General features: G+C 42.2%; 8 protein-coding genes across 17 annotated transcripts; 5 read left to right on the top strand and 3 right to left on the bottom strand.

The window, feature by feature from the left end:
* Positions 1–21,267: 21,267 nt before the first annotated feature.
* LOC129120399 (glycerol-3-phosphate acyltransferase 3) lies at positions 21,268–43,700 on the bottom strand. The gene is made up of 12 exons (XM_054632989.2): positions 43,222–43,700; positions 34,031–34,103; positions 28,007–28,277; positions 27,458–27,532; positions 26,870–26,959; positions 26,584–26,677; positions 26,056–26,171; positions 24,898–24,953; positions 24,341–24,426; positions 23,795–23,923; positions 23,238–23,317; positions 21,268–22,421 (listed from the first exon to the last, which is right to left on the bottom strand). Exons 1-12 carry the CDS (start codon positions 43,360–43,362, stop codon positions 22,295–22,297), a joined length of 1,338 nt encoding a protein of 445 aa, XP_054488964.1. The 5' UTR covers positions 43,363–43,700; the 3' UTR covers positions 21,268–22,294.
* Positions 43,701–53,680: 9,980 nt separating this feature from the next.
* On the bottom strand, positions 53,681–76,200 carry LOC129120427 (glycerol-3-phosphate acyltransferase 3-like). 5 transcript variants are annotated; one of them, XM_077176940.1, is made up of 14 exons: positions 74,702–75,012; positions 74,364–74,542; positions 72,942–73,062; positions 60,950–61,022; positions 59,170–59,440; positions 58,707–58,781; positions 58,309–58,398; positions 57,893–57,986; positions 57,484–57,599; positions 56,676–56,731; positions 56,246–56,331; positions 55,472–55,600; positions 54,983–55,062; positions 53,681–54,542 (listed from the first exon to the last, which is right to left on the bottom strand). In XM_077176940.1, exons 4-14 carry the CDS (start codon positions 60,975–60,977, stop codon positions 54,428–54,430), a joined length of 1,140 nt encoding a protein of 379 aa, XP_077033055.1. In that variant the 5' UTR covers positions 60,978–61,022; positions 72,942–73,062; positions 74,364–74,542; positions 74,702–75,012; the 3' UTR covers positions 53,681–54,427. The 5 variants fall into 5 exon arrangements, with proteins under 5 accessions (XP_077033055.1, XP_077033054.1, XP_077033053.1 ...); XM_077176939.1 differs by lacking the exons at positions 72,942–73,062; positions 74,702–75,012 and adding an exon at positions 75,099–76,200; XM_077176938.1 differs by lacking the exon at positions 72,942–73,062.
* On the top strand, positions 74,985–81,697 carry ABRAXAS1 (abraxas 1, BRCA1 A complex subunit). 2 transcript variants are annotated; one of them, XM_054632964.2, is made up of 9 exons: positions 74,985–75,129; positions 76,195–76,285; positions 77,172–77,208; positions 77,638–77,704; positions 78,349–78,542; positions 79,132–79,251; positions 79,567–79,651; positions 80,123–80,231; positions 80,372–81,697. In XM_054632964.2, exons 1-9 carry the CDS (start codon positions 75,043–75,045, stop codon positions 80,797–80,799), a joined length of 1,218 nt encoding a protein of 405 aa, XP_054488939.2. In that variant the 5' UTR covers positions 74,985–75,042; the 3' UTR covers positions 80,800–81,697. The 2 variants fall into 2 exon arrangements, with proteins under 2 accessions (XP_054488939.2, XP_077033052.1); XM_077176937.1 differs by lacking the exons at positions 74,985–75,129; positions 76,195–76,285 and having other exon boundaries at positions 77,192–77,208; positions 77,638–77,696.
* MRPS18C (mitochondrial ribosomal protein S18C) lies at positions 81,470–83,914 on the bottom strand. The gene is made up of 6 exons (XM_054632965.2): positions 83,813–83,914; positions 83,647–83,708; positions 82,533–82,616; positions 82,044–82,101; positions 81,673–81,732; positions 81,470–81,589 (listed from the first exon to the last, which is right to left on the bottom strand). Exons 1-6 carry the CDS (start codon positions 83,862–83,864, stop codon positions 81,513–81,515), a joined length of 393 nt encoding a protein of 130 aa, XP_054488940.2. The 5' UTR covers positions 83,865–83,914; the 3' UTR covers positions 81,470–81,512.
* Positions 83,915–83,987: 73 nt separating this feature from the next.
* On the top strand, positions 83,988–98,552 carry HELQ (helicase, POLQ like). Of its 4 annotated transcripts, none has more exons than XM_054632963.2 (18): positions 83,988–84,263; positions 84,632–85,370; positions 85,725–85,903; positions 86,457–86,657; positions 87,692–87,764; positions 88,257–88,354; positions 88,921–89,019; positions 89,683–89,828; positions 90,515–90,754; positions 91,447–91,588; positions 91,890–91,994; positions 92,505–92,724; positions 93,451–93,608; positions 93,982–94,080; positions 94,364–94,537; positions 95,062–95,175; positions 96,819–96,953; positions 98,352–98,552. In XM_054632963.2, the coding sequence occupies exons 1-18, from the start codon at positions 84,111–84,113 to the stop codon at positions 98,436–98,438; spliced, it is 3,162 nt and encodes a 1,053-aa protein (XP_054488938.2). In that variant the 5' UTR covers positions 83,988–84,110; the 3' UTR covers positions 98,439–98,552. The 4 variants fall into 4 exon arrangements, with proteins under 4 accessions (XP_054488938.2, XP_077033048.1, XP_077033050.1 ...); XM_077176933.1 differs by having other exon boundaries at positions 84,129–84,263; positions 84,637–85,370; XM_077176935.1 differs by lacking the exon at positions 84,632–85,370 and having other exon boundaries at positions 84,139–84,263.
* A 7,029-nt stretch (positions 98,553–105,581) lies between these two features.
* Positions 105,582–117,992, top strand: HPSE (heparanase). The gene is given in 14 exon segments (XM_054633105.2): positions 105,582–105,653; positions 105,655–105,735; positions 105,738–105,910; positions 107,394–107,539; positions 108,537–108,662; positions 109,019–109,192; positions 109,646–109,817; positions 110,332–110,379; positions 111,759–111,852; positions 112,477–112,583; positions 113,096–113,210; positions 114,852–114,970; positions 115,104–115,250; positions 116,015–117,992. Coding segments are annotated over 14 exon segments (1,734 nt in total). The 3' UTR covers positions 116,175–117,992.
* A 2,161-nt stretch (positions 117,993–120,153) lies between these two features.
* Positions 120,154–127,942, top strand: COQ2 (coenzyme Q2, polyprenyltransferase). Its single transcript, XM_054633178.2, has 7 exons — positions 120,154–120,429; positions 120,519–120,685; positions 122,867–122,988; positions 123,219–123,304; positions 124,179–124,312; positions 124,763–124,951; positions 127,415–127,942. The coding sequence occupies exons 1-7, from the start codon at positions 120,192–120,194 to the stop codon at positions 127,526–127,528; spliced, it is 1,050 nt and encodes a 349-aa protein (XP_054489153.2). The 5' UTR covers positions 120,154–120,191; the 3' UTR covers positions 127,529–127,942.
* A 9,198-nt stretch (positions 127,943–137,140) lies between these two features.
* PLAC8 (placenta associated 8) lies at positions 137,141–140,869 on the top strand. Of its 2 annotated transcripts, XM_054633260.2 has the most exons (5): positions 137,141–137,253; positions 139,329–139,457; positions 139,606–139,730; positions 140,347–140,450; positions 140,718–140,869. In XM_054633260.2, coding segments are annotated over exons 2-5 (345 nt in total). In that variant the 5' UTR covers positions 137,141–137,253; positions 139,329–139,342; the 3' UTR covers positions 140,719–140,869. The 2 variants fall into 2 exon arrangements, with proteins under 2 accessions (XP_054489235.1, XP_054489233.1); XM_054633258.2 differs by lacking the exon at positions 140,718–140,869 and having other exon boundaries at positions 140,347–140,454.
* Positions 140,870–141,560: the final 691 nt, after the last annotated feature.

Raw genomic sequence — 141,560 nt, 5'->3', positions numbered from 1 at the left:
AGAGAGAAATAAATATTTCTCTTTCAAAGACCTCTGTCTCCAGATTAACCTGTGAGTGATTAGCAGTGTATTTTCAAACCCTAAAGAAAACATTTTTTTTGCTTACTACCTTTAATCAAGTTCTGGAGCACAAATCCTGTGAGAAGCACCTGAGGGAGGTGGGGATGTTTAACCTGGAGAAAAGGAGGCTAAGGGGGGTATCTTATCACACTCTACAACTCCTCATAATGAGGTGGTAGCAAGGTGGGGGTCAGCCCCTTCTCCCTGCCAGGCAACAGGTAGGACATAGCCTCAATCTGAACCAGGGGGGGAAGGTTCAGGTTGGACATCAGGAAGAATTTCTTCACAGAAAGGGCTTATTAAACATCAGAGTGGACTGCCCAGGGAGGTGTTAGAGTCACCATCCCCAGAGGTGCTCAAGAAAAGTCTGGATGTGGCACTCAGTGCCAGTTGACAGGGTAATGATCAAAGATTGGACTTGATGACTTAAGAGATCTTTTCTAACCAAAATGATTCTGTGATACCCATGAGAAATTTCAACTGACTTTTTTTTTTTCCTTAGGGATATGGATGAAGAGAAGGCCATATTTTGGAGATAATTTCAAGTTAGTTGTACCCTGAAGTGAGAATGTTCAATTGCAGCACCAGATGTAAGGTACTGGTATTTCAGCCTAGTTTAACTAAGGTAGTTAGAACTTGATGTTTATTAAAGGATTATCTAAGCCTAGCCTGGGCTGGAATTCAGTACTGGTATTCCAGAGCAATTTCTTCTCTTTCTGGAGAAGAAAGCAGAAAAGTTCTCATCTGAAGGAAAGCTCAAGAATCACCCCTCCAAGATAAATACAGAAAACATTGAGCTGCCATGGGCTGGACAGCTCCCTCTACCCAGGCCCTCCCAGACAGACTGAGCAGCATCCAGACTCCTGTCCCAGCTCTTCTCCTCCAGAATCTGCTACAGCATCCAAAGAGAAGCATTCTCCAAACCAATTTGAGTTACATCTCAAATAACCAAATGTTCATTATAGATTGTTTACAAGGAAGCAGATACCTGCAATGACTCAAATAAAAGCTGACTTTGAGGGCTTTGCATATCAGACTGCGTGTCACCAACAAGAGCACAACCTTAAGAGTAAATTATGACAAGTTATTCCAAATGTACATGTTTGCAGCTCTGCACAAGCTAAACTGTGAAGGCCATTAAATGCTGGAACTCAGCTGACCAAGGCATCAGAGTGTGTATTCCAGATACAAATTGTACTAATCTGAATTTAACTTTGAACCTCTTGGTTTACACAGTATGGGATTCCTTCAAGCTTTTATAGTGTACAGAGCTGAAATTTTGACTAGTTTCATCTTGAAATATATGGCAATACAAGATGTAGTTTAATAACTGTAATCCTTTGATCAGGACAGAAATCATGGTAAAAAATTCAGTTGTTACTTCTAAACAGGACTCACAACTAAAACACTGAGGCATTCTGTACAGTCTTTATACCGAACCATGCCAAAGCTTGTCTTGGACATTCCTATTCTGACTGCAAGGCAAAAGTAATGAATAAAACAATCAGAAAACCCATGTTATTCACTCAAAGGTGTCAACTTGTTCAGGTGAATTTGCAGATGTGCAGAAGCTGACATCAATGGAACACAACTTCTCAAGTCCTCAACTTGCTAGCAGTTCCAGATCCTCTGAATGACCAAAGCTGCAAGTAAAAAAGACCAATTCATCTCTTGTATCCATTTTCCCCTCTGCTGGGGCTTTATATGCTATTCTTTCTCCAAGGCTATCTTTAAACAGCTTTAACCAGAGTTTTTTCTCCCTACCAAGAGAGTATTGCAAAGCCATGGCTGCCACCATCAGAGTTTTCCTTCAATACTTAAACTAAACCCTCTGCCTCATTTTAATCTTGTTATTCAGATTTTTTATGTCCTATATACAATAGTTATTTCCCCTTTTTATTTTTTCCTGATAAAAAAATATTTGTAGACCATGATTTCTTGCTCAAAAATGGAGATTTTGAAAGGCAAACAGTAAATCATTTATCTCCCTGCCATGTCTCAGAATAACAAAAATAAAAACAAAGTTTTCTTCAAATAATTTCAGACCAAAATAAAGTTCTTTATGACAATCTTGACTAGGAACAAGACATAGTGAAGACATAGACAACCTCCAGTGGGAGGGAGGCCTAGTATTTAGCAGAGATGTAATGAATTATGAATAAATAAATAAAACCACCAAACTGAGATAAAGGTTAGTGTTTGAATCTTCCCAGAACAGAGGGAGAGTTGCTATTTCAGCTTCCTTCTGATCAGTCTATTCAAATTATGAGCTAAAAAGGGTTCCTTTTTTTTATTCCCTTAAATAACTTATTAGTTAAAAGGGTGTGAATTAACTTAGAATGAATGTTCAATTCATATAGTAGAATCACCATCATCATTATTACAGGAAGCTCTAATCATTACACAGCCACTAATATAAGACATTCTGCTAGCTTGCCTTTAATGAACATGACTCGCATTTCACTTTAATGATTCCTACACCCCTGTCTCCTCTGAGCCTTCTACTCAGCCATGGGGGAAGGGTGGCTTATACACCTTTTTTAAGATAAAGGAGTCACTTCCAGTACCCCTCTTTTATAGGGGTTCACACTGAGGAGCATTGCAGAAATCTGAATACCAGAAAGTACCCAGAGCCATCTTCATTAAGGAAGTCTCCAACTGGGCTACCCAAAATTGGGGCACATGTAAAGAGTGAACTCCTCAAAGAAACTGCAGCTTTTCCTCCAGAAGATTCCTTCCCACCTTACCCAGTTAACTCCCTGTTTGCCACAAAAGAATGCATCAGCTTAAGCAGAGCTCAGAGGGAAGGGGCTTGCATTGGTGGCAATGCAGAGATGCTTAAAGTGCATTGTTCTCTTCCCAAAGAGCCTGTGGCAACATTCCAAAGAGAAGCCCAGCACCTCATACCCTCTCTCACCCAAAACTAACCTCACCATAACATCAGGTATTGAGAGACTGAAGCTTCAGATTGCCTAAACAGTTGAAATGATCCATTTATCTCCAGGTTAACCATCTTCACAGCATAGACCATTTCTCAAAAAATCCACCTCAATCAATCAGGTCAGAGTCAGAAATATCTCTGTAGCAACTGTAAACTATTGCTTGAGAAGCATTACGACATCCAGAGATAAGCACATAGTTAGCTCTTTGTCTGTCTGCTACATAAAAAAAACACCCCACCAAACCACTTTCATGGCATGAGGGATAAATAAAACTGCTAGTTTCACAGGACTTCCATTCGATTCCTTAGACTTTTCTTACCACTAAGTGTAAATTTCACTACAAATTCCATCTCTTTGACAGAATCCTGGTCCTAATAACGTCACTGCTAGAGCCAATGCTATGTGCAATCAGAGCCTTCCCAAAGGATAAGGCTTCAATAGTTCAGTGAAATCAGGTTGTGGTTTTATAGATGGTGGTTACAGGTGTAAATAATTTTCTTCTTTACACACCAAGAAATGCTCAATTGTATTCCTCAGGCAAATAGACCAACATTTTACAGCATTCCTGAAAAACAGATAAAGGAAAAGCAGAGACAACTTCACAGAAGTTCCCTCACATCCATCCCATCCAGGTGTGATGTCTGGCACAGAAACACAAAGCATTCAGACACATGAAGCCAGGACTGAACAATACTACAGTCACTTAAAACAGTGGCATCAGTCTAGGGGGGGAATGATGTCATTACTAAAACTGGTTGAAAAGTTTTCTTCCCTTTATTTCATAGTCTATTTTGTTTCCTTAACTTTTACACACAAACTCCTTTCCTTCAGTCATTAAATTTAGAGAGGCTGGCAAAACTAAATACTGCTAACCTTCTTAAATTACCTTAATTGTCCAGAACCTATTTAATATCCAGTCTTACAGGCAGCACTGTACAAGAACAAAGTTTGGTCCACTCCTGACCTAGAAGCTCAAAAATATCTTTGAAATTCCACAGAGTGCTCCTACTAAGGGACAGGAAATGCAGCTGCCATGTCAAGAGACTTGATAGCAAGAGAGGGAAAAGGAGAATTTGAGGAACAGCACAGAGAACAAGAAGGGTCTCTGATACTTCTCTAAAGCAACTAAAGTGACCTGAAAAGAGCAAGAGACTGTCCCTTCCCTACTCCCTATCCCTGTACATGACACTTATGCCCATGCTTAGCTACCCAGTTTTATTCTTCATCTGTTTACAGGACATCCCTTTATGTCCAGTGATCTTAGGAGATGCAGGACTTTCCTCCATTTCAGGTTTGGAGGACCATAGCTATTATTTAATGCATTCAGCTCTTCTGCAGTTGCTTCCTGTTACTCCTTAAAACTACACGACAACTTTTTCTTCCTCTCTGATCTACGGCACACAAGGATCTGCAGCATCACATCTGAACTATCCCTGGAAATGCTAAACGTCTCATGCTCAAAATTCATCCCTGGTGTGGTTCAACAGCCCAATCCATCATTACTCAGTTAGGCCTAACACATGTGAATAATTTTGAACCAGGAACGGAACAACAAAGCCAGCCAAAACTACATTTTTGGTATGAAATGTTGACCAAACATCCCAGAACAAAATGTTTTCCTCTTTTGTCTTGATGATGACAAAATGAAGATCCTCCCCTCAGTACACACCTGATCCTAACATCCTGCTTCACATCTCTTACATCCAAGGACAGAACCAGAGCTGCGGATTGCCATCCAGCAAGGCTGACCATCAAAACATGAGGTACAAGTTAAGAAGCCTGCAAACCATCCCAAGGCAGCCAGTCATTGCCCATACAAACTCCCCAAGCCTTTCAGGCCAAATTCAGACATCTCAGCTGGTGCTGAATGGCATCTTTCTCACGTGGCTGCACAACAAGTGCCTGAGCCTGTGAGTTAGACTCTGACCTCACAGGCTTCGAGTTTGCAATTATCCCAAAATGTATTCTTGTCAACAACACACAATTTTCAATACATCACTTGCCTTTCAAGTCAAATTAACACTTCACAGTCAGATTCTGCCTTCTAGACAACTCTATCCCAATTGAGACTTCCGTTATTTGATTTCAAGGGAGGGCAGAAGCCTTCATTTGTGATTTTAGCTGCAGGGACAGATAGATAATGAACTGCGTAGATTTCTCCAAACCAAATATCACGTCCTCTGAATGCAACTATCTGACAAAAGACATTAGACTACAGGGGCTGGGACTGTGATTAAGCTCAGACATGTATTGTTAAATGTGACATGCTCAATTTATCATTAGTTATGAAGTGAAAACGGATGAATACACATTCAATTTAGTTCAGCTGCTTTCTTCATTTATCACACTCTTTCATCATCCATCATTCTTCCCTGCCACCCTTTTGATTTGAACAAATAACACACTTTCATAAGTTTAATCGAATTAATCATAATTGTAAGGTAATGTTCCCTTAATGAAGCGTGTACTGGGCTATATAAAGTTTGTTGCAATTTTAATAAAATCTGTTCAAGATAAAATCTACAAATGTTTTCAATGCAGCCAAACCCAGCCCTATCTCTCTGCTACTCATTACTCAAGTTGATGATGATGTATCAGCACAAAGAGTTGCTCAAGCATATTGTTCTTTTGTAGAACCACTGTTTCAATAAATTGGAAAGCGTTCATCATTTTATGAGACAAGACATGCAGTTTAAAAAGTTAATTGAAGTAGAAACAAATTAGAAAACAAACCTAAAAGATTTTTCACACATTATTGCTATGAAATATACAATATTTGCTGTCTTCTGAGTGAATCTCACACATCAACATCAGTATAAAGAGGAAGTTACACCTTAGCAGCACAAACAGTATACAGAGCTACTAAGTTTTGCTACAGTTCCCCAGCTGCAGGTAACCCACAGCAGAGCCACCTTACAGCAGTGTCACTGAACATGTAGCTTCATGCATGAGATCAAGTCAAAGAACTTTGTTTCTTCTCAGGGCAACTCATCTTTGTTTGCTGAAATTTTTCAAATCATAACCCCCGATTTCATTTCCACCCCTCCACCATCACTGTCTATGCTACACAAAATTTCTCACCCTGTCTTGCTCTTTGTCAGAGTTTCAAAGATTCATAAAACATTTCTGAGCATCTGGGTAGGAAGTGCTGTAGAGATCAATATTACTTATGGTGATTATTAATGAGCAATTTAGTTTATCTTTGTTCACATACATGGGTTCTTCATACCAAGATTAGCACAACCCCTCCATTTGTTCACACCATAACATATTCATTTGCATGTCTTTCCACTCTTACATTGTCAATTATTTCTAAGTTGCAGTAGCAGAAACAGCACATTAGAAAACTGACTTATTTTCCTGCTGACAGACTTTCAAATCTCTGGATTACTAATGAGATATCTGTCCTTTTCAAAATCCAGCTGAAAGATGAACTTCCTTGCTCCAGGGATTTTTGCCCAAGTCAGTGTCTCGGCCACAAATACTGCTGCAGAAGTATTGGTAATTTCATGCTCCACCCATCAAACCATTTATCCACAATGTAATGTCCATGTTTTCATTTTCAAGTGCAATTTTACCAGCTTTAGTTCAGCTTTTTTCAAAACTAGTGAGAAATCTCCATGAGATAAACAATTCTACTCTTACCATGTCCACCAAGATAAAGTTTCAGCTGGACAGAGGATGGGGGAACAACCCATAAAACATCTACTCCAGCATCTTATTCTGATGCAAGTCACTATAGGATCCCTTCCTGTTCCATCAGGAAGGAAGGAAGACAATGCAGCTCTACAGCTTGTTCTCTGGTTTGTGTAAGGAATTGCAGACTTTTTTCCTTCCACTTTGTGAAATGAATGTGTGATGGTTTCTGGCAGACTGTTAGACAAAATGTGATTGTGACTCTCCCTCGTTGCACACAAGATTAGAGCTGCACAGCTGCCAGTGCTCCCTTTAGACCTGGCAAGTTATTTTACATACTCACACAAACAGGGGCGGAAAATAGGGATTTACTGGTTACAAAGGCAAGAATAACAGGAATTAACTTCATGTCTAACATAGATTTCCTGTGGCCAACTGCTGCTTTTAATAGCCACTTACTTCTGTAGCTCACCCCCTGAAACAAAAGAGTGCAGGGTTTAATAATCCACCAAGGACACAGAACACCTGAGCAGGAATGCTAAGAAGAGGAAATAACTCAACAGTAGGAACAAGTCCCTGTAGCTGCAACTCACTACAATAAATTCATTTGTAAAGGAGCAGCTACCCAGGAAGGATCCAGGGTGCAGAGTTATCATGTGAGAAAGAAACTTCAGGCATTTAACACAGTTCTGCATTTTTTGTGAAAGGAAAAAAAAATAGCTCTTAGCCAGAAAGGGAGAAGGATGCAAAGCAAGCTCTGCTCTCAAGACAGGAGGAGTTTCCACTTCTTCTCCGCCGGGGGGATTCCTGCTCTAGTCCTCTTTCTCAGCTCTTCTCTTTACTCTTATTTTGTCCACAACAATTACATGGGCCAGTGAGATGGCAATTTCTGCTCCTTGTCCTATACCTCTTCACTTTTTTTTAAATTTTTTACTCAGAACAGGTGTATCCTCTAAGTTGCTACGGCAACCACTGCATCCAAAGTGCTGCTACCAATTAAGAACAAAGTATGAGACCAATTAATCATTCATTATCTTCACAATGCAATAGCTGGAGCTCCAGCATAGGCAGTCCAATAATCCTTACAACCCCCAAGGTACTCATCTTCTTCTAAGACAACTATTCATTACCCAGAGCATATCAGCATAGAAATTTCTTCAATTTCCAAGGCAATCAGTCTAGTAGAAATGACAAGTCATTGAAACTCTGGTGCACCTTAACTACATGAAGTTTAAAAGGCCTGTAAACACATGTTTAATCAGTGCTTTCAACAAAAGCAAAGGAAAAAGTCGTACTGAGCGCTTGGAATTCAGGCTCATTTCACAGCCTCAACAAAACCAGGCAACCTTTACAAATGCCCTGGTATACACAAAGTGTTACCTCTGTCCCAGGCAGAAATACATAAGAATCCAATCCAAGAGATATACATGCAGTGGAGAAAGCTACTCTCAGTAAAATGAATGAGGCAGGAGCCTTCAGGCCCCCGGCAAATGAAAGCCTCAAAAGCGCATGTGCAAAATAGCCCAGCTCCTGCCTTCCTTGCTCTGAAATGATGGGTGAACTCTGACACAGGACAAATAGCAAGATGGCAGCACAAATCACAGAAATCCCAGGAGGCACACTTGAAAGCACTCAGACACAAAGTGGTGCTAATTGTTTTGGGCTATGGTGCACCCATTCACTATTTTAGCAAAAAGGTATTTTATGACAAAGCATCTCAACTTTACAGGGGGAGATTATTCACGGAAGAAAAAAAATTCAATGCCTCCCTGTCCTTAAAACATATCAGTAGGAAAGAGAAAAAACAACTCTATGGAAATGGTGGAGCACATGACCTTAAGCTCTCAAAATAGGACTATCCAGAGTAATAAAAAGCATTATTTAGAGAAAAGTGACTGCCAAAAAGAGAACAGCTTAGATGATGTAATGGGAGTGTCCAATTCAGAGGAACATGCTGGTCTGCACAGACTTTGATTTACCACTGTAAGATCACACAGCTGTTTTTCCTGCTTCACATTACCCCCAAACCTCTTTTCTTTCAGTCTCCAAACTCCACAGCTTCCCACATAACCTTGTTTCCCAGTCAAAGCACTGTTTCCAATATAGAAATTGCAGCACAGGCCACAAAACAGCTGGAGGGTCTGGGACCCGTCATGCCAGGGCAAAATAGGCACTGGGACTGGCCGAGGGGTGTGTATGTATAATCCAAGAGTGGCAAAAGCTGATTTAACCAAAAAGCGAGACAGCAAGCAAGGAAATAAGAGGTTTTCAGCTCAGACATCTGCAGAGAGAGTAGGGCTTGGAAAAGGGGTTTCCTTGGTGTCCAGAGATTGCTACCCAGCCCAGCAGGATCCAGGTGAGCTTACACAGCTACTGAGTGCCCCAGATCCTATGCAGTTATTACCTGGCTGTGACTTTTCCACAGTTTGGGAAACTTTTCAGAGGCAAAATGGCATTCAAAAGCCATTCAGACACCAGTTTTAAAGAAGCTTGCCTCCAGTTCAGCAGTAGGACTAAAGAAGTTTGCTCACATCTGGGAAAAGTAAATTAATAGGAACAATGTTTCCAAAAGAAATCTGCTACAGCTTTTCTAAATAAGAAATCTTCCATTCAAACAAAAAGCCCAAAACAAACCCCACCATTTGTCCAAAACGGGAAAAAAAAAACCAAAACCCAAAACCTCAGAACTTTCTCTTTTTTTTTTTTTTTGGTAGGAAACTGATGACTGGAAAAATAATTTTTCTGCACGTAACAGTGTTTCATGCAGAAAAATGCTGCTTTTCCTTGGAAATTAAAGGGGGAAAAAGGAAAAAAAATCCTAACACAGCTGATTTCTCACATAGCATTTTAGCTGAATTCCTTCAAAATTCAATTCTTTCCTGCAAAGCATATTAGAAAATGAACTTTGCAGGTCTTCCATGGCAGTTTCCCTAGTTTTTCCAACTCTCCTGCAAGGAGGCAGCATCCCCAGAGTAAACTGCACTCCTCTGAACATCTCCAAACTGAGAGGTACTTTCTCTATCTGAACAATACTGCCCATGTATGTTTCAGACAAAATAGTTGTGGTGCTGCTGGAGTCATCCCTTTACTTAAAGCCATCAACCTCTCCCCCGATTATTTCTTCAGTAATTTTCTCTTCTGGTTTTCCCACCCCTGCAAACTCACATACCGCAAAGGACTTGAGGCCATGCAGGGGTTGTGTCCTACTTATTATTGGTGATTGTGTCCACTTCAGTGCCCTCATTGAGCCAGGAGTTTTCATCCGGTGAAGCTGGTGGAAGACCCTTCTATTTAAGAACTAATTTGTTACAAAGAATGATCCCTTGCGTTTGGTTGTTGTTTGCCCAGGCAGTTCCTTTCTCATTTACTTGCTTGGTGTAAGGTATTTACTGAGCACTGCATTCCTGGCAGCAGCACAGAAACAGCCTGGAGTCAATTCATTAGTGTCTAACATTATATTTGTAATAAGATCCACCACTTAAAAACCACTAGCAAACGTTGCCACCATGTTATGCTGCAAGCACAAGATGAGGAGAAAATGTACTAAACATCATCTTTGTTACGTGTGTGCCAATGCTAACCTTGCTGTATGTGGCCACTATAACCTTGCTTTCAACTCTGCTGAAACAGCTCATAAAATCTGCCTCTGCCACAGAGCACTGTCTGCTCACACGGCTCTAATGTTTAATTAAATGGATACTTGCTAAGAAGAGCACAAGGAAGGACAAGTTTCCACTCTCAGCAAGACCATCACTCACGCACATACCCAGTGTTTCACATTTATGAGTGTTAAACAGCACACAGTCAACACCCCCAGCTCCTGAGCTTCGCAGGTGTATTTGTTCAACCCAAGAAAACATTTCTTTGGGGCAAAAGCTTTAATTAGAACCAAAAAAGGATCATAAAAATCTTAACAGCTGGTTACCATTCAAATTTTCTCAAGTAAATGATTCTTTTTTCCTTTTTTTCCAGCTTTTGGTTAAAAAGGTGTTTTCTTGGAATTGTTTAGAACAAAATTGATCAGCTCCATTCTCTGGAAATTAAGACCCAGAAAAAAGGATGTCATGAAAATGGATAAACAGGGAGATAGTTTCCTTTTCTATCCTTTCATTACCACTTCTTTCTCTCCCTGCACCATCTTCTGCATGTTGGTCCCTTCTCCTAGTTTTTAAAAGGAGAGACAGAGTCTAGAGAGCAAATTTAGCAGTGTCTACTTGAAAGGTAAGAGTAAACTTCGACCCTGACAATTACTAAATAAGAACATAATTAATTATTCCTTCAACTGAATAGTCCTGAATCCTACCACAAATCAATCAGCTCTTCTTGCCTAAGAAGCTCTGACTCTATTTTAGCTCAATGAAAACAAAATCAATGAAGGCCAATTATGGCCCAACTCGTTAGAGTATGCAAATAGTGCCCCGCGGAGCTGAGCTGCTCTTGCTCTGGGCACTGCCGGGGAGGACACGCGTTAGGCAAACCAAATGTGAGCTGCTGCTGGCACCTAGCTGCCTGTGCTGTGATACATCAACTCCCCACAGCTCGTTTGCAGGAGGATGCAAACGTAGCAGAGACCAGCTGTGCCAAACAGCAGTTCTTCAGCAGCCTCCTGTCCTGTAATTTCAGGTGCAGAAAGCCCACCAGTGTGTCTCAGACAGCAGATTCAGCATTATTTACAAAAACAGGGTGTGCAAATATGCAGAAAACAGAGGGCCTACCTGCCTTTCATCATCTTACATCAAGAGGAAAAGGCACTAAAAAAGCATGTAAAAATGATACTATTATAATATTAATAATGAAATTGCAAGGCAAGGATTTCATCCAAGTGCTATCAATTATCTCTCACCCTCTCAAATGGCAGAGCTCTGGGTCTCCAGAACAGAGTTCTGGCTGCCAACAAAAGGCTGTAGTACACCTCTACCCTGCCACCACTCTAATCTGAGCTTGCTTTTCCCAACACCAAAACCATAGCATTTCAGGAAGCTTTCTCCTCTTCCCTGTGAAAATTCAAAATGCAAAGGAAACGTTTGCCAAAATTTTCCCGCATGCAACGAATGGCCCATAGCTGTCTGGAGATGCAAGGCTACTGTAGCATGAACTGCTTTGAGTTCAAACTCTTGCTCCTACCCGTGCCAGCCCAGCCCCACGAGAGCACTGAGACTGCTGTCAGTGACTGAACTCACATCCTTGCAGGATTCAGGCACCAGGCAAGTGCCTGCTAGACTGTGAGATCCAATTTCATGCACCTACAAAAATTTGGCCTTCCTGCTCATCCTGACCAATTTCCCCATCACTTGTTCACAACAGACAGGATTATTCCTTTCAAGGAGCCATCCATAGGAACTGAGCTTCCCAGTTTTCTGGCTACAGTCCAAGGACATTTTTGGCCAAAAGCCCCCATAGTGGCTTTCTGCCCATGTAGTGGGATTCTTCCCTTGGCCTCAGAGACAGCTTTGACAGACAGCTTCATCTTTCCACTGGCTACCTAAAAATTATGATGTAATATTTACTGCCACACTTAGCACCGCTGCCAGGGCTTGGGGTAAACTACAGAGCAGCAACCACAGAACAATTTAAAATTAAATGCACAGCTTCTGCAAAAACAGAATGACTCTAGCTTTTTTCTGGTGTGGAAACCTTGATGTTGCAGCATATTCCAGGCTTTTGGACTGTGTGTGGTTGGGAGCTTTGAGTTTGTTTGTTTTCTTCTCATATTTTTGTTTTTATGTTGATCATATTATAGCCAAGGGGTTTTTTTGAAGCACCTTGAAAAGGAACATGATTATGCTACATATAAAGCATGGAAGACAAACCATTTCTATTTTTAACTCTTGACATGCCTTCCCAAGAGATGTGAGAAGCCAAACCTGGGAGTTCAAGTGCTCTAAACACTGTCGATCCTCACTCTCTCTGCATATTAGTTAACATTGATTTCTAAGCTAAATCCAAACATTAGCATTTTTGCCATTTAAAAAAATAATCGTCCTACTTAAATACTGTACAACTTCAGGAAGAGACAGCGTTAGAACTGAAACCTTTAAAGCAAAACATGTGGGGGGAAAAAATTGTTCATTTTGCTACATGCAACAAAAAGCACCCTCTTCAAACAGTTTTGAAAACCATGAGCAAACACTTCTGCAAAGTAACATGATTTTCAATATCATAACAGCCTCCTTGAAACAGTATCCTTAAGAGTTTATTTTACATTTCTGCTAAGAGAATAGTGTGAAATATTCACTTTTCCTTCAGGAGCATGCACAAATGCACACCATTGGAGGGCTGTGAGAAACACTGCAATAAGGGAATTCTGTAAGCTGTAAAGAGGTCTGCTAGAATTGCCATCCCATGAAAAAAAAAAACTTCAGGGTTATCAAGGGCATGCTCAAGACAGCACTTCTCCTGTTGCATCCTGGGATGTATTTCTTCTGCTTTCTCTCTGGGCCACAACCAATTCAAACAGCCATCTTCTTAATGGCTCAGTTTTACTCCCTACAGAGTCCATCTTCCTAAAGGACCACAGTGACATATACAAGTAACCTGATTCTTTATCTGTTAATGATCTCTCTCTTCTTTAAACCTACAGGAAAAGATGCTCCATAGCCAGAACAAAATAGCAGACAAGAAGAGGAAGTCTGCCTTACTGATGGAAAATCCCAAGGACAGCAACAAGTTGGAAAAATTGGCAGGAGCAATATACTTAGTTGTGAGGAAGGAAACCCTATGAAGAGGGGGCTAAAATGGAACACCATGCAAGCCTCAGTAGTGGCCCCATTTACAGATTCCATCTTTTAACAATTCCATTTCAGTTGGTGTTGTGGCAGGGCAAATAAAGCTACTTCAAGCAAAGATTAATCCAGAAGGTCCTGAGTTGTTAAGTCACTTCAACCTTGTAAAGCTGGACAGTACAGGCTCAAGTAAATAATTTTTATCTTTTGACAATAAGCCTGGACTTGGCTGGTTTCTGCAACTAGATTTCTGTAATACAAGTTTACTGTGACTTAGCCAGATCAAATGCAAACTCTGTGTAAGAAGCTGGTGTGTGTTTCCACCAGGAGGGGACCAATGGTCTTATTTGCTCCTAAAGCCTGGAATGAGAGTAGCAACATCCCTGTAGTTCCTGGTGCAGCCATCAGTGAGGACTGTAACACCCACATCTCATGGAGAGCCCATTAGAGGAACAAGGTCTCAACGATAACAGCAATTTAAAGGAAGACACAAAGTGGCTCAATTTTGGATATTTAAAATAGCATCTACAGCAGTGATCAACTAAGGCTGGTTGGTACTTGCAAGAGAGCACACACACACATCTACTCTTAATCTTCTACACCATTAGCAACATGACAGCAATGCCACCCTGGATAGAAGTTAATTGTCTTAGGGGCCAAGACTTTGCCCTTTTGGCAAACCACTGCCGCCTCTCAACGTGCTTCAGAAACATCTGCAAGTACAGCAGCAAACATCCTGCTCAAATAACTTCAGGATCAAGAAATCAGCATGTCTACAGGAAATGGAAGTCCTGAGATAACCCTGCTGATCAACTGCCCAGGAGTTTTCTTGAGGACTTGAATGAGTGCATATGATTTCAAGGGAGGAACAGGAATGCCACACTAACATTCCTGCCATTCTCAAGATTTATTTTGAGCTCCTTAGAAACACAGTAAAAAACCCTGTACTGACAGAAGCGGGAGCACAGCTGAATCCTGACCAGTACACATTTAAAGGTCCAAAGGCAACATATCAAGCTTGAATATGACCAAAACTTTTTCCCCTTTGGTGCATGAAGAGATGGTCATAAGACCACCCTGCACAGCTCCAAAAGATACTGAGGTGAGTACAAACTAAAGATGCAGTTTTGGCTTCAGCACTACATTTCCTGAACAGCAAGTTATTTGTAATGCCATTACTTCACCCCTTCTCAGTTGTGTATTCTTAATTCCTGTGTTATCTCTGGTTATGCAAAGCTAGACCAAGCCTATGTTACTTCTGAACTGCTTAGGACTGAAGATTTATATTTGGGCATCACCTTTCTCAAGATATCAGGGACAATTTCCAAAGATCTTTTAGCACCTGAAGATTAAAGATATAAGCTTTTTAGGCATTCCAAACAGCATTTAATTAATACCTACCAAGCACTTCACAACTCTAAAAGCCTAAATACTCTCCCTACCTCCCGACTCCTCCCAAAATCTCAAACATGTTTAACTTTCACCATAGACCAGCTCAGCTAAACAGATGTGTTTGGGACTTCAGCTGGTCACTGGTTTCTTCATGTGGCTAACTTGGGAATTGACAACCTCCTAAACAACATTATTCCTCTCCCTCCTCAAAAAGTAGTGCCACCATTATTATTGAATGAGACAAGGAAGAAATTGCTGCTGCTCTCAAGAGCTTGTGCTTCTGAATTCCCATCCCTTTCCCTGAGCACGAACCCAGCATTAGAAGTGGAGCACACAAGTGGAAGTTTGATTGCGATTGTTGGAAAGGATTAATCCCTGCCTGGGCAGCTGACTTCCCCAGAGCAATAATTAAGTGGAACCGTTGCACAAGATGAAGCATGAGGAAGGAAATTGGAGTATGCCTTGCCAGGGTTGTTTTGTGCTAGAGCTGTCCCACCTGGGCTTACACTCCATCACGCTCACTTTATGCAATTCTACCAAGCATCTGGACTAATCCATTTTCCCAGTATGAAGTGAGGAGAACACTGGGCCAATCTCATAGTTCTTCTTTGTAACTAATTGCAGGAGACAGTGACTTGCTACTTTGTGGGAATAAAGGTAGAAATACAGGGCCCACAAGAAAGCAATATAAGAAAATCAAAACTGAAAGCAAATACAGACATCATCCTTCAGCAACAAAACCTGTACCTTTCCTAAACACCAGGCATAGAATTGCACACCCAGATAACATGAAAAAACAAAAATAAAAATTATGTTACAGAAAACGCATGACACAAAATATAGGAAGGTGAAAAGTTCTGATGAGCAAAGCACACACCAAAACCTGCTGGTGCCCAATAAAGCTCTGACTTATGCCAACAAGTCACTTCAGAGGCAGAAAGTTTTGGCCTACCTAGCCTGACACTGGCACAGGGCCCCACAATGAGGATGGCAGTACTCTGCTGGGAATGCCCTTTACTTGAAAACCACAAGAGCATCAAGGAAGACTTAACTGTAAAAGGCACAAGGTCCCTGCTCCCATCCTAGCTCAGTGCCAGGTCTCCCAAAAGCCCTCTTCATTCCCCAAACCAACAAAAAAAAAAAAAAAAAAAAAAAAAAAAAAAAAAAAAAACCACCAAAAAAAAAAAACCCAAACAAACAAACAAAAAAAAAAACCCACCAAACCAAAAAAACCCAGCCAAACCATAAAACCCATTGTTATTGTGCTGCTTGGCAAGGAAATTTCTTTCCTGCAATGTGTCTGGATTAGGTGATGGCCTCAAGGTTCCAAAGCAAACTTCCTTTGGACTTCTGTGTGAAGTTGCTTATACATGAGACAACTCTGGAATCAAAAGCTCAAAATACTGAGACAGGACATTTATTTAAGATATGGCTAAAAACATCACTCTTGAGATCCATTCCTCATCCTGTATGGCTGTCCCATTCCTGGAAGAATTCCAGGAACAGTCTTCCAGGGTATAGTGGAAGGTACCTAGTGGAAGGTGTCCCTGCCCATGGCAAGGGGGGTTGGAACAATGTCATCCATCCTAAAGTCCCTTCCAATGCAGACCATTCTGTGGTTCCTTAAGAATTGACATGACCCCAGTCACATGAATCAAGTTACACTGGTTGAATGCTGTCAAAACATCACGTGACAGAGCAATTCACAGAAATTGAAGGCTCTGTCTGAGAAAACTCAGCTCTCAGACTCTCTTTGAAATTAAAATCCCTACAAATTAGGTCTCCAAGACATGCTGTGCACATAGAACATCACCTGGTGTGCAAGAGAAAACTGGCTACAGTCCAGCCTGTGAACTGCCACTACCATAGCACAAGGACACAACAGAGTCACTGTTCCTGGGGGCACTGGAAATTCTGGATTTCAGTGAGCCAGGTCCAGGACAAGCCCTTCCCACCACAGAGATGCACAAACTGCAACCTGGCCACATCCGAGTTTCCAGCCTTGTACTGTGCCTGGCCCAAGAGAGGTAGGAAGTGAGTAGGGAGATTTCCCTCACCATGTCTCCTCACCAAGCTGCAGGGCAGCTGTGCTGAAGCTCAGATACACATTCATACCTCTCTGCCCCAAAGGTGGCCACAATTTGGAAAACTGAGCCAAGCACTTCCCCATTCCATGATATTTAGCAGAAATATCAGTCTTATCCATACAATTATCATATCTTGTGTCTGCCTTGTATTTAAAAACAATGTAATTTTTCTTATTAGCCAAAGGGTAAGGTCACACAAACCATTAAAGAGCCTAAAAGCCAGATACTAATTTTAAAATACTGTAAGAGCTTTGTGATCTGTGCAAAAAAAGAAAAACCATCATTATTCCAGATGATGTCTGATATGCACTGGCTTCTTTGCAAAATGCATTTACCTTTTCATTACTACTTACTGACTGTGCTTGTATTTCATTTGTATGGATTTTATGCAGCACAAAAAGAGCCTCAGAAAAATTTAATAAAAATGTGGAGACAGTGAACAATCATTGGAGTCTGTATCTTGACTCTTGAGGTCACAGCTCTGCTGGTTTTACCATGTTCATTTCAGAGAAGCAAAAAACCTTTTTTAATGAGAACAAATCAGGATTGGTAAGCGCATGGCCACATTCTGCATGGCACAGCAGCACCCAAAAACACATCTGTGACAAAATCAAAGCATTCGCCCTCACTGCTAGGCTCGAGCAGCCAGCTTATCACACAAATAAATATTAAAAATCCCCATGACTTTGAGTAGCTCTCAGTCCAACTACATATCCTCACACAGGGCTGAGTCAAGCTCTGTTCTGCAGCACGTACTGGTCTACATCACACTCTAGTGGTGTCCCTCAGGGGGACGCACTGGGACCAGTATTAACTTCATCCATGACATACTGGGATCCAGTATCCCCTCAGCACATTTGCAGATGACACCAAGCTGAGTGGTGCTATTGACACTCCTGGAGGACAGGATACCTGAACAAGCTCGAGAAGTGGGCCCAGGGAGACTTTGTGGTGGCCTTTCAGTATTTGTAGGAGGCTTACATCAAAGATGGGGACAGACTTTTTAGTAGGGTATAGGACAAGGGTTAATGTTTTAAACTAAAAGGTAGAATTAGACTAGCGATAAGGATGAATTTTTCTACAATGAGGGTAGCAAAACGCTAACAGAGGTTTCCCAGAGAGGTGGTAGAGGCCCCATCCCTGGAAACATTTGAGGTCAGGTTGGACAGGGCTCTGAGCAGAGTGGTCTAGTTGAAAACGTCCCTGCTCACTGCAAGGGGGTTAAGATGGCCTTTACAAGTTCCTTCCAACCCAAATCACTCTGTAATAACACTGTATTGTACCACAGCTTCAATCAGAGCTTGCAGTTTAAGCTGAGGCACAATTACATATAAAATCAGGCTTTCTTAGTGCTAGTACTGATAAATATTTGTTTATCCAACAGCTACTTTATGTCCACCATCCAAAAAAAAAAAAATCATTACTAGGAACCTCCTTCCAGAGCATTAGTACTGATACCTTGGAGAAGGCTTCGCAGTCAAAGTCAGCTTTCACCTTAGTTGTGTATCTTTGGGGTTTTCTTTGGTCCTTTCCTTAAATATCACAGTACTGTCTCAAATAATTTCCATTCCTCAAGAAGCAAGAATTTGATAATATCAGGACTGCCCAATTATTGAGAAGCACTAGTTAAAATAAGGAAGAGCAGGAATACATCACATTTGCCAATCTGACACTTGAAGTCTTCTTTGAATTAGACCAGATAAATATTGGGGGAAGACCTAAATCTTGACTAGAAACCTTTTTATCAATCTGTTCAGTAAAGGGGGGAACAAGAACATTTTTAAGTACCTTTAATTTCAGGATTGGGCCAGGAACATCCAGAATCACACTGAGATTTTTAAAACAAGTTTCCAAAGACTCTCAATTGAGTTTTTCTTCATTAGCCTCCTTCATGTCAATTAGGAAATGTCCATAATCACAGTCTGCATACATTTAACATATTAGAGGCAGAGCAGCTTAACAGGAAACAAAGGGAACCCTTGGCTGTACCCACTGTTCTCAAGGTTGAAATAACAGATTTCAGCAGCAGAAAAATTATTATTAACATTTAAATTGGATTCTATCACCACCTTTAAAACCACCTACTTGTCCAAACCCTGCAGAGTTTTATCAGAGGTTGAAAGGAGCCAACCCTCCTCTAAACTCAAAGGTCTTTCTCAAATCCAAACAAAAATATGCACTTAGGTCCTAAAATAAGAATCAATGTTCTGTGCCGTGCCCAGCACCAGAAACTAAAACTTCCAGTTTAACCATTGATTTCTTGAGCTATCGCTACTCATTCAATCCAATACAGATGTAAAACTTCCCATCTGTCAGTGGAAAAAGAAAAAAATGTACAAAAAGCTTTCCAAAGGCAGTAGAGAGGCCTGACTAGCAGCAAGTCAAGTCACACCTTCCATGCACTGGCCCTCTGCTATTAGTCATCACTGCTGCCCTACAAAAATACTTCTCTGAAGTAAAAACTAAACCACCCCCAAAAATGTGGATCTCATGTCTGTAACAAATCTAGGACACAGTCCAAAACCTATTAGTTATCACCACTGACCACATAGCCTCTCTGAATACATTTCCAGAGCTAAGTGAAAAGTCTGGGGATATACCACCAAGAATCAAAGAACACACAGGACTTTCTGCTTAGTAAAGATGTACAAGCTGCTGCATGTTGTCTTATATATCAAGAGTTCTACTATCATTATATTGCAAGGATTCCATATCACCAGAGTTTCGTACCACCTCAATATTTCTCCCAGGTAGCTCCTCTAAGCACTGACTCTTCCTGGTCCTTGCAGCAGCCATCTGACTCCAGGTCCCACCAATCCACTCTTTTATAACACTGTTCTTATTGGCTACAGGTGTGGCCTGTTAACATCAGGCCTGCTCCTAATCTTTAGTAGTTGGTCCAGCTGCAACTCGTTGGGGGATAAGATTACATTCTATACCACCTTCATTTACCCATACTGGATCCCCCTACAGCTGCAGGTTCAAGAAACTTCAGCTTATTCACCTACATATTCTCAATTAAGACATTACTGCATGATGTCTCTGGTCATAGCCCATGACACTCACTCAGCTAAATCTACACATTTCCTTGACAAATTCTCTCCAAAATAAGGCAGATTTTGTTAAAAATTAGTTCAGTGGAAACTATTTGTAATTAAGTCACAGAACTCCCTTTGGCTTCTCAGACATTTCATTACAGCATCATTGGATTACCATGTCATTATTTTGTCATTATCCTTTAACTTAGCAGGGCTTTTTGCCTTAAAATTCAGTTTTGCCCTAAGCAAGAAGCAAACTGCAGCCTTGAGCACTTTTGCCAAAGCTCTCAATCCTGTTGCTGTAAACACATGCACCTAACAGAGCATCTAAAAACCACTGCAGTTCAGTTACTGATGATTAACTCAAAAAGCAGGAGGAAAGCAAGAGGGCCCATAAACTGGCTGTGAAGGTTCTCTTAGGAATAATGTATTTAAACCTTCAACCAGAACAATTCTTGTTCCATCTACAGAGAAATACATCATAATTGATACCTTATAAGAAACATTCAGATATATATCCCAATATTTATACAGAGTAGATTTTTAAATGTGTTACCTTAACTGTATTTTACCTATGTAGGTATATAAAACAGGCAGGCATGTTGTTGTAGGAGCTGTCCTTACAAAGCTTCCTATTGTGAGTGCAATCCAGGAAAGCTCAAGCTCACAGCTAATGTCCATAAATTATGACAAATGCTTTCATTAGCCCAAAGCTTGCATGACCAGTTCATCTTAACAGTAATAACAACTCAGACCACAGCTGAACTCTGTTCACCTTAAGCAAAAAGCCTTTGGTATGTCTCACCAAATGTTCAGATGAACTGGTCCTACCACTCTAACCATTTTAACAGAAACAATTTCCTTCTTAAAGGCTTGCCATGCTAAACCTGAAAACACTTCCCTATACATTGATTTGTGTAAGTGCATAATGGGAAACAGGAATTCTTTTTCTAGGAGACTATGCTCTATCAGATTTTTAAGTTTTGATTTATGGGACAGTAATTTTCTTTCAGCATTAAATTTAATTTATCTTTGCTAAAAGGAAAAGACTACTTAGAAATGAACTCAGCTAAAAATTTAGAAGCTCAGTTCTTTCCCAGTTAGTTACAGATTCATTGAGTCTCCCTGATATGACTTCATGCTGCAATTTCAAGATGAGCCTGCATGATGAGTTACTGCTAGTCTAACAAGGATAAACACCAAGCCATCTATGTGCCTTAGAGCCCAAGGAGAAGGTAAAAAAGGAAAGAAAGTCAGGGTAGAAATCTGTAGAACTGAACTACAATTGGTCCTTTATGTCATTGATTGAAGTTTCCATGATTCCATGTTAGGTTCTCAGGAAGTATAATTTTGTTCATTATATAGAGAACAGGAGTAATGCCACACAAGACCCATTATAAATATAGAATTTATTTCTCATTACATTCAGACAGCAATATATTGAAGATTTGGACATGTCACGTCTCATATCAAAGCTGACTTACTAATCCTATGTTTATAGTTGTGATAGCTATTGCTAGCCCAGGAAACACAAGATGTGTTTCTGGAGTGGCTCTCTTGAGAATTTCAAGCCATTAACAATAATTTTTGCAGATGGGCACTCTTGACAATCTACAAAAATTCATCTGTCATAGCCTACATTATGCAACCTTTACTGTGCCTTACCTTTACAGCTCCAGAGCTCAAGAAAGCAATTTCAACAACAGCAATGGACAGGGAGATTGAGGACTTGCCCCTTATCTTCCCTCAGGAAGCAGTTCTCAATAAAGTCAATACCGTGTTATAAGGCCACCAAATTCCTCACGTTCCATGGTCTGTGCTTTTGGCAGGGCAGCTCCTTTCCCATCCTGTAGGGTCTCTGCAGCCCTTGCTTCCATTCCCTCCTTGCACATCCAGGTGCAAGCTAACAAAAAGAGTCAATCTCACAGTTCTGACAACATCCTAAAGCATGATTTAAGTCATCTACAACAAAAAATCTGTGAGCAACAGGAAAATAAAAAGACAAAATTTTGTTATGTTTAAACCTTTAAAGTACCATGAAAAAGAGGTATCTTCACAAGCAGTGTGCTGACAGCATCTGTTCACTGCACTTCCCTTCATTCTTACCAACTCAGAAAAACTGGGGTGTTTTTTTCATCTTCTAACTCTGTGAGCATTCAGCCTGGGAATACCAAGAGCTGCAGTGCATCATCACATGAAGATGGAGAGGGGCAGGATAGTGAAAGAATGAACAGAGAAGAACACAGACACTGCCCTTGGCAGGCTCTGCACCAGCCATACAGAGAATATAAATACACACAATGAAGGATTTTGTTGTTTTCTTGCTCTATTTTTTGACAGTTTTTTTTTTTAAATTAAAAAAAAAACACATTCCTGCTAAGGCTGGTTGTGCAAAGTTACTTTTCAAGAACCACCATTCAGTCTGACTCAGTTTCTGCAGACAAGCTTCCTACTGATCCATTTCTCACTAGCATTTTGCTGTAGTTCTTCTGCTGCTCTTCTTTGAAAGTATCTTTGACTTTTGCTCGTTTCAGTCCTCCATCCCTGGAGCAGAGAAAGAGGGAACAGTAAACCATCAGGGCTGTAATGGCTATTGTTATCAAACTATACATTACATTAAAACTCTACAGTTGACTAAGGTAGGTAATAAAGGCTTTTCTTCAGAACTTCTATAATATTTAATTTTAAGCAGGTTTATTAAAACCTTTACTTTGAGCACATAGCTTATGCAGTTCAAATTTTGAATTCAGCTCATTAAGGCAGCCTATTCATGTTGGTAACATGCTGTACCTACAATAGAAATCTTTGGCAGCCTGGGATGGTACTTCCCCAGACTGTAGAGGTAGTCAATTTTCTGCAACACTAGAGCTGTGTCTTGCCTTATATTATTCAGAGCTGGGTCTCACAGGTCTCATAGTTGAATCTCTTTTCTTATTCTCATCATCTGAATTTCACTCTCAAGTTTGTGTCACATGAAATCTAGGCATTATCCTGCTACTTACTGAGACAGGACATGAGAAGTCAGAGCAGAAAGTCTCTAGACCTGTTTAATTTTTTGTTCATCAGATTTGCCAAGAAACTTCACTTTTGCTACTTAATCTCAACATCAGAAACAACTGTGAATGGACCTACTTCAAAAGCATCAAGCATTTAGATAAGACACAGTGCATGCTATGTGCTTCACAGACTTCATACATCTTTTACCTTCACATATGTGCATGTGAAGTTACTCCATTGTTTTCCCTGAGTGGAATAAAGTGATGTTCAATGTTATTTGTCAGAAAGCTAAGGATGGAAGCACCTATCAGTCAAACTAATCACAAATAGTCCATGAATTCTAACAAGGAGGGCATCACTCACCATGGGAGTTCAGTCAGTCCTCCCTGGCGAGCAATGGCTGACCTCACTCTGTTGGCAAACTGAACAGCATCTTCATCTTCCTTCAAGAGCCACAAATTCAACATAATCAAAGAGAGAAGTCAATGGAAGCAGACTTTGATAACATTTTTTCATCTGTTGTCTCATCAAAATAGCTCACTTCCAAACTACCCATTCCTTATCATGCCAACATCATAATCTGATGCTCCCATGTGACAATAACTCATTTTCCCCCTAGAGTGTTGAAATCAGGAGAAAATTTTGCTTCAACAAGATGGAACATTACCATTATTGCTACTGTGAACAGCAGTGTATTTACTGCTATTGTTTGTATATTTGATGCACTGCTGATGGTACTAAGCTGCATCAGGAAAAGGAGACTCCAATCATACATCAGTCAGCACTGACAAAAATCCAGTATAAAACTGATTTGGAGACATGGGGTGGGCAGAGGTTTTGGGGGAAAAAAAGAGTAAAAGTGCACTTGCAGACACAGTCAAGTTTTTAAATAGCAGTCAGGCAACCAGATGCCGGATTACCTTTCTAACCATTGGGGGCAAGTACCACACATTGCAAACTATGGCCCAGCTGGTCATTATTCGCAGCAGATAGCTCACGATATTGTATTTGCTGCTGTTCCAGAAGGCATCTCCAAATTGAGGATCATACTGCAAAGGATCACAAAAAACAATTGATTAAGCCTTTCCCCAGACCATCACAGCCTCTCAGACCTGGGATTACATAACAGAACCAGCAGCAGACGTCACCCATTTGCCTGAACAGCCAAAAGAATTAAGTCTGCTGTGAGCAAGATGCTTCCCTTCAGCACTGGGAAGGACTAGCTGCATTTCTCTTCCTTCCAACTTTCTGGAGGAAGGAGCTGACCCCATCAGGCCTACCAGCCAGGCTCTATAGGCCAAAGGACTTAACTTTAATTTCAGCCACTTATTCTCCAGGAGTCATCCACAGCATCCACCCAATTGCTACTGTGCTTTTAATAGCAGCTGCATTGAGACAGCTTCCTGCCCCTCTGACAAAAACCCATCCCAAACTCTGAAATCAAGCAGCCAGCTATTTCCACTTACTTTGATTGCAACAGGATAGATTGTCCCTCCTATTTCAAAGCTCCCCTTCTTGAACATCATCACAGATGTATTGTTTATGCAGGTGCCTGTCCAGAAGACAAAGTCATTGCTTCACACAGCCATTTCAGTACAACACAACATCCACAGACAGGTCTTACCCATAAAGAGCTTGCATTTGCTGCTCACTGATTTAAGCATCTCCCCCCTGCTTACTTTTAGCCTTTGTCTTGTGACTGACACCCTGAATGAAGCCAGAAGGTGTGCAAGACAAAAATCACAATGCTGCAGTTAAATCTGTAGGACAGCAAATTAATAATCTCAGGGCAAAATAAACTATCTTCCCCTTCTTCTGCCTGCAGCTTCTGCCAGGAGAAGCAACGTCCAGAGACAGTATTGTGTTGTCTCCATGTATATTCATCTGATATTCAAGAAGAAAACCAGGAATGCCCTAACATAGTTGAAGCCAGAGGTGAAGATAGATTTGAGCAGCAGAAGCCATGAAAAGAGAACAGGGATGACATCTACACTGAATGGAGATAAGTAGTTCAGCTTCTTACCTTCTGGAAAAATTAAGATTGGGAGCTTGCTTTTATCTGCCACATGTTCCCTGAGTCTGTGGAAGCAGAAGGAAAGCTTAAAAAACAGCTCCTTTCCACTCTTCTTTCCCCAGGCAGGTGCATTAAAAATACCTTTCTATATTACATATGTATGAAACCGAAGCCTTTTACTAGACACTAACTTGCACTTGCCCTTTTTTTCCTACAGAAACTGAAGCTTTGGGCCTGCCATCCCTTAGGCCCCTGGAGCATTACATCGATGCAATATCCTGTTTTCTTTGCCCTGCATTATTTTACTAATGACTGTCAGAGAAGCCAACAATTATATTCCATTAACTAACTCTGATCCACTCAACCTTCAAGAAATTGCCTAAGAAAAAAGCATATTGATGCAGTGGTCCATCCAGCCTCTGCTACTTAACAGCATATTCCTTAAAAGGGGACTTCTAAATGCCTACAGCTCAGTACTTGAATAACACTTGGACAATTTGGCAAAACTGTCCTTCTGTGCAGAGGCCAATAAACCAGTGAAGAAGTTAACCTGTCAAAATTAACCTAAAAAGTTCTCTATAAATTAGGAACAATTTTTATCCCTGTACTACAATGTTCAGAGATATGCTTTTGGTGACATCCTGCAGACAACCACTTTTGTACACAGCTTATATCCTTATAACAAGACATTTTGCCTTTCACCCAAACAAATAAGGCTTTTTATTTCTAGTGGTTCACAATTTGCAGTGATACTGAGTTTTTGTAACAAAAATCCAGTTTTATCATCAGTATTTCTCTTCAACAGAAAGTACCAGAATTTAAGTATCTTCACATTGTTTCAAAGTACACACCTGAATTCATCAGACATGAATTATTATGCTGATGGCTTCCCAACTGAGATATTTTGTGACAGTCTGCAATCCAAAGCTTCCCAGAACCTTTGGTCTAAACCATGGCACGCTGCATAAATGCTTCAGGCCTTCCCTGGTGACCTGGGAACCTGACATTTTCACCTCAGTGTACTGCACCAAAGCCCACACAAGCAAGCACACTCAGGTCATTCTGAGTGATGCAGTGTGCTGCACACCACCCCTGTAACTCATTCCCAAATCCAGGTCTTTGACGGCCCGATGCCTCTCCAGGGAGGCAGCCCAGCACACATCTCACCTTTTTGTCACTAGATGGCGGTCCTTCATCTCGGAGCGCTCGAACCAGACGTGAGGACAGGCCTTGACCGTGGCTCGCTGGATAATGCCCATCAGCCCACCGTGAACCTGGCCCACCTGCAAGCCCAGCAAAGCACATCAGTATGTGAGACACCTGAAAGGCAGAACTTCCTCCTCTCCGCCCCTCTAAAAACATCCAACAAACACAAATGCACTGGGAGGCTGCAAGCCAGGATTGAGCAATGACCACAGAACTGTTAAAATGCATTCACTTGAAAGAATCGAGACACTCACATGGTGCTATCTCAGGCACTTCAACAGAAGAAGAGCTAGGTATTGACAGTCCAAGGACAACTTCTCCAGCACATAATATAGACCAATTTCAACACAATTTACACTTTTCCCCACTGACCAGTGCTCAAGCAAACATCACTGCTGTGAAAATTAAGTACTGAAGTCCACAAGCAATACCCCACAATCTTTCCCTCTCCTGGTCCCTTGGCTGTGGTTATCTTAGATCTCCTCATACCATTGCATAGCATCCATCATTTGTCAAAATGATCGCATCTATTGGTGATGTATGGTTGGCAACACAAATTCCTCCTTTCTGAGGTCTGTTTTCCCTGAAATTACATATTTTTTGTTAGACTGCTAGTGCATTAAAGCACCACATTACACACCAAATAGTTCCATTAAGCTGTCAGGTGAGTCAGCCTCTAGAGTGTGACATCAACTTGCAGCTCAGGAGAGAGCAGTCCCCATTTTCAATGGGATGTCACACACATATAAGCATATACACACTTTTGCTCACTCACTTGTTATGGTAATGGATAGTACCAGACAAAGCTCGGACAAGGATGCGGGAGCACGTGAGGTGAACCACTTCACTCAGGTAGTTTTTCACACTGAAAGAAATTAGACATCTGAAGCATCCTGCAAAGCAGCTAGATGCACATGCAATATTCTCCAGCCTACTCAACACAACTCAGGGCTGAAATTTCTTGGTATTCTGGAGCACAGAGGGATGTTCCCAGCTCTACCACTCACTTGCTACAGCAGCTCAGCCAAGATACATCATGCCCTTGGCACCACTTTGCTAGGCAAGGCTGTCCTCTCTCTGCTGGGTGTTTTTTATCCCAACACTACTACCTGCCCTACAATGTCCCATTTGAGTATCTCATGCCAGCAGGAAGAACCCATCAGAAATCATCCACCTCAATGCCAAGACTGACAAGAACCCAACCCCAGCCCAAATTCAAAATGCCACTAAAACAGGGTCCACAAATTTGTGGGTGGAATGGACTATTGGTAGTGTGTTATAGGTAAAAATCTGCCCACTCCTAGTCTTCAGCTGTTTGAACTGATGCAATTTGGAGAGTTCATCCCTCACACACAGTACCTACCTGCCATTTGGCAGCTGTCCCACCACAGTTGTTCCTACAATCATTGACGTAATCCCAATGGCAGCGAGGCTAAAGCTACAGACAAAACAGACATTAAACCTAAGTAAGTAGCTTTGCTCATTGTAATAACACCTTGCCCTCTTTAAAATGGAAAAGGATTGCAGAAATTCAATTATTCCTCAGATACTTGACATATGCAGTTCTCTAACTCAACAATTCCCTAACCTGTTGCCTAAAGTCATGGTGTAGCAAAGGCAGCAGATCCAGATATTCCCATGCACACAGTGTCAGGGAGCTTTAGAGCTTACACTTATTTTGCTAATACACATCAACTTAAGGGAAACATTCATGCAAAAGATGACCAGCAGCTCTACTCTACTCTCCACAGCATATAAGTGCTTCTTAACATAAAAGGAGCCTTTAAGCAAGTTAATATTTTATATCTGCCAATGCTGCTTTTGGGTTAAAGAAAGCTGAGATGACATTTACCAAGAAAGCACAAATTTACCCGTTCTCAGGCTGACAAAACCCCTCAGCACCAGAGCTTACCGTAGGGGCAGCAGGAAGCAGTACCGCACCACCACCCCAATGACCCACACAACAGTCAGCCTCAGGCTGATGTAATGGAAGTTGACATTAGTTCTTGTGAGCAGATTCCAGGAGAGCAGCTCTTCTGAGGAAAATCGCTGAGTAACTTCATCTTCCACAATAGCCTCAAACCCCTTTCTGCAGAAGTAAAAAATGTGGGAGAATTCGAAGTCTGCTCGATGCAGAAGAGCAATTTCTTTCTCCATAGGCGTTTCATCCCTTTCAATGATACCTTGGGAAGAAAAAGGGTAACCACCTGAGAAAATAATTCTGTGATGTAACTAACAGTCACCCTCCAGATCACTAGTCACTTTGTATTACTCAAGAAGACAAATTTACTGTCAGAGCCCCTCCTAGGACAGGAAGAGAAGCCGTGCAGCCGACCACAGCATACCCTGCAGGAGGCCACTTCCAGCTCCCCTTCCTCACAACAACACCTTGAGCAGAAACTATATCAAGCTCTGTTACCTACTGAACATGAAGCAAGAAGGCAAACCCTTTCCCACCATCTGGCATGTTCTCAAACTTTATTCAGGACTTTCTTATGCTTCCAGAAGAAACAAAGTGAGACCTTGGCCTTTTCATTCCCTCCTGTGCTCTGTGTATTTAAAGGCATTCAATCTCCTTGATGGAGGCTTCCCTATTCCCATCTTGTCTGACATTCTGGTGTCCCACAGCCACAACACTGCCAAAGCCCCAGACCACAAAACTGCATGGACCAGCTCTGAACCAAACACACCTCCCTGCCATCACAGCACAAATATTTTCTGTAAGTACAAGCAGACCACACTATTTTTATTTTACTTAAAATCAAACAAAGAAAAACTCTCCAAAACACTACATCAAAGAAAATTGTGCTTAGAGGAGCCTTGATTTAGTTCAGCACCAGCAACTGTTCCAGCTGAACTCTGACTACATAATGCCTGGAGAGAAACCTGGAGAGTTCACAACTGCAGTGCAAACAAGAAGTATTCCCCTTCCTCCAACCTGTTAATTTTTTAAGCTTATGGTCTGATAAGCACAAATTTCTCATCAGAGCTTTCAAAGGCAAGGACAAATTGTGTAAGCTAAACACAGATCAAGTAGTTGCTTGCTTGTAAGCAAGTCTGGCTCCAGAAACTGATGACCAAAGAATCTAGAGTAACAGTTAACCAGAACAACCATCCCCTGAGACTCAACTTGGATTACAGAGGTCCAAGTTCAAGTTGCCACTCTGTCAGACACCCTCTGATAAATTGCATAATCTCTGTCCTTCCATGCTGAGTTTAAAAAAAAGGGAAAGGACATAGCACCCAATTTCGTCAAGCTACTAGGAACTTTCCACATCCTAGAATGTGTTCCTCCCAGTTAAGTCTTGTCAGCAGAAAATCTCTCAATATATTTCCTGTGCCAATAATTGTAACATTTAAATTACAAGTGACATGGAAAATCATCTTATCGCACATACGGATATGGCACATATGGGATAACACAGGAAGTTTCAAGATACAAGTCCCACAAACCACTGAGGTAAACACTAAAGAAGAACAACACTGCTACAAAACCTACTGGCACCTTCAGCTTGGAACCTGGCAGGCAGAACTCCCAATTGTACCAGCAGGCCACCTCATTGCATTGTCCTATGACAAGCCTACAAGTATAAACCATTAGTATGGCACACCCAAAAAGCCACATGCTCTTCAGGATCTAAATTATACAAACATGCATCACATCAAACACTTACCAAAATGGACTACGCTTATGTCATATGTTAAACCCAAATCAGAGCTCTAGCATTTCATTCAATTTTTCTCACACTCAGAACATCTCCAAATGGTGAAATATCCAGGACTGTAGGTGACTCAGTGCAACCTGTCTGCTCTGTGCTGCTGGAAACAGGTTGTAGGCAAGAAACCAGGGGAACGCTCCAGCACCCATCACACAAGTACCACCCCTCTCTCTAGTTCCCAGAGCTGGGAATGTTTCCTCCTTATCCAGCTGTTATCCTTCCCCCTTGTTCAGCACCACTCACACAGCTGGCCCATCTAGCTCCAGCTTCTCAGCTGAACCCAGCTGAGAAGTTTATCACACTGCTAGAAAGCTGAGATAGCAGGGCTGGAATGTCCAGCCTCACCAGCCTGTGCTGTCCTTGTCACATAACACCCCCATGCACCAACTGCCCTGCAGCTTTGGGACAGCTGCTCCAAGCCAAGATCTCAGCGGCACGTGAAGGTATTACAAACAGAATTACACACACGCTGCTCTCTCTGGTGACGTACCTAGCCTTCTTCTAATCACAGGTCACATTTAATGGCCTTTAATCCCTTGGCCATAGGCAGAGCTGAGCTGGCCAAAGACATCCCTATGCAGGAGTACAGCAAACATTACTCTCAAAAAAAAAAAAAACCACAGCACTAGCCCCAAGCCTTCAAGCTCACATACTCCAGTCAGGCTCAAATTTAACACCATCTACTTACAAAGCAAGTAGATCTACTTAGTAGTATCTAGTAATTATCTCCTTAGTAGTATCTACTTATGTAGTAACTAGATACTACTAAGATTATTTGCATAAGCTTTTCTTTTATTGAATGTAATTTTCAAATCTCTTATTGGCATTTTTGTCATTTTTAAACCCACCACATTGAAGACAACACAGCCAGCACCCACACGGAGAGCTAAGGGCTGGTTATTCAGTTGCAATGAGATAGACACCCACCCTCCAAGCACCTACTCAGCCAAGAGCTACCACTGAGTCCAGCACACACTGCCCTCTAACAGAGAAAGATCTTGAGGTGACAGCATCACATAATTCCCCATGTAACTACACTAGTCAACTTTTCTCTTGAAACTATTGCTATCACACAACCAACACAGGGGCACTGGCAGCCCTTTCTGCCAAGAGATGTAAAGCACAGTGGATTTGATGCTGCAGAGAAAGGTGGTGTCTCTTCAGTCATGTCCACTTGGTTTTGGGGTTGGTCTTTTTTTGTTTGATTTTGGTTTTGGAAACATTTTGTTTGTTTGTTTTTTAACTGAGGGACAAAATTTCAGTGTTTGAGGAGGACCATTTTTGCTCTGCCAGGGAACAGGAAAACTTGACTTTGAACATAAAGTCAAGTGCTCCATTCTATCCTGACACAACTCCTAGTACTGGCTGAGTGGTCAGGGAAATCATAAGAGATGATACACACATCCATACAGCACTTACACATAGGTGCAAACACACAGAGAAACATTTACCTTTACCCTGTTTTAATCAACTACTCTGTAATTCATTATCAGCAGGAGTTTCTCCTCCCTCAGTAAATATTGTGTAATGCAATTGGGCCTCTGTCTGATCATGTTCTGTCACCTCAGCAGACTTATATAATGCACTGTTAGACCTACACCTGCCCTGTGATGCAGGGCAGATGCCCTCAAGTACTTTCTTCCGCAGCCAGGAACTCCTAATCACAAGTCAGTTACTCCTATGCTTTAAAAATTCCCAAGAGCAAGATACGGAGCTCAGCTTGGCATCACATGTCTCCCCATACTTTCTCAAGTAAGGAACAGTTAAGATTCCAGCCTCCAGCACAAAGAGCCACCTCCAGTGGGGAAAGATTTTAACTTTTTATTTCAGATATATGAAGGACATTAAAAAGGGCTTCAGGCTACCATTGTGATTGTGTATCCCCATCCCTAAGACTGCTTGAACATAACCTGCATTCAAGCATCTATATTAATTACCTCAGGCCATTTTTACTATCTCTAATGGTCCTCCAGACAGCAAAGTACACTCCACTTTGTGCAGGTTCTGAACCACAGCACATATTAACACTACACACCCCTCAGCTGCAGGAGAAATAGCTACTTGTAGCTTTTTTTTAAAGATAGTTCAAAGAACAATCTACTAGCTAGGACCTCCCTCCCCTGATGTCTGTTTACTAGAGAAGAAATAACTACGTGTAAGAACGATCAGATGTCTAGGAGGATGACAGCTCCTGCTGTGCAGCTAAAGCAGCACAGTAGGGTCTCTTGCCATCTCACTGGCCCATGATGTGATGGGGCACCATCAGCCTTACAGGAAGAAAAAGGATATCTTCCTGCATCATTGGCAACCTGGGAAGCAGACAACATGTCACTGACAATTAGCTGAAAGGACCGCTAACCTTGCCTTTTCCCCCTTTCTGCCCAAAAAACCCCACAACTTTCAGGACACTGGTGAGTGATATAGGATGTACTTTTTCTCAGCCACTTGTAAGTCAGCAACTAAGCAAGACAAGTTTTAACCTGTTTTCAGAGGTGCTGTGCAGTACCTCCAGTTTACTATCAGAGATGCTGACATCTGCTGCCACGGAAGCCAGTTCCACACCTGGCCTGCGGGCAGTGCGATCCCAGTGTCTGCAGTATTGATAAGCATATCCCTTTGGAGCTGAAACACACATACCCGGCTCAGCAATTCAGTCCCCACTACTGGATCATGTTCACATGAGCTAATCCACAGGCTCAGGTAACAGCTGACTTGTCTGCTAACTGGCAGGCTGGGCCTGCTTCCAGTTGTGCAGCCTAAGGAAGGAACACACAGAAAATGCTCACGCTGCTGCCAAATGCTGTCAAAATAGAGCAATTGAATAACAAAACTGAAGCATTCAGGAACCAGGAGGAAACCAAGTGCTGACTGCTTTGTTCAGCCTTCTCCTGTTTCCAGGGCAAACTCAGACTTCTCTTATGGCTCCAAAGTTATAAAGACAACTCTGACCTACTACAGTCTACCACAACTCACACATAGTATGGGTTAAGATATAGTTAAAGAACTAATTTCAAAACCAGGCTAAAGGAAGAAAGATGAAGCAACTTTTCAGCTGTCTTTCTACAGACAATGAGTGTAAGAAGTTTGGCAAACACTGATACTAACTCCAGAGAGTAAAAGGTCAACAGCAGCAGACTGAAAAAAAGACAAGCCCACTACACACTTTCAACTTGCAGTCCTACCACAGAAAAAGCACTGAGCTTGGGAAAGAAAGGTGCTGTCCAACAAACACTTAGACCTCTTCAGAGAATTTTTAAGTGCACTCTAATGCTGTTAGGACTGAGATAGCTTGCCAGCAACCCTAGAAGCATCAGGGTAAAGACAAATTTCAAGAGGAAAACAAACCTCATATTTAAACACAAAAATTTCCATCAACTAGGAACAGTCTCCATCTTAAGCTCTACTTTGTTTTGTTAAATTTCATGTTGTTTCATGCCTTTCATTTCCTCATCCCCTAATTTTTTAAAGACTCAGTAAAGGCAGCATTTTATACTGCAGGAACTGTTTGCTACCCAGTAGCACTGCAAAACAATTAGATATGTAAGTGTGCTGGTTTTCAGTAGGGTAGAGTCAATTTTATTCAGAGTAGCTGGTATGGGACTGTGTTATGGATTTGTGCTGAACACACAGTTGATAATATAGGGATGTTTTTGTTATTACTGAGCAGGATTTACAGAGCCAGGGGCTTTCCTGTTTTTCCTACAACCAGGCCGATGAGGAAGCTGGAGGTGGCTTGGGAGAGTGGGAGGAGACACAGCTCAGACAGGTGACCCAAAGTGACCTTCCAGACCATACGGCATCATGCTCAGAATATAAAGTGGGAGGAAGGAGGCATGCAGGACACTGATGGTGTTTGTCTTCCTAAGTCACTGCTACCCATGATGGAGCCCTGCTCTCTGGCCTGCCCATGGGAAAGCAGGGAATTCATTCCTTGTTTTGCTTTGCTTGTGTGTGTGACTTTTGCTTTCCCTGTTAAATTGTCTTTATCTCAACCCATGGATTTTCAGGCTTTTACCCTTGCGATCCTCTCCCCAATCCCACTGGGGCACTGAGTGAGCAGCTGCCTGAGGATATACCATGACTTTCAGTGAGCAGGTAACACCCACCTCTTCTCAGATTATCTCATGCACACATCTAACTGCTTCATTTGAGAAGGCCTCAGTACTCCAACATCACAACATTAGTCTCATCAATGTGACTTTACCCCAAGCTCTCACCATTGGCAGTAGGAGTCCGTGGCACCTGCGGCTGCGGCTTTTTGGCCCCTTTTTGTAACCGGATAGTGGCCCACTGTTGAACAGAATGAAAACATTATTTCACAAATGCAGTATTCACTTAAGGAAAAAAGTCACCAAAAAAAACCCAACAGTTAGTCAAAGAAACATTGTGATTTTCAAATATCTTCATCAGGTAATCATCATTCATCCTCCTCAGATGTGTCCACAAACCCAAACCCATACACAGTTCTTATGAAGAAACTCAGAGTAATTAATAATAATTAAAAAAACCAAACCAAAACACTCAGTGCTAGTCAGTACTTCTCAGCTCCGCTCTCAGTCTTCAGAGAGCCACACCTGTTTCAGTTCCAGTTCACAGCCACCAAGAGCCTGAAAGGCCTCAGTCAGCCTTACTACTGCCACAGCAGCCACTGAGTCCAGGCCACATGGAAAGCCCCAGAAGCTGAGCTAGACACAGGACACACACAGTACGTGTTTACAAAGCTGACAGACATATCACAACCCAGACTGTCTACTTTCAGAATTTCATCATACTGAAGGGAAAAAAAAAAAAAAAAAAGTCCTAACTAGCTTAAGTGAAACTGAAGCCTGCACACAGCTGATTTCACTCAAAACCAAAATCAGCATTTTCAGTCATAAGAAATTTCAATTAAATTCAGACTCAACCCAAAAAGGATAGCACCCAAGAACTTCCCAAGCTGAACAAACCTGACATTTCCCTTGACTCTGCAATTGCTTGTTTCTTGGCATCTTCACAGAATCATAGAATGGTTTGAGTTTGAAGAAATCTTAGAGATCACCTAGTTCCAACCCCCTTCCATGGACAGGAACACCTTCTACCAGATCAGGTTGCTCAGAGCCCCATCCAGCCAGGTCTTGAACACCTCTAGGGATGGAGAGTCCACAGCTTCTCTGGTCAATGAGTTCCAGGTGCCTTCTCCAGGCTGAACAACCCAACTCTCTCAGCTCTCATTCTGAAGCTCTGAGCAGCAGGAAAACAGGCCAATTCACCAGCTTTGGGGTGAGCTATACATAGCCCCTTCCTTCTCAGTTCTACTGCGGCTAAGGCAATGGCTCTTCCAGGAATTAATTTTAACTGGATACATATTGAAGCTGTTCCCCTGACATTTGTTGCCTCCTCACTCCTGGAGATACAGCTGCCACAGTCCCCGAGTTTGTTGGACTTGCCCATGCCTCCTGTGCAGCAAACAGTAGGAATAACTCAGTTTTTCTGTGGTACTCAAGTACCTTCAGTAACCTTGTGGCTACATTCTTATCAGTATTGTGACCATAAAAGTTCTGGGAAATACCAAACCAAAACAATGTTCAAGGACGAACCTATTAAGAGCACTGTCATTTTACATTTTGTCTATGGAATGGATTTGGGGGTACAGAAGGACCAGCAAATACATTCACACAATCATTTCTGACCAGACTTGAATCACTGCATTCAACAAATTAATATCGCCACAAACAGCTAAGTCACTTATAAGTCACATAGAAGAACAAGAGCATATTTGGCTAATGGTCTCAGCCATACACAGCAGCAGAAAAAAAAAAGTTTTCATCTTCCAAATCCTCTCAAAGGGATAATTAAAACCTGGAAGAACACTTTGGTGCTCAGAAAGAGAATGCAACACTACCTTCAGAAAGCTCTTGCTACAGAAATCCTGCAGTTATGGATTCATTCTAGACTGTGTCAAAGCTTGAGCCTCAGCACAAATCACGAGGACACATGTTATTGAGACAGGCCTTTGTAATGCACAAAAGCTTGCAACACCCCCTATACTGCAGTATCTTGACATTTTGCTATGCAAAGGAGGCAGTGCAATCTTCCCAAAGCAGAGAAATTGCAGGGTCATGTAACTCAAGTCAGTTTCTACTGCTCAGATACATTTATCAACCCTATTCAGAAAAGCCCATTTCTCCTTCCGAAGTGGTCTGACCTTTGCTCCTCATGTCCATCTAACTCCAGAAAGGTGCAGCAACCCACCTAGGGGATGGAGGAACAGTGGCAAAGAGAAAGCCTGGAGAGGACAGTTCCCTTTGCACTCTACCTGTGCCTTCCCAGGAGATGGGAGCACTGGCACAAGCCTGACAAGAGCATAGCATCATGTACAAGGGTTGCAGAGTGTATTCCAGAGGACAACTGACTTGTGCCCCACAAGTCAGTGGCTGAGGCATTTTTACATTCCATGCCAGGTCTCTTAGGGGATTTAAGCACACTTAATAAAATAAGCAATGATGGAGACCAGCTCTCCCTCTTGGTCAGGAGCATTTCAGCATTTCTAAGGACCCACATCTATCAGATGACACAGCAAACAAGTTTTAAGTTCTCTGTCAGCTTTCTTCTTACCTCAATCCACCATATTTCCAAAAACTATGTATGTTCCAGCAACCAAGGAGTAAGAAATTAGAAATTTTTAGTTAACATCTCATTCTTTCACATATTCTCAGGCACCTGAATTAAAGGCACTACCATCAAAACCAGAATCTCAACTTTGATCAAGTGAAAAGCTTGTTTATATCCAGGCTGGGAAACAAAAGAGACACCACCCTCACTAATGTGAGTAATTCTCCTTCCTTCCTGCTAATCGGGGACATGTGCCATCCATCGCTGGTTCCTCTGCTGAAGGACAACAAGGTTATGCTACAAAGAGCTATCACAATGTGAGCTGATCCATCCCACAGAGGGGAAAACAATGTGTTTGTGTATTAGAGATCAAAGCATGAAACAATTACAAGCCATAGTCTCCCTTCTACTCAGGAAATGAGCAAAAAGCAGACTGGCAAGGCTTTTGGATCTCTCAGTAACACTGGCACAAATCTAAGTGGCTTCTTCCAGCTGGTGCTGAGCTGGCAGTCCCAAGGACCTTGCTGCAGACCTGTGTTTTTAGTAGGGTTTCTTGAGGCAGCTTTGGGGAATAAGTATAAAACACCAGGCTCCTGAACAGATTAAAAATAGTTCTACAGTGGGGCTACCCAATGGACTGAAAATGTAAAGTTAGAAAACAGCATGATCCCAGAACTACAAGTATCACCACAAGTCTAATTTTGAAACTTTAGTATCATAACTGCTAACAAGAAAGTAGCTTGAATGCTTTAATTACGCAATGCACAATATGAAGATACCACACTTCACTAGGCAAGGAAAACATCAACTTTTCAGGGGAAAGTTCTCCCTCCTTATCCTCCTAGAAAAGTCCTCTAATTTACCAGCACCTTTAAAATAAAATCTAAAGTGGCCAAAAGATCAAATTCACTTACACATCACTAAGCAACTGCCACATATAGAGGACCTGTGCAGTACTTGAGAAAGATATTTAGCAACTGTCTTATCTGGAGTTAGGAAGGGTTTTGGATATCTCTTGTGAATGTGTGATTTTTGCCTCTGAGGTCTGACTATGTCCAAAGCCAAGCCTGACATGTCATTTCATGAAAGCCCATCTAGACGTTTTTTGCTGGGATCAAAATACAAATCATTAGGAACACCTCAAAGTGTTGCCTGTTCCCCTAAGAATTGGGGCTCAGCCTTTCACCTCATTTACCACCTTTACACTACTTCTGACTTAACAATGTTCAACAATTTCTTGGAAGGGAGAGATGACTGAAATCTGCAATCACATAGAGACAGACCACTGGGGTTCCTCTTTTAAAAGCACCGCTGGATCATAGCCAAAAGTTTATGTGTAAGCTTAGGTGAGCACTCCTCCTTGGAACCTCTCCAAACCTCAGTAACAACAGAAAGATTGCAGAGCACATCCCACGCAATGCCACCTTGTTTAACACAGCAAGATCTGCATGCCAGTTACTGAGTTGTTCTGTGTGAGGAAAGAACACCAACACCACCAAGAGGAGCAATCATTTCCGAGTCAGGGCAAAACGTCCTCTCTCATCTCCCATGCACTTCTTATTCTGATGGGACACCCCGGCACCGCCTCCAAGGAGCTTCCCAAATTCTTCCACACACAGGAGTTGCATAGCAAGTCCTTCCTGGTGGACAGGTATCCAATGAGCAATTAAGAGTCCACCAATGGCATCAGCAAAAGGAATGCCAAGCAACTTCTTTTACAGCAGCTTCACAAACTCCTACTTCAAGGCAAGCTCTGAATACAGCTGCTGTTATTTTTTTTAACAGCATTTGATTATTAACAGTGCTCACATGCTGTAAAATTGAGAGCAGTTTCAGACAAGAGCTGTTGATCTGGAATATGGTGCATTAATTACTGATGCAACTACAGCGAAGGGCAACCCTCAGCTCTGGCAATCTTACTGGTATACAAGGACTCTTGATTTTTAGATCTGTGGTAAACATTTATAAAGGCCTTCAAAGGACTGAGGTCTACATTAATACAGGCCAAGGATTTACTTCAAGATTCTGCACAAAATTTGCTAAAATATTATTCCAAAAGTCAGCGTGAGCCCTGTAAACAAGGGTGCATCATTCACACCAGGCATGTCTCCAAGACATGCTTCTTATTACCATCTGAGCTGGCAGCTTTCAGAGCTCTCTCAGATTCTCCTCTGCCCAGCAATCCTTGAAGGATATCAATTACACAGGCAGAGGCCTTCACTGACTCTGTGCAACGACATTAGTCAGCAAAGTTTGCTGCTGAGGCCAGTGAGTTACACAAGCAGCAGTCAAAGCCCACAATGATTCATCTATTTATCAGCTTCCATCCTCTTCTTCTCCATTCCCTACCCTCACGCCCAGCACCACACAGAATCCTGATGGTGACTTATGGGAAGAAGCTGCAGCCTGGCATACCTAGGACAAGAGAATCAGTCCATCCCACCGGCCCTGCACAGCTGCAATCTCCACTTTGACCAGAGGCACTGAGAGTCCTTTTTTCATCATATCTAGGTCCATTCATATTGCCAAGGTCATCTGCAACACAAGGAACTTGGGCTTAGCCTCCAGCTGCAGAATAATATTACACTCTTGTCCAGCAAAAATATATTCTCTACAGGCAGCATAATATAGTATCAGAAATTGCTTCTGTTACAAGGGGCTGCTGTTAAACCCTGATGGGTCAGTTCTAGGACTCGAACAACACCTACAAGTGCAGCATCTGCTGTGCATTACAGCCAGCAAAACCAGCCACACAAGAATCACTCTCTCTGCTCCCCACAAGCCCCCACAAAAAGCCTCGAGAGACTGGGAAGGGGAGTGCACAAAAAGTACTTGCAGTCATCAACAAACCATTAGTCCAGAAATAGACAATAATGTGATGTTAGTTAATAGCCAAGTTGTTTGTTTCCTGACTCAAATGTGACCTGAACACCTCACTTCCCTCAGGCTTTCTTGTTTCTTCATGTTTCACAAGTATTATGCACCACATAGTTTTAAAAACACATGAATTTTTCCCATTAGAAAGGGCAAGAAGGGCAGCCTTTACAAAGTGCTGCTGACAACTTTACTCAGGCAGCAAGGCACACCCCAAAAAAAAAACCACTATCAGACTGGAAAGAAAAAACAACACTATTTAACAAGGTGAGCTGCAATCCATCCAAGCAGAGATCATCACTGGGGGGGTGCATTGCTACTGCCAAATATATAGACACACTGTCCAAACTAGTCCTCCAGATTTTCTACAATCTGATGGAATTAGAGAAACTGATCCTATGCAACAGTGACTGCTCTGTGGGCCTCAATGAAAGACAAAGGACTTGCTGAAAGGCTGCATTCTCCAGTGCTCAGCAAGACACCTCCAATGGCATGTTTGCAGGGGCCTCGACAGCCCCAAATCATACTAAGAGTTCACAAGAGAAATGGATTAAGACAGAGCATTAATGAGACCAAGAGGTAAAAATGCAGTAAATTTAAAATTGGAAGCAATCTTTTGATGTTGAAAAACAGGGAGCAATGCAGCATGCTGTGATGACTGCAAGAGACAGTCCCCAGCATTTCAGCAGTAGAGAATATTTCTGTAGCAAGAGACTTGACAAGCATCAGGACAGCAGGTGCCTAGTCCAGACTAGCTCCTCATAAGGTCAAACAGCTGCTAGAGATCTTTCTGCAGCAGTACTCCCACATTTAAAAAAACTACATTAACATGGTGCCAGAAATCCTTCTATTAACACTGGAAGGAAAGCCACAGACAAAAATGACCAAATTCCTAAAATTTTGCAGTGTTTGGTAAGGCAATTCAGAAGCAAGTTTGTGCACTTTCAGGAAAACCCACATGATGGGGGAAGCAGGCTTTCAAATAGCAAGTGCTGCCTGCTGTACTTCTTCAGCACAACTTTCTACAAATTTTACCTTATCATGTGGAAAAAAATACAATCACATAGGAAAAAATATATCCATATAAGGCTGGTAATCCCTAATGCAGTACTTAAGGGTCAAATGCAACCCAACAGCAGCACATCCTCATCTGTACATGCTGTGTTTTCTTAGCAGCAGGTGCTTGCTGAGGCAGCTCAGCAGAGAGAAAAATCTATTGTGCACCAACTGATGTCCCTTGTCAGAAATGTCAGATGGTCAAAGGACAAAAACACTTTGTTCCTAAAAGGAGCTTCCCCCTCCCTTTTCTCAGATCATGCTTGCAGCACCAAGAACAAGCTTCTGCCCTCCTGAAACAAGCAGAAAAAGATATTTCTTTTTAATTGGCAGGAAAAAATGCAAGCACAAGCCCCCATCATCTTAACTTGCTCCATCCCACAGCCTACACAACTGAACACCACAGACTCAGACTTCTTGGATGTTCTGTTTTGTCTGATATGACCTGAAGAGGCATCACAGAAAACCCTAGAATTGTCCCCGAACTGTGGACAGACTTGGACCCTCAAAACAGACTGACTTGAATAAAGCAGATGCTGTAACCTGACAACACAGGCCATGCAGGAAACAAACCACAGTCACTGTGTCCTTCCACTACACCAAGGCACGGGATATAAACAGGCAAAGCCAGGGTATCACCTGGGATGCACAAACAGCCACCACTTTTCAGACAGTTCCTGTAATCCAGCCTATTAAAGAGGCACCAAAAGCAGCAGCATCTTGACTGAACACTGTGCAGGTGCAAGCACCCACCCTCCTCCTGGAAAAGAGGGGAAAAGGCCTGAGGAGATCCAGGGCTGGGAGTGGAAGAGGAAGCTATTAAGTTAACACTGCTGAAAAAGGCCTCAGCCATCAGAGACTTCAGCATCCTGTGACTTCACAGAGCCAAAAAGCTCTTCTCAGGAGAAAATGTGCACACTCAATTCAACATCCCAGGGAGTCTCAGACACTCAGCTAGCAGCACATTTCACTGTTAACACAATAGCTATTAATAACTAACCCCTATAAAAGAAATACACCTTCCCAAATTATTTAAACAACCTACTTCTTAAAAGTTTGACATGCAAGGATACAGTACTTTTCCCAATATTACTCTGATTTATTTCCACAGTTTAGGTATTATATATCAGGCCCTCTTGCAGGTGCTGCTCCGACCTGGCTGCAGACAGTCATCCTCTGTCAGGCTTCTAACCAAGACAGACCTGTGAGCAAATGAAGAGGAAACATCCCACAACAAACCACTTCCTTTCAGGGATTATCCCCATGCAAGTATTCTGAGGACAAAGAATTCATAGGCAAAGCAAGGCCAAGTTGAGATAAGCTGAATACCTGGGTGGATTGAGCTTCTTCACTCTCCCATAGCAAGTCAAATTTAGCTGACTCTTCTCAGAATACTTTCCAATTTTTCATTGCCTTTTCTTTATAGATACATTATTTAAATCATATCTATGTCCAATATAAGTATGTATTAATAAAATTTTTAATATATTGAGCAGCATGCAACTCCAGAAAGTATTTAATGCAAAAGTAATGGTAACTCACAAGGTAAGTCATTATTTCCTCCCTTAGGCAATAGGAGAGCTCTCACAATTAACCACCATCAATATGCTGCCAGATACTTCTACACAATTTTGCCCAAAACATTTTGAGTCACCTCTTGTTGCAACATTTGATGACACTAAAAAATAATGATTAATGATCTACTAATAAAGAATGTAAATTGTGGTTATTCAAAGGTGAAGGCAAGTCATCCAAACAAGACTATCTCACTAGGCCATCTGAATTGCTCCCTGAGGCCAGGGTGATCTTTACCTCCTCAGCTCCTGCTATTCAGATCTTTACTCCACTAACAATTGCATCTTCTCTCCCCAACGTTTATCCTGATACCATTCACAGTCCCAGAAATTACTTAGAGCAGATTCATTCTCACCCAAAAGCCTAAAAACATTTTGCCTTAAGATGTATTTAACAAAGGCTGATTTAATAGATGGATTTTTTAGCCAGGCACTGAAGTACACAAACAAGGCTTGCCTAAAAACCTCGAAGAACAAGATGAAATTAGACAAAATCTACTTTCCATAGTCACATAGTGATGCATATTGCATAGCCACTGACTGTGCTGTGAGTCATTTAATTTTTCCTCCTTACAGCTGTTTCCGTGGTTTGGGTACCCCTCCTCCTTGGAAAAAGCGTAGTAAAGATTCAAATCTGATCACGTCCAGCAACAATTTAAAAACACCCTTGCTCACCACTACCATTAGCTTCAGAAGGAGGGTTTTTACACACATACTAAATATGCCCCATGCAGAAAGCAGTTCCTCTGCGAGAAACTGGCTATCCCTGAGAGAGAGAGAGAGAGAGGCAGATGGCAACTAAGGCGTTGGACATGCTCAACTTGGATGGGAGTCCGCGTTTCTGAGCATCAGCCCTTCTGGCATCAGACCTTTACACCCTCCGAGAGCATGACCCGGCATCATTTTCCCCAGGTGGAGCACAGCTGCCACAGCGACAGCCTCGCCCAGGCCATGGTACAGCCTTAGGTAACAAGGTTTATTCCGCTCTCCTGCGGGTCCAGGGACAGCACTCCAGAGCCTACACAACCAGAAATTTAACACAGATCTCCAGTTTTACTTGAGGGCTTTAAGCCCGAAGCTACAGCCGGGCAGAGCTGATGCCAGGCAGGACGTGACCCACCCGCTCTCTACAGGAGGACACGATGGGACCGGAGCGCTCAGACGCCCCTCCGGGATATCCACCCCCGCACACGCCCCGGCCGGAGGGAGCCGTGCCCAGCCCGCCTCGGCCCGGGGGCAGCGAGCGAGGCGCAGCCCCGCGGGGAACGCAGCGCCAGGGACGCCCCCCCTTCCCCTCCAGAGCTCCCGCCTACCTCCAGCGTCTTCACCAGCACCCACATATAGGCTTCAGAGATGCCCAGCGAGATGCCCAGCGCCGAGGGCAGCACGATGAGCCCGAGCACCACCGCCAGCCACACGGCGCCCACCTGCCCCACGGCCCACACGACCTCCATGGCGCGCAGGGCCGAGCGACTCCAGCGCCGGCAGCGGGGCCCGGACAGCGCCGCCTCCCGCCGGCCCTAAAGGCCCGCGGCCGCCCCGGCCCGCCTCGCCCCGCCTCGCCCCGCCCCGCAGGGCACCGTGCGCCCGGCGGCCGCTCGGGAGCGGCTGGGCCGGCTGGTGCAGGTTTGGGAGCTGTGCGCCTCGGGAGAGGGTGCCGCGGGGCGGGAAGCTGCCAAACCCGGGGTTAGCGGACGGCACGGAAGGCTCCTGGTGTAGGAAAAATGGCTCCAACGGGTGCGGGCGGGAGCGCGGCGGCGCTGCCGTGGCCAGCCGGGGGCCTCGAGGCAGCAGCGTGGGCTGGAAAGCCGTAGGAAGCCCGAAACGAGCAGCTCGGAGGGCAAAAATGAAAAGGAAAACTGGGGAAAGCTCGTGGGTGTGTGAATATCAAAGAGGACAAGGGAAAGTAAAGAAAGGAAAAGGGGCAAGATCTGCACGCGTCCACCTGTGCTTTTCTCCTGACTTGAGCAGGGAAGATGGATTCACTGGGAGTCCGGCTCCCACCCCGGCGTTAGGCCCTCTCCAAGAGAAAGGAAACTTAGTGGCAACTGCCTGGAGGAGGGTTTGCCTGCCCCGGCCTGTGCACAGCCCGTCCCACAGCACTTGGCGTGACACAATCCAAGAAAGCGGTGTTAGCAGAAAAAGGCTGAAGAGGGATGTCAGCCCAAAGCATCCCGGGGAAAGGGAATAACATAGTCCTCCCAGAAAAAGGCAGTCAGCATATTTTCTGTGTGCGTCTTTCATAACTGCTTCAACAGAAATGGGATGTTTGGTGTGCCTCTCCACATTTGAGCGATCAGAAAGATATCTGAGAGCCAAGTGCTTAGGATTCAATGAAAAACCTGAACTGGAGTCCAAGGAGAGTTCCAGGAGAGTCATGTGGACAAGGGCATTGCTTTCTGGCCCCTATTTTTGTCTCTACTCCTACTCTTTGCCTCATCTGGTTAAATAGTTTCTCTGAGGCAGAAGCAGGATGATCCCTGGTGAAGCCTCTAGACACAACAACCACAATTGTCCAGCTAGATCTGACATTGCCAAACAGCACTTCAATGTCTTCATTCTTCTAAGTGTTTAGGTATGATCATGCCCAAAAGGCCCAATAAGGATCAAGGCCATACCTGTCAGTGCCATACACAGGATAATAAAGAATTCTTACTATCTGCACTACAAGTGCTTTTTAAATATTACAAAGATGTGTGGATTCAAGTCAATTAAAAGTGCCCAAAGCCCAGAACAGAAACAAATCAAAAGAATATTACTTTCCAGACTGGCTGATATTTATAACACATACATGGGTAAGATATTTTAATTTTGTATTTTGTCTGTTGCTTCCCAAGCAGAAAGTGATATAGGTTTTTTAGTACTTGCTTGTGAATTTTCATCTGGGGTGCAAATGACAGAGGCCAAAGGCTTGGTTAGTTTGTTTTCATCTGGTGTTAAGGAACAAAATGCTTCATCCACAGGACAGATGTAGCCCAAGCAGCAACAGTAGATGTTGTCTAGATCCTGAAGAAAACAGTACAGTTCACAGTAATGGGTCATACAGTTTTTTATCTCCCTGACATTTCAGTACCTTTATTTAGACAGCAACCAATGGCATCTAATATTGCCATCTGAAGCAGGAATTGCAATACAGATAATCCTGTGCAAGGCAAAGTGTTGCCTTGTGGGTTTGTTGAGAAAACAAACCTTGAAAACTGAAAATAGTTTGACTTAGTCTATGTGCTTGTTAACCTCTGCTTTAGTGAAATGGCATACCGTATGTCAAATTTGATGGCATGTGGCAAATTCCTGAGTCTCAGAAGGCTGGAATCCATCAGTGTATCTGGAGAAACAAAAGAAGATTCTGGAGACCTCTCCTTGTAATATTCATCACATGGAATTAAGGCATTGCTTTTTTTGCTGCAATAGCCTGGCTATTGGACCTGCTGGCACTGTCCTCAGGCTCTGTAAACAAAGAGTAGGAAGGGAGCAGTCTGTACCAACATTTGTGTTTTAAGAGCAGGGGAAGGTGGCTGGGTTGACTCCTGCTCTCACTATGCAACAGTGGGGAAAAACACTGTGAAAATGTATCATGACAGGAGGCAGTTTTAGGCACAGGCAGCCATCCTGTGTGAGCTAAACAGACCAAGACGGGCGAGACTCGCTCATAAGCACATACTCTTATTTATTGCATTCAGGCTTCCCCTCCATGCTTGCATGAATAATTCACAAAATCATTAATGTTAAATGGGAAGAAAAAAAAATCAATTCTGTTATTGAGTTGCTTGAAAAACGACCTTCTCCGCCTGGGACAGCAGGAAGGAAACATGCCTGCTCATCCAGTCGCCTCCTGGTGACAGTGCTGCTACCAAAGTCCTGTCATAACCATGCTGAAGTTTGGCCTTTGCACAAATCTTACACTCCCATTGAAGAATAGTTGGCTGTTAACTGCAAAAACTGTTGACTTATTTTAAAAAAGCAACAAACCTACTTGCTCTCTTTACTAAGTGGCCTTTGCCTTTTAAAGATAAAGCTGTTAAAAACTGCTGATCACTTATCTACTGACAATTTCATTTCAAATTGATTACATCATTACATTTTATTTGTTTGCACTGTAATCTGTGAGGGCATAAAATTTCTCTGCCTCACTTTTACCAGTAAGCCTGTTTTCCTAAGAGAGAAGGGATTATTTTTTGTTCAAGCACTAAGACCATACTTTCAGTATGGGTAAAACAGTATGAAATACATTGAAGACACAGAAAAAGTGCCAGTTTTAAAAATTTTCCATGCTTTAATTTTTTCAAGGCCTATTTCATGTAGAAAGGCTACAGTTAGTCATGTTTCTAATGGAGTATTTTTCAAAAAGAAACATCCCATGAGAATATACCAGTGTTGCTATACTTGAAAGAAAACATTTTCATATATCCTTATTTTTCAATTTATTTGACCTAGTACAGTGCATACCAAAAAAGTTGTGGTTGAAGTGATATGCTTCAAGTTTACCTAAATCAGATGCTCCAAATAGATGCAAAAATTTTTGTTGGTTTTTTTCCTTTAACTTTGTGAGAAGTTTCTGAAATTCTTAATTTTTGTCCTATTAATACTAGCAATAGTGTATTTTTATGTCTGTAGCAAAAGTATGTTTACTGTCCAAATAAACATGACTCTCTGATGTAACACATGCTTTTAATGGGGATTGGATTGAATCAAAGACAGAGGAAAGGGATCAGTTTATCACAATGCTTTTCTGAATTTTTTGTTGTTGTTTTGTTTTGGTTTGATTTTTTGGTTGTTGTTGTTTGTTTGTTTGGCCACACTTATTTTATCCCCCCTAATTATGAGCACCTCTCAAGGTTTGGTGGTATGGAACATGGCTACAAACTTGTTTTCCAAGATGGGGGAAATATTGTTAACCAACCTGGGAAGAGAGCCTGTACTTTATGAGACAGTCTCAGACTCCCTTTGCTAAGTTATTACATGTGTTACTGGCTTCTGGTAGGTCAGATCTAATAAAAAGTAGCATTTCATTTGTCTCTTGTCACTGGAGCTGGGCAGCTTCAGAATATCAAACAGTTTCATCTCATGTAAATATCAGTTTTTTACTGCAAGTAAATAGGGTCAGGGTGGTTATCCCAGTGCTTGTTTTTATCTTGTGCTGTTGAGGAATGGCAGGTAGCCAGCAAACCACTCGGGGGAATTCTGCACTCTCTCGTCTGTCTTCTGGCTGCAGGCAGGGCATGCTTTCTCCCTACCACTGTATTTGCTATAACTCACTGTAAAAATTGATACTTTTTATAAAAGGAGTCAGATGTTTTCAGCTTCACTTTGTATCCTAAGTGGAATTTTACTGTCTGCTGTCATGAACTTCCAATTCTTATTACACTGAAAATAAATAGAAGTAGTTTGGCTTCCACACAGCCTTTGAGCCTGGCAATGTGCACTGATGGAGCTGCAGCCTTCTGTGTTGTCTCCAGCAACAGCAAGGGCTTATAAGCACTGTGTGCTTCATGAACACAGTACCCAGGCATGCCCCACCTCAAATAATTTAATTTCCATAGTTTAGAAATTTAGATTTCTAGGAATTAATCAATCCAACTCAATTAAAACCAACTGACCCAGCAGACATGATAGAATTTGTGACACCAATACAAACAAGGAGCAGGCCACAAGGATGGCACCTCCTTTGGCTGTTGAGCATGACCTGGCAGCCTGGATTTCCACTGCACTGGGAGAGAGGAAACAGTGAATGAAAAAAACGTGGAAGTATTAGTCCAGAACTCCATGATCTCCTTAATGACCAAAACTTCCACAGCAATAAAATTAACCACTTAAAAAGAAATTTTTTCCATTCACAGCAGGATTTTAAGGAAGGACAAAACATGCTGATAGCCAGTAAATTATCTTTACATCTTGGTTTGTTTGCTTTCTTGTTTTTTTTTTTTCCTTGAGTGATATTATAGCTTGCAGTTCCCAAAGAAGCATTAATGAGGCTGTAGTCCTCATGGCAGCTCAGACACACACACAGGGGTGCCACTTCCTAGGGCTGCTGCACAGTATAATCCTTGGGCTCAATGCAACCACCAGATCCTTGTGTCACACGGATACTGCAACATGCAAAGAATAACTTAAAAGCCCAAATGTTTTAAGACAGCATCTGGATAAAAATCAGCCTCAGCTCAAATCTAACAAGAATGTTAATCCTTCTAATCCCTTTTAGGTGGATTTACGAAAATTATATTAATAAAACACTGGACAGAGTGGTTATTTGAAGTGTAACAAACTTCAATTATTACTTCATTGAATGCAAGTATATACATCTTATTAAAAGTCATAAATTATATGAGAAAAGGAGGCTGTCCATAGCCACCATATGATGAGCATTTTAGGAAAAAAAAAATCAATTATATAATTGATAAATGCAGTATTTAATGTATGAACTAATGAATACTTACAAAAAAGGCTGTTTAACAGATGTCTGTATAAACTTAAAAGATAGTTATTAGTAGCTATCCCTTATAAAAAGAAATATGCCTTTTCAAATTACTTAATAACCTACTTTTTAAAAGTTTGATATGCAAGGATATAGTACTTTTCCCAATTATACTCTAATTAATAGCCACAGTTTAGATATTACACGTCTTTCATCACACGCACCTTTCATATTGTCAAATAGAAATACTAGGGGACATCAACTGATATCAATAATCCACAACTGCACACAAATCATGGCTACTGATCAGTAAAGCAATTATCATATTAAAAGAGTTCAACAGGGCTCAACATACTGTAAAATTAGAAATCCGTCAATACCACAGCCATTATATAGAATAGCATTGATTGGATGTACTAAACATGAGCCTTGATGACAATTGATCACAATGAACTCTGCTCACAGAGGAGTCTGGTACACTAATTGAGGAGCCATCCTTAAATAGAATAATAAATAGAAGAGGAGGGGAGAGGAGAAATGGCTACAGAGCTAAGATGCTGCCTGTCTGTGCAATGAAACAATAAAAAAACAAAGAACCAGGAAGGCCTCTGTGTGCTGGATGTCCTCTAACTTCCAAGCGTCCTTTTCAAACACCAAATGAACCTGTGAACTCCTCACAGGTCATCTCCACAATGTGTGCCACAGCTGGGAAACCTGCTCAAAAGAGTCTGAACAACACCTCAGAAGAAACATTTCCAAAAGCAAATCCCACAAAGAGGCCATAAACCCCAGAAGTCTCATCTGTGACCAACCTCCATTGGTCAGCTTGAAATCAAGCCTCAGACTGCATGTGTAACCAAAATTTGTTCTTTAGAGTGAGGAGCTGCCCAGGCTGCTTTTCCTGTTTTTGTTCACAGCAAGCTGCGCATGGAAGAGTTTGAAACACTGTTATTAAATTTGGCACTAACTAGTTTGTAGTTCTCTCAACAGCACAAGGAAATGCATGCTGGTAGAAAACAAGTTCTGAACATCCTCATTATCCTGAAAACTTATTCTGAAAGTATCCCCAGTCTCAGATCAAGATCAAACAGCATCAAGGTACCGAAGACACTTATCCCAGCAAATGCAAATGTTGTACTGCATCCAGGAACATCCCAGGTTTGTCACCTCTACAGAGTGTTAAAATACAAAAAAAAAAAAAGACCCCTACCTGATTTTGAATGAGCTAAAGGAAAGAAGCAGTTCTGATTTTGGTTTGTGACATGGAAGAGATGGTCTGGAGAAACCCCACACACCAAAGGCTGCTGAAACTTCGAGCAAGCACAAGTTTTGCGGGTAGTAAACCACCATCAATGTTTGAAAATGCAGTGTTCAGAGTATGCAACGTTATTTCTACGTTTTCGTGGTTTCCTGGAAATGGGAGAGCCGGCTGTGCGAGGCAGTTTGCTGCCAATGACTGGACGCCACCAGATGGCCCCCGTTGCATGTCTCCTCTAACGCTCAGCCATACACCTTGGACAGCCAGCCGACGGGAAAAGTCAGACATGAGCTTTTAAACGTTCCCAAATGTAAGACAGCAGTAGAAAAAGACATTTGGAGCCAAGGGAATAAAGGATTTGAGCTACACCAATCAATTTTGCAGGTATGTTACAGGGACAATCGTTATAAAAATGAGCACACTGCCCAAGTTTCACTAAAGGAGAACTTTTTAAAATAGATCTGGTTTTCTATCCACACAGCTGTTAAAACAGTGATATCTTCAAGAATTAGAAGCAGCAGCTATTTTTGTTCTCTACCCCACCCACATAGCAGGAGAGAGTTATTTTATTCACTCATTCCAACCTACATTTATTTTCAACTCATGGCTCATTTCCTTAGGCAGCTCAAGTTTGGGATGAATGCACCCTGGACTACTGTGGTTTGTTTCAGTTTCCTGATGTATTAGTGCCACAGCAACAATTAACATCCCTCACATGCTTCATACAGAGGTACCAGCTAGCAGCACCAAATTAAAAAGAAAGGCTACCTAGAATGTAGGTCTTCCCTGCACTTATTAGCTGTATCATATTTAATTTGGGGATTAGGTCATCCAGTCAATTAAAAGAACAAGGCTCCTTGGTTAAGGTTAAATATATTAAATGGTAAACAGTAGAGGAAATCTGTGCTCTGGAGGAAGACAGTGTTCACAGGCTTGTCCAAGATGATGATACATCTCATCTATGTTGTTTGCACAGCTATCAGATAATAAATACATTAAAAATATAACAAGAGAAAACATTACTTACACTGACAGGGTTTGTCCTAGGTTGACTGTATGATGCTTTTATCTCCAATTGTCACGTTCTGCTTATGCTGAATAATAAGTTTTGCACCTTTAAGACTTGTTCCAGAGAGTGAAGGGGGGAGAGAAGCAGCAGCAGTTTGTTTTCAGACACTGCACTCACTCCTCCACATTCCTGCTTCTGGACTGTGTCGTCTGCAGATAGACAGACAGCAGGAGGTTGCTCTCCTTTGCTTTTAGTTAGCTTAGCTAGCTGAGGCAAAGAAGTTCCCTGGACTGTGGGATTTTTTTTCCTTTTTCTTTGGACCTGTTCAAACCTGCTCTGGACTGAACACCCAGAAGAGCACTGGCAGCTCACACCTGTGGCCCACAGGGCCAGGCCTGGGCCACGACATTTCCAGCACCGGAGGGACTGATAAGAGACTGAGTGAGCTGAACTGCAACCCGGGGAGGGGACTTTCTCAGTTTGTCATCTCTTTTGGAGCAGCAAGGGGTTTTATTGATTAATGTTGTTTAGGTTTTATTGTTTAATAAACAGTTTTTTCCACTTTTCTCCAAGGAGGTATTTTCTCCCAGACTGGTTGGGGGGAGGGGCCAATTGAATCTGCTTTCCTAGAGGAGCCCCTTTGGGGGTTCTCTCCAAAATTTGCCCTGAACCAGGACAGGGTTTTTTGGTTTTTTTCTTTGATTTGGTTTTGTTTTGGGCATTAATTGCATGGTGCACCCAAATACTCCACTTGCTTCCATTTTAGCCTATCATTTCCCACAAATGAGCACAAGACCATGCTGCATTTCATCCTGCAAAGGTACATGGTAAAAAAGAGGAGCTCTAATGATATAATATTTCCTCTAGCCAGGTCTTATGTGCTCTCACAGAAACATCACACCTGAGATAGCCCAGCTACCTCAGATGGCATAAAAGCAGAAGAATGGCTCTGAGGTAGTGTTGGAAACAGAAAAGTTTTAATAAAAGGCAAAATCACAAAGCTCTTTACAGAGAAAAACCGACCCATGTCCAAGAGGCTCTTGCTCCTGGTATAAACACCCCACAAAAGCGATGACTTCCTTTGCTCTCTTCTTTTTCTAGTGAATTGCTTAGGTGGGACCTTTTGGCTTCTGTCCAATTGGGTATCCTTAGGTTTGAGGTGAAGTCCTCAAGGTCCTATGAGGTGTCTTTTACCAATTGGAGGAGAGAAACTTCTGGGCTTTTTTTCCTTTTTAAGGAGACAAAGGAGCATTTGTTCATTCTGTCAACAGGGGGCACATTCCTACACTCTAATAGTTTAGAAACCTGGTCCTGCAAGACCAGTGAAAGATAAGAGGAGGAGTAACACAAGTGCAAGATCCTTGATTGTGAAAAATAAGCTGTCAGCTTCCCACTCATGTTGTTGTCATAAGAACATGTTCTTTTTTACTGTCACCATGCCCTCCTAGTAGAGGAGGAAAACATACTTGTCTGTGGAGACCTTTTGGATAATAACCAATTCCTCCATAACCCTAGCAGTCTAAGGGCAATATACAATTTCAGATAAAAGCAATTGCCAAGGCCTCTGCTGATATATTCTGTATTTCATTTGCATTTCAAGAGAAAAGAAAGGAGGAGGTGGAATGTAAGTAGAGAAAATAGCACCAAAAATCAGAAACACTTACTTAAAGCAGGGCAAGACAAAGTAGTCTCAATTTCAAGTCAGACTGGCATTTTTACCAGCAGGTAACAAAGTACACTCCACTTGTAATGGGCAAGTTCTTGGGTTCATCACTTGGTTTTATTTCCCCATTCCATATGTAAGTACCCACTTCACAGAGTTTTCAGCTTGCTTTGCTAAGACAGCCAAAAAATGACTGAGACAATACTGACAATCCCACCATCCTCTCACAAATGTTACATAATACTCATACATTCAGAGGTCTGAGCTTTACTTTTACACAACTTGGAGTCATAACCATAATGAGGATCATACATTCCAAGCTCCTCTTGACGAGCTGGAGAAGTGTTGCAGGACAGGAAAAAAAGGCATATCAATCTCCTAATTTCTAACAGAAGCAGAAAATTTGTCTTCCAGCAGTTATTTTTTATCTCCCCATATTTTCCTGTGTCTGGCCCCTCTTTTTGCCTATTCAGTCTCCCATTTTACCTCTGAGAACAAAGAAAGTACAGAGTAGTGCAGGAAGAATGCTCTCAACTCTTCTCTTACTGCAGTTTCTGTTAGCAACTCTCAGAAATCAGTCACACAGAAAGACAATCTCCCAGTTTTAAACTCTGTCACACTGAAAACATTTGAGAGTTATCAGGATTTTCAATCACATTTCTTCATATTTTTATACCTAGAAAATAAATCAACAGCTTAAACAGCCATGGAAACACATCTTACTATATCTGGGAGTAAGTAGACCTGTTTCAAATCAGGAGAGTCTGAAGCAATTTTCCTTACTGCCTGGTGGCTTTCCTATTAGCCTGTGTGGCTAAAAGCTGTGCAAAAGGGCAGATTCTCCTACTGCTTACCCATGACACCAACACTTAGACTGACTGATCCACCAAAGAAATTCACACACCTGTAGCAATGCCAGGCCTGGCCAGAGAAGAGGAGAGCTCAGTTCTGTGCTACTGTTAGCCCCTCCATGGGAGATTGTTTTTCTAGGCTCTCTAGGGCTAGGGTAGAGTTGTATCTGTCCCTCTGTAGGATGTATTTGTGCTCACCTACACTGATCCTCTGTCTTTTCTGAGACTTCAGCCAATGGGCTGCTGTCATGTAAACGTTATTAACTGTTCTTACCAAGGTCTGTCTTTAGAGCACCTTGGCCAAAACAGGAGCTATTTGTGTGTTTCATTAGGGACATTCAGATGGTTAAACAAGACTGATCCTTTGATATGAGAGCTACTTACTAGGAGAGCAAATATTTTATACCAATAAATGCTATAGGAGACAGAAATATTCCCACTGCATACTCCTTAAGTGCACTTGCTCTATTCCTGGAGGGTGGGCTTGTCAGAGGCCAAATCCTCAGCCTTCACATCCAGTGGTAACACAAGCAAGTAGCTATCTAGAAATAACAACAGCAGAGGACAGTGGATGTCACATCATAGGCTTTCTTTAATTTGTGTAATGCATACAAACAGACTCAAAAAGGGATCTAACAAAACCACAAGATATGATTTAAAAACACAGGATATTTTCTATTACATTTGTATCCTTGGCTGTGATTAATTTACCTCAGCTTCACACGCCCAGGCATCAGTACATGATGCCCTGGACACAGTTCTGCTCTTTGTCATAACAGAAAATATTTTACAATGCCATCCCTGGTCTTGTGACATGGAGGAGAAAGTCAGCATCCCATTTTTCCTCTGACATACAACACTTCCTCTCCAACATGCAATTCAGAAAACATATTTGGTGAAATGCTTCATGTCTTTTGACATCAGGAGATCTATCTCTAGAGCAACATGGTGACTGTGGCTCACAGGAGTATTGCTAGTCTTAGTCACTGAGAGAGTCTAGCAGTACAGAAGTGATTTATTATAAGTAACCATTTAAGTCCTCAAGGTATTGCAAATATTTTAAAGTCATACTTTAATGAACATAATTAATTTTACTGTAGATTCTTCTCAGCATCAGGGAGAACTTTATTAGCATATTTTATGTTTTCCTATTTATAAAATTATAGTACTTCGCTTTAAATAAGGGTATTTCTTTATTGTTTCCCTGCTGTGTCACATGCAAAATATCTTATGGGAACAGAAGGAAAACATGTTGGGCTTAATATAAAGCCAGTCTATTTTCTGGTAGAGATAAGTCATGGAAAAATGAGATAAAATAAATAGCATTTAACAAACATTTCCGTTTCCCACAGATCCATTTTCTATTACTATCTGGCAATATTTTTTCTGTTGCTCTTCCTTGAAAGACTCTTTGACCTTTTTCCTTTTCAGTCCTCCATCCCTGAAAGATACAGAAAAGAAACAGCCTTAAACTCTCTTCAGGGTCAAGGCAGAAAAACATTACTATATTTAGACTATGTAGTCAAAGCAGTTTCCACTCTTAATGTTGACATCTGTAAGACAATGCTAAGTGATTTATACTGCCAAGATTTACAACACCACATGCCCTTCTTTTAACCCAGCATTTAACAGGCAAGTAATTAATTTTCACCTAATACTGCCTGCTGTCTAGATCCACCTGTCAGCTCTGTTTCTCTCTATCTACTATATTATTCTAATTATTCTAATGTAATTGTTCAAGTAATAAAGTAACATTTTCTGAATCAGAGTCAGTAAGGGCGGTGGACTACAGTGTAAAAAAGCAGGTTTTAAAGGATTCCATGCTAATATTTCAGAATACAGAGCACCTTTAAAAACAATTCTAGAGGTGTTGCTTCTTACCAAGGAAGCACAGACATTCCTGCCCGAGCAGCAATGACAGCCTTGACTCTGTCAGCAAAGTGAACAGCATCTTCTTCTTCCTGAAAAAAAAAAAACATTAATTGCTTTACAAGAGACATTTTCTCTGTGCCTCACTTAAAAAGACAGGTTTTGTCAGACAGCAGGCAGTAGGATTTATGCCTGACTCATGAGCCAAATGTAAGCAGTTCCAGCTGATCGTGGTTTGCCACTATTTGGTGTGGAAAAGAATTACATGGGAGGCTCTCTGGTTTCTGGGACAGCCTCAAACAACACACAGCCTGAAGTCCCAGGTCTGGCCAGAGCAGGGAATGCATCCTAGATAAATCCAGGACTTGTAATGTAGTGTTGCTCCCTAGCCTCTGTCCATTAAGTTATCAATAAGGATTCAGAGCACCTTGTGTAGTAATGCAGACCTCCTTCCAGACAGCATTTCACAAGCACTTTCAAAACATACAAAAGTGTAAGAACCTCTTTGACCATCGGTGGCAGGTACCACACATTGCAGACAATAGCCCAGCTGGTTAACACATTAAAAGCATAGGTCATCATGGAATGCTTTGTGCTGTTCCAGAAGGCATCTCCGAAGCGGGGGTCATACTGGAAGACAAGAAGAATAAGCTGCCTTGGTTTAAATCACATAAAGGGCTTTTTTTTTTTTGCCACAAAGTCACAATTCAACTTATTAAATAACAGGCAAATCTAATCACACCTCCTGAAGGCATCAGTAAATTCAGAGTAAAGTTCCAAAATTTATTACAAGTTTCTAACAATTAGCATTTACAAGCAATGCATGACGTCAAACCATTACAGACCTGCAACACAACTATAGCAAAAGATTTATTCAAAACGTAAAAACTTGTCATCTACATATATGCCGACTACAAAGGTTTCCTTGACAATGCTCACACCAGTTTTAAGAACTTCCATAAGATCAGGTAACATTATAGTGCCAGAAAAAGTAACTAATATTTCCAGATCTAGAGTGACCTGGCTAAAGCTACTCAGAAAGACTTGAAAGTGCCAAGAAAACTGCCCTTATCCTCAGAGCATGTAAGAGCCAGGACAGAAATTACATGTTTCCTATAGTGCTTAAAACCACAAGTTTCTGTCTCTCAGGGCTTATTCAGTACTTTATGCACACCAAACATATCCCTTTTCAAGGCTTACACATGAACAGCTTCCCTGACATGAGAAGCATTTGCAACCAATCCTTCCATGTTCAGAAAAGTGCAGTTACAGTACCTTGATTGCTACTGGATGGATGGTTCCTCCTACCTCAAAGCTTCCCTTCTTAAACATCATTACCGATGTGTTGTTAATGCAGGTGCCTGGTCAGAATTAAAATAGATGAAGGGCTTAATCCACTCTGAGAAAAGTATCAGGAAGTTAATCCTAAACTGTCTTAAGGAGACTTGGTTCTTAAAGAAGAAAGTAAGCTTTAGTTCTGGAACATAATCCCAGAGCCTTGTATGTCTTCATTCTTTTATATGCTAAAGCAAATAAACTGTCGTAAAACTGTTGTAAAATACTAGAACCTGACCTTTAATATCTCATAAGAACGAATTAATTCTACAAACTAAAAACAACCACAGTTCTAAAGACTAGATATAATAAACTGCACTCAAGGGCAAGAAGTGAGAAGAGTAAAAAAATCAATACAGCTGCTTCTTACCTTCTGGGAAAATTAAAATGGGTAACTTGGCCTTATTTGCAATGTGTTCTCTAATTCTGTGGAGAGAAAATAAAATTTCAATGTATACTTCATATTTGTTTTGTCCAAGATTCTAAACATTCATTACCTCTCACATAGGACAAGAAAAGCTCTTGCCCAATTGCCTTTCACCCAGTCAGTTGCCTTATCTGGAATATGTTCTGGTTTCAGGCTTTTATCTCAGTATCTCTTGAATTAAAAAAGTAGATTTTCTACAAAGCTGTATGAAGTTCCATTTTAACCAGAGAATGGTGGTTCTTGAAGCATGTGAAAATAACTTCCCAGATTCCAGCCATGAATGCAGTCAAACTTTTTTTAGACTGAAATATATTCCAAATTTCTAGTTTTCATGCTTTCTAGGTTCCCAACATCAGCTTTACATGTATCTAAGGATTCTCCACGTTTAGTTAAGTGACAGGTCACTATCTTACTACATTTGCTGCATCACTTAAAACCACAAATATCACCACTAAGCAGATTACTGACACTAAGATCGGTCATTTTCCAAGACAACTGTCTTTTCTACAATTCAAAAGCATGGAGCTCAAAGCATGGAGCTCCTCTTTGGCCTGCATTAAAGGACAAAATCAAAACACCATACATAAAAAAAAAAAAAAAAACAACAAAACACAAAGCAAAGCAAAACAAAACCAAACCAAACAAACCCAACAACAACAACAACAACAAAAGACGATGACAAAAAATGTCAACACTGATGACAAATTACCACACCTGACCAGACAATGAAGCAAACACCTCACTACCTTACTTTTTCCTCACCAGGTGACGGTCTTTCATTTCTGAGCGTTCAAACAAGACATGCTGAGAGGTTCGCATGCAGGATTTTTGAATAAGTCCCAAAAGCCCTCCATGTACCTGGCCAACCTGCAAGTCCAAAAGAAACTTGTTACAAAGCAAACACACACACAGACACACACTTAAATTATTAAATTCTAAACACAGATGCAACCATTTCTAAGCTTATTTACAAATTATACCAATCCCCTTGGTCATACATGTGCACACACCTGCTTGCATCTAGTTTTTTTGCAGTTCAGAATGTGAGTTTAAATGCTGTCAAATCCCAAATGTTCTATGAGGAGGTTCATCCTTTTACCCAATGCTACATCTATGGACATCTCAACCTTACTGATATTTACCAACTGTCTTGTTCATACCAAAGAATAGCATCCATCACTGGCCAGGATTAGGACATCCAATGGAGATGTGTGGTTGGCTACACAGATGCCTCCTTCCTGTGGTTTGTTTTCCCTGCAATGATGACCATAAAAGTAATTAATGTTTATTTTCCAGACTACAATCCCAATCAGGTGGCAAGCACTGAATAATATCTAAGTGTCTGAAGAGTACTACATCATCTACACACACCCTGCCAATACACAGCAGGAAACACAGGAGGGCATGTGAACATCCTGAGAGAGTCTGGATGATCCAAACAGCTTTTTGGATCAAGTTGTACCATCACCAAGTATCCCAGCAGTAATGGAATAAGTATCCTGCTCCAAAACTTGAGATGTTAAATACTGCAAGGAACAAATTCCAGACTAATAAAGGGCAAGGTGGCAGCACTCACCTGTTATGGAAATGAACAAGGCCACTCAGACATCGGATACCTAAGGTGGCACATATCATCTGGACCTGGTTGCTCAGCCAGCCTTTAACTCTAAAAGAAATGAAGCCATAGATAGACACATTTCTAGTTCTGTGGAGCCACATATGCAATGTAAACTCTCCGAGTTATCCCAAATTGCTGTTACTACAAAGACCATTCTAAGGTTCACACTGCATGTCTGCTTTCAGATGCCATTCCCATAATTTTCTCTCAAAACACTTTGTAATTTTACAGGAGAGAAAAAGTCACCCCATGATAGTCCACATCAATCCTCTGGACTTCAGCAGACTGTTCCAATTGCTAGTTCAAATCCTTAAAGAAATACAGAAGAATTGAAAGAGCCCTCAGCAAATACCTACCTGCCATTTGGAAACCGTCCCACTACAGTAGTGGCCAACACCAGCAACAGGATGCTGAAAACAGACAAGCAGATGCTACAAAGTAAAATAATCTTAATTAAACGGCAAGAAGCAAAACTGGAGGAGTAAGCAAGAAGGTTTTCTTACTTGGCTCTTTAATCCACTTCACAATGCTTCCTTCCAGCATTTAATAGCATCTAACTAGCAACAAACTACTTAGCTAACCAGCACACAAACCATTTCATCCAGCTTTGCTGGATTTTAAAAGCAAATTAATTACTAATTAAGCATATGGAAAGTGAGAAATTTACTTTTTTTTTTTTTAAGGGATATTTGAGTTTAGATGGCTTCTTGGAAAGGTCATGCCAGATTCTCCTTCCACCACTAGCCAATAGCATACTATTTCACCCCTTCTGTAAAAAGTACCATGAAATAGGATCCCAGCAAACCCTGTCTGGCTCACCGGAAAGGCAGCAGGAGGCAATACCGAATTAGGATGCCAGTGACCCACACAGCAGCCAGTTTCCAGCTGACATGGTGCAGGTTGGCATTGGTTCTGCTGAGGAGATTCCAGGACAGCAGCTCCTCAGAGGAGAACCGTCGAGTGACTTCATCCTCCGCAACTGCCTCACAGCCCTTCTTGGAGAAGTACATGACATCAGCAAGGCTGAAACATCCTTGGCATTGGCCAACAACCTCCTTTTCCATGGGAGTCTCATCTCTCTGGATGATTCCTGCATGAGGAAATGAGCCTTCCTTCCACAAGGTGAAATAAACAACATGGATTCCAAAAAGAATATCAAGAAATACATATGCTTTTTAGAAACAGCTCTCCTATTCAAGCACAATAATTCACTGCTATGCCTCATTTACATACTGACAGTTCATTCCACAAGTTACTTCTCTAATCCTATGCCATATTACGCCCCTAAGTTGCTGAGGAAGGAGAAAAGGATTCTGATCAAGCTGCAAATAAAACCTTGAGCACAGCACCTACTTCATTATTGTTTACCAAACAACATAGGCACTTGCACCTAGAAATGTCACATATACACTGCCAAGGCAGCAGATCCCTCCTGGTGCCTTGACTCAAATTCAGGCAGAGTTTGTATGATTGTTCTTGCTGATGTTGATTAGCTTTATTGTTTCCCAGCTGTAAAAAACACCTTCCTCTGCATATTTTTTTTTCCTTGGAACCTTCTATCTCCCCCCATCCCTTCTCTGTTAAGAATCACTTCCCTACCAAAAAACTTGAAAGTGCCTGGGTTTCTCCCCTCCCAGACATACAAAGCATTACACAGACACATTGTGCAGGAAGAATGACAACACATTCTTGCTCTGCTATTTGTAAAATCACACCCCATAGGACAGCAATGCAGCAAGTCTGCTGAGGTCACTCTGGGACCAGATTCTTATCTGGCTGGTTACAGTGACTAAAATTCTGTTGGTTCATACCAGCTAACACTTGGCTTTTTTGTTTGCCTCCCTCACCTCTTTTTTTTTTTCTTTTTGATGGGGCATATTGGATGACATTAAGTATGCATTATAAAAATACATTACTTTATCTTGATCAACCTACCTCCCCCTGATCAGAATCACAAAGTTTTCCTCCATCGGCACTTCAGTAAAACCTTCAACTCCCAGGAAATCATCAGACCAGAAAATTATTAGCTGACAAACCAAGCAGCCTACATGACTAATCACTAAAAATGGCACTACAAGTAAAAGGATAACTATGAGAACTTAACCCTTTGATCAAAGAAGGAAGGAAAAATAGTTGGGGAAAAAATTATTTTGATTTTATCCTCACCTCTAGAAAAGAGTATAAATTCTATCTGTGGTCCATGGGATGCTGTAAATCTTTTATTTGAGAGCCTGGATTTTTTTGGGTGCTAGGAGTTACAAGAAGCAAAAGATAACTATGCAGAGCCATGTCAAGCACAAAGAACACTAATTTATCCCAATCCTGTAAAGAGAGAGCTGATGGAGCCCAAAAGCAAAAAACACTCATGAAAACAGTGATGCTTCCCAAATGTTTATCAGCAATGTCTTTCTATTCCCACACTAGTCTCTAATTCCTTTTATTCACAAAACTCAGGGATTATCTTTTTTATAACATGCTTATGTAGGTTTATATCTTCAATGGATATTTGCTCATCAAACTCCTTTCCAAGTAAGATTGTTAAATAGCTGCCTTTTTACATGATAAATAGTGCTGTGTCCCCTTCATCCAGAGATCTTACCAGTGGAGATTAAATTTTCAAGTGCCATCGCCTTCTGCTTTTTTACTCCCTCCTCAATCTGCAGGGTGGCCCACTGTTCCCAAAACAAGAAAAGTAGATGTTGATGGTTTTCATTTCATCATTTCCAGACATTCTGCAATTACCTCAGGTGAATTGTCTGAGCCTCTTTTGCCCCTGCCAGGTCTAGGATTTTCATTTTTCAAATTCAGCCTGAAGGGTGCCCTGCAGACCACCCATTTCATTTGTTACATAGACTACCTTTTGCCATTTCCAGGAAAATTTGTTTGGCTCAACCTTCTTTTCAGGACACAAGCAGTTGTTTTTTTTCTGGGGGTCCAACAAATTACTGAGATACCTATGAGACTCTATAAGATCCAATGTACTCAAAACTCTCTCTTCTCTAGTTAGCTTCAGGCAATAAGCTTATACAAAATAATATCACTGACATTAGAGGTGTGCCAGAAAAATAGAACTAAAAATTTTATTTTAAAGAATAAAAGAGGTTAATTCATTTTGAGGGCATTCAAGTGGTTTCTGTTGACAGGAAACAGAGCTGGCAACATTGTGTATCGATAATATTTCAGAAGGTAGCAGCTGTGGTAAGGAGCTTTCACCCTTCCCTGTATTCATTTTTTTGGGCTAAACCGTTTCCTCTCCTTGCATAGAGCATCATAAAACTCTCCATTAACAAAATCAAATATAAAATTATGCCTGATTTTTGAAGTTTTCCTAGTTTTGAATGTTTTCATCACACATACATAGACATAAATTGTAGCTCCCATGAGTACTAAAATCTGGCTGTATTTCTGTCAAGGTACCTGCCCTAACAAAGAGCATAGGATGCTTGAGTGTAGGCTCTGCTCATTATTAAAGGCTCAGTAACCCACTCAGTTTATGCCTTCACCTGCTATTAAGGGTTCCCATCTACAATAGATAAGGACAATCTGTTTCATATAAACTCTTGCTAAACAGTGTCTTTCCCTCTAGCTGACATGTGCAGCCACACAAGTCACCACAAAGCTGATCTCAAACAGTCTTCACTACATTACAACATGTCTCATGTGCAAACATCAACCAGTTTTTTGCCACCCTTAAGTTTCGCATGCTCTTTCTGTAGCTACCAAAGTTAAGTCAGTAACAAAACGGACGCTTTGCCTTGACATAACAAGGGTATTTTAGTTACCCGTAGCTGACCTTTTTTTACCAGCCATCATAAAAGAAAAGAAAAAAGTGAAGGCAGAATAGGCTTTAATGTAGTATTTTAAACTCCATACAAACCTTCTTTAGTAACACCATAAAGCAAACAACCTCCCCAAAAAAGAAATTAAAAAACCTGCACCACAGAGCATCATCTTGTCTATACTTCCTGATTATTCTCCTGAAAAGGTCAACAGGTACATCATCTCTCCATCTTTTGCAACACATGGAGAGTCATTCAGAATAGTGGAGCCAGGTGGAACCAAGGGATGTCATGAAAACAGCAGCCCACACACTGAGAAATGAAAGAACATACAGAACAGGTACAGGTACGTTGCAAAAGAGAGTAAGGCAGACATGGCAAATTTAACCTCTTTACAAAATACTGCTAGTCCTCATCTCTTCCCCAACATCCTTTAGGATAGTTGCATGGCATGAGAGAGGAAAAAATATAAAACATAAAATATTTTGAGACTGACAAATAAAGCCTTCTGCCTTAGTCTCTGCTTTCCCGTTTCCTGTCTACCACCCTTATCTTGCCTATCATTGTCCTCCTACATAAAAAGCACCTGTCAGCTGGCCAGGACTGCCAGAAATGAGCTTGCTCATGCTGTCCTGAAGGATCTGGAATACCTCCAGGAGGCTGACTTTTGATTCCCAGATAGAAAAAGGGTGACAGTCACTGACCAAGCTGACTCCAAAAATACATGTTAACTAATCTAAATGAGCAAGACAAGTCAAAACCCACAAAAATTAATAAAGCTTTTTAGTAAATTATAAAATCTTGCCTCCTAGCACAGAGAAAGAGTGAGGCAAAAGTGGCAGACCTAAACTAAATAGTCCAGGCTACAAAGGCAGTGTCCCAGAAAGATGAAGAAGAGCTTAGCTTTCAAAGGCTGAACAGTTACACAGGGCTCATTAGCTTGGGAAAGAGCTGGCTGAGATGGCTGAGACAGGCATCTACAAAGTCTGGACTGGCACAGAGCAGTTGCTTAAGGAGCAGTTATCTATTTTCTCTTCTACTACAAGAACTGAGGTTTACCATGGGAAAGATTTGGGCAGAGTATGCGAGCAAGAAAAAAGGCAATATATTTCCACAAACCATCATGGGACATGAAATTCTCCTAACTCATGGCTTGACATGGGAGACTGAAGAACAAGCAGTGAGGAGGGAATACAGCTGTAGAGTCACCCAGGTCTTAGGCTTTCAGTCCAGCCATTGAATTGACACCTGTCAAAGCCATCTGTCTGGGTCAAACTCTGGACTGACTAACTCTTCAGTGGCTACTGTGTTGTTCTGCCTTTGGTAGCATATGTACATAGAATTTGTTTTCCAAAATGAAATAAGGCTTTGTGATCGCCTTTGTATTGCACAGTATTGAGACAGAGCTGTCACGCTGGTCTCTGTTGCAAAACAGTAATGAAAGGATGTTTTAAATACCTTACAAAAAAACCTACAGATGTTGCAACTAAGACAGAATTTAAGTATTAAATGTAGCAACTTCATTCCTACATCTGCTGACTGAATGAGAACTCAGATGTTGTGCTTTCCCTCACTCCCATTTCTGAAGTGATGAGGATACTAGAAGTCCAAACACCTAATGGTTGATCCCACCTGAAATACTGAATACTTGACAGCTTAAGTCAACAGTCATTTGTTTGAGCTTCCTGTAATTACATTCTAAATAAAATGAGGGTGCCCAATACTGCTTTATGTTAATTACTGTCTTCACAGGACATGACATGAAAGACAATGTGAAATGTTCATTTCCTGAAATCTCATATCTTGCACAATTTTTCCTCCCTTTTCGCTTTTGTATTGAGTACAGCTCAATACTCCATCTTTCCATACTAAGTAATAATTCAGTTTTGCCTCTCTTCCCATATTTTACTACCTCTTCTCCCATATTCTCACAAAAGGTTTTTCTAATCACTCATTACATGAGCTTTTCTCAATCTTTTCCTCATGCATGACAAAAGCTTTGGGGCAATGTAAAGTTGCTCCTCCATGTAAAGTCTTCCACTACAGTGTCAAAGAGAAGTTTGGTAAGTTTTCAGCATGAACTAAAATCACCATCTAAGATCAAGCACTTGTGACCTCTTCACTCAACAGTGGTTTCTGCCTGGCATTATTTCCCCTTGCCCATTACAAACATGAACACAGATCAAATAGTGTGAGTGTTACACTCAGTGTCTGAGAAGATGTGACTGTCCACCCTCAGGCTACGAAAAGGACTCACAAATCTCCTGGCTGCTCCATGAAATGGGTTGAGAAGGGGCTGTTTGGGATAAAAGCACAGATATAATTTGTTTGGGTTTTGATGGAGAGGCCAGCTAAGGAGAGCCATGTATTTAAAAGCACAGCAGTGCAATTTTTCACCAGCTGAAGTGTCAGCAACATCCGCCATACTCCAGTAGGAGTGCACAGCATACGAGCTACCTCCATGTACAAGTGAGCTCTCAATGCAAAAACTACTCACAATTTTTAGATGGCTGATTTCTTTTTCTCTAGAAGCAACAATGCTCCAATTTCATACAGAAGTTCAGATCTTGTAGAACTCCAGAACATTTCTTGGCAAATAGAGCTATAGCTGTTTAATGTGTTTCTTGGACTCTTCACATGGCTCTGAGAACATGGCATAGATTTCATCCTAGCAAATGCATCTTCTTTTGCAATCACTAGAGTAACATTCCTGGAACAGCTTTGCTAATATCCTCATTTCCAACAAACCCCAGGATGGACAAAGCTCAGAGAAAAGACATTATTTACAAATAAAAGTTTACAAGCACATGTGAAAGAATAACCTTAACAACACCCAAACCACGTTCACCCTTATAATTTCTAGAAATACTTGAATGATAATTTAAGGGTAATAATAAGAAGAATTATGGGCTAATATATATGCAATTGAGAAATTACTGTATTGGAGGTCTTTTGCTATTATATTATCCATATGTCCTAAAAAAAAAACCAGCAACAAAACCCAAACAAAAACCCAACCACAAAAAGCACCTGCAAACAAAAACAGTCACCTCAAATTTTCAAACCTTGAATCTTGCTTTTATAAAATGATTTATTATCTTTCTAAAATAACAAGTATCTAGATTCCTTGATGGAAAAGCAGCAGAAGGTAAAAATTTTTTCCATGCATGATTACATTTTCCCCATTTATTCCAATCACCGCTCACAGTGCTATAACACTTCAGTGAAGTCAAGAAATCAAAGTGACTTATCTCATCATATGCCACCATTGCTCATTACTTAGTGATAGATCTGAAAACTTGAGTTCTATTCTGAAACACCTTTTTGCTCCCAACAAATTAAGTAAGGTCTAAAGATACATTTTCTTTGAAAACAAAATTTTTAACTTTTTTTTTTTTTTTACTTTGAAGTTCTCGATTTCAGTCTCCACTCCTATTTTTCTCAGGTTGCCAAACATGGAGGAAAATAAAACATACTTTTCCTCTGCTCAGCTGTAAGAAACAGATATAAAGAAACTCCTCAGGTGAGAAGGTTTCTATTAGTTTTGCTGGTCTACATAACAAACTAAGTCAAATGCAACACAATGGAGTGACCAGCCATAGTGCTCAAGGCTGGATTTTTGCTGAAGCATCACCCAGTTCTTTGGCACTTCCTCGAGCAGTGATATTCCTGCAATATAGACAGCAGAGTGCTAATGTGTGACTAAGCATCTTCAGCATTTCCAGCTCAGCTCTCTGGGAAGGCATCCTGTTGCACCATTCCAGAGGACAACAGGAACCACAGATGGTCTCTGTGCATTATCCCGTTAGCAATATCGCAGGAACACAACACCATAGCTAGAAACCAGCCAACACCTCTCCAGGGTTTCAATGTCAGGTTTTTCATATCTCAGACAAGCCTGACTTAAAGCTGACTTATCCCGAGCTGCAATTTTAGCTGTATTCTGGTGAAAAAGCCCCAGAACTCCAAGAATAGGCTCAGCAGTTCCATGCACAAGCTTTAACCCAGAGTTTTCCAGTCCTATCCTTTCTTCCTAAGAGCCTAGTGGGCCACATTACAAGCAAAGGGGACCTAACACCCCCTCCATTCTTTCTCCCTCCCATTTTCCACCAAGATAGCTCTTAACTACTTTGTGGCACAATGAGAAGCATTTGACAATACTTCAAAGAAAACCATTGGAATTAATTGTAAGATGAAAACAGCAGAAACTCCTTTTTTGCCCACAGGACAATTAGGGAACAATTTTGAACAAAACAAAATGAGCCAACCTAAATAGCAGTGCATGGAGTTGTGCTGTTCCTGTTATTAGCTGCTGTGGCAACAGGAAACTAGACACAAAAGGCTATAGCTGATCACATAACAATTAACTTATTTATTTTTCAGCACATTGATCCTCCACATTGTGAGCATGGAATTATCACTAATAACCTGTTACAAAAACTGTGGAGAGAAAAATACTTCAAGTGCTTTACCAAAGAGAAGTACCTTCCTACATAGAACACACACTGAGTGGGTCAAACATCTCTTGGAGTTGGGAAATGCACAGGGAAAAAAGAAACCCAGAAATTATTTTGATGCCCACCAACTGCAGCAGCAAAGTTGCCTTAAGACAGGTTTGATATTAGAGTAGCTCTTAATTAGGGATTTAATTAGCATACCACTGTCTGATTAAAAAATATTTCACATATAAAGGCCAATATTACATACAGCCACCACAGGCAGTCATTGCTCACTGACATCAGTATCTGAAAAAAATAAGTAACCCCTAAATTTTGCAGTCATCTGCACTATGCTAAATGATGTTCATACAGCTGAAGACAGATACTGCTCAAGAGCTCCTAATCAGTACTAAAACAAACAAACAACCCCCCAAACAACAACAAACAAAAGAGACTATAAGAAGGATAAAAGACAGAACTGGCAAGGTAAGATGGTCATGATATTAACTGTATCACACTGTTACAGACATGTTCTACTGCAAAATTACTGCAGATTACTCCAAGGGCTTAATAATAATAGCAAAAATAATAGTAACATGTTTTCTGCCACAAGTAGAAAGCATATTCACAGAAAGCAGGTTTACACCAGAAGCACAAAGTCAATCTACTGGAAAATGGAAATGTTTACTGTTCAATATGATGAAATCACAGCATCTACTTCTGGCTAATAATGGATATGAAACACCAAACTTGAAAAACTAAATGGGATTCTGGCTTACAAAAAGCCCCAGAAACCTTTTTATTGATAGAAGCAGGATCAGAATCTTAGCCATTATCTGTTTATCTCTAGAAAAATTCCACTTTTAGAAGGTTGGACACAGATTTCTTTAAGTCTTGTACAGCAGAACTTGTAACTGCTGGATCTCCCAGATTTATAACTGGGTGAAGCAAACACACAGAATCAGTGTTCTTACCTGGAATATTAATTCCATGCAATTAAAACAATCCAAACAAAACCACTGAAACTTATATACATCTAAAATACACGTTTTTATTACTTACCAGCTCCACAAACTAATAGATCTTTTTCTTTATACTTGACTTGTCATGAGTATTCTACTTGCATGAAGCATTCTAACAAGCATGAACTAGAAGAAAATACCATGGAATCTCTACTTTAACCCCAAAAAACCTCAAACCAGTCGCAGATGATAAGCAACACATAACTAGATATCATTAAAGATACCCCTCAAAAGATTATCATATAAAATAAAGCTGCAAATAACACATGCAAGTTAATGGATTTTGTTTTCTTCTGACTTTTATGGCATTTATATCAAATGCCATAAAAGTCAGAAGAAAAGGTATGTGTTTGCTACAGGACATGTTTAATAAAAAATAAAAATATTAATTTTATTTTTTATTACACACGTCCTCTAGCAAACACATATCTTTTGAACTCACTTCTCAACTTACCTCTAACATTTTAATTACAATTTTCACATAGAAATGAGAAATCCCCAGTGACACTCGAAATATCGAAGGCAACAAAACTAATGCCACAAACAAAATCATCCAGACAGACAAAATCTTGCCTCCTGCAAGGCCATGACCTTCTCTATTTTCTTCCATGTTTGCCCCTCCAAAATGACAATAGCTGCCTTTCTGAGAATATATGCTCATCTGCAGTGGAGAATCTAGCAAGCTTCAAGAGACAGAGGCAAAGAAAAATTACACATTCTGTCTCTAGGAGAAGGCTATTGCTCACTGAAGACTGACACTACTGATACTCTCAATGATAAAAGTAATTTCTGCCCTTTGTCCCGCCCTAACTCCACCCACTTCCTTGTAATTGATAAGCATTTGCTCACCAGGGGAGAAGAAAGAAAAAAAACATGATAAGTAATAATATATGTTAGATAATTAGATGCTGCCAATAAGGAACCTTGTCAATGTGACAACTGGTTTTCACAGGGTGTCCTGCCAATAAATTACAATACAGAACCAGGTGGGTGTGTTTTTCAGACTGCCTAAAATCTTCTCTTATTAATACACATGAAGCATTTCTCCAACTGATGTTTGCACAAATCTGTGACTTATTCACTCAGATTTTCTATTTCATGGTGAGATAACTGGCTTGTTTTGGTATTTGAGCAAATGAATGAAAGAGAAGCTTGACGTGCAAGTCAGGCTTTTTCTATTTTATTTTATTTTTTAATAACACATTTGAAATGAAGATGCAAGTTTCATCAGGCAAGGACTGATGACAAGACAATAAACCTGCTCCCTCCACTCTATCAGAAATTCACCAAAAAAGCCTGTATTACAGGGTTACAAAATACACTGTGGTGAAGTAACAAGCCATCTATCTTTGCACATATTCAACTACAGAATTGAAATGCAATAGATAATCCTGTTTCTCCTTCTAGCCTATCAAATTTCAATAATTTAATTCAGTATTTTTTAGAAAATACCCAGCTCAACCCCTTACAGCCACCCTTCTCCTGCCTTTTTGCATGCATCACAGATGATATAAAGGTAAATAACTCTAGAACCTCAGGGGAGCCCACCAGCTTCTGGTTTACAATCTTCCCACAGAACAAATTAACCAGCCTTGGTGGAAGGAGGATTTAGGGCATTTCCAAGACAGTGACATGCTGGTCCACAAAAGATTTTCCCTTTGCCAATACATTGGTGTGTTTGTCTGAAGCCAGGGCTGTCCTTTTAAAATATTCCCATCCCTAAGTACCGTTGCTTGGTTTGTGTTGTGAAGCAGGTAGATTCCTTATAAATGGAAGCAGATGCAAAGATCCTGTGTAAAATGTGCATCCAACACTGTCCAGGCAGTAAGAGAAGTAGAGATGTCAGAGGGGGCTGCACCACCTCTAATTTACACCACACACCCAGGCACCAGACTCCTGGCACAAGCCCATGTGAATCCATGGCACGCTTCTTGTACCACACAGTGAGTCAAGTAGCTTCTGTACCTTCAGATTTGCTGCTGCATGACATCCCTCAGGTCTTTCAAATTACATTGCAATCTTTTCCAGCAATATAACTTCTCTTTTGCATCTTTTAATTACTTAGCTTCCTCACCTTTCTCTCCCCTTGCTGGCCACCTTCTGAGCCCTCTGTATCCTCTACAAAACCTCGCTGGTTTGTTTTTTAAGTGTTTCTGCCTTCCCAATGCTCTTTCTCCCAGTGACAACGTTAAGCCCCTCACTCTCCACCCTGCTGCTGCCAGGTACACCATTAACCACTATTTCTTACCTGCCCTGCCAAAAGGCTTCTCTAGGAACAATGCTCCATTGTAAAACAGCTTCGGTCACCCATTTCTCTTTAGCTACTATTCCTTATTCTCCTTTCTGGTCTCTTCCTCAAGTGGCTTGCCCACCTAATGCACATTCCCTAGCGGGGCCTGTGGAGAGCTGGAGGAGAGGGCGTTGATCCACCTGGCAGCACTTGTGAATAGCTGCCATCAGCCTCGGCACAGGGGATCGGTATGCACAGAGTCTAGGTGCTAAAAACCCCGTGGGCGGGAGGGTGGAGGTAATTTCTGGGACCTGATTTGAAGCAGGAAAGGGGGGCAAAATGAAGTATTGCAAGGAACAGGAAGATGTGGCGACTCACTTGGTGGGATGCCTCAGCAGCAGGTTTAGGCACACATAAGACAGATAATTTCTTAAAAGCATAGAGGGAAAGATGGACTTGCCTAGCCTGGGTGGGAGGAAGAAATTTCCCCTCCTGGATAAGGTAGAGTTGTTTTTCATTCTGTGAAACCATATAAAGAAAGAACTGAAGAGTTTCTATTTGCCTCTCTATTGAGGTGGTCAAACCATCCAGCCCAAAGGTATTACAAGATCCATACAGCCAAGACTCTTCTTGCAATTACTCTTTGCTTTACCCACTTTGTACCTCCTGAAATACTAAAAACCATTTTGATGTTCTTACTACTCTGTTACCATTGATGTCACATGGTTTGGAGAGAAAAAAAAGCAAACAAAAAACCTGCACTTCAACCACCCAAATTGGGAATGACACCAAAATCAAGGAGATTCTGCATGTCTACCTTGTAACAGTATGGAATAAAAATTGTAATTCAATGGAAAATTATCCCAAAACCCACTACAGAATAAATCTGAGTACTAGAACTTGTCCAATCATGACCAAGGAGTTTAATTTTGTTAAATTTCTGCCAAAAATGGCTGCTGAAGCTTCTAAAGCATCCTTCTGCTCTTGAGACCATAAGCATAAAATCAACTGAGACATGATGGTCTAATCACTGTATGCCTTAATCCAAGAAACTTGAGACTGCAATAGAAGTGAATATGGATTTGAATTTTATCTCTGCCCTGAATGAAGGTAATGAACTTGGTCACGATGTGAAGAAGAAAGGAAATTCTTTATTTCTTCAGGCAATTCATAACATAGTTTCCTATTTTTGGTCAGAAATTTGGCATAGCTTTTTGCACCCCATCACAATAATTGATGATGATGATGATTTTTTTTTTCCAGAAGAGCCATGAAATGTCATTTTTATCAAATTCCAATGTGAATAGATATGGATCCAACACTAAGCTGAATAACCACAGTTTGTAATGTGGCTACATAAATTTCCTCAGCAAAATGATTTCTTTCAGAATTAGTTCTGCCATCCACTGACTAAACAGAGATTCTGCATGTCATTCTTCTGCCCTTTTTATCCCTCTTACCAAGAGCTAGCCTGCTGCAATCACATCAGTTCAGAAGCTGTGAGAGAGGCTTTATCCAGAAGAGGGAAAGTATTGCAAATAATGAAACAAACATGCAGCAACAGAATGGAGCACTGATTTGTAAGGTCCAGTAAATAACAGGTGATGAATTTATACCAAATAACCACAAGCGCTTTTTTATGATGAAGTACCCCATATGTTAGGAAAAGCCACCAGAAAACATGCAAAACTCTCTGTCCATTTGGAAAAATGGAACCCAACTTAGAAGAAAGTAATGTGGGTGACACAGGAAGAATCCAAGACCAAAGCTCCCTTTAATTTAATGAATCTCAAGTTGACACCCACAAGCATAACAAATTCACTTGAAACAATTTCTGGTCTCCTAGGGAAATGACAAGGAGATGGAAAGGGCATCAGCTGACTACTCCAGGTTCTAGATCCTTTGAGGTCATTCTGCTAATTTCATATTGCAAAACATTGCCTATTGCCTAACGGCCAATTGTTGGAGGGAACTGGAATTATGACCCATTTATTTTTCCAGTGCAAGTAGAAGCAAACACAGCACTGACCTGTGTCTATTTGTAGTGCCTCACATGGAAGGGTTAAATCAGGTATAAACAACCCTTTTCCTGCACAGCAGTCAGCTTTTAAGCAGGCTCAAATATACTGTGAACAGATTAAAAACTGCAGTGGGAAGTGATAGCTTTCAAGGAGTGCTACTATGGTTTTGCCTTCCCTCTGATACACAAGGGTTATTTATAATAACCCTTGTGTATCAGCCTGGAAATAACACTTGCCATGGTCTTCAAAAAGAAGGAATCACATAGTCACATAAATTTTGGCAACCACTCTTTCCACTTCCTTCCTGTCCAACACTAACCATTCCAGTGACTCCAAAGGGATGTCAGGGGAGAGTTTTCAACCTGCCTTTCTTGTAACGCCTTTCTTATCAGACCAGCCAAACATCACATGTCCCCAGCAGATACTGCTCCAAAGCAGCACTGGCACATTAGCTCCAGCCAGGTGGTGCTTCAGATGCTGAAGTAACACACTCCCTAAAGATTAACAAAGAGGTATTTGTACCTGAGGCAAATGACAATGATCATGACTGTCAATCAAGGTCAACCTTCTATCACTTGATCCTTTTTTTTTAGGAAATATGCAGGGTATAATTTTTACCATTTGGAGTAGCAACATTGTCCAAAGCTGCTTGCAGCCAGTAGACAGAAGTACATCCTGACATTGCCATTAGGCATGGAAAGATGGCATTATTGCTAAAATTATTCGTCTGACACCAGTTGTAGGGCTCCCTGGTATTTCTCTGTGAGTTTTGCCATGCTACAAAGCAGACTGATCTATTTAGAAAAGCCTTGTAAGTCGATGACACAGAGTCAGACAGCAAACCGGGGCTGATTTACCAGCATCACTTAACATCCAAGGATACCAGGATCATGTTTTTCAGGATAAGAAAATGTTCAAACAGGACTGATCAGAACATTGTACACCCCAGTAATTCTGCTGAGTGTACTCAGAATGAAAACTACTAAGAACATCTCTTTTTTCAACTAAGCTTTAACCAGCTATAACAACAACAAAAAGCATTTATTAGTTTTGCTTATGTCTTCTCAATGTTTCAACCCCACATTCATCAAACTCCTTACCTGATTGCTACTCAAGGGTGAAATAATCTCTGGAAGTTTTGTTTTGACATTTATCAAGACTGAAGTTCATACATTACATGTGGAAAATTCTCCAAAAGACCAGAATAACCTTAGAGGTAACCTATTGCATAGGAAGCAGTGTCAGGTGCAATATTTATTAATGGAAAACACACTGTCTTCTTGCACTGAAGTGCAAATATGTGCTCTTCTGCATTCTCACTCTGATCTATGTCTGCTACTCTTTAGGTCTCCATAGATTCCATCTATGCCACCAAACAAGGAGCATGTTTATATCTGACCACAGTAATGCTAGTTATGCTTCATCTTTGGCCATCAACAAACAAATTATGAAAACACTGAAGAAGTATCTTTAAGTACTGTATAACTCACACTAGGATGACTGTACCAAATTTAGCTCTGTCTACAGAAGCATTATTGTTTCCATACCAGATAAATTCAACAATTACAGAAAGTAATTGTATCCTGTGGCTTACAACAGGCTTGAGTCTTTGCATCTCAAAACAGGGAAATCCACTACTGTTCTGATTACATTTGTATGCCTCAGCAATGTATAAATACCCACAGATGTGTAGGCACTGCATGGCTATCAATACCTATCTCACATATTGTCCATTTAAATCTTGGATGTGGTTTGTGTTTAATTGACACTGAATGCAATAAATTAATTTGTCAATGCCTAAAACTTATTTTACTGATTAAATGCATACAATTTTCTCCCAGCTCTGGCTTAGGAGTGACAGCAAGCACAACACAGGGTCCTTTGGGAGAATTCCTGAACTGAGTGAGCATTTTGTGTCCACTTTCAATGTTTTCTCCCCAAACAGCTAGAAGTTTGTTGTATCATCTGTTCTTGTTGCCTCTACCACAGCAACATGGTCTATAATGGAATCTTTTGTTGTAATATCTCCGTTTAGATGTGTTGTACTTGTTACCCATTTGTTTAATACCACATGGTCTGCATTGCAAGAAATGCTTGCTAGCTCTTCCCCATCAACCTTGCCCATCATTCTGTACTATCTAAGGACTTGTCATCCCCTTATTCAGAGATCTAGATCATTTATGACTGTGCTGAGAAATGAAAGTCTTACCTGGTCCCTCTCCCTACTGTAACAATAGTTAAGAATCATAACAGTTTTCCCTTCTAAATAATAGCATCATTCACATATATTTCAAATAATACTTAAAGAATTTTATTTAAATATAAATATGCCAGAACTCCTTCTAAATCCTGCAAAAAAATTAAGGGAAAAGAAACTGCACTGAAAATATTAATTTTATAGGCAACAAAAAAAATATGTGTGATACCTAAAAAGCATGGAAATACCTCTTGAAAGACCACAGGTCCATATATCCTATTTCAAGAGTCAGGAAATTAACATCTAAGGCTAAGATTGTGCTTACTTATAGTCCTGATGAGTGATGAAATCAAATACTTGCTCTCCTGAAGTATAGGAGTAAAACCCCTGCAGCCTTTAGACCAGATCTCTGATCACATTTCAAAGAATGTTGTCACTAGTAACTCTCTCTTCCTGAAATTGTTTTCTAGGCCTTTCTTCTGGCTGATATGTCAGGAACACCTGCTATAATGGGAAAAAAAATGTTAGTACGAGTATTAAAATAAGTAAAATGTGACAACTCAAAAAATACAAAGCATGCATTCTGCAAACAGTCTACATCTGAGGAAGAAGTGGTACAATTTACTGCTGTCAGATCATTATTTAGCATTATCATTTTATTACCTCCTTATCACATTTTATGAGGTCATTAACTCAGAAGATTCTCCCCACAATCTCAAAGAACGCAGTGCATAGACATACAGCTGTATGTCGTTTCGAAAGGCAACGCCTTGGTATTAAATCTCCCTTCTTGTTGACTAAGCTTGAAAGCAGACAAAGATCAAACCTCAGAGACCATCTTCTCTTAAGAACATTTTTCCAAACTCCCCATTTTGCAGCTGAGGAGGGACGCCGCGCTCCCTGCGGCTCGGGGTGCAGCGGCCCGGGCCCGGGCGCGGCGCTGCCGCCGGCGGCCGCTGAGGGCGCCCGCTCGCCCGCCCGCGGCCCGTCCCGCCATTACTGGCATGGAAGGCGAGAGCACCTCGGCCCTGCTCTCGGGCTTCGTGTTCGGCGCCCTCACCTTCCAGCACCTCAGCACCGACTCGGACACGGTGGGTGCCGAGGGAGGGCCGGTCCGGGTCGGTGGGAGAGGAGGGAGGGGCGGGCCGCCCCGCCGCGCTGCCGCCGGGCCTCCCCCGCCCGGCCCAGCCGGGAGAGCGCCCGGCGGTCTTTTTGTGTGCGAGCGGCGGAAAGCGTGGGTGTTCCGTGCTCGAACGAGGCGAGTGGCGGCTGCAGCGCCATGGCCGCCCCGGGCCGAGCGCAGCGCTGGCCGGGCCGCCCGGCCCCAGCCTCGGCGGGCAGCCCCGCAGCCGCGGGCTGCTCGGGCTTGGCGAACACGGGAGTAACCGCAAACCGACCAAGACACAGAACTGCCTCGCTGAGGATTTTTTCCTAACTGCGGGCCAGTATTGAAAAATGAGCGAGAACCCACTGTATTAAAACTAAAAAATAGAAAAAAGTTCGTTTTGACAGCATTTTTCCTCTCCTGAAGACAGCACTCACACTTGGTATTAAAGAAAATCATGATAGAATATGCTGAGTTGGAAGGGACCTACAAGCATCATGTAGTCCAACTTTTGGCCCCTCACAGGACACTGAGAATCCCACCACATGCCTGTGAGAGTGGTGTCCAAATGCTTCTGGAATTCTGCTAGGCTTTGGTGCTGTGATCGTTTCCCTTGGGAGACCGTTCCACTGCTCAAACACCTTCCGGGGGAAAAGCCTTTTTCTGATATCCAACCTAAACCTCCCCCAACTCAGCTTCATACCGTTCCCTCGCGTCCTGTCACCGTCGACAGAGGGAAGAAATCGGTGTCTGAAGCTCCACTTCTCCCCTTGAGGCAGCTGTAGAATGCAATGAGGTCTCCCCCCACTCTTCTCCAGGCTGAACACACTACGTGACCTCAGCCACTCCTGCTCTGGCTTCCCCTCTGGACCCTCCGCTATCTTTGCAGCCCTCCCTTGGACACTTTCTAATAGCTTTGTATTTTTCTTACATTGTGGCACCCAAAACTGCACACAGGACAGGGGGTGAGGCCACACCAGCACCAAGAGCAAGAGTGTCTGTTCAGTGCTACTGTTAATGTGGTTTTTTTTTTCTCTCTTCCCCGCTAAAGGAAGGTTTTCTCCTTGGAGATGTGAAAGGTGAAGCCAAGAACAGCATCACAGACTCACAAATGGACGATGTTGAAGTTGTTTATACAATCGGTTAGTGTGTCCACATTTTTCATAGCCTGCTTGGTTTTGGGCAGTAAATGACAGCTTTCAGTTTTGAGGGACAGCAGTCTACAGCAAGATCAAAGCTCCAAGATCCTACATGCTTCGCTGATATATAAAACAAAAAAAAAAAAAACCCAAACCAAAAACACATGGAAGGGTTATTTTGTAACATTTTAACTACTAACAAGATTACAATTTTACTGCAGAAAACACAGTAATTTAAAAGAAATAATAGTTCCTAGTTCCTTGGATGGCTACTCTTTGCCAAGTATCATCTGACATTAAACATAAATTAGGGTTTACACCCTTGTCTTGGCTACATCACAAACTCTCCTGGATTACAGTTGCCCTTTTCCCAAAGGAAAAGCTCAGTCTATCAGTGGTGTGAACTGTAATGTATTAGCATCTATTACCTCATTTGGAGCTTATAAAATTATGTGTGTGAAGGCTGCAAGCTCTTTAATAATTTCATTAAGCAGATGTCAGATGTATTTTTGTTATCATCTTGATGTGATTGGTGTTGATGAGCATTGAATAACTCAAGTGAAATCCTTCATACTACATATTTCTCCTTCACTCAGTAGAAGGAGAAAAATGCAAAGCACCCAGCTTGATTTTTCAGTTGACATAATAGAAAAGTATACCAAAAATGCAGTTTATATAAGTGGGTCCCTATACTTTTGACAAAATTAATTAGAATATATTTTAAAAATATTTCCTTTTTTCACCTTATTTAATGTTAATGCATTCCATTTTAAGAAATCATGTAAAATTATTTCTTGGTCCTTCTATGAGTTTCACGCTGATCATACCATGCAAAAGAATATACATCTTGAGCTGATGAACCCAGAGTAATGTTACTTTATCTTTCCAGACATACAGAAGCATATTCCATGCTACCAGTTGTTCAGGTAAGAATCTCAAGGAAACAGATATTGAAAAGTTAAAATTAACCCTAATCTGAACTCTTCAAGTGTTAAACTTATATTGTCTAAGAAAATCACCCGGCTGTAACTATAGTAGCCATATCAACCTCTTGGAATTACAGATGCAAAATGCCTTATGCTATTCCTATTTTGGTTCTTTGTGTCTTTTTTTTTTTTTAATGTTTGTCTATGCATATAGAAATAGAGATAAAGCGTATTGCACCTTCTGGTCACCTATGGTACCATATAAACTACAGAACAATGTCAACACACTGAAAAAAGAGAATTCCATACATTCTAATCCCTCACTCTTAATAGTATTAATTTTTTTTTAAAGCAAGATGATTCTCAGCATGCTAAAGTTATTTTTCCAGTCTAATTTCTTCCCCTCTAATTGTCCTAATTTTCTTACAGCTTTTATAATTCTGCAGGAGAACTGAATGAACTTGCCCTGAAGAAAATACTATCAGGCTGTAAGAAGGTATTTTATTCTTAAATCTAAACCATACTGAGGAGCTCACTCAAATTTTGGAGATTGTTCTGGATTCCTCTTGCATCAAGGTTTTTTCTTTTCTCATTTTAAGCCTTTTTTAGTCGCTCATGCTACTGGTCAGGGCAGCAACATCCTTTCCCTCCATTAAAAAAAGAGTTTAGCTTATCTTTGACTAGGATTTGCCTACGTATGTGTCACAACTTTATTTTGAATTATTAATTTCTCAAGTGAACACTTCAAGGATCCCAAAGCAATTGCACCAGTTTCCACCTTAAGATCAGTTGAGGTCAGCTCACAAGTGGTTAAGATCATCAAAAAGAACTAAATTTTTTTCCACAGAACAAAGTTTTACAAGCAGAAAGTAGAAGCTGAAAAGAAACAGCAAAACAGAAGAAAGCTTGCGGTTTCAGCTTGAACACAGGCTAAGAAACAGACCAATTCAACACATGGTTTTGAAGGAAAGAAGATGGGAAATAGGCTTAGAAGTTTTAAAGGTTTCAAGTTAACTAATTGCTTGACTATGCACCTACTAGCAAACAATTCAGACATGACTTTGCACTGGATGAAACTTGCTTCAGTGACACAGGGACATCATGATTCAACAGTAACTGTGAATTTTCTTCTGCCTGCAGAGTGTAATAGGATGGTACAAATTCAGACGTAACACAGACCAGACCATGACATTCCGGGAAAGAGTTCTTCATAAAAACCTGCAGTCACACCTATCAAATCAGGGGCTTGTATTCCTCCTTTTAACCTCTAGTGTGATGACAGAAAGTTGTTCTACTTACAGACTGGAACATGCTCTACATCGGCCTCAGGAAGGGTAATGTCTACAGCATGTGCTAAAACTTGAAGGTTTCTCTACTTTGTTGCAATTGAATCAGTAACACTGTATATTTTACCTTTGAAACTTAAACTTTTAATAAGATTGTTCCTTATGTTGCCACAGCCCAGTTGAAGGCTTACCCTGGAATTCTGTTCTGGGATTGCCTTTTTTATCTATAGTGCCAGCATCACCAAGCAGACACTGTCAGTTTATTTACATGCATAAGCTACACCTGATCAAATTGCTTTGTGTACAGGACCTCAACCATACATGGTGTTCATCAGAATATTTAAATTGGTGTTAACTTTATCTTCAGAGAGATTCTGCTCGCAGGCTAGGCTTAGCAAGCAAATGTTGAATTAGTGTGTGTTGTAGTCAGAAAGAGGGGCAATTATGGGCATTGCTCATCTTCTGGTTGCTCTTGGAGTTTCCCTTTAGCCTCATCTGTACATGATGTAATACATTTAGCAAGGATTAACCATACTATAACCCTTCCATTGGATCCTGAATGGCCAAAAATATTTAACTTTCAATGAAATATCTTTGGATATTAATAGATCATGTTTTCATACTTATGCATTTTAAGACTTTTCCAGAAAGTTCCTTTGGTGGTTACCAACTTGGGCATGGCAGAACAGCAAGGTTACAGAACAGTGTCCGGTTCCTGTGTATCCTCTGGTTTTGTGAGAGCCATGAGACAACACAGGTACAATACATGTTGTATTTACTGACAGCTATAGCTTCCCACTACCATAACTACACTTACTTTTTTATAAAAGCATTTAAGTGCTTTTGCAAATGTTATAGCCATACCTTGTTTCACTTGACCTGTTTTCTACAATTACTTACCATTCCAGCATACTAGGAAATTAATTCAGTCCCATATTTTGCCAGGAGCTGTCTGTCTCAACACAGGCATCTGGCATTGAAGCACAAAATGCTTCTTTACTCACTAAAGCTCCTACTAAGTAAGCATTGGAATCACTAGCTTGCAATTATGCTCTTCTACTCCTGGTCACAGGTCTGAATTCTTCCATGAAGATGGGTCCCTACAAGAGGTTCATAAGATAAATGAGATGTACGCCACCTTGCAGGAGGAACTGAAGGTAAGCCAGGCAGGCCTGCCTACCTTCATCAGTTCTACAAAACCAAGGCAGCCAAGGGCTACACTTTGCACTGCATGAGAAAACAAAGCCATAACCTGAAAGGTCAGCAAGTTCTACTTACTGCGCTGCACACTACATTCTCAAAGCTGAGGATTTAAGTTCCCATTTGATTATAGTACAATCATTAATCTTCAAGTCCATCAATAAATTCTCTCAACAGGATTATTTTGAAGGAGTACTCTCTGTAGTTTGTTAGATCTCCTTTGCCTAGATGGGATCAAATAAAACATCTTGCACCTGGTTCAACACAAGGTTTAAGTTATCTGACAGATTCACCTCTAAATCATTACTTAAGCTTTTTACTACTCTATGTCCAACTTAACCATTAGTACCTTCAAGGATTTTTGAACAATTTTAAAGTCAGCTACTGTAAATACTGTTAGTCTGATCAACATGCTCTTCTCCTCGCAGAAAATATGCATTACAGTAGAAGTCAGTGAACGATCTGTAGAGAAACTCTTAGCAGAGGTGAGCCAATTAAAAGAAGAAATAAAGAGGAAAAAGCAACAAAATTGTTCAGGTAAGTCAACCAAATGTGATGCAAGCCTTGCCCTTCCAAGTTGACTCAAGTGGCAGAAGCAGAACACACTTCTGAACCTGAGGCAGCCAAAACAGCAAAGGTGCAAGAGGTTCTGACTTTGATTTTTTTTTTTTCCCCAGGAGAAGACAAAAACCATCCAGCAGAGCCAAAGGAGAATGTTCTCCTTTGCCAGGCACTACAAACATTTTTCCCCAATTCCAGACTTCAGACATGCATTGTTTCTTTCAAAGGCCAACAGATATCCAAGAACTGCTGTAACACAGATCATCATATTAATGTCATGGACAAACTGACTCTTATGGTAGAGGAAAGAGACTTCACTGAAGCTGAAACAAGGCATCTAAACAAGCGTAAGGTCAGGGAGACCACGTCAGTTTCAAAGTCATTCAAGAAGTCCAGATCATTGCAGCTTCACCAAGAACCACTTCAAGACCAAGAGGACAGTGACCAGGAAAGGAAGCTTACACTGAGTAGCACTGAAACAGATGAGGATGTGTTTGAAAAAAACAGAGATGCAAAGGAATACCCACACTCTCCTACTTTCTGATCTGCCAGATGACTTCATGCCAAAACCTACTGCTGGTGTATTCCAGTGATGTATCATTTTCTAGCACTGCAAGGATGTATGCAACAGGGCATTTTTGCAGGTCGTTTTTTGTTTTTGGTTTTTTTTTTCCCCAGTGCACGAATCCTGTTCAGCATAAAGATAAATCCAAGATGACATTCCCTCACTTTGCCTTCCAGAGTTCCACCTGTCTTCTATCTCTCAGGGTTCAAAGCCTATGCTACAGGATGCTATCAGTGAGATAAGCATGTCATATGCTGCCTCAAAGTGATACAACTTCAAGCTGCTGGTGAAGAAACAGTGCTACCTACCCTCCTGATGCAGGGAGCATCAAATGAACATGTTACAGAATTAGCTGTCTACATGAACTGCCACAATTTAAATACATTAATTTATCCTCAGGAAACCAGTGCTTGTTTACTTCTCCACATCTTACAACCCAGCAAGGGGAAAAACAGCCACCTGAGCTTTAGCAAGACTGGTGAGCAGAGGAAGGGGTCCATAGAGCTACCACTTTCTATTATTGCTTTAATCTTCCTTCAGACAATAACTTTCAGAGACTTCATGAAGAAAAATAAAAGAATGACTGACATCCACCCCTCAGTCAACCACACATTGTGCTAGCAAACCACATTTCCAACAAACAAGTACATAAACATGAAAAACAGTTTTATTGTTTATTTCTGTACAGTATATCACTCTGGATACTTGATGTTACATAGCTTGGGGTCTGTGAGAAATTGTGGGTTCTTAAACATAACTGGCATAAATCCTGTTAAAAAAAAAAAAGATGGAGGTGTTCTTAGTAGAAAAGTAGTCTTGAGTTAGAAAATTCAAAAGCAAAATCATACTTACCAAATACATGAGCTCTTTTAATGGCTTTTGTAATTTCCTTCTGCTTCTTGTTGCACAAGCCTAAAGAGATGTTTATTTTCAACACTAAGCAAGTCATTAGAGTGTGAAAGGCATGTTACTGACAATTCCCTCTAACTTGGATTAAGTCCCTCTAGAAAAATGCACGTGTGCTTTTACTGTTAAATACAAAATGCATACAATTAAAGGATATTTTAATTCCTTCATGCAGGCTACTAAGTCAGGGAAATACTCTTAAAAATATATGGAGTTGGGACTGGTTACTTTCAGAAAGACTGCTGATGCACAGTTACTTAGACTCACAAAAATATTATTATTGCCCTGTATATGATTTAATTTAATACTTCACATACCTGTGATATGCCTGCCATAAATGGAGCCCGTATATGGAGAAACAAACTGGGAAAGAAGCTAGTTAAATTAGGAAAAATCAAAGTCAGTTTAAGAACTTTTTTTTTTGGAGCTTTATGTTACCATTTGTACTCTATTTTTCATTTTTTCATCTGTTTTTTCAAAATTCAGTTCTACCTGAAGAAAAAAGTACAGCTTGGAGCTAGACAGTATTTTCTATGCTTCCATGCTTTGTGGCAGCTGAATTGTAACTAAGGACTCTATTTGTTAAACAGCAAAGTTGTCACACATAGTTAGTAGATTAAGCATCTTAGCATGATTATGTTATTTGGCCCTTGACCTACACACATTCTTACTCATACGTTTTAAACCCCTCCACATATGAATGGATTTTATAATTAGTTTTTTTAATCACTTTGGACTTACTATACACACATTTAAAAACAGTAAACCAGTTCCCTTCATCCAAGGACAGCAATTTTAAAACTCACCTGCACATTCTTATAGTCCACATTTATTCCACATAGGACACATCTCTTTGGAGGGTCTTTGTAGGGGTTCTCCATTTGTATGGGCTGAAATCAGAGAATGATTAACATTTGTAAGCTTCACAAGAAAATAGAGAACATTTGTTACTTTTAATCCTTTAATCAATATTTGTCTTGAAACCAGAAGAGATATTTAGTGCACCACTGAACTTTCAATAACTTTATTAACTCACTTCTTGGTAACTCGCAACTTCAAAGACTTCTCACAAGTAAACAGTCTTTTATATTTTAGTAACAATGACACTAGCAACTCCATTAAATCATTCAGTAAGACAGTGCTTACACCTCTACTTGAAGTCAAAATCTGCAGAAGCTGGTAAAAATGTAGTTCTGTCTGACAAGTCACAAGAATCTTTTTTTAAAAAATAATTTCATGGCAAATGGCCTGAGGAAGTTTCCATGTGCTCACACACATTTTAAAGAGAGAGATTGAGAAATATCTCCCAAGGAGCCTCCTTGGGAGGTATTTCTGAATAGCCTCCTCAGGCTTCAGAATACACCCAGCACCAAATTCTTACAATATATGAAAGGTGATTTTGCACTTTGCACAGAGTCACAGAACAGTCAGTGTTGGAAGGGACCTGTGGAGATCATCCGGTCCAACCCCCTCCCAAGGCAGGGTCACCTGGAGCAGGTGACACAGGAACACGTCCAGGTGGGGTTGGAATGTCTCCATAGAGAGAGACCGTAACCTCAGTCGGCCTGTTCCAGGGCTCTGCTGCCCTTAGTGTAGAGAAGTTTTTCCTCATGCTGAGGTGAAACTTCTTATGTTTTTAGTCACGGCCACTGGTCCTTGTCCTGGCGCTGGCTCCACGTCCGAGCTACTGAGATATCAGGTTTAACAGGCTGTCATTAAGATATTGAAATACAGATTCGTGGGGCCTGAACTTCCAGAGCCTGATGACCTCCCTCAGCGCTGCACTCCCCACAATGCATTCGGGGTCTGACGAGCCTCGAGCTACACAGCGACCAGAGCAAAGCGTTTCCAGCCACCGCTGGTGTCTTGCGGAGGGGGAGCAGCGGGACAGCAGGGCGGGACAGGTCGAGGAAGCCTCACCTGGTCTGAGCGCTCAGGCTGCCCTTCATGCTGGAGGCGGCGCGGCCGCGCCCACAGCTCCGCTGCAAGGGAGAGCGACAAGGTTAGCGACGGCGCGGCGCGACAGCCCGCACACGCGAACGCCCCCGCGGCCGCTAGAGGCAGAGAGGGAGCGGGAGGGACGCACCGAGAACCAGGCGCGGCCAGGGCCTCCGCGCCGCCACGGCCTGCGCCGCCATGACACCCGCACCGTGCGCCGCCACTTCCGCCCGGGCGTCACTGCCGCCGGCCCCCCGCTGGCCAATAGCAGCGCGGTCTTCCCGACTCGGGGCAGGCGATTGGCAGCAGCCCGGCCACGTGCTTCCCCCGGCGGGTTGTTGCCCGGAGTCCCCGCTCCCGCCATGGTGGCTGCGCCTCCGCGGGGCGGTCCGGCGGTCCCGCTCCGTGCCCTGCTGCGGCAGTGACGGTCCCGCGCAGCCCTGGCCATGGCGGAGCCTGGGCTCGCCGTGCGGAGGAAGAGCCGCTCCAGATCGGAGCGCAAGCGGAGCCGGGCCCCAGTGCAGCCTGTTGCCGCTAGCTCGCCGGTGGCTCGCAAGAGACCGAGCTCTGGCGGCGAGGGACCCCCGGCGGAGGCCCTGGTAGGGGATGGCGGGATCCTGGGGCTGGTGTCGAGGCGGGGCAGCTCCGCTGGGAGGATGGTGTGTGTCGGGAAGGGTCGTATTTTGTATGAGAGGGTATGCTGCTCTTTGGCTTTATCTTTAAAAAAATCATCTCTATCATCTCTCTGCACGTATTCTCCTACTTGTAGGTTATCTGTTTCACTTAGTCAAGGCATTTCTTCAGAACCTGAGCTGGGTTCTCCTCACAGACGACATCACACAAAATGCTTTTGTGTTAAGCTGGGGCAGACTTAAGCGACTTGGCTCTGATGTTTGCGCTCTGCATGTTATTCTGCCTTCCGTGGCGTTGCCTCAGGGTGTCGATAACTCCTGTTTCGTTTTTGCAGTGCAGTAATGATAGCGAGGAGGATATGTTTGGTGACTATGACAGCTTTTATGGAAACGATTCCTTGATCGCTCAAGTGGATGATGTTGAGCACAAATACCTGCAGGATAAAAATATGGATGTGAAAGCAGCTGGAGAGATTGTACTTGGGAACCTTCAGTCAGGAGTTCACCAGAAAGAGCAAGACCACTTCTCTGCTTCACAAAATGCGGTTGTTCTTAAAAGTGACGATGAGGGTGCCTGCCAAGTGCATGACAGTGACCCAGCTGATGGCAATCAAATATTAACTGAGTCTATTTTAGATGACTTGCCATCGTCGCAACTCCTGTATTTTGAAAAAATGGATGAACTTTCTTCTGCTTCTAGAACATCTCCACTCTCAAAAGGGAGAGATGAACGTGTGAATTCTTTCTCAGACAAAATCAGAGACCCACTGTCTTTTTATGCTGGTGCTGAACACAGGAACAGACCTATTGATTCTTCCTCACACTCCAAGTGTGTTTTATTTAAATCTGAGAGTCTCAAAGATCACCTGAAAAGTGCTATGACTGGAAATGCCAGAGCCCAGACTCTGCAGGTCTCCAAGACCAAGCAGCTCAAAGAAGCTGTTTTATCTGAAGAGATTTTTGTGGCTAGGAAAGCTATTGAATCTTCTTCTCTTGATATAGGCCCTTTTTATGGATTACCTAGCAAGGTTAAAGATTTATTCAGACAACTTCGAGGGATTGAAACACTTTATGGTAGTGTAACCAATGGTCTGTTGGAAAAAAAAAAGAACTGCTAGTGGAGTATTGTCTGTTTCACCCATTATACTGTAAAAATATTTAAGGTAATGCTTAACATAAACCACATTGGAAAGTAGTTGTCCTGTTTTAGGAAGTGGCTGTTTTGGTGTTTTAGATGGATGGGATGGATGGATGGTATCCATCTGGATTACAGAATAGCTAGAAGTCACCATCACTGAAAGCTTTAAGTGCTTTTTTGAGGAAAAGCTCTCAAAGGCTGAGCTCAGAGTGTTCTGAATGAAACACAGGCATTTTCACATTAACTAACATTCCCCTGGGGTTGCTGATAGTTCCATTTATATTTTGCAGAGTGGCAGCATGATTGCCTAATGTTAGAATCCCTACAGCAAAGGAAGAACTTGATATACTCGTTGCCAACTGGTGGTGGAAAAACTCTTGTAGCTGAAATAATAATTCTCCAAGAATTACTCTGCAGGCAGAAGGATGTTCTGATGATCCTGCCATATGTTGCCATTGTCCAAGAAAAGGTCTGGATACAGTGTTTCTGGTACTGCTGTTCTGCTGTTTTTGATATAAGTCTTTCATGATACGCTTTGTTTACTTGCTCGAGTGCCTGGTTTGCAGTAAGGTTTTTATGAATATACGGTGGGAAGTGAGTGACCTCTTCTAAATGCTGCTCTGAGGGTCAGTAATTTTGGAATGGAACAGACACAAATTATGAGGTGAAGATACTGAGTTATGAAGTAAAGGGTGCTGAATTTTGAAATAATGGCTTTTTGGGATGTTTTCTTTAATTGTGCAGCCTGAGAACTGTGCTGCCCATCTTGCTAAGTAAGTGATCTTGAAATAAAAACGTATTTTGGTATAAAGGGAAAGTTAGTTTTAGAGAACAGATGGAACCCAGCTATAATTTGTGCAGACAGTTCAATTTTGTAGCTGAAGCAGATAATCTTAGCTAATATGTTTCACTCATTCAAGCAGCTGATTGTGGTATGGGTTGATTTTCTGTTGAGTTATTGAGGCAGATCTGCAATCCAAAATGAGCATGAATTTGTTCTCTAACTGATTTTTCTTTTACAGATTAGGGGTTTATCGAGTTTTGGGATAGAATTGGGTTTCCTGGTTGAAGAATATGCAGGAAGTAAAGGAAGATTTCCACCAATCAAAAGGAGAGTAAAGAAATCTCTTTATATTGCTACTATAGAAAAAGGACATGCTCTGGTGAACTCCTTAATTGAAACAGAAAGAATCAATGACCTCGGCCTGGTTGTGGTGGATGAGGTAGGCCACAAGATCCAGCGTATCAGGTGCAAGATCTTTTAGGGTTCTAATAAGCAATTATTTAGGAAGGAGCAGTTCTTTGCCTGTTTGGTTTTGCTTAGAGTATTCATCATGAAAACTACTTTTATTTTCTGTGTTCTGAATTGGCCCATAATTCTCTAATTTGAAAGTTGTTGTTTGTTCTTTTTTTTAATGAAGCATTTATCACTTTTTCAGAATAATAGATTTATATTGAGAAATCTACTGTGGTAGTGGTTGATGGTGAATTCCTGCATAACTACTTGTCATTTAGAAGTCTCTAATGGGTTGATATAAAGCATAAATAATTCTAATGTTTTGGAATGTACTTTATGAAGCCTAGACCTTAACTCGTAGATGTGAAGCCATGCAACTTTGTGTCTGGTAGTAATGACCCAGTGAAACACTGACAAAAATGAAAAATACCAAGTAACATTTGGCTGTGAGAATTGCCTGTTGCAGTGGTGGGGCTGAGTTGCACTACCAAGGGTTTATTGTGAGGTTGAATAACATGTATAATGTCTAATGGGGATTTTAATTCCTGGAATTATTCAGGCTGACTGACCATACTTTAGCACTGTAGCTTCTAAACAGAGGGCAGCTGAAGCACTAACTACTGTTTTTTCTAGAAGCTGGCTGCTAGGAATGTTTTTACTTTAAGTGTTGCTTAAACCACATTTAGTTTAAAATTGCCTCAGACTGGCAAATAGAAAAATCTCCACCCTGACTGTTTACTGTCAGGAGTTAACTGTGTCAGTTGTGGTCTAATTAAATGGAAGGTAAATCTTGTTGTCTACATTTGCCCATGAGTCTTGTTCTGTGATTCTTAAATGCTTTTTGAGTGAGGTAATACATCTGAGCTTAACAGTCCAAATTTAAACAAGGGATATCTTTAGGAAGTCCAAGAAAAACAGTTCTGTAGTATTTCTTTATATTATATATTTTGGTGGGGTTTTTTTAGAAATACTCTCAACTCATTAGCATTCTTGCCTTTTCTTTTTCCCTTCTGTCCACAGCTGCATATGCTCGGGACGGGAAGTCGTGGAGCAGTACTGGAAATTACTCTGGCGAAAATTCTTTACACCAGTAGTAAGACGTGGCTACAGTTAATGTCATCAACATTTTGTAGTTGTGGCCTCTGAGAGAAGTCACTCTCACTTTCTGGATTTGTGTTGTTTTGGCTGCTTTTGAAAAACATGGCATGACTCCATGTATTAACAGCATTTACTCATTGAAGTGTTACTTGACCCTCTAACGATGTTAGGGTGTTTTTGAAGCTCTTTTGATACTTCTCTGTGAAATGCTAGGTGTTGTCAAAAGTCTTCCATTTATTTGTAGGAGCCCTTTCCAATTAAATGTTTCTTTTTTTTACATTTAAGTCTCAGTTACTATTTTGTAACTTATAATATTATTTCTTAGTTAGTTAGTATTTCTTTAGTAGTGGCCTTTCCCTTCAAACCTGCTACTTTGGCATTTTGGAAAGATTGATGGTGAAGAAGGAGTCTCGTGACTTAGATACTGAACAGAAGTGTTAAAAATTGGCAATGTGACAATAAAATCATTTCAACTTCTGTTTTACAGAAAAGACACAGATCATTGGCATGAGTGCAACGTTAAATAATGTTGGAGACCTGCAGAAGTTCCTCCAAGCAGAGTACTACACTAATAATTTTAGACCGGTCTGTATACAAGATATCAGGAACTAGTAAAGAAGATATTTGCCTTTAAAATCATAGTAAATCTGTTTAGAATTGTATCACACCTTTTCTGCTTAATTGTACAGTATAAGGCCTGCCATTGCTCTCTAATTGCTAACAATACAGTAAATAGCACCATGCACTTCTAAATACACAAATGCAATAACCTTTGTAATACTGTGCTAAGGCATTTGCTTCTCTTTAGCTTAAGCAATTCCTAAATTACAGCAACTGTGCTGAGTCACTGCAGTCCATTTGGTATAACTAGGATATGTAGATGCTGGTTCTTGTATGCTGTTAGGACAACATGGTTTATAAATAGTTCATGGGATGCAATTTTGGCATTCTTCATTATGATTCCATGGTTTATCAAGGCAAATAATCAAAACAATTAAGTTCTCTTAGAAATTCTAAAGCGCGTGCTTATGTGCAAGTATGTATATGACATGTGATGTTTAGAGAAAAGCTGTATCTGTACATCAGTAATAGCTTTAGAGAGAACTGAGTAATTTAACTGAAGTTTCTCTTTGTGGTTTCTACCTTGCTAGGTAGAATTAAAGGAGTACATAAAGATACGAGACACCATTTATGCAGTTGACAGCAAAACAGAAAATGGCTTTGCTTTTTCACATCTCCTTAATTTCAAGGTAAAAACAAAGTGCTTATAGTTTCTTAGAACTGTTGTGAAATGCATTATTTTACACTGATATGCTTACAGGCCTTTTACTAGAGAAATTACTTAAACATGATAATTCAGTTGTAGTACCCATGAGAAAGAAGGGGTAGGCTTTGGGAATGAAAAAAACAGCGTTAAAATACTGAATGCTTAACTTGATTTGCACTTCTTTTTGACTCTTCAAGGTAGAGGTTTCTTCAGTATTTTGAAAAGTAATATGTTTGAGTATTCCAGATACTCAATGTTTTTTGTTGGGGGGTAGAGTTGATCACTCTTGGACAAAACTGAAAGATACCTTTTGGGGGTTTTGCCAGCTTACTACTGCCTTGTAGGGATTCTTTCAACCTTTACAAAGGAAAATGTGTCTAATGGTAGACTGTATCTCAAGCATTGCTAAAAGAAAATGAAGTATTAAGGGAAAAAGCAAAGAATTTGATTTGTGTATCCATGCATCCCTCAAGTTCAATGTCTTTCATATGAGGATTGGGAGAAAAGTTTATCCTACAACATCTTGGAATTCCGTCACATTTAATCCAATGGGAGTATTCAACCAATGGTTGAGAACAAGTGTTTAATGTTTAGGTTACAACTTAATTCCTAGGTTTAAATATTTGTCAATCTGTGCTTATTACAGTATTCTAGTAATCTGGAGAGAGCAGATCCTGACCACATCATTGCCCTCGTTACTGAAGTTATTCCTAAATATTCCTGTCTAATCTTTTGTCCCACTAAAAAGAATTGTGAAAATGTGGCTTCAATGGTGTGCAAGTACCTCAAGAAGTAAGTTTCTATATATGTATTTTTTTTAATTATATGTGAAATAATTGCTTACAACTTAGGGTTTATTGTCATCTAGCTTGCAAGTGGTTTTTCCTGGTGATTAGAAGTAAATGCTTTGAACATGGAGTCATATAATGTTGCTAACTGCATAAGTGATAGCAAACTGCAAAAGGCTTATTAAATACAATTTTTTTTAAGTTCTTACTTTTGTACCAAAACAGTTGAAAAAGATGATTGCCAGAGGAAAAAAAAAAAAAACTAAAGAAAAGAAGGAAAAACATACTAAATTAATCTAACTTTATGTCCCTTTGGCATTGGTTTCTGGAAGCTTAGAAAACAAACATTTTTCTCTTGGAAAACAAACATTTGGTATTTGGTCATGTATTTGGTAGTCAGTTGAATATCTCTATTCCCATACCCACCTTGGAAATATGAGTTGTAAAATCTAAAGCAGCCAGTATTTGATCTCTTCTGTTCCTGTGTTTCCAAACAAGGAAGGCTCTATTGCAACTAAATCAGCCTCTTGTGTATTGCTGGAAAGTTACTGGAAATAACTATTTCTTCAACTTACATGTTAGAGAAATGAATGATGAACAGAATGAGGCAGTAAGCATGTCTCTTGGTTTTTATTTTCTTTTTGCTTAATGATTGGTCAAAATCTAAAGAAATGCTTTTCCTCCTCCAAGAGAATTTAGAGCCCACAAGGAGAAAGAAAAACAAGATCTCATCAAGAACCTAAAGAGTATTGGAAATGGAACTGTCTGTCCTGTTTTGAAGCAAACAATCCCTTTTGGTATTGCCTATCACCATGGTGGCCTTACAAATGATGAAAGAAAAAGCATAGAGGAAGCTTATTCTGCAGGTGTCCTGTGTCTGCTTGCTTGCACAGCCACTTTAGCTGCTGGAGTGAACCTACCAGCTAGAAGGTTAGTAGCCAAAAGATTTAAGTTTTGCATTGATTTTTGCTTTGTAAAAAAAAAAAAATCTTTAGTAAGTTGGAAATCTTAGTGCTATTTAAAGTGTGTTTGTGCTTTTGCCAGCAAATTGGAAATATAAAGGATGTTGTGGTCAATTTGGGACACAAGCCTGTAGCAATCATGTAGGAAATGTGAATCAGTAGGAAGTACCTCAGAGTATATCACTGAAGAGCACTTATGTAAATGGATTAAGGAAGTTTTAATAAATTGAAAAATGTTTTCATGTTTTTAGTAATGTTATTCAAAAGAAGAGTGATTTCTTTAGATACTCTCCTAGGAGCAGTGTTTAAATGGTAAAATAAACCTTTTCTGAGGATTTGCAGTTGGAATATGTTTTAAAACAAAAATGTGTTATCTTTTCATATGCAAGTTCTGATGATAGGGCTGCTGTACTCTGTGTGACCAAAGATTGCTTGGCTAGGTGGACTGGCTAAGAATCCACTTCTGTGTGCACATTTAATACACCTTAAATAGTTTAAGGCTTTACAATTGATTTACTCATCTGTCCAAAGAGGTACATTTGAATTTTATTAGTTATGAGGTAAGGGGCCTATATAAACAGTGAATTTGAATTTATAACATTTTATTGCTGCTTTAGTAATTTGAATATAAAGCATAACTTATTCAAGATGTCTTTGCAGGGTGATTCTCAGAGCTCCTTATGTTGGCAATGACTTCCTGAAGAAGAGCCAGTATAAGCAAATGATTGGCAGAGCTGGTCGAGCTGGTATTGACAGTGCTGGAGAAAGTATTCTCATAGTGCAAGAAAAAGACAAACACTTGGTAATTTTTACAAAGCTGTTGGTAATTTAAATTGCTGAGTTAAGATGGTGGAATAAACAGGAGGAGACAAGCTGCCTAGCTTAATTTTTGTTCACCTCTTAAAGTTGTAAGTATTTGATTTATGTAATAATATCTTTACACTTCCTTTATGTGGCTTGTTTTCAGATGGGAACTGTAAACTTTTGATGTTTACCATTATTTTCTTTATAAGGTGAATCATGCATGTCAGTTTGATTTTTTGAAAGTATAAAATTAATGCATGAATATTCCTCTGTACTAATATCTTCCTTGCCCCTTTTAGGTTCAGGATTTAGTTCACAGTCCTTTGGAGAGCTGCCACAGCAATCTTCTGCTGGAGTTGACCAAGGGAATCCAGAGCCTGTTGTTATCTTTGGTTGGACTGAAGGTATCAGTTAACTCTTCTCTGTGAGTAACTTAACTGCTTGGAAATGCTAAGAAAATGTCACCTGTTGATCCTGTAGGAAAAGACAGACTGCTTAAACATTCAGGCTTGCAAGTTCAGAAAAGCTTTAATCAAATTTTTGTCCTTATCTGATTAGATCTTCTCATTTAACTCAATAAGTAATCATCTAACACAACGATTACCTTATGTGTAAAAGCAAAAATTATATCTATCTTATTATACAATAGAATATTAATATTTCTATTTCTGATACTTGATTCAAAATACAAATAGAAGCAGTGGAAGCAAGTTAACATGATGCAGTTGCTAGAATAATAGAACAGATGGAGAGCAGTCCATCAGATCCACCACCGAGAATCTACCATTCTATTTGTTGGGATATATTCTATAGAAACACAAGCTCTTTCTTTATTCAGTATTTTTTTCTTATGTCTTATTAAATATGTGAAATTATAACTTTAAATATGCTAATCATTTCCCAAACTGGTGCAGATAGCAGTTACCTGTGAGGAAGTGGACAATTTTATGTGCTGTACATTGCTGGGTGTTCAGCAGCAGCTGCTGTGTAAAGAGAAGAGCCTCTCAGAGATAATTAAAGATGGACTGGAAAATCTAATAGAAAAAAGACTCCTAAAAGGAAAAATATCTGAGAAAGACCACAATTCCAAATCTACACTGACAATCACACCCTTGGGTAAAGCTGCATTTAAGGGTATGGACTTTTTTATTGTTATTATTTAACTGCAATGAAAATTAAGTTGTCAAGAAAGAGTTTTGCTACATGATGTAGACTGAAAATGGGAGTGAAGTAGCACATGACTGAAAGTGATGTGAATGAAGTGTGATAATATTGATCCCACTGGGAAAAAAACCGGAACTGTACCCCTAAAAGAATCACTTAAATAATTGATTTAGTGTTGTAATTGAAGTGGCTCAGGGCCTTGTTTTACAATTAATTGTTATGAACAGGTTATTGTAAACAGAAGGATTTCTTGGAAAGCTTAAGAGGGAAAGGGAGCATATGACATGTAGACCAATTGTAATAAAAATAAATATATCAGGAAGTTCTGTTTTCCTATCGTATCATAAATATTTTGGGGTGTGGAATGTAGTTGAAATAGGATGAGTCTGAAAGGTTCCTTCAATCTACGGAATTATTGTAGGATTTCAGTAAAGCCAAGACATTTCACAAGTACTCCAAAACCACACAGAATGAACATACATGGAAATAGGTGATTGCCTTTCCTCAGCTTTGCTTTGCTACTCATGTTAGGTTAGAATAGTAATTCAGGTTGCAGATATTTCTCTCCAGTTCAGATGGCATAACAAGCTTTTGTGGAAGGTAAAGACAATACTAATTTATGTTAAAATGTACTTTATTTAACTCTGTGTGCCTGTTTATAATTGTCCTTATTCTTACCCTGTGTGCTTATTCTAGGCTCGATAGACTTGGCGTACTGCAATATTCTGTACCGAGAACTGAAAAAGAGTTTGGAGGGGCTGGTTCTCGAGAGCAATCTTCATCTCCTCTATCTGTCAACTCCCTATGATATGACTTCTACTTGTAGCCCAGATTGGATGATATACTTGAGACAGGTGAGAAATTGCTAGCAAACATCCATTGGGGCATTCAGTAATCCTGTGTATTAAATTTGCAGGGGGTTTGTACACATAGGACATGAAGTGGGGTAACAATCTGATAGCAAATATGCTGGGTTTTTTACTGGGGGTGCACTAAAATCTGTTTAATTCTGTTAAAATGAGGCATTCAGAGATGGACAGTTACAGATAAATCAGACAAGCAGGCAAAGAAGCCTCAGAGCTGCCTGTGACTGGTGACTGTAGTACTACTCTACTGATTCTATAGAGATATTGAAAAACGTTGTTGCACTGTGAACAATGTACTTGTGTTTTCTATGATATTAAAAGAATTGAATATCTGAAAATTCTTTATAAAATTTTATTTTAGTTTAACCAGCTAAGTGCAGCAGAGCAAAAAGTAGCAGATATTGTGGGAGTACCTGAAAGCTTTATTACAAAAAAGGCTTCTGGTCAAGCCGTCAGAAAGGTAGGTTGGCAATTTCTCATACCTAAGATGACAGTTTAGTGATTTCATTTGATTATTTGCAAATTCCAGAAGATTTTTCTGCTAATGTTATTTATTGCTGTTCTGATTATTAAAGTTCTTTTAATCTCATTGGTTGGTTTTCTTAATGTTTTTAATGTCTTGTGTAGTATAGAAATGTTTAAAAGCTGTGACAGGAGTAGAGATGAAAAAATTTGCCTTGTAGTACTAACAGAACATCTGCAGTGTGATACTGGCTCTGAATTCTAGTTTGTCTTATTCCTAGAATGTGGACAATGCTGTGGTGAACAGGTTCTACCTGACATTTGTTCTTTACTCACTACTGAAAGAGACCAATATATGGAGTGTTTCAGAGAAATTTAACTTGTCCCGGGGCTATGTGCAGAATCTCCTCAATTCTGCAGCCTCCTTTGCATCCTGCCTTCTACATTTCTGTGAGGTACTGTGTTAAAAAAATGTAAATAAATTTTGTGGCTTGGTTTTGCAAAATCTGGAGTTTTGTTATCTTACTTTAGAACTGAATACAGGTGTGGTAATTCACCATTCCTGTGCAAAAATGTTTCTTCCCCTTCCTGTTCTATGTTATTTTTTCTGTCATTTTTTCTGTTGAGCAAAGCTTAACATTGTCATACAATGACATTTCTGATAGTAAAAGCAAGCTTTATGCACTGAGAGTGTGAAAATATACAAATTGTACAGGGCATTGGTCACTGTTAGTGCTGTTGGTGAAATAAGGAAAATAATTTATTGCTGATCCTTCAGAATTGCCCCACCTTTGGGATGTTCAGCTGAAGAATGCTGAATACACCTCTGCAGCTCTCTGAAAGGATGGCTTAGAGAAATAATAGTGCTTCCCCTATCTAAAAGACAAATACATACTTTTTGCCTTAGTAGAGTTTTGTCTGTCATATTTCTCAAATACAGAACTTTGGAGCTGATTTTTAGCAATCTTTGTCTCTGCAGGAATTGGAAGAATTCTGGGTTTATAAAGCCTTGCTCACAGAGCTTACCAAGCAGTTGACATACTGTGTTAAGACAGAACTCATCCCTCTGATGGAGGTAGCAGGGGTTCTAGAGGTCAGTAAACCTGCCTTGATGAAACTTTTCAAGTTAACTTGTGTGCTAAATGTTACTGTGTCTTTCAAGTGTATCTGGAAAACCAAGTAATTTGTTACTGGGAATTCAGCTTAATGCAGATATTCCACAACAGTCTGGAGGTTGGGGGAAAAGTGATCTGTTTAGGAAATGGGAGCTGAGGCCTATGGTTTTCTTCTGGCTTCTGCCACAGCAACTATGAAAATACTGTATTTGGACAATAGTTTAACTGTATACTCAGTTGAAAGTCCTGCATTTTGGCCACAATAATCCCCTGCACTGTTATAGGCTGGGAACAGTGTGGCCGGACCGGGCCCAGGCAGAAAGGGACCTGGGGGTACTGGTCAACAATAGACTGAACATGAGCCAGCTCTGAAGGCCAAAGGCATCCTGGTCTGTGTCAGGAATAGTGTGGCCAGCAGGAGCAGGGAGATCATTCTTCCTCTGCACTTGGCACTGGTGAGGCCACACCTTGAGTGCTGTGTCCAGTTCTGGGCCCCTCAGTTTAGGAAGGATGTTGACTCACTTGAGCACGTCCAGAGGAAGCAACGAGGCTGGAGAGGGGCTTGGAACACAAACCCTGTGAGGAACAACTGAGGGAGCTGGGGGTGTTTAGCCTGGAGAGCAGGAGACTCAGAGGTGACCTTATCACTCTCTACAACTTCTGAAAGGTGGCTTTAGTCAGCTGGGGGTTGGTCTCTTTCTCCAGGCAGCACTGACAGAACCAGAGGGCACAGTCTCAAGCTGTGCCAAGGGAAATATAGGCTGGATATTAGGAAGGAGTTTTTTACAGAAAGGGTGATAAAGTTTTGGAATGGACTGTCCAGGGAGCTGGTGGAGTCACCATCCCTGGATATGTTTAAGACTGGATGTGGCACTCAGTGCCATGGTTTAATTGAGGTGTTAAGGCATGGGTTGGATTTGATGATCTTTAAGGCCTCTTCCAACTTTGTCATTCTGTGGAAAACAGAGTCCAGGTTTCTTTTGTGGTAAGTATTCTTCAGTTCCTGGGAGTAAGGAGGAATAAGAATTTACATATTTAAGTTAGAAGATCCTTACAGAAATATGCAAAGTCATGTTGGGACTGCATGTATTTTAAATAAGAAATTTAACTTGTCTCTGAATCAAAGACTCCTATTAAAACAAAAGCTCTTTTGGGACTTCAGTCCAAGGTTCTACTCCTCACAAAATGATTTAACTTACTTATCCAGCATATTGTAGAATCAGTTTGTCAGAAAACCATTGAATTTAGTGGCAGTGAGGTTTTAATCTGAGAAGCTAAACAAGACAGACGCCTCCAAAGAATGTGGGACTGTCATTCCTGTCAGTGACAGTGAATGCAGAAAACATGGCAACAAGAGAAGACAGCAGCATTGGTATCATCTAGGCTCAGAGGAAATAAAGGCAAATGGATTCATTAAAGGTGGATAAGATTGCTAGGGTGGTAAATCTTAGTGGCAAACCTGTGCTTTTAGGCTATAAAGATTCTCAGTGAGTATTCAGGTTAGAAAAAGAGAATTGGATTGATATGCAAAATGAAATGTTGGAGATTGGTGCAGATATTGGCAGTTACCAGTAATTCCTATTTCCTGTTCTGATAATCTAACACAATTTTGTACTTTCAGGCACGAGCAAAACAGCTTTACAATGCAGGGTACAAAACTTTAGCACACTTGGCTAATGCAAATCCAGAAACTTTGGTGAGGATGATTGAGCACTTGTCACAACGTCAAGCCAAACAAATAATTTCATCTGCAAAGGTGAGTTAGAAACAAAGCTATAAAAACCTGCTTCAGAACTCCAGTATGTCAAAAGTGGATGTTTGAACAACAATAAAAGGGAAGGATTCAGTTTACTAGTAAAGGCATTAGTGGACATTTGTGATCCGAATGCTGATATGTACTAAGAGCAGTCTGTTGTGTACAGCCAAGTGGTGCTGCTTTTCAGAGGGGAAGCAAAGGGCAAGAATGTGTGACAGCTTGTCTGATACTTGAAATGCTCTGTTCTGCCAATCTCTCAGGACTTACCTTACAGAAGTTCTAGTGGTAATTGTGACAAAAGAATAGGATTTGTAGAGTTGTAGAAATGGAAACCAACAAGGTGCAGGATTAACTTCACCTATTTAGGTTGCTTTTGTCATGCCCTTTTATTCTTTCCTGTCTTTTCCATTTTGAATATGCAAGTTCCATAACAAACACTGAGTTGTGTCTAAACAAAAACTGCAGGAAGTACTTTTTCAAGGGATGGTATTCACTCCCTGTCCCCCATTCATCATCTGCTCTTGCAATGGTATTGGCTTTATGTTTGATTCTACTAGAAGAGCAAGCTCATGGTGAAATAAGGGAATGTCCAGAATAAAAGGATGGGTGATTGGTGTAAAAATAAGGCAGTCAATTAGAAAGTTTTGGTTTGCACATTCTCATGAAGTAAATATACCAGCTTTGGGGTTTGTGTACTTTAAAGGTCATGTTCAGATAATGTTGTAGGCTTCTTGCTGCCTTTTTCGTTTACTGCTGTGGGAGCCAAAAGAAAGGGATATATGCAGATTGCTTATCTACATCAAGGACAAGTCTAGCAATCTACCCTACTCTCCTGCTCAGATACTAAATTCATGGAGTTTTCTCTAACTGGAAAGTTAGAAGAGTGCTTGAATGGGGTCCTGCTCCTCTCCATGCCAGCAACAAACAGTTCAGGGCAGTGGATTTAACAACTGCTAATATCGGGAGTCCTGTATGTCTGGTGTAAAATACTGTAGTAAGAAATTTCAAATAAAGGAAGAAGTCAGCTCAGCAGGCACAACTTAAAAATGTTTATTCTAACATGGAAAATGAATGTCTAAGGTTAAAAATGTTCCTTAACAGTTCCAGACAAAACTGTTCATATTCTATAAAATTGGTGTATTATGTGGTGGCAGAATCCAGAAAACCATCTGTGTGCTGGATGAATTTTTGTGTGACTGCTTTCTATATGGGTGTAAACTAATCGACAAAAAAATGCTAGTTCTTTGAGGCAAAGCTGCTGCTGTCCTGGGAGCAGCAGTCTTCTACAGACCCAGGTGCAAGTTTGGAGGGAAACGTTGGTGTTTTAATCTAAGAGTCATAGCTAATACTTGTATTTGTTTTCTAATTTTTGTTTTTCTCTGTGTTTTCTTGTTGTAGATGCTGCTGAGTGAAAAAGCTGAGGCTTTACAGGAAGAAGTCGAAGAACTCTTAAAAGTGCCAACAGATATCCCAGGGACCCACTGATTGTCATGGAAAAAAAATAATGAATCCAAAATTCAGATATTTTTAAAGTTTTTAACTCTCCTGTTTAAAGCTGCTGTAATTTAATAAATATTTAATATCTTTTGTATACCACAATTCTGAGTGATTTCTGAATTCAGAAGTTGACTATTGTAAACAAGGTGCCCTGATGAGGGCAGGAATGATTCATCTGACTCCATCTTATCAGAAGTCTAATTTATTACTTTATTCTACTATATTATATTAAAGAATACTATACTATACTAAAGATTACAGAAAGGATATTTACTGAATGCTAAAAAGGTAATAAACTCGTGACTCTTTCCAGAGTTCTGACACAGCTTGGCCCTGATTGGCCAATGAGTCAAAACAACTCACACCAGAGTCCAATCAGGCAATCACCTGTGGGTAAACAATCTCCAAACACATTCCACAGAGCACAGCACAGGAGAAGCAAATGAAATAAGAATTGTTTTCCTTTTCTCTGAGGCCTCTCTAGCTGCCTTCCAGCTTCCCAGGAGAAAAACCCTAGGAGAAGGAATTTTTTCAGAGAATGTGAATGCCACAGTTGACTTCATTCAAAGGTTTGGACTGTGAACTTCTTGAGCAATAGGACAGAATCATCTTCATTCCTGGTTTTAGATACAGCCCTAGGAGTGCTTTGGGAATTGGACTGACTGCTTTGTGTGTACTTCTGCTGGGAGCTTATGCTCACAGCTGACTTAAATAATACCTTTAGATATTCCCTTTAGGACACCTGCATTTGAGTGAGCTACCCAGAAATGCCTGCTTGCAGGATTCTCTGTACTCTAGTGTAGCTAATGGAAGGAGCTGCAATTCATAACAAAGAAGTTGTCCCAGAGTTGTGCAAGAGATCATAAATGATGCCTAGTTTAAGCCTTTTTGAAAAATGCAAATATCAAATTCATACTCAGCCTCTGGCAATTCCCTGAGATAATTCTTTCAGGATGCCTTTGAAGCAGTCTTCCAAACAGAAGGTTTACTTTTTTAAAATGTTTTTAATTTCTTGCTTAAATGTGAAGACTAAATAAAGATGAGGTCTTAAAGAACTGATGTTTGAGAAGCCCTGTCAAGTTCTGAGAGTCCATGGGCATGTGTCAGTCACCCTAGTCAGGATTTTTAAAGGCATCTGAACCCAATTTGCTCCAGCAAAAACTTAAGCTTCATTAGTTTTGAACCTACTTTAGAACCTACATCTGCCTGAACCTTCATCAGTTGTGACATGGCAAACTTGTAAGCTGCTCTGTAGCACTTGACAATGTCCTGCACATTAAGACAGACTTGAAAGCTGGGGCAGCCTGATGTGTTAAATTACAGAATCATAGACTGATTTGGGTTGGAAGAAACCTTAAAGATCATCTCATTCCAAACCCTCTGCCATGGGCAAGGACACTTCCACTAGACGAGGTTGTTGAAATCCTCACCCAGCCTGGCCTTGAACACCAGGCATGGGGCATCCACAACTTCCTTGGGCATCCAGTGTCAGTGCTTCATCACCCTCACAGTAAGGAATTTCTTCCTAATATCCAATCTAAATATCTCTTCTTCTGGTTTAAATTTATTCCATCTTGTCCTATCACTATCTACCCCTCTAAAGAGTCTCTCTCCCTCATTTATTGTAACACCTGGAGTCTTCTCTGTGCTGAACAACCCCAGCTCCCTCAGCCTGTGTTCATAGGAGAGGTGCTCCACCCCTATGAGCATCTCCATGGGCTACCTCTGAAAACAGTGTCCATGGCTTTCTTGTGCTGAGAACCTCAGATCTCGATGCAGTGTTCCAGGTGGGGTCTCATGAGGGCATGAAACTATGAGGTCTCATAGTTTTGAATTATGGTAGCCAGTGTAGCAGCACACCTAAACATGGCATTTCTGTGTAAAATTTGGTCTCTTCTCAGTAAAGGAAAAGTAAGATAAGCCCCCAGTTTAACTAAGGTTTGATAGGTTAATTATGTTGTGGCTCTAGAAAGAAGCAGAAAGGTTTTTAAATCCAGTGAGGATGTTAGATGTTGAATGCTTGATAGAAAATGGTTAAGGTGAAAAACTGTAGAAAATGCTAATATTCTACTGCTCATTCTGTTGTTGCATTAGAGAAATCATAGGTAACAATTGAATAAATTCTTTATAAACCTTTATTTGGCATAAACATGCCTCTAAACCCACACTTGTGATATTTCATAGTAGCTTGCATGGTTTGGATAAATGCAATATTTGACTGCATTCAGTATTAAACCAGGTCAGGAATTTAAAACCAGCTCTTGTTAGAGGGAATGATTCATTTCCACTGGTACACTGAGTGCCCACAGGGAAATCCTGTTACTGATATTTAAGTGCCTGAGGCACATTTGGATTTGGAAATATGAAAAAATGTGAAGTTGGTCCTCAAGGGCAGAAGCAATATTTGCCATGACTTGTGGCTATATCTAACTCTATCTCTTAATGCCTTGCCTTTTAATTAAGATCTATTTTTGACCAAATGATACATAACATTAAATTCTCTATTGGTTTGTGTTACATTCAAAAGAGAGATGATGCTCACTCCAGCATAACAGTGAAGACATATCTAAGTAGGAGATGTAGTTCCCACATAAGAAAACACAACTATCTTAGAGGTTTATTGGTACTTGATGGTGCTTTTCCAAAGTTTGGTACAGTTTTGTGTGGATTTGATGGGGGAAAGAACCCTAGGAATTTACTATATAATTATTCACTCTGAGTACTGAGTTACTGCAATAACAGATGTTATGGAAATAATCCATTAATTGCTGCATCTATTACAGAATAGTTAATAAGCCAGTAACATCTGTCACAATTCTTTGCATATTTGTACTTGTGTGCTAATTAAAGTGTACATTTTATGTATTTATATAGCAGAGGGGAACAGCAGTAAAATATTATTCCTGCCACTTGCTAAATGCACCCTCACACTATAGATGACCGTAACACCCAGCACTGCTACAAGATCAGGTTTTGATGAGATACATGTTTAGAAAAAAAGTCAAATATTCCCTACAAATGCCAGAGCTCCTGTGAAAATGGTAGGAAAAGCTGGTTTGAAACAAGAGAGTGGTTTTCAATCTGCATAAAGCTGGTCTGGAAAGAAAAAGAAGTTGGCAATTGTTGTCTCTGCTGTTCTCTTCACATAGACTGTGCTCAGCCTTGATGGATGAGTGCAATTCCCTTAAGGCTTTATCTGTGACCTTAGAGAGGATCAGAAATTAAATGAAGCTGCACTAATTTGCACTGAAACTTTGCTATATGTAGCTTGTCTTATTTTCCTGAAATCAAGCTTATCAGGCAAAGCAGTAGATGTATTTCATACTGCTTGTTTTAATGTGATTAAATACTTTTCATATAAAGCTTTCTTACCTGGGCTTTTCCCCTGGGTGGAGATGGGAGAAGAGAAAAAAGGGAATACAACAGATGCTGCTCATGGTATTTTTGTACTGCCAGATGATGCTCAGTGCTTCAGTGGGCTGATTTATATAGCACTCAGGTATTGGAATCAATATGCATTAGTTTGGTAAATGTCTGTTATGGGTGAATGTGCTATGGGAAAACTTATGCTGAGGATGGATTCAAGATATTTTGGAAAGCAAATATTTCTCACTTGCTTCAATGGGATGTTTGTATCCTAAGGCCTGTGTTAAAGGAAAAGAAGCAACATTGATGAATTTATCTTATTTCCATGTGATATAATGGTGGATGCTTCAAAGCTAAGTAGGTCATAAAAATATGCTGTGTTGAATGTTCCTGACAATGTCTTCATAACCCACAGTAAATTGGATGGGAGCTATTGTGTGTTCAAGTCTGTTCAGGTGCAGAGAAATATTCTGACCTAAAACCTCAGAGCATATTTCTTAGTCTTTATTTCTATTCACTCCACTTTCCAACTTGCCCACATAGACCAGTTCTTGTGTTTGTGTGATTCCCTTTCTTCCTCTGAGTCATGATTGTGTGAACCTCTGTACATAACTTACTGAAAACTGTCTCCTGGAAGGACTAGTAAGAGTCAGGCTAAGGATAAGGTTTAGCTGTTAATTTTCATTGTGTGAATGCGTTCCTATGTTCTGAAAAGCCATTTCCACATGAGTTAATCCTGCCTAGCTCTCACTTTGTCCTTCCTTTTAAAGCTTCATTTCATCTCTGTGTGCATATCAAAGAAAACTGCTAAAATCTGGACCCAAGGTGTCATTTCCATCTCTGAATAAACAGGGTGTGCCATCTCAGACTCCCATAACCATCTGGGTTCAGAAATAAAACTAGCAGGGAGTACTGAGAGCTGCATTCTGTGTCAGGACAAGGTCTGGCTGCAGGCTTGGGGCAGGGAGGAAGGATAGCTCACAAAACCACTCTGATAGGCATCTCTGTTTTTACAGTTTCCATGTTTTCTTGGCATCAGCTTAGCCTTAATTTCATCTTCCTGAGGCTTCTTACATAGAAACAGAGCACTATCCTGACACAGGTCAGCTCTGTTCATCTGCCCAAACATCTGTGTCACAAGAATTGTTTGCCTTTTGCAAAGGCAGCTCTTCCCTTCTGAATTCCCTTAATATTCACAAGGTAAAGCACTGACATATATATAGATACAGGTATAAATATATCAGTTATTGGTGCTTGCCCAGGAACAGCAGAGGTGCCCCTGCTAGCAATAGCACGTTGCTGCTGCTGTTAGACAGTTGAAATTCCTGGAAGGTTTTTAGTTCTTTCTAGTTATAAAAATCTAGTCATCACAGGGTGTCTAATGGCATTACTGGGAGAAGCAGAGCTGTCTGATAGGAGCTGCAAGACCAAAGCATTTGAATGTCACAAGGCAGGGGATAGGTTTTGTGTGAAAAGAGGAAGAGGGATGGGATGCTTGTTTGGAGCTGGCTTCAAGTAACACTCAAGTGGGCTTAAGCCTAGTCCTGGTTCTTAAGTGCTCCCCTTGTAGTTCACAGGGCATCGCTCAAATTCTGCCCTGATTTCCATAAGTCCAAATACATCTATACTGAGCTCCCCTACTCTGCAATATTTAAAAATGTGTATAAAATGATGTGAAAAATGCCCAGGGAAAAAGCTGCTACTTTTCATTTAGTACCTTAAGCTAATGCTGGAATGCATTGTTTTCCAGCAACAAGGTTTTGCAGGCTGCTAAAAACACAACACATGCCAGACTTCACGTACACACATCTGTACACAGCAACTGATCCCAAAACACAGCCTTGACCATTTGAAATACACACCTTGTGCCTTTGCTGTGAGAAGGGCACCCTACAGTAGCAAGTCACACAAAATGTGTCCTCTCAAAGAAGAACAGGAAGGAAATAAAGGCAGAAGTAGGGAATTCCAACAGAAAGAAATTGTGCACAGGCTACATCTTGCCTGACAGCCCCTGACCTTTGCTCCTGCACTTGTGGTAACAGCCTTAGCTACATTTGCAGCAATGATTTTTTCACACACTGAACTACATTCTTATACCCTTAGTTTACCCAAGGGGCGGTGTAGTTTGTTTGGTGCTCCAGTCATCAGCTGATAGATGAGTTATTCCTCTGGCAGATAGTCACCCCAGCCCTTCCTGGGGTGTAGGCATATAATTGGTGCTGCACTCCCAAAATGGGAAGCATTACCCCAACTAAGATACTGAGACAGTCAGAAGTGTCACTGATGCTTCCTTTTTGGCAGGGCCCTGGATGTGCTTATCAAAACCAGAGTTAATTTAGTCAAGTTCTTCTAGCTCCGGAGGAGAGTTACTTAATAGTACAAAAATATAGAACAAGCAGGAACAGGAAGGGCCAGGCAGGCAAGCACTTGAGCCACAGATTAATGCCCCAACTTCGGTGCGTATGGGAGGCGCTGCACCCGAATAAAGTAATAGATTCACAGCCTGTTCCAGCAGACAGCCATTTTCAAAACAAACTTCCTAAGAAATATGGATGCTTCAGGATTAATTGGTGCAGGTGGGAAATGTAATGGTGGTGTCAAATGTAGTTGTTTAAAAATTCTGCAAATGTTTCAGTAGTGTGCATAGAAACTTAGAAACATTCTTGTAACCCAGGAAACAAATTGTATTCTGGGTTGCATCAAAGGGAGAGTGGGCAGACAGTCAGGGGAGGTGACTGTCCTCCTCTACTCCTGACTCCATCTCTGGTACTGCATCCAGCCCTGGGCCCCCCCAAAACAAGAATTTGGATCTGTTAGGAAGCCACAAATGTGATCAGGGGGCTAGAACAACTCTCCTTTGAAGAGAAGCTGAGAGAGCTGGGGTTGTTCAGCCTGGAGAGGAGAAGGCTCCAGGCAATTTCCAGTACCTGAAGGGATGACAATAGAGCTGGAGAAGGACTTTTTACAAGGGCATGGAATGCTAGAACAAGAGAGGAATGGCCTTAAGCTGAAGGAGGATCAGTTTAGGCTCGATGCTACAAAGAAATTCTTTACTGTGAGGGTGGTGATGCACTGGCAAAGGTTGCCCAGAGAAGCTGTGCGCACCTCATTTCTGGAAGTGTTCAAGGCCAGGCTGGATGGGGCTTTGAGCAACCTGGTCTAGTGGGAGGCACCCCTGTCCATGGTGTAGGATTTGGAACAACCCAAGCCATTCCATGACACTAAGCCGTACCTGCTCCATGGCTGCAGCTGGCTCTTCCCTGACAGGCCTCCCCGGCAAGGTCAGCTGCTGCCAAAGGAGGAGTTTTGGTACGGACTGGACTCTGCAGGGAGCACCTAGGGGGCAGACCCAGAGCCTGCCTGAAACCTTTTGGTAACAGTAATTCCAAGTTTCATACCTCTGCAATTAGGACAAACTTGTTCCAACAGTATGGACTGTTGCAACAGTCAGGTTTCAGCCTGACAGGGCTCTGTGCTGCTGGGAATGGGTTTCCCGCAGTGAAGGCCGCAGAAGGGGCTCCAGCCTGACATCCCAGCCCTGGAGAGGCAGCGTTCAGTCCTGTAGACATTTTCCAGATCGCTGGTTGTACACGGAAATGCCCAGGGCCGCCCGGGCAGGGCGGGATGTTGGAGGAGGCGGCTGCAAGGCTGCGAAGGTGTGAGCAGGAAAGGAGCCGGCTGTAAACACAGGTTCATTTTGCAATGGTTGAGGCGTTTGGGTAACACCGGGTGTCGTGCGTCTTGCTGCTAATTCGAGGCTCGAAGATGCTGTTGGAGCTCTTCCAGAGGGTGAGGAAGGTCCTGCTCACGCCAGCGCGGTTCTTCCCGGCGGGGAGTGGAGCGCTGCAGCTCCGGGCCCGCCCTCCGAGCTCCTCGGGGTGGTGCCGGCGGCGTCGGCGCGGCGGGCCAGGAGCGGGGATGCTGCTGCTGCTGCCTCTCCTGCTGCTGCCGCCGGTGCTGGCCGAGGGGCACCGGGCGGCGATGCTGCGGATGGGGCTCCGGGACAGCCCCCGAGGGGAGGTGAGCCCGGCTTTCCTCTCCCTCACCCTGGATGCCAGCCTCGCCCGGGACCCGCGCTATGTCGCCTTGCTCAGGTGAGTCGCCTCTCGCCCAGCTGGGCAAAGGGGAAAGGGTCTTCGGGGGAAGGAGCGGGACATCCCGGCAAACGCGCTGCGGAGCGAGCTGGGGGGAACGGGGAGTCCCTCACCCCTAGAAATGGGGTCGGGGAGAGGCTGCTGGATCCCGTCTGCTTCGGGGCTCACGAATTCCGTCCTCCCAGGGCAGAAGGCAGTACCTTCCCCAGGTGCCAGCCGCGCCGGCCCCTTTGTGCTCGGGGAAGGAGGGGCTGGCATGGGGCGATGCAGGAAAACTCAGCTCGAGAATTAGCCTGGTAGAGGAGCTGCTTTGCCAGCAGAAAAAAAAAAAAAAAAAAAAAAAAAAAAGGGAAGGAAACGGACGGAATTGCGAATTGCGGTTGCTTGCCCTCGAGAAATGGAGGCTTCAGGGTGTCCTTATCGCCCTCCGCAAGCACCGGAAAGGAGGTTGTAGTGAGGTGTGGGTCAGTCTCTTCCAGCTAACAACTGACTGGAAGAGACAAAACGGCCTCAGCTGTACCAGGGGGGCTTCAGATTGGATATTAAGAAAAATTTCTTCACTGAGAGGGTAATCATGCATTGGAACAGGCTGCGCAGGGAAGCAGATGGTGGAATCACCATCCGTTAAAGTGTTCAAAAAACGTGTGGATCCTCCAGTCCTGCTTTCCTACTACTTGCATGTTTTTGTCCTCACTGAGCTGGTGAGAAAGGTGTCACCGGCTTTACTGGAAAGTGCTCAGGTCTTCAACATCCAGCCCCATTTTCACACCTTGGGGTTCAGCCTGAGGCCAGCCCTGCCACCATGAGGAGCAGGAAGTACTTGGTGGCCTCTAATCTGCTGTTTGTCACCACGGAGCAGATAGCGCCTAAGTGCCCAGTGCCCTCCAAAGCCTTGTGGCTTCCCCCAGGGAAGGCTGGCTGTCAGGTGCTGCACATCCTGTATGGAATGTGAACAAGTCACAGTCATGTTCTTTTGTACACCTGTTTTGATAGAGTTAACACCTGTCCCAGCAAGGGCTCTTAATCTCCCTTGGGTACAAAGGCAATTGCTTTGGCAGTTGTGATGGAAGCTGGGGCTGATGATGTAAAGTCAGTTTTGTGCTCAAATTCTCACAGGACATTTATGTTGGTGCTGCACAAACAAAACTAAAAAAATCTAGGGGAGGAGGATGTGTAGGATGAAAAAAACCAAGACTGTTTTAAAGTTTTGCCTTACTTTGCCCCCAGGATTTGGCTCCCTGCTGATGTTCCCTCAGGTATGTTCTCCCCTTGTTGCCCATTAGACGCTCTCCTGACTCACTTGGCCATCAGCATCCCTTTTGTACTGTGCAGAGGGCTGGAATGCAGATCCCAGTAAGCCATCAGGAATTCCTTGATGATGGTCACCTACTGCAGCATGTTCCTCAAAGTGCTTGCCATGTCTACCCTCTACACAGTCTGCATAAATATAGTGGTTTCCTATTTGTTGGCATTCCCTCCTCAGCAACTCCAAGCTGCGTGCCCTGGCAACGGCCCTGTCCCCAGGTTTCCTGAGGTTTGGTGGCACTGAGACAGACTTTCTTATCTTTGATCCCAACAAGGATTCAACCTCAGAAGAAAAAATCCTCTGGGAATTTCAGGCACAGCAAGGTAAAGTGGGCATCAGCTTCTCAGACTTGAAACCATCCTGGGTTTTGGAGGGTCTTTGACACAGGCTGAGGATGCTGCAAGGGCACAGCAGCAGCACTGGGGACCCTCCACAGTCTCAGTATTGCTATCATCCATGGAGAGGAGACCTGTGGACTTTCAGCATGGTTTTTGGGAAGAGCTGTGCCAGCTGTGGGAAATTGAGAAAGGATGTAGGGGAACTTGTATCCTCTCTGGCATCTCCTGAGACTCTCCCTTTGCTACCCTCTGCTCCCTGCAGCAATCTTGGGAGTTCCCTCGCTATCTGGAAGATGGTCGAGTTCAGCTCAGAAGCTGTGGCTTCATTATGAAAATTAAGGAACAGATGGAAGAAATAACCTGAGGACAACAGAGCGTTCAATCTCTCTCCCAAAACCAGAGAGCTTGGCTGGGGGTGTAGCCTTGCCCTCCTGTTGCTTTGACAGGGCAAATGCAAACCTGATGGAGCCCTGTCAACTGCGTGAGCTTGGTATTTTCTCTTTGAGCTTAGCAAAAGTGTCAAGAGGTGTTTCAAATGAAAAAAATCCTGTATATTCCTGTGGCACGTAGCACAATTGTGCAATCCTACATTACTGTACAACCAGTGATGCTCAGTTTTGAAGTCAAGTGGTACTTTTCCCTCATAGCACTTTGCTAAGTAGCCACTTCCTGTGACTCTGGCTCATGCCTTCTTCTCTGGTTATGGCCTGTTCCTGGTTTGCATGCCAAGAAAAAACATAAGCTTTGAAGGAAATGTGTCTTATGGCTCCGCCAGTGAGCCATGTGGGGAAGTTGCACTTTCCCCTGCATGAGATGGCCAGTGCAGGAAGCATTGCCCTGTTCCTGCCACACCATTGCATGCCAGGCTGGCTTATCTGCTCCTCAAGCATCGCAGCCTATGCTTTGTCAGCTCACTGGAACAAGGGTTTGCTGGCTGTTGTGGTGAGGAGTTAATTCCTATCAACCTCCTTCTGTCCTACAGAGGCTTGTGGCTGGAGGCCTGCATTTGCTGCTGTTGAGAAGGTGCTGCTGGCCCAATGGCCCAGCCAGGAGAAGCTGATTCTTGCTGAACAGAACCGGAAAAAGCACAAAAACACCACCATTACAAGTAAGACTTAAACAGGGGGATGCAGTTCTCTGCCCCACAGTTAAAGGGCCATAGGCTATTAGGAGCTGAAACCACTGAAAAAGAAATACTTCACCCACTTTGAAAAATATTCAGAGAACTCTTTTTCTACTGTTTGCCATCCCACATTTAATAGCATTCAGCTGCAGGGGTTGGGAGGTTCTCAAAGCTCGCAAGATGTGTAGTGAGGCCTGACCTCTTCTGTGTGGCTGGGAAAGTTTGGCACATCTGCAGCATCAGGCTAAATAAATACAGGCAGTACAGATTGTTGCTTGGCCAGAACTCAACTACCATGCTCTAACCTTGAGATAAACACCCCTCCTTTCTCCTCTGTGCAGAAAATACACTGGATATTCTCTACAGCTTTGCAAACTGCTCAGGGTTTCACCTGATCTTTGGACTCAATGCCTTGCTGCGGAAAGGTGGCTTGCAGTGGGACAGCTCAAATGCCCAGGCACTGCTGGACTACTGTGCTTCCCAGAGGTACAACATCTCCTGGGAACTAGGGAATGGTAAGTGCTTGTTGGCCAGACCAGCCGTCACCTAGAAAAGTACCACCGGAGGGTGTGGGCTACTAACTTTGGATATTTTGGATGATGGCACATCAAGGCAAGGTGATGTTTTATAAAGAGACATTAAGGTTTTAATTTGCAGGGGGATTTTACAAAAAGGCAAAATGAAATGATTAAATTGAGATGATTTTGCTGCTCCTATCAGGGCTTTGAGATGAGGTGAACAGTCCCCCATAAGGTGCAGGATGTGACCTATGGCTGGGACAGAGTCCTGGAGAGCAGCATGCTGTATCCCCCAAGCTTTTGGTTTCATGCTCACCTTCAAATATTTCACCCACACTATGCCAGATCAGGTGAAGCCTTAGGAAACTGGTGCTTCCCATGTGAATGGAACTGCCCTATTTTGTGCCCCAGAAATAGAGTGGGGTGTTGATGTGCATGTGTCTTCCTCAGAGCCCAACAGCTTCAGGAAGAAATCTGGTATCCACATTGATGGCTTCCAGCTGGGGCAAGATTTTATTCACTTACGCCAACTGCTGAATAACTATGCCCTCTATCAGCATGCCAAGCTCTATGGCCCTGATGTTGGGCAGCCCCGAAAGCACACGCGGAGACTGCTCAGAAGGTAGGAGTGTGAGGTTCCAGCAGCATTCCCTGGAGTGGGGCAGGTGTGGAGAATTGTGGCTTGTCTCCCCCTATATGCAGGAGGCATGAAGAGGCTTTAAGGCAGGGGTTGAACAATTTTTTTTACCTTGATAGATGACAATTATAATCTTACCTGCATGCTTGAGTTCAAGGCCTGAATACTCAGCCAGGTAAAACTCAGCTGCTGGAAGTACATCAGTGGTCCACACATTTTCCCATTGAGTACTGGCTCTAGGGGTTGTGCTAACAAGGGCTTTTAGCCCAAAAAACACCCACATGTTATACAAAGGTCAATTCATCCTCCCAGCAACCTGCTGAGGAAGCCAGGCTGCCCAAAGCCTGCTTAAAAGCCACAGCAAGCCTGGCCCCCAGGCATTCACCATCAGTACTGCCAGCTGTGGGGAGAGGGGAGGGCTGTGCATGGCGTTGCACTAGTGGGAGGGCATGACTGGTACTGCTAATCCCCCGTCCTCCACCATTCCCTCTGGTTGCAGCTTCCTGAAATCGGGAGGGAAGGTGATCGACTCTGTCACATGGCACCAGTAAGTACCATTTGGATACCACTGTCACTCTGATTACTGCCTCATTTTCTTTAAAAAATGTCAATTTGAACAGAATTATCAATCTCAACAGAAAAGAGTGGAGTGAAATGCCCCTTTTGACAGTTTCTCAGGGGCCTCTCCACAATGTTCTGTGTTCAGAAAGGCGATGAACTGAGGGAGCACATTACAGAAATGCTGAAGCCTCCAAAGGGTCTACTTGGTGCAGAGACCCAAAAGCAGTGGTAGGGGTTTGTCATGGGGAATGCAACATGTGCAAGATGATAATTTTGTTTGCTCTATTTATGTCTAGTTGATATGAAGAAAAAGCCCTGTAGGTCTGGCTGACCCCTGTCCATGGAGAAGTGCCAGCAGCTCCTCCTGCTCCCTTGAGTTTTCTCTTGGAGTAATTTCAGGCTCTGTGTGGGTAACTCACCCTCAGATCCCACATGCAGTGCAAACAGCACTGGCACCTGGCCCTTTGCTCCTGTGCAGTGACTTTGATTGCTAGGTTTAAAGTGCTCACAGTGACAGTGGAGTAAACTGGCCTCAGGGCCATGAACTCCACATGTTTGAAAGTCATTTCCATGCGGAGGCAGTTTTCCTTTCAGAGTCAAAAGCAGGACATGGCATGCAGCAGTCAGACAACAGTGAGAAAAGATGTACATACTCATTTTTTGTATATATGTACACATACATCAATTATCTATGTATTTTGACCTGCTAGAAAGGCATGAAACACATCCTTTCCCCTTCCTGGGCTGTTCTTAACTCATTTAGGATTATCATGTTTTAGCTTCCTCTTGTGGCTGGAAGGCTTCAGCTGTTTTTGGTCAGACTGAGTGATAGCAGGATGAACTGCAAAAACCACCATTCCAATTTTTTTGGACAAACAAGACTTAAAAGCTCTTCTGCTCATGGTGGAGGTCACCATTTACGCCATAGGGATGCCCATATTTCAGCTCCCTCCAAGTGGCCAAAATATTCCAGCAGATGGACAGATGCTGTGAGCTGATATTTTTAATATATAACTTGATAGAGTAAAGCAAGTAATCACATAGACTCCTCAACAGGAGAAGACTTACAGAAGCTGGCTCTTGGTGATGTTTTCCTTATTCTTAATAAATAGATGCAAACAAACCTATTACTTCTGCTGGTGGATATTTCTGTGATATCCTGACTGCACTGAGGTAATTATATCTTAAAGTCCCTTAAATACAAGTGACAGACCTACACATTTCGAAACAAAAAATTAAAAAGCACTGGACAGAAAAATCATGCTGTGGATAAATGTACCAATCAACTGAACACTTTTAGTGGTGTTTTGTACCACTGGTGGTATTACTCCCTAATTTTGTCTATGTTTTTTCCCCGATTTTCAGTTACTATGTGAATGGACAGAGTGCAACAAGGGGGGATTTCTTGAGCCCTGAAGTGTTGGACACCTTTGCCACAGCCATATATGAAGTCCTGGAGGTGCCTTGTCCTGTTCAATTGTTCCCATGTTCAGTTTCCAGGGGGTTAACAGAATCCAAAATAAAGCACTACTTCTTAATAGCAATAGACAGGGATACTCAAAGCTTGAGTTCTGCTGACATTGTATATTAAAAAAATAAAATTAAAATTAATGATACTAACAACAAATGAGCTCCAACTGTTTGCTATGCAGCAAACATGATGCCAGGTGCATCACACACCTACAACATTCTCATTTATTGATAGAGTAATTACTCAGGGATGTAATTTATAGTTATCCCATCCCCCCAATGTTTTTTTTTCTTTTTTTTTCTGAGATCCTGACAGCATTATAACTTAGAATATAGCACTACTTAGCAAAAGAAGAACTATGGGACCTGGATTTTAGTGATGTTTGTCCTATTTTATATAGGTAGCAAGTTTGGGGTTTTTTCAGGCAGGAATGTAAATCTATTTCTAGTCCTTTCGATCCAAATTTCTGTGACATCCCATCTCAGAGTGTTATCCCTTAAATGTAAACATCCTAAGTAAGCCTTTGGCTAAAACACAAAATATTTTTAATTTTAGTAGCCAAAAAATTAACTGCTGTCTCTTTCTCTTCTTTCCTAATGCCGCACTGGCCAGATTGTTGGTCAGACTGTGCCGGACAAGAAGGTGTGGCTGGGAGAGACGAGCTCTGCCTACGGAGGAGGAGCTCCCAGATTGTCTAACACTTATGTTGCAGGTTTTATGTGAGTACTGTGTCCCAGATATGGGGAAATTATGCATTTTGACAGCTGAATGGGGCTGCCCCACAGGAGAAATGTGGCCTCCTCAGGCTTCCTGGGGAGTGGGAACAGTTTTTTTCCATCCTATAAGACATGATGACTTTTTATCAGGGCATGGTGGGCCAGCAAGTCAAAGTCTGATAATGACAGGCAACCTTGTTGTTGGCATGATGATTTCTCTCAGCCTTCAGACCCTTGGCCAGTTCATGAGAACCTGCTGTCACTCCTTGTTTCCACCACCTACAAACAGGGGAATGGAGCAACTGTTCCCACCAACTTGGACTTCAAGGGGTGGACTGAAATTATTTTTTCATGTAATCAATGCAAGACTTGAAATTAGTTGTGTGCTTTTAAGGAAGTCAGCATCACTCACTAAGTTTTGTTTTCCTGCTTCCCGATCTGGTTTGAGAGGGGCAACAGAGTACTGCTGAGGTCAGCACTTTCATCTGCATGATATTTGCCTCATTTTTTGGCAGGTGGTTGGACAAACTCGGGCTTTCAGCCAGGCAGGGGATTGATGTGGTAATGAGACAGGTTTTCTTCGGGGCAGGGACCTATCACCTGGTGGACGCCAACTTTGAGCCTTTGCCGGTATGTAAACACCCCCTGAATGCACCTCTGCACAGGCAGCTCTGGCTGTGGAGGGACAAGTCAGCTATTTTAACAACACCTTTTTTTGCTTGGATGGTCACAGGTATCCTTGCACCTAAAGCTATCTCATGTTCCACTACAGGTTAATGTATTATTACATATATATGTACGCACACTAGATATTTACTCCAGCTGCAGGGGTGCAGCCAGTCTTTAGCACAGCAGAAACTGATTCGTGGGACACGATGCTCTGGTTTGTACATAGAAGCTCCTGGATCTCACAAGGTTTTTCTGGATGGCCTGTTTTGGTTTGACCACTCCTCAGCTGAGTGATGTGTAGTTTATAAACAGCAGGAAAAAGAGATATTAAAATCAATTATATTCCATGTGAAAACCAGGCCACCATGAAGTCAACATTCAAGTGTTATAGGTCATGAGCATATTCATCCTACAGTTGTGGCTGAAGGATAATTAAATTGAAATATACATTTAGCAGAGTTTGATTTATTAGGAAATATACTTTGCTGTGATGAAACTTCATTATATGAACTATACATTGTTCTTGCAGAAACGGCACATTTCTTTGTACTACCAGCACTTAGATTGGGGTGAGAGGACAGCATCTTCCTTTTTAGATTTCCTCTCATTTTTCTGCTTCCAAATTGTAATTTTCACTGGTGGTCATAGAGCCAGCCTAAAAGAAAATCCAGCATACAGGGATTTTCCATCCTATTTGCTCAGCTGCTTCCTTTGCCAGAGGCTGCATCATCAGGCTCGTGACTCTGGGCTTTTCATTCCCTCATTTAAATAGATTTAATTTGGACTGAAACTGTGTGCCCTTTTCCTCACCTACAGACAGTACAGATGTTAACCAAGCCAATAATGCTTCAGAGGCAGGGAAATCCAAACCCAGCTGTAGCTAGCTGGGAAATGAGGAAGCATATCAGTGTCAGAAGGTTGCATTTCCTTGCAGAGGGATACAGAATGAAGGCTGATAGCAAAAGTAACTTCCTGGGCTTGTGGTGAGTCAGAGGAGAAACACAATGGTTTTCCTCCTAAGAAAACCTCAAAGACCAACAAATGAGCTGGGAGAAGCTCTCTGAAAGCCAGGAAAGACCTGGAAAAAATGAGTCTGCACTGGGCATTGCCCTGCTCTGAGGCATCATCCTGGAGTGTCAGAGGATACATTTGTGACTCAGATTTAGAAATCAATCCTGATACCTGTTGAGAAGTACAATGTTAAAGGGGTTAAAGTCTAGGAGTTTCCTCCTGGTGCTGCACCTGTGCCTTAGGTACAACCTTTCCTGCAGGAAGGGCAGCTTACACTCCTGCATTCAGTCCCAAGGTTCTCTGTACCCTGCAGAAGGGCATTTCGAAAGCACAATCTCTCCCTGACAGAGCTCTGAGAGTTCCCTATGAAGGGGAAAATGTGTCTAAGGTACCTTCTAAACACAGCTGCTCGCAGGCAGGGCTTCCCTTTTAGCATGGTGTGTGAATTTAAGTAGATGTGAAAAGCTTGGTAAAACAAAAAGCTATGGGGAAAACCCCTTGACATGAGCTTCAAAATTAAGGTTAGATTAAGCACTGTGTGGAGCACCTGGCATGTACACAAATGTTTCCATGTGTTCTTGTGCCTCCCAGGACTACTGGCTCTCACTGCTCTACAAGAAGCTGGTGGGTACCAAGGTGCTGCAGGTCAGCCTGGCAGGAGCCAACAAGAGGAAGCTCCGTGTCTACCTCCACTGCACAAGCAGCCACAAGTAAGCCTCCAGAAAGGGAGAAATAGCCTGGAAACTGAGCCCGTGGCCACCCCCAGGCCAACAGATGCCATTTGGGACACTGCAAGGTCACATATTATTCTGATCCCCACCATCACCTTCTCTTGCCTTGCAGCCCAAAGTACAGAGAAGGGGATGTGACACTGTTTGCCTTAAACCTCTACAACGTCACCCAACATTTGGAGCTACCAGATTACCTATCGAGCAAGCATGTGGATCAGTACCTCTTACTTCCTCATGGCAAAGAGAATATTCTTTCCAGGTAAGTTGCAATTCCTCCAGTCCCTGCGGAAAGACTGTGAGTAGGCTTAGATGGTCTTTAAAACCTCACCTTATTCAATTTGCAAGGGGAAAGAAGAGGTTACCATTCATTCATCTGGGGTTTTTTTCAGTAAGATCTGACTTCTGTCAAATCAGGTCTCCTAAACTCAGGCTGCTGAAAGCTTACTAAGTTATAAGGACGTTTACTTGATGTTAATTTGGAAGTTTATCCTAGCAGGTGTCAGTGTTCTGGACCAGTCCTGGTTTGTTTTTTCATTTGTTTGTTTGTTTTTTGTTTTTTTTTGCACAAGCACAGGTATATTGCTTTCCCAAGTGCTAGCTCCTGATTTACAGCAACATGTTCAGACTTTGTATGTGGGTGGGATCTTTTTGTTGTCATTGTTAATGCATCCATAGGGAAAAGATCTATTCTGTGGGCAAAAAAAAAAGAATATTAATATTTTCGGGAGAAAAAGCAATTTAAATTTGTACTTTTCAAAGCCTGTTTAGCTGTTGACCTCACTGGAAGAGAAAGAAATGTACTTTTAAATGTGCTTGTGCTACCACTCTGAAGGAGTCCTTGTAGTGGGAGTTCTGCAGATGTCTGTGTGTGTGTGTGTGTGTGTGTGTGTGTGTACACACACATTCAAGGGAAGTTTGGTTTGGCTTTGGGCTGAGTTAATGTTTACACTCAGGCCCAGAGCAGTTTGTACTCGATGGCAAACAGAGCACAGCTGCCCAAACAGTCTCTCTGTCCCTCTCCAGGTCTATTGAGCTGAACGGCCGTGTGCTACGGATGCTGGATGATGAAACACTGCCAGAGCTCATGGAAAAGCCCCTTGGTCCTGGCACACTGCTTGGCCTTCCAGCCTTCTCCTACGGCTTTTATGTTATCAAAAATGCCAAAGCTATTGCTTGCATTTAAGTGGTCAACACACACACTCAGGATAAATGTAAAGCATTTGCCTAGTAGGAAGTTCTAATCCTAGAAATTCACATTTCTATCACGGGATTTAATTCTGGTAAAGGATGAAAATGTTGCAGCAGTAGTACAACTGTTAGCTGGGGAAGACTAAGGTCCCACTGGGTAACTGGTACAAGGAAGATTCCAGGAGAATTATCCAGGTAGAACAAGACCAGGCAGGTGCTGGTTTTGCTCTTGATCTAGCCTGTCACTGTGCTTGAGCGTGGAACTCTTCTCCACATCACGCAGGGAGCTTCTCACATTACCTGGGGCTCTGCCTACCCAGGCACTGCAACTTCCCCTTTCCCTCCCCTTTCTGCAAGCACAGCTCCTAAAGCAGTTTCTTCAAAAGCTTGCCTTCAGAAAGGATAAGCAGAGTTTTTATTTGAGCTGTACAGCTGTGACCCCGCACTAGGTGGGGAAGCCTGAGAGGGGGTTGTGGTTGCTGAGGGTATCTTGGGCTGGAAAGTCTGGACACACAAAGCAAACCAAGGTCAGGGTGCTTGCAGGGGCAAAGGCCTTGCAGAGAAACCAGATCCTCTATTAGATTTGGGGAGACAACACACATTTTTCTCAAGCTAGGATTGTTCAGTCACAAGATGGAGCTGTGGCTCTGTGCATTCCAAAGGCAAGTTGTTGATGCAGGAAATGCAGGCTGTTCCTGTAGGGTGGTCAACTTCTGCCATCACACACTTCTCCCCTGCATGAAAAGGAGAGGAGCCCACCAGGCCCTGGCAATAACCCTCTGTGCTCAGGAGGCTGCACAGTGAGTGCTCAACCTGCACCTCTCTGCAGGCAGTTGAGCTGGAAAGGACTTTCCTAAACCTATGCACAGGTAAAGCTCTCAAGCTCTCTCTGTTTTACACTCCCTAATGCACCCAGGTCTCTTTTGTAATGGGGAAATGGGATAGGAAATACGCCGAGGAAGCCACTCACCCCTCAACCACCAGAGCTGCTATAGAGCATCCTGGGGACAGAAGTGCCCAGTCAGGCTGACATCCTTCCTACTGGAAAAACAGTGATTTTGGACAGAAATCCGTGTTGGTGGTGGCTTTTCTCCCCAGCTGAGCCTTCCCATGCACACCCTGTTGCAGTTGGCTGTGCCAGCAATAGCTCCCTGTGGCACACAGGCTGCTGATCCCCAGGGCAACAAAAAGCCTAGGAGAGTAGCTGAGGCCTTCTGCATATATTTATTTGCATCTACTTTTCTTGAAGATACCTAACCCACACCACTCTCAATGCCTTATATTTATGAGCACAGCAGAGAAGAACAACCCCACATTACTGTACCTCCCTTTTTAAGCTTTAAAAAGATGCTACTAGCTACATGGGGTTTAATGCAGGGCAGGGAACCTTTTTTAATGAGATGACTTTCAAAACTGATGTACTTTTGTAGCTGTGATGAAAACCTGCACACTAAAAAGGTTATGTGTCAGTGTGTCAAAGGAGTGTGTGCATCCATGGAGCAGATGCATTCTGTGAAGGGTTATGTATCAGGGAATGACATAGATCAGAAATGAGGAAGGCTGAGTTTGTTTACATTGTCTAAGTTCCATAACAGAAGCAAAGAGAGTGTAAGATGGAAAGTCTTACATACAGTCAACACAAAGTTAATAATATATTATTATTATTATTATTGTAAAAATGTAAGTTGCAACTAAAACATCAAAGTTATTATTTGCCTGGTAGCTTCTTTTTAGAACTTTTCTAAAAATGTTGTTTATTCCAATGCTTGTGAGTTTTGTATTTGAAGATTTTAATTAAAGCAATTTATACCAACTTTTGGCAATCTTAATCTTTTTTAAGACTCCTTTTTGACATGCTGATACCAGGACACTCCCTACTTTTCTTTTGGTCATAACTACCTGTGCTGCTTTTTATTATCAATAAGAGTACCCAAGTACACAAAAATGAAAGAAATCCTACACAGGTTGGTGTGTTTCAGTCGTGTTTGCCAACCAGTTCAGAAGCCGTCCACCCACTGTGACTCAGATGTGATACATGCGCTGCTGACTGGCACACAGGAACTGTCAGGAGGGGCCCCGGGATGTTTGTGCATGCAAATGACAGCTGCTGCCAACCATGTCTCCTCTCTGAGCCCTGTTCTTGATGGTGGGGAGGGGAGGTTTGATTTACAGCTCAGTAACTACCTTTCTCTTTACAAAGTACTGCACATCAAGCTAATAGCTACTGTTAGCTCTACACAAACAGAGCAAGAGGGATAAAAGTGAAGGGACTGGGAAAGATGCTGGATCCCAGCACTCCAAGGAAGCTATGGTCTGAAACAGACATGAACATCACCCTCACAGGACCAATGCCTGCCCCACCCTTATCTCTGGGGCTTTTATTCCTCTGTGAATGTCGTAAACCTCGGGGGACTGAATCGCATTCATATTTCACTTCCTCCTGCTAGTCAGCATCTTGGGAAATTAAAGTTCAAAATGGTTTCCATTGTTTTCTACCAGTGTGTGAGTCATTCAAGCTGAAGGAACTGTATAATGCAAAAGATTTTATACTCTAGAGGGACAATGAACTCTCCAAGGAATCTTTTAGCAGCAGATCTGAGGACACAGACACTGAAACCATGCCATGAAAAGCAAAGGTTTTATGGTTCTGTCCTCTGCTCTCTGGTTTGTGCAATAACTCATTGGTTGGTGCTATGACCCTGAAGGTGAGGTAACTGAGGTTCTTGTTAATGGGTCCCTTGGGGTAGAGAAGAGTGAAATGACACATGAATGACCAGTGTTTATGTATAGCAGAATTTAATTTAGAATGATGGAAAGGAGGTATGCAGCCATTTTGGGTATTATCAATAGAAATATAACTATAGAAAATATAAAGATAGAATTTAAGAAAATATATAAGGAAAAGAAAGAGAAAGGACAAGACAGTGGGAAGATATGAAGGGAATGAGAAGAATGTGTCTTTACAAACAAACTGTGAGCATGCCTGTAGGAAAAGCTAGATGCTGATAGGTGAAAGAAGCAACGGGAGTAACCATAAATTTCAGACAGAGACTTCCTCATCTAAGGCCGTATTAAAATCCTGGACTTAGAGATACAAAGAAAAGGCGGCGGGGGGAGGGGGGGGGGGTGTGGGGTGTGTGTGCATACTAGAAGGAGATTCGTATTAGGTGATTTGGGCAGCCTGTACCTCCCAAGTACCTCAGTCAATGGGGAAAGGAAGAGGGTCATGTGGCTGGATTAAAAGAAAGCTACGTCCTCCAAAAACTTGAGAGACGCCACGAGAATGCCCATCCCCCCCCTTTTTTTTTGGAATAAAGACAGAGGACTTCTCTGTCTCCTTTTTGGACATAAACCTCTGGTGCTGTGAATTTTTCTGCACAGATAACACCACCTGTGGACCCAGCAACAAGACTTAATTGATGCATTGAATTTTCATGTGAGATGATCGCAGTCTTGATCCATCAGGGGTGGCGGAAGCCCCTGAAACATGAAGTTCAATGGGTTAATACACAGTCTGGTTCAGGTGGGAATGCCCAGGTACCTCCCCTGTGCTAAGCGAAGGTGTGTTTGTTACGGCCACCCGGGCTGCTCCTATGCTAGTCTGAGATTTCCCAACACACATCCCAAGCCCTCTCCTCCTCCCCTCCGGCTCGGAGAGTGCAAACCCGGCCTCAGCCAAGAGCGCGCTGCTTTTGGAACTCGCTGGTTGTTGGAATCATTAACCCCCAGCATTTCAGTCCCTCACACAGATGGTGGGAGAACTGGCGAGGAGAAGAGATACAAAGGCCGCATGGGAAATCTGATTTTTTTTCTTTTTTAATTACCTACAGTGAGGAAAGCTCTTGGAGATGACACGAATGTTAAGAGCGATCACGTTAAGTTTCGAGGTCGAGAATTTCACTGAGAGCACACCAATCCCGCCCCGCCTCAGCCCCGGCGCGGGGTGCCCGGGGCCGCCGCGCATGCGCAGTGCCGCGAGACTCCGTCCCGCCGGCAGCGGGGCGGCGCTAAGATGGCGGCGGCGCTGCTGGCGCGGTTGTGCCGGGGTGTCCCCGGGCTCTGGGACACGCTCGGGCTCCGCGCCGCCCGCCCGCCCCTCGCCGCCGCCGCCGCCGCCGCCCCGCCGCTGCTGTTCCGCCGCCCCGCCGCACCCCCGGGGCCGCGCAGCTTCTCGGCGGCCGAGCTGGTGCGCGCCGCGCCGGCCCCGCTGCAGCCGTACTTGCGGCTCATGCGCCTGCACCAGCCCGCCGGTGAGCGCGGCGGGGAGGGTCGGGGCCGCGGGCCCCCCGTGGCCTCCCGTTCCCCGCTGAGCCCGCCCGCGGGTTTTGTCTCCCCGCAGGGACGTGGCTGCTGTACCTGCCGTGTACCTGGAGCATCGGGCTGGCGGCCGCGCCCGGCTGCCTCCCGGACTGGCGCATGCTGTCCCTGTTCGGCGTGGGAGCCGTGCTCATGCGAGGGGCCGGCTGCACCATCAATGACATGTGGGACCGCGACTATGACAGACAGGTAGCGAACCATGGGGCGAGGCCGCTTACACCAGCGTGCAGGGACAGGACAAGGGGGTATGGCTTCACATTGAAAGAACAGGTTTAGATTAGATATTAGGAAGAAGTTCTTCACTCTGAGGGTGGTGAGGCATTGGAATAGGTTGCCCAGAGAAGTTTTAGGCTGGCCCATCGCTGGAAGTGTTCAAGGCCAAGTTAGTTGGGGCTGCAAGTAACCTGGTCTAGTAAAAAGTGTCCATGTCCACAACACGAGGGTTGGAATGAGGTGATCTTTAAGGTCCCCTTCCAGCCCAAGCCCTTCTGTGATTCAGAGAACCAAGCATGTGCCCATTCATCTCCATCATCGCAGAATCAACAGAATTTTTAGGGTTAGAAATAGGATCTCAGGAGATGATCTAGCTCAACCCCCTTGCCAAGGCCAACTCACCTAGAGCAAGTTACACAGGAACGCATCCAAATGGATTTTGAATGTCTCCAGGGAGAGAAACTCCACTTAACACATGCTGTTTTTTCTCAGCCATGCACCAAGGATTCTAAAGGCACTGAAGTACATGAACATCACTAGTGATTCCTTGATGAGTGCAGGCTCTAGCTTCAGGAATTCCTCCAGTTTCTGTCTGAGATGCACGCAATTAATTTGTTTACACTTCCTCCAAAAACAGTAGAAAGTATTTTATTTCTCTGTCCAGGACTGTAGTATGTCTTCTAGAATACTCACCTCTGTGTAAGATAAAATACATGCTGTTGTTTGCTTTAGGCAGTACTTGAACAAGTTTATTTTTCAACCTTGTTTTGCACCATAGAACAAACCAAGTAACATATTTTTGCTACACTTGCTAGTGACAATCTATCCAAGAATGACTTTTTTTCTCCCTAATTTTAGGAGAGCATTTCCTTTCATTGTTGTATTTTTAATTTTGGCTGTTGAGAGTATCATGCCCAGCCCTGAGCTAATCTCTTTCTGTTATGTTGTATGTTTTCATTTATCATCTCCCATTTGTTCAGAAGAGGGAAATAAGTAAAAGGCAGTGCCCAGTGTGAGATTCTGAAACGTGCACAGGTTCAGGCTTGGAGGGAAGCATCCTGGTGATGCTGTTTGCTCTTCCTGGTTTTTTTCAGATTTGATGTGGGGATGTGATAAGTAAGAGGGAATTTCAATATAATGGTTTAATTTGTGCATTATGTGATGTGGTCAGATAGACAGTTTTAAAAATTGCCTTCACAGCTTTTTCTGGGGTACCTTAAAAGGCTTCCTTCAGCACAGGTGCCATAGAGGCCAGGGCAACAGCAGGAGTTGGTTGGTGTAGGTGATGGTGGTTTGGGGTTTAGATTTTGTGTTACTGATTATTTGGGACATACTTTCTTTAAGTGAAGCATCCCATGTTTGGTTGCACTGTGCAGTGGAATTGGTCACAGGTATGTTAAGTGCATGTTTACTGCTCCAAAAACAGTATTTGATGTCAGCATAGCCTGATGGCAGAGGGGAGAACAAGCTAAAAGAGTTTATTTAAATTCACATTATTCAAACATAGGCAAGATACTTTTTATGTACAGAATATTCTGTAAAAGTTGGCTTTTGAACCTCATTGAATAGACTTGACACCATTTTCATCAACATGCACAATTTCATGGAATTGTTAGGTTGAAAGGCACCTCTGGAGATCATCCAGTCCAACCTGCCAAGGCAGGGTCACCTGGAGCAGGTGACACAGGAACATGTTCAGGTGGGGTTTGGAATGTCTCCAGAGAGGGACACTACTCAATTTCCCTGGGCAGCCTATTGCAGTGCTCTGCCACCCCCAGTGTAGAGAAGTTCTTCCTCATGTTGAGGTGAAATTCAGTCATTTGGAGTTTTTTTGGCGTTGGTAATCTTTGGCAAGTGTTCACCATTTATTTTAACTTTTTTCTGTTACATGTTTCTTTCTTCAGTTTACCTTGTATGATTTCTTGCTCCAGACAGAGTTTCTAAACTCCACTGTATCCCAGTTGGGATTAAATGTCTTTTCACAGCTATTAACTCCACATCAATGGGACTGGATTCTGAAAATGCCATTAGAGAGAAACAAAAGCAAACAACAGAATTAGGACCTTTTCGTTTCTCCTCAGAAAATAGGAAAAAAACATTGTAAATTGCCCATCAGTTACAGATGTACCTAGTGGTAATATTTTTTCCATTTTTTAGGTTGCAAGGACAGCAAGCAGACCCCTGGCAGCTGGAGATATCTCGACTTTCCAGTCCTTGGTTTTTCTCGGGGGACAACTCAGCCTGGCACTCTGTGTGCTTCTGTGTCTGAATTACTACAGGTGATGTATGAGTTGTCTTTTGGTTTTTAAGGTCTGGTTCTTGGTCCTGAGTTAAGCACAGAGATTTTGAGTAGAAAAGGTGTTGGGGTCAGAGGGAGGATGTTAATAGTCATGGAATTGTAATTGAAAGGAAAGAATTAGATCAGTACCGTGTACAGCTCCTGCAATGCTGCACTATGTCTACTGATCTTTAGCCTGGCAAACAATAATTCTCTTGGTACTTTTTACAGTATCATTCTGGGAGCATCCTCTTTATTCCTTGTGATCACCTACCCTCTGATGAAGAGAATAACATACTGGCCACAGCTAGTTTTAGGTGAGATGGAAAGATTTTCTCTCTTTTTTTAATTTCAGGTGTAGTTTTTGGGGTGTTTTACAAGTTAGTACTTGAGCTTTAGCAATCTGACTTTTTATAACTTTATATCAAAGTAGAAATACTTTACAGACAAAGCTCTGTTGGGGCACAAGCTTCTTAATTTATGACAGGCACTGGAGTTGATGTGTGGCTTTGGGGTTGGATTTTTTTTGTTATTAGAAATCAGTTCCTTGTTTTGATGCAGTGATAGGAGGTAGAAGAGTAGGGTGGAAATAAACATTTGTTGTTTGAGAATGAGCTGTAGTTTCGCAGTTATTTCAAAACCCTTCTCAAATACAGATTTGTCTGTACAGCATTTCAGTCTTCAGCTTCTAAAATAACTCCTGAACAGATACTGATGGTGCTTGTATTTTGGGTTGAGCTACTAAAACATACCTGTGTATATTGGCTCTCACATTCCAGCTGTCTTCAGCTTCGATTTTAACCAAAAATTGTCATTTTCAGGCTAGAAGTACCATAGTTGGCTGCTGTGTACTGTTTTGCAGCCAGTTATCCTGACATGTTTTGTTACACTGACACCTGAGCATTTTACCTTCAGACCTGTTGTTAGAGTATTCTGGAATAGTTCTGTGCAAATGTTTCCCTACACTAATGAAGTCAAACTCAAATTAGGGAAAAATGTGTGGTATATGTATTTTTTCTTGCATGTCCACAGTCTTAAGTGTCAAATTATTTATATTTATTACCTGCCTGAAAGTAAGTGGTAGAAAAATAGAGATGTTGGTATTATACAAAAGGTTGCTGATAAATTGTATTTAATTGCTGCTGGCATTCTTGTAACTTCTATTTTTTTTAATTCTCCTAATGTTTTTAGGATTTACATTTAATTGGGGAGCCCTTCTTGGCTGGTCTGCCATCAAAGGGTCATGTGAGTGGTCTGTGTGTTTGCCCTTGTACTTTGCTGGAGTCATGTGGACACTGGTGTATGACACCATTTATGCACATCAGGTAGGGTGACTGTGAAACCTTCCAGATACCTGTGTTTAAAAGTTTGTGTGTTTCGTTTACAAATTTGTTGTCAAACAGCAGAACCAACCTCTTGCAGTTCTTCACCTGCAACTGAGCTGAAGCAGCCCCAAAGAAGTCCCAGCCCTTCAAAATTTTATTGCTGTTTGCCAAGGTTTTACAAGTCAGATGGAAATATGGAAGTACAATACCCTTTGTGCTCTTATGCTTTTGCATTGTGGAAATATCTTTGACATTGGTATTAACTCCTGGCTGCTAAACAGCTCTAAGACCAGCCTTCTAGTTTAAATTTTAGTGTGGGGACCTACAACCGCCCTTAAATTGGGCTCCTAGTAAGAAGCATAGAAAATTTAAGCAAGTTCTTCTTTTTTATTTTTCTTATGAAGTGGCATTGGATTATGGATTTTGTGGTAATTCATCTTTTCATTCCAGGATAAGAGGGACGACATCATGATTGGTGTGAAGTCAACTGCATTGCATTTCAAGAAGGACACAAAGCAGTGGCTCAGTGGCTTTAGCCTGGCAATGCTCCTGAGTTTGTGTGTGACAGGGATGAATTGCAACCAAACCCTCCCGTATTACTCGGCTGTGGCTGCCGTAGGGGCTCACCTGGCACACCAGGTTTGATGGATTTATTCATACTTTTTCCATGAGGAAGTTCTTACTAAGAAGTCAGAGGGCTTTTCAACTCCCATCAATTAATGAGCTACCCATGAAAAGCAGTTCCTTTAAAGAGAACTAAAGTCTTCTGACAATAAGCTTGGTCTTCTGAAGTACCTTTTGCAGACCTTTTGATTGAGGACACCTTCAGTCCTGACCACAAACAGTGGAGCACTGAGTTTCAGTTTGTTTGTAACCAAGAGAAGTGCCAGACATTAAGCTGTGATCTCAAGGAAAGGGTTTTCTTCTCACTGCCAGCAGCAGCTGCTGCTAGATCCACCTCAGTGTGCTGCAAAATACTGTGGTGTTGACTGTTCTGATTCAGTTCTTGCAGTGTCTGGCACACATAATAGCAGATGTTAACATTATAATTTTAATGCTAATTGACAGTTCTAAAGAGTTCTCTTAAAAGCAGAGAACAATCCAATTCAGTCTTGTAGTTGCATTCAAAAAAATTTAGAAATTTTTATGAATAACAGAAAGAAAGAGATTAGCTTTGTCAGTAAAGGATGCAGATAAGATCTTGTTGTCTTGTTATTTCTGAATCCTAACAACTGTGTTACACAGTGTTGTAGTAAGTGACAAGTCAGTCTATTCAAAAATTGATTGCTGGTCTTGATAGGTAAGTGATGGCAGAGTATTGTGTATTGCAAGTAGTAAAACCATTGCTAGTCTGAGAAGCGAAATTTGGAATGGTAATGTGGAACTTTTTATAAAGCACATTGATCGTAATGTTGCATTTTAATGGGTGGAGCTCATGCAGGTAATGGATATTAAACATATCACTGGGTAAGAGAATCCTTGTGGTGATGTAGTCTGGCACTCAGCCACTGTTTTCAGTGACTGTGCTTGGAAATGTATGAGGAAAAGAATACTATGTCCACTGCATGATCATTTACAGTTTGAATTGTCAGAGAGCCTTTGTGCTGTAGTTTTGTCATAAATGAGAACCATTTTTAAGGATCTTTATAAGTGAGGATGCAGACTAATGAGTGTAAATATTGGGAAATTCACATCTGTGTGGACTGCCAAAGTCAAAAGAGCAGAACTGTTCTGTGTACCACAGAGTAGCTTCTTTTTGAGGAATTATTTTACTATAGTCCTGGTTAAACATTTTTATGCTTATCTTCTTGTTCAAGACTTCTGATTGTGTCCTTAACTGAGTTTAGAAAGCTGAGTAAGATGCTCGAGGATCAGGATTTCCAAGATTTCCTTGATTCACTGAATTTTTTCTGCCTGAGGCAGAACAATTTGGGTCATGATGATGTCAAATTCTATCCCTCTCAAGAAGTGTGCCAATAGAAAAATAACATCTTCTACTTTCCATGTGTTTCTGAAAGAATAGCTTAGCTGCTGTTTAGTTTAATTTGCCAGTTCAGTGTTTCAAGTTCCCAGTGTCTGAGGAGCTGACAGGTTCTTAAGGGTGTGGATCACATCATACTTGAGAAGCTTGTGAAGAGTTTTTTTGATTATTTGACCAGGACCCAGCCCTAGTTTCTGTCTACAACCACAAATGAAGCAGATTTCCTGGCGAAGGTTTCACTTCTTTCAGTCACATACTTCTTTCTATTTTGACTTTTTCAAAGGCTGAAGTGCAATGTTTGAGGTTTTTGGGGCTCCTTCTCTGTTAATCCTTTCACTCATTTTGCTCAACATTTCCTCTTGTTATCGTGCTCAACGCTTTTGCACCAAATTTTGATTTTGGGAATATTTTTTCAGTAAATTTGCTCTTGCTGTACCTTGTGAGTTGGGATTTTTTTTTTTCCCACTTTTTGTTGTGACTCAGAGCAGAGAGCTACCATGTGGGTAAGCCAGGCCTTCTGGCTGCTATTGCAGGTGTCCTGGTCTTTGTTTGAAGGGAATTGCATGGACTTGGCTAAGAGCAACTGGACAGAAGCCAGCCCTGTGTGGCAAGGCAGGGTCTGGCACTTGCTCTGGTTCGCAGCTGGCTCTCCAGTGCCTTGTCTCTACTGAAACATAGAACAACACCTTGTAGCAGAGATGGAAAAGTGCATTCATTTTTATTTAAAGTTACATTGAAGAATTAGGTGGCAACCTACTGAGGAAAATCTCAAAATTTATTTACATGCCCAGATATTTTTGCACTTTTAAGTATCAATCCAGACACACCAGTAACTGGGCTGTTTATATAGTCTTCCATTGAGATGGTCTGGGAATCATGTTCATATGAGATCCTTGACTTTTCTGCTGTATATTGAAAAGAATCTGTCAAACACAGATGCCAGTTATGCAAAAAAAAATTTAAACACAGAGTATTCCTGTTTCTTGTGGAGTTAAGGGTAGACTTTAGAGCTTAAGAATAATTTTTTGAAGTTGCAGATAATTTTGTGATGTGTAAGATATTTATGAATCTGTATAATAATAATAATAATAATCCTCTAATGTTATACTGTACTTTTGCAGATTTACACTTTGGACATAGACAAGCCCGAAGACTGTTGGAAAAAATTTGCTTCAAATCGTACTGTAGGAATTCTGCTCTTCATAGGGATTGTGCTTGGAAATCTGTGGAAATGAAAAGGCTTAAATGTAGAAGAGCCTTCAGAGAACAGATAGTTGAAATCACTATACTGATATTTTAGTCTAACTGAAGTGTAGATATTGTAAGAAGGAAAACACTTGTAATATAAATATAGCTGCTTTATATTGTTTATTTATAAAAGCTGGTGGAAACGTTGTTTCTGAAATCATGCAATTTTGATAATTCTACAGTGGAAGTTTTGGTTATCTGGGAATAACTTCAGTCTACGTAGAAGCTCCAAAAAGTGAGCTCCAAAAAGCTCTGCTGGTCCTGCATAGTAGCAGCAAACTTCTGTCAAGCTCTGGAGACTGTGAACCCAAGATTTTATATGAAACAGGTTCTCTTAGTGACAGCACGGGTAAAAATGCAAAATGATTTCTGGATGTAAATAAATCTGGCTGTACATGTTTGATGGTCTGATTTATTACAAAGGTAATTTTCAGTTTGAGTTGGAGCTTGCTTCATGGAGGAGTTGCAATAACCGTTTTTCTTCTGGGATGTCTAGAAACAGTCAGGACTCTAAATGGTCCACAATAAGGAGTCAGTAAAGAAGTATTTAAGATTTTCTGCTCTTGCTGTGATTGCTGCAGCAGGTGCTTTCCATGTGAAAAGGACAGGCTTCTGCAAAGTTGCCTGCGCAGAGTGAGCGAAGCTTGTTTGTCAAGAGTGATTTGAACACAGACTAGTGATTTGAACAAAAACAGAGAAGCCCAGAGCTGTTGCCAAACGTGTGTGAGCAGTGGTTGACCGTGGGCTACAAATTCATCATGTAAACTGTTGACATATTTTTTTAATTCTGCTTCTTTTGACTTATGACTACCGGTGTTTTTTGTAGTCTTACAGGAAAAACCTGTTTCTAGGGGAACGCCTAGAAACAGTAAAAATAGCAAGTGCAGGCTAACTAAATGGTGCTTACACAGAAGTTGTTCTTAAATAGGGTTTGTATTTGTGGGGTGGAGAAAGTACTAAGTTGAAGAAAAGAGTTTAATAATGAAAAGCCATAAGCTTCTGATCAGTTTTGTGAGATAGCTGCATTTTGTAGAGGGAGAATTTTGATGCATCCAGCTTGAAGTTGAACTTTGCTTATTAGCCATTTACTAGTAATTAAAAAGTCTTGTAACTAGTATGGATTGGTTTCAGTAGTGTTACTTTAGTGAGGTGGTGGCAAAAGTTATTAATCTGTTTTTAACATACTGAAGCATCTTTAAGTAGCTCATATTTGGGAAGAGCTCACATTTTGTCATGCATTTGTACCTTCTGGTGTCCTTTGTCTGATGGCTGCTTGTCACAAGTGTTTGCCTTAAAATGAGAAGAGGAAAAAGGTGTCGCTAAATACAGTGTAAATTAAAGTTTCAAAATAGTCCTCATGTCTGGAACTTGAAAATCACTTTATATTTTCTGTGTGAATTTTCCAAATTCATCTTAATTTCATTTCACACAGATAAGACATAGCTGTATTTTAGGTTCATTGCCTGAAAACCAGAAAGATTTAGGTTCCAGGCTGTAATCTGAGGATATTAAATTAGTGAAAAATTTTTGATTAACACAAGGAAATAAATAATTCTTCAAGTGCAAAAGAGGTAAAGGCTACCGAGCATGTTAGTTGCATGAGCATTTTATGGTTAATACACAGAAATTAATAATTTTTAAGCGCGAAAGAGATAAAGGCTGAGTTGCTTCCTGGCTAAAACCTTCCTGTTTGGATCTGTTGGCAGATATATGTACATCTCCTCCCTTCATTCCCAAGGTGTTCTATTCCAAATCTTCACTAAGATGCTCTCTGCTGTAATTGAATGCAGTTTCTTAAAAAGTTTTCAAATACTCGTGTCTCTAAGCATCAGCTTTTATTAGCATGTTTTTGCAGAACTAAACAACATCCTCTGGAAGTTTCTTCTCCACTATCATTGCCTTTCTCCCACACATCCTTTTCCAATATTCCTCCACAGGATGTTGAGATAACAAATGCTTTTTTCCAGCAACAGAAAGGTCAAATGTCCCTAACAGTGGCAAACTGAAACACTGCTCAGTGAAACAGAAAGCTGAGTACCAACATCAGCCTTTGCCTGTGTGTTGCACTTTGTAGAAGGGTATATCAAAGCAGCACCAGCTCTTTGTCCAGGATTAGCCCTATAGTGGTAAGGGATCTCCTGCAAGGATAAAGGGAGAGGTAGCCAAGGCATTGGAAACCTGCAGGGTGGGGCTGGATCTTTGCTTTAGAAGCCTGTTTTGTACAGTGGCACCTGGGAGCTCTCACACTCCCCTTTCCCAGGGAGAAGACTTGTCAGAGGAGGGTCAGCCAAGGCAAACTCTGCCTGAGTTCTGCTATTAGTATTTCTTGGTAAAATAATGCTGTTAATGGGGCAAGTCAGGGTTTTCCCTCCCTCTATTCCCAGATATGTGCTGCAGGAGCTGTGCTGTGTGAACAGCCAGAGTACCTGTGCCATCTGGTCTGCCTGCTAGGGAGCCTGGCAACACCATGGCAGTAGGTCAGGCATCTCACCAGCCACGGGTGACATGATCTGGAAAAAAAAGGCACTCCTTTTTGTCTCGGTCCCTCTGCGAGCCTCTCAGGAGCCCTGGGCCAGTCCCGAGTCGGCAGACACTGGGGGGAGCAGCCCCAACATGGCCGACAGCGGGGAGACACTGTCTGTGTGTGCCCCGAGGGTGCTGAGGGCACCTGGGCTGGCAGGGAGACACTGTCTGTGTGTGCCCCGAGGGTGCTGAGGGCACCTGGGCTGACAGCAGGGAGACACTCTCTGTGTGTGCCCCGAGGGTGCTGAGGGCACCTGGGCTGGCAGGGAGACACTCTCTGTGTGTGCCCCGAGGGTACTGAGGGCACCTGGGCTGGCAGCAGGGAGACACTCTCTGTGTGTGCCCCGAGGGTGCTGAGGGCACCTGGGCTGGCAGGGAGACACTGTCTGTGTGTGCCCCGAGGGTGCTGAGGGCACCTGGGCTGGCAGGGAGACACTGTCTGTGTGTGCCCCGAGGGTACTGAGGGCACCTGGGCTGGGGGGAGACACTCTCTGTGTGTGCCCCGAGGGTACTGAGGGCACCTGGGCTGGGGGGAGACACTCTCTGTGCCCCAAGGGTGCTGAGGGCACCTGGGCTGGCAGGGAGACACTCTCTGTGTGTGCCCCGAGGGTACTGAGGGCACCTGGGCTGACAGCAGGGAGACACTGTCTGTGTGTGCCCCGAGGGTGCTGCTGCCACCTGTGCAGCACAAGAGACACCAGAGACATCGGTAGAAGAGAAAGGGCCGACTCTTAGCAGGGGTTAATCCAAGGTTTTATTAGGATCCCAAAGGAGCTCCTGCACCTCCGGGGGTCTCCTGCCGAGAGCCCCGGGAGATGTGCCAAGGTCACATTTAAAGGGAGGTGGAAACCCAAAGTAGATAACATTTTACCAACCAATAAGTGACTCTAAGGCATGGGTACTGGGGGATAGACATATAGGACAGCGTATGGGGCAAGGCTTGGGGGGCTGACCCCTGGCCTCTGGCTAATCACTCGACGACCTGGACCAAAACTTCTGGATGGATGGATGGGATCTGAGTGACTGACAGAGAGCCAGGGTGGGGGTTTGGGGATGATCTCATCCCAGGAGAGGGATAACACAGGTAAAGGGATGGGGGTACAGTTTGGGATAAACCATTTGGGAAAAATATGGGAATACAAAACAAAACTACCTCAAAGTATTACAAAGTATAAAAATGCACTACAACACTTTTTCTATTTCCACTTTGGCAAAAGCTAGCAGAGGGTTATTAATTCATTTCTAAACACTTCACAGTGCAAATACCAGGAGAGAGGCTCTGAGCTTCAAAAGAAAGCTGCCAAGAAAAAATGTGCATCTTAGCTGGCCATGGATAATGAGAACTTTAGGTACTAGCTGAAGCTCCTGGTATACTGAAGAGGTGATTTTGCTTTTCCTGCAATGCCTTCCTGCATTTTGTGACGGAGGCAAAAGGCCAGAGCAAATTTCATTGCAGTGTGCTAGATGCAGTACAAGAATTACAAAAGAAATAGAAAAAAACTTCATTGGTTTTACAGCATTTTTCTTTGCCTGGATGGTGGTGTTTAAAAAAACCATAAAAAAATACCACTTCCAGGCAGCTGTACAGAAGTGATTTTGTCTGAATAAAGCAGAAAGAGGCCTAATACACTTCAAAGAAACAGAAAAAAAAAAACCAACAACAAAAGAACAGTGTTCATGCCAAGTTCAATGCTTCTTACAATACAGCTGTATTTTTGGGGTGGAAATTCCCATCCTAATGCAAAACAAAATCCAAAGCCACCCCTGACTTCTTATGCCTGCAAAACACAGTTCCTCCAAATTGCAGAGCTTGTCTGTGACAGGTACAGTAACAAGGAAATACACCTCATACAAAATAAAATAAATAAATAAAATATACCTAATATAAAATAAGTTGTATCAATGACATAAAGAACAGACCCAAGCCTGTAACAGTTTGTAAGGGCAGTGGGGGAAAGTGGTGGCCTGCCCATTCCACAGGACCTTATTTTTTTCCTGCACTGATGTCAAAGCATTCACAGAGTTCAGCTCTGAATGTAAAGTATCTCACTTTCTGCAATTCCCTGAAAGGACCTTGTGGCCAGGTGGGAGTTGGTCTCGTCTCCCAGGTAACAAGTCACAGGAGGAGAGGAAACAGCCTCAAGTTACACCAGGGGAGGTTTAGACTGGATATAAATTCCTTCACTGAAATGGCAGTCACACATGGGAACAGGCAAGTGGTGGAATCACCATCCCTGGAAGTGTTCAAAAAATGTGAGGTTGTGGGGCTTGGGGACATGGTGCTGAACATGACAGTGCTGCATTAGTGGCTGGAATCAATGATCTTAGAGTTATTTTCCAACATAAATGTTTTTCTGTGATTTGATATTGAAGTGGAATCATTTTATCTTCAAGTTATTACTGTTCAGTGCTCAACCTCACAAGCAGCAGTACATCCAAAACACCAGGGGACTGCTTTGGAGAGAAACTTCAACACTGGTGAAACCACTGTTCACTGTTCAAGGTTCACTTCAACACTGTGAAACCACACCACTTAGGTGGCTGCTTAGTAGAAAATCCTGTGTGCATCTTTGTTGCCTCTCATGCTGCAGCACAGCCAAATATTTGTCAAACAGATTTTCAGCTTCATCAGAGCTTATTTTCCCCAAATTCTGTCATGATATTAATCACTTTTTCAGGGAATATGTATAAATGGAAATAAAAGTACTTGAGAGGAAAATGGAGGAAAGCACAGACATATGTACGCCATAACATGCAGTATTGTTGTGCTTTTAAGCATTTGCTGGAAGGCACCTTGAATTTATTTGCTTAGAGTTGGCATGATCCCTTTTTCCCCTGCACTTCTGCATGCATGACACCGCCCAGTGGGTGCAGCAAGGCAGTAAAAGAAGGATTTGGCAGATCATAGTTAAGTGTCACTTTGACTGTATCTGTTAGATTAGGGGTGGGAGTTTCCTGCCTCCCTCCTTGTTGGGAGGAAAACGCAGGGCAGAAAGCCAAGGCCATGTATGCACAAGTTGTCCCTGGAGCGGTGGGGTTGAGGTTGCTCTTGGCAAGGTAAAGGGCAGGCTGAAGGTCTGGTGTGCAGTGCATGCCTCCTCTCCCAGGTGACAGGTGATAAACTTTTGGTTGCTCAACCCCAAGCAGGACTCTGGCATCTACACAGTCCCTTCCCTTATTGTGTCTTTTTCTGATGAATATGATCTCCACATCAGGGCCGCTGCTAGCAGTACCTGGGGACGACTGCTGGTGGGTTTTTTCTCATGTGCTGGGTAGGATGGGGGAAGTGTTCCCTCACTCCTTCCCGTGTCTCAGCTCAGCTGTGAGATGCTGTGCTGCCAGGGGACATCCTGGGACATGCACACAGGGAAACCATCCACATGTGGCAGGTGCAGAGGCAGTGAGTGTTGTTATCTGCTCTCTTTGGGATTTGCTTGAGAAATCACTGGCAGGAGGAGAAGCAAGAGGCAAAAAATTGCCTTCAAGAATTCGAGCTGCTGAGTGCTGATTTATTTATGACATGTTAAGTCAGAAAAATGGAGGTTAAACTGCTGGGGAGCTTCCATCAGAGGTTATAACCTACCCTTCCATCAGGGTGAGCAATGTTGGGTCATGAGACTGTCATAGAGAAGCAAAGCTCTCCTTTGAAGAGGACTTGCGGTCATGTACATGCAGCAGGTGTGGAGCCATACAGCTTCCCCATCTTGCACATCATCTCTCTGGTTCAACTCTCTCAATACCTTCTCCCATCTGTCTTAAGAAACATCATTATTATTAAGTAGTAAAGGCCTTTTTTAATCTACAGTACAATTTATTCTGCTAAATAACATCAATACATTAAAAAAATACACCCATCAAATACCGTTGCAAAGTGTGTTGGATGTCCTTTTGCTAATACCTTGGTTAATGCTGGATTAACTTCATGATGCATCCTGTGTGGCTGTTCACTTCACTCCTGCTCAGGTGTTAAAGCAAGGACACCACGTGTGGCAGACACAAGGGACAGCAGAAGGGAAGGTCCATCGTCCTCTGCTCTGGAGGAAGCTGTCAGCTTGGGATAAAACTGCCATAGAAAAGGCAAAGAGCACATGTCCAAGCTGGAAATTAGCCATGGGTCAGCTTACTCCAGAAAGCCTCTGGAGCTGACCCAAGAGCAGCTGAACTGCTGAGGTTCTCCAGCTTCCCACCATTCTATGGGGATGGGGATGGGTACAGGAAGATCCACGCTTGCACCCTCTGGTAGTTCTGCTTGCATGCAGGTGCAACTCGGTGAGATTTAGGCAGTTAATGAAGCAGCAGAATACAAAATGTATAAGTTGGACCGATCTGTTTGTAACCAGAGGATTGATTTTTACTTTAGTTGTTTTTTACCTTGTGAGCTCCTGAGGTAAAGCTTGATTCCCACAGAGCATTATCCTGTAAGTCTGAGTGACCTGGAGAAAGAGTGGCACCACTGAAAGCATGAAAAAGTAGCAAGCCACAGGAAGCAGAAGCTCAGCCAGAAGATCTGTGATGTCTTTCTCACACAAGATGTGTGAAACCTCTTGTGATGAACCATTGCTAGTGCTAGCCTGCAATTGTAGAGGGATTTGAAACCACTTTTAGGTCTGACCAGCTATGACTAAGAGTGGCTGTGAAGCTGGTGGTATCCTTTGGCCCTGGCTGTGAGCTCTTCACTGTGTGCTGGACTTTATGTTTCGGTGCCTGTGGCACAGGGGTTCAGGCCCCTTGCCCAGATGGCACTGCACCCTCCCAGCCATAGCATCATTTCCTGTCTGATCAGCCCCCCAAGACTCTCCCCACTGTGTGCAGTGTTTCTGGCATGGGAGAGATGAGGGATGTGCAGACATGGGAGCAGCTCTCTGCTTGCACCAACTGCAATGGCTTCAGTGTTGGTGAGATGTGCAACTGACCCTCAGCTATATTTCTAAGGGCTGTGAAATTTTTCCCTTGCACTTACTCAGCTCCATTCTCCTGCAGCTTTTACCATTGCAGGAACTTCCCTTCTGCCTGAGCCATTTCATGCTGTGGGAAGAGAGCAAGGTTTGTGGGTAACATGTTCTTCCATTGAAGCTGTGGAGACATCTAGAAAAAAGGTGAAGTTTCTGATTCAGAAGACCTGCTCCATGTCTGAAACAGAACTCTGTCTCTGGAAAGGACTGGTGGGACCAGAGCTTTGGAGAGAGGCCCCCAGGCACCCTCCTGTGCCAGACAGCCCCCTGACCTGCACACCGGTGGGATTCATGGACCCTCTGTGAATGAACACACCTCTTACCACTGAAGACACCTTAGTTTGTGTAAATAGTTCAAGGCAGCATGCTGGGGGAAAGTGGCTTTGCTCATTTGTGGTCATGTTTGAAGCTGCAGGTTGGACTTGTTTTAAGTGGTACAGAGAACAAGCACAAACTTTTACGTGTGAGTGGCCCAAACTGGAATAGATGAGTTTCTGCTCCATAAAATACAGAGGTAGACTGTGTACAGAGGTAGACTGTGTAATCCATACTTTGTCCTTTGCAGAGAAAGCAAAAAGGTGTTAAGGGAGATTTTTTTAAATCTGTGCTCCTGAATGTTCATCAGTATTGCATTTACTGTAGTACATGTTAAATTGGTGTGTATTGATTTCAGTGGAATTTTTCCATTGTCTTCTTAGAAATAAAAATGGAATGGCTTGGTTTGGAAGGGACTTTAAAGATCATCTAGTTTCAAATCCCATGCTGTGGGCAGGAATGCTTTCCACTAGAGCATGTTACTCAAAGCCCCATCCAACCTGGCCTTGAACACTTCCAGGGATGGGGCATCCACAGCTTTGCTGGGCAACCTATTCCAATGCCTCACCACCCTAGCAATGAAGAATTTCTTCGTAATACAGACTAAACCTATCCTCCTCCAGTTCAAAGCAATTCCCCCTTGCCCTCTCACTACATGACCTTGTGAAAAGTCCCTCTCCAGCTCTCTTGTAGCTCCCTTTAGGTACTGGGAGGTGCTCTGAGGTCTCTCTGAGCTTTTCCTTCTTACCACCTAAAAAACCTGACTGCATTTCAACTTCCTGTTTCCCTCCTCCCCAGCAGACTCCTAGGCCATGAGCCTCATCCAGCCAGCCGCTGGGATGTCAGGCATCTCCTCCTCTAGGGAGAATCTGCTGATTTACAACTTTTTGCAAACCTCAGTTTTCATAGCCTATTGCAATGTTTTTACAAAAAACACCAGCTGTGTATGAGCCAGCCAGGGAGTGGCCAGGCAGCCCCATTGTAAAGCAGGGACAGACACAGTTAAACTTTGGAGCTGCTGGAAGCCAAGGGAAGCATTTCAAGGCACATCTCCCCGTTTTCTCAGCAGCACTACTGGTAAAAGCCTTCACATAAAGCCCCCTAAGTCCCAGCCTGTTGACAAAGCTGCCATATTGAAGCTTAGCCCAAACGTCTCCTTTCCCCATTCTTCATGAGGGCAAGAGAGAAGGGAATCAGCACTTCCCATGGGATGCATTGAACTTGACTTGCTCCCGAGAAACAGCCACCCAGACCCTCTCTGGGATCTCTGCATGCTATCTGCATCCTGCTGGGAAACAAAAAGTGCTGTCCTAGTGCCACAGATTCTCCACAAAATTTGGAAGAGCATCCAAAACTGTCTTGCATGGGGCATGAGTGGTTACGTATTTGGGGCATGTTAGTGTAGAAACTGTAATATTAGTATCTTATGAAGTGAAATTTATGTGTGTATGGTAATTGCTCAGTTAATTTTACTGTAGTGGCTGGGCTACATGGCCTGTGGCAAGCACTTAGGGAATCAGCCTAATTATTATGGAAAGCCTCCCCATGCAGGATGTGTTTTCTAAGAAATGAAAACCTATATGTCTGTTCTGATAAAAATACATTATTCAGAACTGCTCTTCCCTGAGCAGCAACATCATGTGGGCAAAGGGAATAAGACCATAAACATGCAAACATTTTTTTTTTTTTAAAAGAAATAACTAATCTTGGGAAAAGGAAAAATAAATCACTGTGTTCTGCACTTGTGAAGTCTGTGGTTGTAAGGACAGGGTACAGCTCCTGACCTCCCCCTTCAAGTTACCTCCCACTCATTGTATGTTTTATACTGCTGTCTGCCAATAAGAACATCCGAGGGAGTAAGTTTAGTTTCATCTTTGCTACAGCCTCTTTGTGCAGGGAGAGGAGGCAAGGCTGCTCACCAGGTAAGTTCTCTAAAAGCATGGAAATATTAGTAACTTGTTAGCCTGGGAAGAGTGGGATAATAGTGTCAAAGCAGGGGTTATTTTTCTTTTTTCCTGCTTAGCACAAAATATAAATCAAACTATCTGGCAAATCCTACTTGGGGGGGGGGGGGGGCTTTTAAAAAGCTGTGTGCAAAAGCTGGATTATGGAGAGTTTACCTTTTCTTACTGCTGTCTGATGCTAACACAATTGCATAAATATGTTGAAGGAATTTGACTGGTACTCAGTACTCTCTGTTTAGACTGAGCTGCCCTACCAGAAGTTTGGATATTGATGGCTTTTGATACCTGCTCTCTCCGTGTGCTTGCTTGTCCCTTCAGTGGGGTGTGCTGTTGGTGGCAAGAGCAGCTATGCTTCAAATTCTTCATTATTGTTGGCAGCTAGGAGAGGAGAAAATAGGTGAATAATACTTGTGTGGATAGCACTGCTGTTGGAGGCAGAGGGAAGCTGTGGGTTGGCCGAGGTGTTGCACTTCCCTCTGGACACACACCTGATACTACCCCCAGCTGCACTCTTGCAGGGCTTGCAGACTGGTGTGTGCTGCCAGCTGAAGCCATGAGTGGGCTTTCTGGAGAAGCACGTGTTACTCCAAAGGATCGGGAAAGAAGGTGCTCCCCCTCCCCCAGCATCACTCCTTCATTTCAGTTTCTATTCTGGCTTCTGAGCTCAGAAGCAATAGGAGGAGGAGGAGGAGGAGGAGGAGGCTGAGCACCCAGTAGGGTGGGTCTGCCTTTGTGAAACTACTGTTTCTAAGACATAAAATAAATCCACTCAATTTACAGAAAAGCAGCCTCAACAAATGTGAGCAGGCAGTTTATCTTATCTCAGAGAACCTCACCCAACCCCAAACTTTCTTAGACTTGTTACCTAGAAAAACTTTGTGCTTTTTTACTTGGCTAGGGAATTAGAAGCAGAAAGAAATTGCTCTTGTTGCTATTCTTACTACTATCATTATAATCATCATCATCATTATTATTATTTTATGTTGTGGTGTGTTTTATGCTTGTTCAGTTTTCCCCCCATTGTTCTCTCAGAAGGTCCTGCCCTGTTACCAGTTTGTGTCAATCCCCAAACCCCTCCCCAGTTGTCTTGGTTATCTTTCTTGTTCCCCACCCCTGGCAGCCTGCCTGTCACTCGACACCCCTGCCTCTTTTTCTAGAGAGTTCGGGCCAGGGTGTCGGGTGATTGGGTTAGGGGCCAGGGTCCCTCCCACGACTGTGTTTGATGGGTTCTCCGATTATGCCAATCCTTAATGTATCCTTCTCTGATTTGCTATCTTTCACCCCTCCCACCCTCTGTAAAACCGAGGCTTTCCCTGCCTCGGGGGTCTCAGCTTCTTCCACCGAAAAACTCCATGTTTCCCTACCGATAAAACCACCCTCCCTGAAGAAACTGAGGGTCGCCTCTTCATTTCATCCTGCGTTTTACTTTCCACCGGCCACCGCTCCAATTTTAGACCTGAGGTTTACTGGTTTTCAAGGTTTACTTGCTTGCTTAACCACATAAAGGCAAGGAGAGTGTTTCAGACTTTGGACATTGATTTTCTCTTTTCCTGGCTCCCTCCATCAGGAAACTGGAGATACGAGTTTTCTGTACTACTCTCTTGTGTGTAGCCTGGCTTTGCTATGAGGAAATGAGCCCACAGGTGCTTCCCACATACCCTGTGCCCATGCTGTGTAAAATACACCAAGTCCAACATGCCCAAGTCACTCTTTTTAGCTTGGGTTCACTGCCCAGCCCAGTTCAGCACAAGGGGAATGAGTCATGTCTAAGCACTAGCAAAGCCTTTATGGAGTGGAGTGGGGAACATCAGTGGCCTGATGCTATTTTGAAGGCTGGATAAAATGGCAGATAATGCAAAAACCTTGAACAGATAGAAATGCAGGCAAGATATGGTTATGCTCTGTCACCTCCAGTGGCAGCTAGGGAGCTGGGCAAAAGGAGGCCTGCTGAAGGGTGGTAGCCACCAGTTTGGTCGGAGGTTCAGACCAACCACGGTTTTTTCACTGACTATCTTGTTTCATGTCTCTTTCAGAAGAGGGCCTGGGAATGGCTGTCCCAACCGTTGTGACGATCCAGCCACAATTTGGCGGGGCCATGTCTTCTGTCTCGAGATGCACGTGGCAGACAGGCCTGATGGACTGCTGCTCCGACTGTGGCGTCTGTGAGTGCCTCAGACACACTTCCTTGCCCCTGCTGCTTGGCTCGGTGGTGCCACTGTGCAGCCAGGCAGCCTGGCTCTCCCAGCTGCTCCGGTGCTGCCAGGCGGGCAGACAGAGCCTCAGCCAGTGCTGTGTTTCTTCCCCTGCCAGGCTGCTGCGGGATGTTCTGCTTCCCCTGCCTGGCTTGCCAGGTGGCTGGGGACATGAACGAGTGCTGCCTGTGTGGGACCAGCGTGGCCATGAGGACCCTGTACCGCACCAGATACAACATCCCGGTCAGTGTGAGCCTACCCCCTCACCCTGCTGCTGCCAGCCTGAAGGACAGGGTGCCCCCAAGGCCCTTCTCCCTGCGCTTGAGGGAGGGGCTCAGGACAGCAGTGATTTCCACTCCCCCTTTTTTTCCCATTCGTACCCACCTCAGCTGCTGCTTCCGTCTTTGAGCTTTGATTGAGATAACTGTGGGCTGAATAAAGAATAGGTGAAGCTGGTTACATGGATAAAGATCCATAATCAGGTGTGGGAGAAAGGTTGACAGTGCATATGTGAGGGTGTTTCTTCCTGCAGGGGAGGTGGTTGCTGCCATCCCAAGGGCAAACCATAGGGTCCCAAGTTCACTTTCCCTACATTGTCTGTTCCTGTAAGCATTTTTCTTCCCAGTCTGAACCTCAGAAGTCAAAAGATAAGCAGCTATCTGCAGCCTGCACAAAGGGCTCCTTCCTTCCTTTCCATGGTTCCTGGGGTTTGCCAGCCCAAGGCTTCAGTGTTTTTGACTCAGGATACTGCAGCCTGCTGAGAAGAAAAGAGTACTTGACCTGAATGTTATTAACATTTTCTTGGCTGGAACGTGGTCTCTGGGAAGCCTCTGTTCCCTAACCTGTTTCTCCCTAACAGGGGTCCATTTGCTCTGACTACTGTGTCACCCTGTGGTGCACTGTTTGCTCTGTTTGCCAAATGAAGAGAGACATCAACCGCAGGAGGGAGCTTGGCATATTCTGGTAAGCCAGGGATGGTGGTGCTCATCCATAAAGCTGCTGTCACATGCAGCCAGGTGGCTTCCCAGAGCCTCTCCTGCCAACATCTTGACACCGGACCAAGTTTGCTGCAGTGGGGAAATGACCATGGACAGTTGACCAGAGTGACATGTCCTGAAGCAAAATGTCACTGGGGACCTTGTGCAGGGTGGAGGGGGGAGGACTGGGGCAATACACAGAGTGTGGTGAGGCACATCTCAGTCCTGACACTCCTCTTCTATCCTGTTGCAGATGCTGTCATCCTCGCTGCATCCTTGGAGCTGCTCCAAGCAGGAGTCACCACTGCTCTGACTGTTGGGAAATGCACCATGTGGAGCTTGCCTTGACTGCATTTGATTTTCTCTACTTAATTGCAGAAATAAAGTTTTGAGTTTGTCTTCCTACCTCTGTGTATGTCACTCTTGCACCACCTGAGAGCACCAATCCTTCTCCTGCTCCATCCATCTCAGCAACCCTTGGTGTAGCTGAGATTTCCCTGTGCCTGCTGCAGAGAGAGAAATATTCACTAGTATTTTGTTATTGGATCAGCTATTAGAAAGGATATTTAATACATTGAAGGAGTCAGTGTTGCTCATCCAAGTTTTAAAATTTGGGAAAATGACTACTGCTGCAGGGCAGAGCTGGGTCTTCCTGCAGTCAAGTGACCTCTGCTGTTGGTGAGTGACACCTTTCTGAATAGAAAGGCATGGAGTACCTGGCACCAGCTCACCTTGATGCTGAAGAGCTATGGACCCTGAGCATGAATTCTTCCACACCTGCAATAAAAAACCTGTCTGGGTTGTGGGTTATCTGTGTCCTCTCTAGGTACAAATAGTGCCATCTTCCTGCATGGCATTACACAGCCCATCTGTCTGCACTGGGCTGTGAGCCCTGCATTCCCATCCTCAAGATGGAGGTTGCATCCACCCTCTCTCCATCACTCTCGAGAGAAATGCTAAAGGACTTTTGATCCCTGCAAATACCTCCCAGCTTCATTCTTTAAGGAGAATATGATTATTTTTTGTCCCACTCTACCTTCACCTTTACCACAAAACTTTTTAATGGCAAGTAGTTGCAGTGCTGAGGGGTGGGTGG

This window comes from Agelaius phoeniceus, chromosome 4 (assembly GCF_051311805.1).
Source record: "Agelaius phoeniceus isolate bAgePho1 chromosome 4, bAgePho1.hap1, whole genome shotgun sequence".
Taxonomy (NCBI): Eukaryota; Metazoa; Chordata; class Aves; order Passeriformes; family Icteridae; genus Agelaius; species Agelaius phoeniceus.
Note: the sequence above shows the minus strand (reverse complement) of the source record. Positions and strands in the feature narration are given on the sequence as shown.

Coding starts and splice junctions, on each gene's coding strand:
- LOC129120399 (XM_054632989.2), bottom strand. CDS start 43,362: ATGGAGGTCGTGTGGGCCGTGGGGCAGGTGGGCGCCGTGTGGCTGGCG. Junction 28,278..34,030: donor ACGGACTCCTACTGCCAATG/GTGAGAGCTTGG, acceptor TTTCTTCCCAAG/GTATCATTGAAAGGGATGAA. Junction 24,954..26,055: donor CGCCATCTAGTGACAAAAAG/GTGAGATGTGTG, acceptor CTGCTTCCACAG/ACTCAGGGAACATGTGGCAG.
- LOC129120427 (XM_077176942.1), bottom strand. CDS start 68,251: ATGAGCATATATTCTCAGAAAGGCAGCTATTGTCATTTTGGAGGGGCA. Junction 61,023..68,044: donor TTGTAATTAAAATGTTAGAG/GTAAGTTGAGAA, acceptor TTTTGGGAACAG/TGGGCCACCCTGCAGATTGA. Junction 55,063..55,471: donor TGCCACCGATGGTCAAAGAG/GTTCTTACACTT, acceptor TTTTTTTTTCAG/GAAGAAGAAGATGCTGTTCA.
- ABRAXAS1 (XM_054632964.2), top strand. CDS start 75,043: ATGGAAGGCGAGAGCACCTCGGCCCTGCTCTCGGGCTTCGTGTTCGGC. Junction 77,705..78,348: donor TACTATCAGGCTGTAAGAAG/GTATTTTATTCT, acceptor TTCTGCCTGCAG/AGTGTAATAGGATGGTACAA. Junction 79,652..80,122: donor CCTTGCAGGAGGAACTGAAG/GTAAGCCAGGCA, acceptor TTCTCCTCGCAG/AAAATATGCATTACAGTAGA.
- MRPS18C (XM_054632965.2), bottom strand. CDS start 83,864: ATGGCGGCGCAGGCCGTGGCGGCGCGGAGGCCCTGGCCGCGCCTGGTT. Junction 83,709..83,812: donor CTGGCCGCGCCTGGTTCTCG/GTGCGTCCCTCC, acceptor TCTCCCTTGCAG/CGGAGCTGTGGGCGCGGCCG. Junction 82,617..83,646: donor AGCCTGAGCGCTCAGACCAG/GTGAGGCTTCCT, acceptor CTCTGATTTCAG/CCCATACAAATGGAGAACCC.
- HELQ (XM_054632963.2), top strand. CDS start 84,111: ATGGCGGAGCCTGGGCTCGCCGTGCGGAGGAAGAGCCGCTCCAGATCG. Junction 91,589..91,889: donor AAGAAAAAGACAAACACTTG/GTAATTTTTACA, acceptor TGCCCCTTTTAG/GTTCAGGATTTAGTTCACAG. Junction 91,995..92,504: donor TATCTTTGGTTGGACTGAAG/GTATCAGTTAAC, acceptor AAACTGGTGCAG/ATAGCAGTTACCTGTGAGGA.
- COQ2 (XM_054633178.2), top strand. CDS start 120,192: ATGGCGGCGGCGCTGCTGGCGCGGTTGTGCCGGGGTGTCCCCGGGCTC. Junction 120,686..122,866: donor ACCGCGACTATGACAGACAG/GTAGCGAACCAT, acceptor TCCATTTTTTAG/GTTGCAAGGACAGCAAGCAG. Junction 122,989..123,218: donor CTGTGTCTGAATTACTACAG/GTGATGTATGAG, acceptor TACTTTTTACAG/TATCATTCTGGGAGCATCCT.
- PLAC8 (XM_054633258.2), top strand. CDS start 139,343: ATGGCTGTCCCAACCGTTGTGACGATCCAGCCACAATTTGGCGGGGCC. Junction 139,458..139,605: donor CTGCTCCGACTGTGGCGTCT/GTGAGTGCCTCA, acceptor TTCCCCTGCCAG/GCTGCTGCGGGATGTTCTGC. Junction 139,731..140,346: donor GCACCAGATACAACATCCCG/GTCAGTGTGAGC, acceptor TCTCCCTAACAG/GGGTCCATTTGCTCTGACTA.